We start from the raw sequence: 144,179 nt of genomic DNA, 5'->3' as shown, positions 1-144,179 counted from the left end.
CACTGAGCTCAAATCATTGCTAGCCCCAACCTACTTTTTCCATCGGTCATAAAAATTCAATTTTGCAAACACTTTACCAATCAACACCACAGATACCCTGCTAGGCACTGACCGGAAGTCATATACTTTCTTGGAAATTATGTAGTTTGTTCACTATTTCAAATGATTTTGCAATCTCTCAGAAAGTAATCTTCGCAAAACTGAAACTACTACATTAAAAATCCAAATTCCTACAATGAAAATAATATATTATGCGCCTGTATCATGATAAAGGTAAAGTTGCTATTGTCCTACCAGACCACAGGGCTGCTTTTTCATTGGAGAGAATCAACTGGTGGTGCTTTATCCTGAGGGACACCATGCCTCAGGTGAAGGGAATGGTTGAGAAGGCCATCAATGCAAGCTATTCACCAAGAAATCCAGAAAGTAATTCAGAAGAAATTTCACTCAAACAAGGATAAGAACTAAGAACTCAGCTGTCACAGGGAATGGTAGAAAAGATGGGAAGCAATCAGAATAGAGTATGAATACTGGAATAAATGTGTTGGGCCAAATGATTCTGATTCTATTCTGTACATCCTATGTGATTCAACATTCCACCAAATTGTAGTGAACTAACCACAGCTCCATTGGAGTACTGGATTAGGAGAAATCTTGAACTAACACTTACTGCAGAACAAAATGTGTCAGATTTCTGCAGGTATTCCCCAATCTTCCATCATCACTTTGACTGTCAACCCAGAGAGCTTATGTAAATAGCCATTTACACATATCTCTAAGTTATGATGGAATATCTTAAGGGCCCTCCTGGAAATTATTGCCCGCAATAATTGTTGCCAACAAAGTTAGAATCTGATTTTGCAATACGTGTAAAACTTTCCAAACATATTATTGACTTCTCCTTAAAGTATTTTGTCCAGAGTAATTAAACACTACTGTGAAATCCCATTGTAGCCATGGTGGGATCATAACACTTCAGTACACAAAGTGATGTAAACACTCGTTCCTCAGACTGGAGAGATGCACACAATGCTAACCACTAGGGCTGGCATTAGGGCTGCTACTCTATTTTGATATTGAAAATTACTTGTACTTGGACATCTTGTCCTTGAGTACTCTGTCTGAAGGAGGTCCTCCAAGGCTATCCATCAAAGCATGCAAATGCATAATAATATTTTTACTTAAGGCAGAACAAGGAGACTGGCTCCAAACCTACATTGGCAAAAAGGGACTGTGGGCATTAATCTTGCTCATGCAAATGTTAGCTATCTAGTCAGCTGAGCTAACCAATATTGTGTTAAAAAGGTACAGTTTATAGATGACGTGAAACTCAGTACTTAGTACTCAACAAGCATGAAGAATATCACATGGCTTTGGATGATGGAAGCAAGTTGGTGAAATGGACTGACATATGGCAGATGAAATTGAATCAACAGAGAAATGTGAAATGACTGCAATTTGATAATGAGAATGAGGATAGACATTATGAGTTAAATTAGAGTAAAGGGAAGACCTTTTAGAATGGAGATAAGGAGAAACTTCTTCAGCCAGAGAGTGGTAAATCTATAGAATTTGTTGCCGCAGCAGGCTGTGAAGGTCAGGTCATTGAGTATATTTATGACTGAGATAGATAACTTCTTGAGTATCAAGGGGATCAAAGGTTACAGGGAGAAAGCAGGAGAATGGGGTTGAGAAACTTATCAGCCATGATTGAATGGCAGACCAGACTCGATGGGCTGAATGGCCTAATTGCAGCTCCTATGCCTTATGGTCTTATGGTCTAACAAAATGTAATTTTTTAAAGGGGGTTCTGGAAGAAAGAGGCCTAAAGATAACCATGACAATTATTTAAAAGTGTTAGAACAAAATAAGAAATCTGTTAAAATCATATTGAATTTATAAACAGAAATCTAAAGTACTAAATGCAAGGAATGTATGCTAAACTTTTATCAGTCATTGGATAAGCCCTAACTGAAGTACGTCCAACTCTAGGCACCACATTTAAACTCTTTAGCGACTATGCTGGAGTGATTTATAAAAATGCTACTAGTGATGCAAGATATTGTTTCGAGAGAAGCTCAGGAATATTCTCCTGAGAACAGAGAAGGCAACGGGGCTATTTAATCGAAGTGCTGAAAATTGGAAGGATATTGATAGAGTTAATAAAGGAGAAACTGTTTTCAGTGACGGATGATTGAGGAACCCAAGGGCACAGATCTAAAGTAATTAGCAAAGGAAAAAAGTGCAAAAGGAGAAATATTTGTTTACAGTGAGTTGTTATGATCTGGATTGAATCAGGGTGGCTGGAAGCAAACTCAGTAATAACTTTCACTAATTGATAGCTCTTTTAAAGAGCACTATTGATACGATGTGCCTGAGAACATCTTCCTGTGTTGTGTAATTCCATTAACACCTTAGAAATGACCATTCTTTCTGTTCTGTTTCACTCAAACACGGCAAGCAAACTAGATATTTTAATATAGGCTATTAAGCCAGTCAGCAGCTAGTAAATGAATGCTGCTTTTGGTGTTAAAACACAGTGACACACCACCAAATATAAAGTCATTTTGCTAGCAGATCAAGGAAGAAGCTATAATGGATAGTGAAAGGAGCTGGACTGATAATCTAAGTGCATTAATTATTGCAAAAGCCTTTTGTTTCCTTTTAAGTTATAAAGTATGGTCTGATCAGTAGCATTGATCTTGTACTGATTACTGTCAAGTGAGTCAATGGTATCAATGGATACAATTTTCAGAAGTATGTAAAAGCAACATTCTGGCCAAGTAAAAACTGGTAAAATTTGTCTAATTTATAATATTTGTAACCTGATGATGGAAAGCAGCAGGAATACCTTCCCACCTTGTGCTCCTTTACAATTACAGCATGCAAAGCATTCAGACACTCATGCAAACTGCTGTTAATAGGACATTTTCTTCATGGGACTAAAATAGATTTCTAAAGTCACACATATATTTTACCAATTATGAAAATGAAGCACTTTGTAACATTTTGCAACTTATTTGCATTCACTTTGCTCATGGACTTTATCCACAAAGAAGGAGTAGATTTCATGAATTAGCACTCTTTCTACAAAGCTTACTCAAAATGAGCGCATGCTAAGCAAAGTATACAGAGACATTGTCCTCTGCACCTTAATTCATCATACATGGTCCTGTCAGTAATTTATTAAAATCTGCCAAAAAGTCTCGAATCTGAGCATCTGTGTTGCACTATTTTAAGCAAACAGCAAGTATCCTACAATGCTTGACATTAATTATGATTAAACTCACTGGCCACATCTGTGCAGTGATGTTTGTCGACAAAAAAATGCAGATCACTGTGGAGAGAGTATGCCCTCCAGAACTATTTGCAATGAAGCTCCCACTGGTTGGGGTCCTTTGTCAATATGTCGGGAAGTTTTTGTTTTAATGAATGCTTACATTTTTAAAAAAAAAACAAAATCAAGGGAGAAGATAAGGAGAGTAGTTATGGGAGCTAGGCTGCTGTTCTTCAGAATATTAGTTTGAAAGTCTGACTGCAAAAACTAGTACTGTTGTTCCTTTTGAGTTAATGGGTGTGGCCTAATCAGCAGTACTGTTCTCATACTGAATATTGTCGATGACATTAAGGAATATAGATTGTAGGAGTATGTGAAATTATAACAAGTAGACCCAATCTCAGCAAGACAGGCCATCAGTGGGCCAGGAATCTGGGAAAACCTTAGGGTAGTCTTTGCTGTGGCTTTTTAACTCAGCTTCTCTCTTATCATCTGCTTTCTGATTTCCCAACTAATAGTAGGTGGGTACAATGCCACCTCACATCTGACTGCTTAACGAGACCTTGGTAGGGAATGAAACACATCAAAACTCCATGTGTCAGCACAGAATCAGGAACAATGATGATGCAGTGTCAATGTGAGAAAGTCATTTGGACAAATACATGGATTGGAAAGATTTAGAAGGATATGGGCCAATTGCAGGGAAATAGGGTTAGCGTTGATGGACATTTTGGTCGGCATGGACCAGTTTGAGCCAAAAGGCCTGTCTCTGTTCCGTAGGACTCTATGACTCATCTCCCAATTCTTGAACATATCCCAGGATCCAAGGCTGCAGAGACTGCAGAGCCATGTTATTCCAGAGGATAAGAGGAATGAGCTAGCATCAGGAAGCAAACAGACATAGCTGAAGGTGGGGAAGGACGTGAACTGCAGGAGCGTGGTCTCAGTGGATAGAGTGGCAAAAGAATTCAATGACTTCACTGGGGTGGAAAAGTGAGTGATAAACCACCTTCAAGTGCATCACCCCACTGTCTGACTTACACAGTCTTCTTCTGCACAGTAATCTTCATACTAACAACCACTGCAGCTCCACTCATTCCTCTCTGTCCAGGTACTGACACTCAGCCCCACTGTATTGGCATCACACCCAAATCCTACACATTTACCCTCCACAAGTGCTGTCCTTATATCTTGTCCACACAATCCATTTCTCACATAGGGGAAAATTTAGAGAGAATTTCTCACTGGAATCCGTCTTATCCAGTAAGGGAACAGCCCCCCCGTAATGTTGGTGGTTGCAATATGTCTCATAGTCAGTATGTCTTTAAATGACATGTTCAAGACTTAGATTTTAGATTTTACTGTCACATGTACTCACGCACAGTCAGTTCTGCTATAGCGCATGTTTCTTCAAAGCCAATTGTCTTTAATGCAATTGAAGAATTTAGACTGTTATTTGTAGAATGCAAACTTTCCTTACCTGTATTGGCTACAGTGCCATTCCAGCCTCTTTGGTTTAAGTAACGCTGCTATTGCGCGATTTTCTTATGATGCGAGATATCGCATTATATCAGAACAGATTATACAAAAGTACAGGAGAACAGTGAAAAGTACATAATGTCACCACACAAGGTGCTATCTTAGTTACCAAGATAGCTTGGTGCAAATAAATTAGTTGTGAAGGAGTAAGAGAAACATGAGTTATAAAGTTAAGCATTACTTTGTAAAACAGTAGAAAAATAAAGAAATGGGGAGTGGTTTACATGACTGTCTTTCTAGTTTCAACCAGGAAAATAACAGAATAAGTTAAAAGTTCAACAGACATTGATGAGTCCTCCACTTATCGTGTTCTCCAGAGAGACCTCAGCTATCTGTTCTCACCACCTCCACTGCCGATTCTGTGGCTGCTGCTGGAACTGCCACCTCTCTAATCTCCCGCAGTGCCTCCGGAACATGCCAGGACAGGATCCACTTGCATGTTGTGCTAAGACACCGCCAAGGAACCAGCCGACATATCGCTGAGAGACCAGGCTGAGAGTCACTTCAAGCATGATATCATCACTGCATCGTAGCATCTCATTGAAGTGCATAAAGGTCTCGTACACTGTCTGAACTTGAATTGCTTGAAGCATGACATTATTCTGGAAGCATGTACCTCTGTTGTAAACTAACAATGTATATTAGCCCTGAGAAATGTAACATTTATACATAATTAGTCCCTTGCATTTTTCAATGCCATGATATACCAACCCAGTTTCTTATGTTAAGGGGGTGAACACAAGCATTTCTGCATCAGGCAAACCATCACTCACTCCATGTTATTAGCAGTGGTAATCTCAAAGGAAAATCCAAAGTCTTTGAGGTAGATATATGGAAAATTACTTGAAGACCAACTGGACAATAACTTTGGGTAATAAAAATTTTAGGCAAAGGGAGTCTTTTTCATGCTTGGGCAACACCAGCTTCTGTGAGAACAGATATCTGGACTGATCTGTAGATAGGTATCAACCTAAGCTAAATTATTTTTGTCTAAAATGGAAGTTCTTTGAAGATAAAATAAATTTCTAAGATTGTTTTAATCAAACAAGTGGCTGAACTGCATTTTTCAGCTGAGAGATAAGACAGGTAGTGCAACACAGAAAGCTGGAAGTTTCACTAAAGCTCTGTTTCTGAAAATGGATACATGAGTAAAAGTTGTTCCTAACAAAAACTGTTAAGAAAGAAGTTTTAATTTACACTGAAACAAATTTAGCATCATACAACTTAAAGTGGAATAGTGATCAGCATAAGCTACTGAAATGCAATTGGTCAGATAATGTGTTCAGTTCTCTTTTACAGACCAAACAATAGATGACTCCTAAAAAAGAGAACAAAATTCTTGCTTGCCATTGGTAAGGAGGCACTTTCACATAAATAGAACACGCCTTCTTTCCATGAACAATAACAAAGTTTGTGAAAACATCCAAAATGATTTGGAGACCAACTTGAGGTAAGAATTAATTTCAGGATTAACAGACACAAGAACATAGAACAGGAGTATGTCTTTCAGCCAGTCAAAGGTGCTCTGCCTTTCCAGATTATCTGTTGATCATTTGGTCATCTTCTCAATGCCATTTTCCCAAATTACTTCCACTTCCCTTAATGTCATTGTGAAGCATTCGTTCATAAATGTTTGAAAGGCATCTGGAGTGTTACCAAATTCGAATGGCATGACGTAACATTAACAGAACTCACTTGGTCTATCAAAAGCTGATAATCCCCTGAGCTCCGAATGTCAACAATGCTTGTCAATGTCTCTTTAGTTAATCATCTTAGGCTTGGCAGTGCCTCATTTCTTACTGATGATACAATCTTATAGCATGAAACTGTTCTTTTTTTTGTATGCCGAATCTAGTTGACCCATCAGGTTTATGGACTGCAGGGACTGTTGAACTCTAAAAGCTTTGACAAGGTCAAGTAAGTGATTTTTGAATGTATATTGAATCTCCGTTTTCATCTGAAGTTGTTTTTCTCGATCTAAATGATAGAGGTGAAGTTTTACAGATCCCCCTACATCTACACCATGTCCGGCTGATGTTTTGTAGGATAATTGATCATTATATATTTCTTTGAACTCTGTTAGTAAACTCACAAGATCCTCCAGTTGTTCCCCCCCACCCCAACCAAAGTATGAAAAAGGGATCGATCAGGGTACTTTCTCAATATTATGAAATTAAATATATTGGATGTTCAAAGAAATTTAGGGGTTCAGGTGCATAGATCTTTAAAATACCATGAACAGGCACAGAAAATGAACAAGAAAGCTAATGGAATGCTGTCCATTATACCTAAAGGACTGGAGAATAAGGATGCAGAAGTTATACTGCATCTATAAAAATGCCTGGCTAAACTCCTCTTGGAGTATGGTGAGCAAATCTGAGCACCACACCTCAGAAAGACTAGCTTGACCTTGGAGGAAGTACAACACAGGTTTTCAAGAATGACACCTGAACTTCCAGAGTTAAGTTATAGGAGACATTATAAAAATTAGACCTATTTTCTATATAATTTAAAAAGTTAAGGGGTGATCTGTTTCAAGCCTTCAAAGTATTAACAGAAAAGGGCGTAATTAATAAAGATAAACTATTTCCACTGGGGATTCTAAAACAATAGGCATAGTCTGAGAATTAAGGCCAGACCATTGGCTAATCAGTTAGCTGGAAGTTCAATTTATGAATTGTTTACATCTCCTTCTAGCTCACTCTCTAACTCTGTCGCCCTCCTCTATTCTTACTATCTGGCATAATTGGTCCTTCTTCTCGTCCTCTCTCTGATGAAAATATTTTATTGTGTTAATATGGGACAACTTATTTTCCTTCCTGTAATCTGAAATGCCTGCCAGATAATTCATTTTATTAATCTTCTTAATTATTTTGTAGTCCATACAATCTCACTTTCAGAGGATCCTTTCTCAAGGTAACAATGTTAAAACTCCAACTTCTGTTTGAAATGTTCAAGTGTATGTGTGCTTATCTGTTCATTCGTCCACACTTGCTGGTGAAGCTTTTACATGAGCGGTGCTCTTTTGCATGGACACTCAATCAAACAAATAGGATTCATCATTCTGTCCCAAATATATTCACTCGATCAATTTTAATGCACCTCTTACCTCATGTAAAGTTGCCATTGTCCCAGAGGTCCATGGGCTACTCTCTCATTAGAGAGGGCTGGCTAGTGATAGTTTAATCTAAGGCTCACCATGCCATGTGAGGTTGAGGAGGAGAGTCTTTCATGGTAATCTCAGCTGGTGACGGATTTGAGCCCACACTGCAATGCAAAACCGGCCACCTTTAAATTTATTCAAATGAACTAAACATGGTAGATTTGTGTGGCAAGTCTTTGATAACAAAAAGCAGGAAATCCAGAACTCTCCTAATTATAGGGATATTCATAAAAATATGCTTTAATCATTGTCTTGTGTGTCTGATTGTATCTTTTGAAAGCTCTTTGTGTTTACAAATGATTCGCAGTTGACTACAGCTATTTTTTTCACCAAGGTAGACATTATTTTATTTATTCTTTCAGGGGATGTTGACATCGTTGGCTAAGCCAGCATTTATCACCCATCCCTAGTTGCCTTTGAGAGGGCAGTGGTGATCTGCCTTCTGAAAGAAAATTCAATGAAGCACATTTCTCGCCCCAGCCTGGAATACTGGTGTCAATGAGTTGTTTCTTTTTGACTTTCTTTTGACTCCTTCTGATTGTTTGCTAAAGAAACAAAGTTGTGGATACACCGATTCTCTGCCTTTCATGCAGTGGTTGTGGATTCGCTCTTTCAGTAATTCTAAAGGTGGTTTATCCATTTTCCCTTTTAACAAAGCAATTCACAGAAAGTGGTTCACAAGGAAACGCTGAGTGTGAACAGTGAACCAGGAGGTTTTCTGTTATTTCTCCACACAGGAGGCAAGGAAAGAGGATTAGATGCTATTTATTTGAAGGCTGGAACCTTCAACTGTATTGTCAACACCTGACATGTGGTTGATATACAATCAAAGAACCCCTACCACGTGGAAACAGGCCCTTCAGCCCAACAAGTCCACACTGATCCTCCAAAGAGTATCCCACCAAACCAATTCGCCAACATTTACCCCTAACCTATACATCCCTGAACACTACGGGCAATTTAGCATGGCCAATTCACCTGACCTGCCCATCTTTTGATTGTGAGAGGAAACCGGAGCAAATCCACACAGACACGGGGAGAATGTATAATCTCTACACAGGCAGTCACCCGAGGCTGGAATCGAACCTGGGTCCCTGGTGCTGTGAGGCAGCAGAGTTAACTGCAAAGCCACTGTGCCACCCCAAAATACCTGATACTATGTTGAGTTAAGTTAAAGCTCTATGCCTCTTGCCTCTGCCCTGTGCAATATGTGACTAAGGAAAAGTTAACTGCTGCCCATCCTAATGTTACTCTTGCTGTTGTTGCTGCTCATCAAAGGCTCCAAGTGGAGTTACATAAGTTATTCCAATGTTCCTGAAGGCTGACCGCAAGAAAATGTAGATCAAGTCTAAGTTAATAGATGTGACCTCAATAGTATTAGAAATCACCTGCAATGTGGTGAAACCAAATTTTCAGAACAAATCCTGTCAATCAAGGGCCAAAGGGCCTGTATTGCGCTGAAATGTTCTATGTTCGAACAGGACCCTTTCGCTTAAGTAAGTTAGCACCTGTTCTGATACAACATCTAAAGGGTTTCCAGTCTGTGAATTTTATAGCTTTGACAATCCACAAAGTGGTCTTGCCCTGTTGACCTTGGCAATGTTTATATAGTCCAGGAGTCCAATGAATTGGCAGGTAAAACCACAATGCATGATTAAATCCTAAGTTAACTGGTCATACCATACTGTATCCAGATCACTGCTCCAACTATCCCATGGGGCTCTCTCCTGTACTTCCAAACCTGCACAATTATATGCAGACATTGGGGAGTCCAGGATGGCAGCGATCTGAGTAGATCTCCCTTGCTGAGCACTGCAGCCCAGCCCAGCAACAGTAGTGATATTTTTACACCCCCCCACACCTTCCCTTTGTTTGGAGAAATGTTACGATTGTGAAACCGTTTCAATCCATTTGCAGTGGAGTCTCGAGTATCCAAACGAGATGGGCAGGGAGTAGTGGTTTGGATGATTGATTGTTTGGGTGGCCGGAAAGAAGCGGTAATCTATGAGTGCTGGTTGTTCAAGCATCTCTCGGTAATCCGGCAATGCACAACATAATGGCAGTTAGCCAAAAGCTGCAGGCTATCAAACATCTTTTATTAACTAGCAATGCACAACATAATGGCGGTTAGCCAAGAGCTGCAGGCTATCAAACATCTTTGATTATCTAGCAATGCACACCATAATGCCATTTAACTGATAGCTGAATGCTGGGCTGCCTGGTGCCTTTTATGCAGGGCCTTGAGATTTTGTTTGGATGGTCAGGGATTCGGATGGTTAATGTTCAGATAGTCGAGGTTCTATTGTAAATCCTTTTTGAGCGAGCGAGGATGACGAAAGGGAAGCATACAGCCAAACCCCAACACACGGGATACTCGCTGAAGGCATCAGGCGGGACCGGGACTGTAACTGCGGATACAGCTGCAGCTCCCTCGGCAGCTGAGAAAGAGGTACCTGCACAGCAGAACGTCGCTGAAGAACTCGTGGTGATCTAAGGGATGATCAAGGAGTTGATGGAAGACAATTGTACTCAGCTGAAGTTGATTTCAGTCATGCTACAAAAGCACAAGAAGGATTTGGAAGGGTTCGGGAAGTGAGTTGAAGAGGTTGAGTGGCAGGCCGCAGTGTCAGAGACCGAGGTCGAGTCCTCGGCAGGACGGATCCAGGCCCTTGAGAAACAGGTCCGGGCCTTGACTGAACGGGTCGATGATCTGGAAAATTGAGGTAGGAGGAAAAATATCCGGGTTGTTGGGCTGCCGGAGGGAGTGGACGGTGGGCAACTAGCAAGCTTTTTTGAAGTCTAGGCTGCCAGAGTTTCTGGGCTGGGATACAAAGGCAGACCGGGTGTAGGTTGACAGTGCTCACAGGGTTGCGGTGCATAGATCCCGTCTGGATTGGCACCCCCGCCCGGTCCTGGTACAACTTCAAAGCTACAGGGACAAGCAGAGAGTGCTGGAATCTTCTATAAGGATGGGGAAAGATCCGCAGACCCTGACTCATCAGGGAACTAAAATAATGTTTTTCCAGGACTTTTCTGTAGCAGTGATCTGTAAAAGGAAATTGGTTGATGAGGTCAAGAGAAAATTAAGGGACCTTGGTATTCAATACTTGATGAGATAGCCAGCTGTGCTTCATGCTATTCATGAAGAGACGATCCAGTCATTTGACTCCTCAGAACAAATGAAGAATTTCTTGGACACTTTAAAATAATTCAGATAGATTTATAAACATGGACAATAATGTTTGGTATTTTTCTCTTGCTATGTTTCTTGTCATGTTACCCTTTTCTTAAAGAAGCTGCTGTTGGTGTGTTTTTTTATCGGTTGGATGTGTTGGTACATAGTTGGGGGTGGGTAGTGTGCTCACTGTTTTGTCTGTTTCCTTCTAATGCTTGGGTCTGTGGTGTGGCTCAAGCTGGACAGGGGAATGGAGATGTGTGTGGGAGGTGAAAGCTCCCTCTATGGGCCGGGGGGTAGAATTCCCCATTAAGTGCCTTTTATGTTTTATAGTTAGTTTAGTTTTTTGGTTTTTCGTAAACAGACTCCACGAGTCTTCTGTTGTATATGCCAGCATACTGTAAATCGAATTCTTCCTCTCAGCAGGTCAAAGGTGGTTATTAAAGATTATGGCTAGCAGTGGGGGTGGCATGGTGGCTCAGTGGTTAGCACTGCTACCTCACAGCGCCAGGGACCCAGGTTCAATTCCCACCTCGGGCAACTGTCTGTGTGGAGCTTGCACGTTCTCCCTGTATCTGCGTGGGTTTGCTCAGGTTTTCTCCCCCAGTCCAAAGATGTGCAAGTAAATTGGTCACGCTAAATTGCCCGTACTGTTAGGTGCATCAGTCAGGGGCAAATGTAGGGGAATGGGTCTGGGTGGATTGCTCTTCAGAGGGTCGGTGATGGACTTGTTAGGCCAAAGGAAGATCCTGTTTCCACATTGTGGGGAATCTAATCTAATCTTAAATGGTGCATCTGGAATATTAGAGGGATCCATTCACCAGTTAAAAGGAAAAAAGGTGTTGTCAAGCCTGAAAAAGGAGAGGGTGGGTGTTACCCTGTTGCAGGAGTTTCCCCTTAATGAGAAGGAACACTTGAAGTTACAGCAGGGTTTGATTGGGTGTTTTTATCGTCATTTAATATTAAGCAGCCGGGGCACTGCGGCCGTACTCATCCGGAAGAATCTTCCATTTAATTTAGCAGATTATGTTAAAGATGAGTATGATCAGGTTGTTATCCTTACAGCTCTAATACAGTGGTGACAAATATGGTATTTTGAATGACTATTGTCCTCCAGCCCAACCCTTTAAATTTCTGACTGATGCACTATCTAAGCTGATGGCCTTTGCATTACAGTATATTATTATAGTTAATTACCTTATGGATCTTGTGCTGGATAGATTACCCAAAGGTCCCTCCAAAGGTTTCTCTACAATCTAATCAGTTGGGTGATCTATGTGTGGAACTGAGGTTGATAAATGTTTTGAGACATCTCCACCCTACAGGTAGCTGACTATCCTTGATCACATTATTCCTATCCTGATGTTCATAAATCCTATCCCTTACAATTCTCTCTAAGACTTTGCCCACATCAGAAGTGAGACTCACCGGCCTATAGTTACTAGGGTTATCCCTACTCCCCTTCTTGAACAAGGGAACCACATTTGCTAGCCTCCAATCTTCTGGCACTACTCCTGTAGACAACGAGGACATAAAAATCAAGGCCAATGGCTCTGCAATCTCCTCCCTTGCTTCCCAGAGAATCCTAGGATAAATGCCATCAGGCCCAGGGGACTTATCTATTTTCACCCTTTCCAGAATTTCCAACACCTCTTCCCTACATACCTCAATGCCATCCATTCTACTTAATTGTGGCTCAGTATTCACATCGACAACAATGTCCTGTTCCTGAGTGAATACTGACGAAAAGTATTAATTCAGTGTCTCCCCAATCTCTTCAGCCTCCACACGCAACTTCCCACTACAATCCTTGACTGGACCTATTCCTACCCTAGTCATTCTTTTATTCCTGACATACCTATAGAAAGCCTTAGGGTTTTCCCTAATCCTACCAACTAAGGACCTTTCATGTCCCCTCCTTGCTGCTCTTAGCTCTCTCTTTAGATCCTTCCTGGCTACCTTATAACTCTCAATTGCCCCAATTGAACCTTCACGCCTCATCTTTACATAGGCCGCCCTCTTCCATTTAACAAGGGATTCCAATTTCTTATTAAACCACGGCTCCCTCACACGACCCTTTCCTCCCTGCCTGACAAGTACATACTTATCAAGGACACTCAATAGTTGCTCCTTGAACAAGCTCCACATATCAATTACGCCCTTGCCTTGAAGCTTACTTTTCCAAGCCACACATCCTAAGTCATGCCTCACCGCATCATAATTTCCCTGCCCCCAGCTATAACTCTTGCCCTGTAGTGCACACTTATCCCTCTCCATCACGAGAGTAAAAGTCACCGAATTGTGGTCACTGTCCCCAAAGTGCTCACCTACCTCTAATTCTAACACCTGGCCTGGTTCGTTACCCAGAACCAAATCCAGTATGGCCTCACCTCTTGTTGGCCTATCTACATATTGTGTCAGGAAACCCTCCTGCACACATTGGACAAACACTAAGGACTTTTCATGTCCCCTCCCTACCTCTAATTCTACGTCTAACGAACTTGAGCCATAGCTTTCCCAATCAATATCAGGAAAGTTAAAGTCCCCCATAACAACCACCCTATTACTTTCACCCTTCTCTTGAATCATCCTCGCAATCCTTTCTTCTACGCTTCTAGGACTATTAGGAGGCCTGTAAAAGACTCCTAACAGGGTGAGCTCACCTTTCCTATTCCTAACCTCAGCCCAAACTACCTCAGATGGCGAGTCTTCATCCATCGTCCTTTCCACCGCTGTAATACTATCTTTGACAAGCAATGCCACACCTCCCCCTCTTTTACCCCCACCTCTGACCCTACTAAAACATTTAAACCCTGGGACCTGCGACAGCCAATCCTGTCCCTGTTCTACCCATGTCTCCGTAATAGCCACAACATCGAAGTCCCAGGTACCAACCCACGCTGCAAGTTCACCTACCTTATTTCGTATACTTCTTGCATTGAAGTATACACACTTCAAGCCACTTTCCTGTTTACAGGCACCCTCCTTTGAAATTGATGCCATGTTCCTAACCTCCCTACACTCTAGGTCCTGCACCCTAAAGCTACAGTCTAGGTTCACATGCGCTTGCAGAGTTAGTTTAACCCCCCCCCCCCCAAGAGCACTAGCAAACCTCCCACCAAGGATACTGGTGCCCCTCAGGTTCAGTTGCAGACCATCCTGTTTATAGAGGTCCCACCTTCCCCAGAAAGAACACCAGTTATCCAATTACCGGAACCCCCCCCTCCTGCACCATCCCTGTAGCCATGCATTTAGCTGTTCTCTCTCCCTATTCCTCGACTCTCTATCACGTGGCACGGGTAACAAACCAGAGACAACAACTCTGTTCGTTCTAACTCTGAGCTTCCAACCTAGCTCCCTGAAAGCCTGCCTAACATCCTCAGTGCTCCTCCTACCTATGTCATTGGTGCCAATGTGGATCACGACTTCGGGCTGCTCCCCCTCCCCCCTTAAGGACCCGGAAAACACGATCAGAGACATCATGTACCCTTGCACCTGGGAGGCAATATACCAAACGTGAGTCTCTCTCATTCCCACACAACCGCCTATCTGTGCCCCGAACTATCGAGTCCCCAATTACTATTGCTCTGCTCTTCTCCACCCTTCCCTTCTGAGTAACGGGGACAGGTTCTGTGTGTGTGTCTGTGTGTGTGTGTCTGTGTGAGCATGCACGTGCATCTGTGTGTGTGTATGTGTGTGTATGTGTGTGTGTATGTGTGTCTATGTGTGTATGTGTGTGTCTCTGTGTGTGTGAATGTGTGTCTGTGTGTGTATGTGTGTGTGTATGTGTCTGCATGTGTGTGTGTCTGTGTGTGTCTGTGTGTGTCTGTGTGTATATGTGTGTATGCATGTCTATGTCTGTGTGTGTATATGTGTGTGTCTGTGTGTGTGTCTGTGTGTGTCTGTGTGTATGTGTGTGTGTCTGTGTGTGTATATGTGTATGTGTGTGTGTATATGTGTGTGTCTGTGTCTATGTGTGTGTGTCTGTGTGTATATGTGTGTGTATATGTGTGTGTATGTGTGTGTGTATGTGTGTGTGTGTCTGTGTCTGTATATGTGTGTGTGTATATGTGTGTGTCTGTGTCTGTGTGTGTATGTGTGTGTCTGTTTCTGTGTATGTGTGTGTCTGTGTGTATGTATGTGTGTGTGTGTATGTGTGTATATGTGTGTGTCTGTGTCTGTGTGTGTGTGTGTTTCCCCACAAAGGCAGCAGCAGTCTTACTCTTGGTATACAGTCCAGCTGCCCCGGGGGGTGGACCAGAGGGGGGGGCAGGGAGGGAGCGGATGGGGTTGGGGGACGGACAGGGTTGGAGGGGGCGGATGGGAATGGGGTTGGGTAATGAACGAAATAGTGCCCGCCCATCTCATTCGGACAATCGAGGTTCCTAAATATATCTAGTGGTCGAGATTAAGGGTAATGCAATGAGCTTACGGTACTGGTAAATGAATCCCTTCATCCTCAAGAACAGCAAGGTCGTTGAGTACTTTCCTAGGGAATTTGAAGCATTTTTGGCCACCAACTCGGGTACAGCCAATAATCTGTCCATTCTTTGGGAGATTGCTAAGGCCAATGTGAGAGGATAATTATCCCATATTCGGCCAGTCAGAAGCAACAGAAGGGAGAGCAGCAGCATCTGTTTGAGGCATGATTGAAGGCAAGTGAGATGGCATATTACAGTAGGCCATCAGTGACTAAGCTGCAGTGGCTCACAACCCTTCGATCCACCTTAAACTCCATACTTACACATACAGCCAGGAAGGAACTTTCCTTTGTGAAGCAAAGACTGTTTGAGCATGGTGGTAGGCCGGGTAAATATTTGGCATATCTAGTTAGGAAGAAGAATTCCTCCAAGTCTATTGTTTCTATTAGAGAAGGGAATGGGACTCTTACTTGTAATGTGAAAAAGATCAATGCGGCATTTCGGAGGTTCTACTCTGAATTGTATCAGTCTGAATGTTATGAAGATATATGGGTTAAAATGGAGTCTTTTTTGTGAGGAACTTGGATCTTCCAGGGGTGTCTGCTGAGCAGGTGTCTCTCCTTAGTGCTCCATTAACAGCACAAGAGATCCAGGAGGCGGTGAGGCAACTTCAAAGTGGAAAGGGGCCCGGCCCTGATAGTCTTTCCAGTGAGTTTTATAAAGAATTTGTAAACATACTGTCATGGCCGCTGCTAGACATGTATAACTATTCATTTGGTCATGATTGCCTCCCACCATCCTTGAGAGAGACTAATATCCCTCTTATCCCCAAGAAAGGGAAGGCCCCGGAGGACAGTGCTTCTTAAAGACCTAGCTTGCTCTTCAATTCGATTTTAAAATTTTATCTAAGACTTTGGCATTGAGGTTGGAAGGGGTATTGTTCTCTATTGTTAAAGAAGATCAGATGGGCTTTATAAGGAGTCACTGATCCTCTAATAATGATAGGAAGTTGCTTAACTTGATTCAAGTATGCAAGCAGCAATCGGTTCAAGAGTTGGTGGTCTCTCAGGACACAGAGAAAGCATTTGATCGGGTGGAATGGCCATATCTCTTTTATAATTTGGAGCAGTTTGGCCTGGGTGAAGTATTTACTAGATGGGTAAGGGTCCTTTACAGTAATCCTCTAGCGGTGGTTCTCAGCAATGTTATTAGGTCTGATCATTTTAACCTTGGTAGGGGCAGTCGGCAAGGCTGTCCCCTTTCACCTTTGCTTTTCACATTGGTGATTAGCCATTGGCGGAGGCCATTCATGGGTACCCTATTATAGCTGCCCCAAAGGTAGTGTCAAAGGTGCATAAGATTACACTATACAGGGTGATATTCTTATTTTTCTCTCGAACCCAGCAGTCTCGGTGCCCTGTTTGATGCAGTGTATTAATTCATTCTGTTCTTTCTCAGGTTTCAAGATCAATTTTTCAAAGTCGGAGGCTATGCCTAAGGGGGTCTTAGGGGAATGCCTGGCATAGAAGGTGGGTTGAAACTTTATTGCTGGAACAGCACAGCAGGTCAGGCAGCATCCAGGGAACAGGAGATTCGACGTTTCGGGCACAGGCCCTTCTTCAGGCCCTTCTCCTGTTCCCTGGATGCTGCCTGACCTGCTGTGCTGTTCCAGCAATAAAGTTTCAACTTTGATCTCCAGCATCTGCAGACCTCACTTTCTCCTCATAGAAGGTGGGTTCCCCTTTAAGTGGGCACATGGAGGTTTTCTTTACTTGCTTTGAACAATTATTCAAGGCTAATTGTGTTCATTTCTTTGACAAGATTAAACAAGACCTTCAGAGGTGGGGGCCCTTCCGATATCATGGTTAGGTCGAGTCGCTCTTATCAAAATGAATGTTCTTCCTCACTTATTGTACCCTTTGTGGATGCTCCCTTTGCGCTTTCCTTGACAAACATTTCGGAAATTGAATGGCTGGTGTAGTTCTTTTATTTGGTGTTATAAGTGGCCCCTTATTAAGCTTATGAAACTGCAATTGCCCCAGTGATTGGGGGGACATTAGACGATATCAACTGAGCTCCCTCCTATCTTTTGTAAGTGATTGGGCCTGTGGGGACTCAGCATCGACATGGTAGGACATTAAGGCCTCCCAGACGAAGTGTCCTCTTATCAACCTGTTGTTTTTAGACAAATTGAGGACAGTTGCAGAACATTGCCATAATCCAATATTTACTAATACTGTCAAAGCATGGAAGGCATTGAGCCAGATGGGGGGTAATATGTCTACAATATCTTTTCTCACTCCCGTAGTTGGCATGCTGGGTTCCAGCCAGGAACAATGAATCCCGGGTTTAAACTTTGAGTGGAGAGGGGAATCTCTTGTTTGGGTGATCTGGTTGAGGGTGAAACGCTGATGTCATTTGATCAAATAACTTGGAAGTATGGATTGTCGAGCAGGAACCTCCTCCATTTCTTTCAGATTAGTGATTTTATCCGAAAGGAGACCACACTTTTGACTGAGTGTTATAGATCTGATATGGAAAAGAGGGTGTTTCAGGCAAAGAGCACTCTTTCAGTGAGTACTCTCCATCATTTGTTGCGGGGAGGTTCCTCGGGTGACATCGAGTGTCTATGTGAGGTCTAGGAGAGAGAGTTAGGAGTTGAGATCAGATAGGAGTTGAAACATGGGAGGGCTTTTGTGAGAATGTGAAGAGGATTTCAATATTTAATAGGACCCATGCTATGCAGTTAAAGATTCTTCACAGAACTCTCTTGGCCCCAAATCATCTTGCAAAATTTAAGCAGGGAGCATCTTCACTGTGCCCCAAATGTAAAATAAATACGCGTACCCTTACTTATTGTTTGTGGTCCTGTTACAGGCTCCATGTGTATTGGAGTGCTCTGGCAGCAGTGATATAGAGGGTCTTGGGGACTGAAGTCAAGGTGGACCCGATCTTTTTGCTCTTGGGTCTGCCAAAGTTACCTCACTTAGATGTACATGGAAAAAGCTTCTTAACATTCTCACGTTTTGGGCAAGGAAGAACAATCTGATATGCTGAGTGCCTGAGAAACCCTGGGTCTGTTGAGGTGTTGTAAGTTAATTATGGAACACATTCTTTTCGACTTTCTTACAAATATGGTGCACCAAAAAATGGACAACTTTTATAAGACATGGCAACCCTTTTTGAATTACTTGGAAGCAGATCTGTCAGCCATTTTAAGTCGGGCTTTTGTCTAGTCATAATGGTTTGATCTGATAAACCTAAGGCCATGAGAAGACGAATTTCAAACAAATGTGGGTTTAATCTTTGATGTTCTTGAAGGTTGACAGCTATGGTCTTGTTGCGCTGAACACATTATTTATTTATTTTTTGATTTGTAGTAAGTGTAGTTTTGATTTCTTTTGTAGAGTAGTACAGTAGTTGGTTTATTGTTTATTACTGGTTTTGATGTTATGATGTTTTATTTTCATTTTTCTGTAACTTTCTAATATTGTAAAGAAAATTTTTTCAATAATTTCTTTTTAAATGCAGACATTGTTGGATTCCTGTAAGCTCCCCAATAGGTTGACATTGTTTCAGGGTAATTAAAATTCCTTGTATGCACCTATACCTGGCCCTTACACCACCCTCCCCAACATTTTTTTTAATTTATTCACAGGATGTGGGTATTGTTGGCTAGACCAGTATTTATTGCCCATCCCTAGTTGTTCAGAGGGCAATTAAGAGTCACCCATGTTGCTGTGGGTCTAGAATCACATGCAGGCCAAGCCAGGTAAGGATGTCAGTTTCCTTCCCTAAAAGACATTAGTGAGCCAGATAGGATTTCCCAACAATGGTCTCATGATCATCATTAGACTCTTAATTACAGATTAGATTACTTTACAGTGTGGAAACAGGCCCTTCGGCCCAACAAGTCCACACCGACCCACCGAAGCGCAACCCACCCATACCCCTCCATTTACCCCTTACCTAACACTATGGGCAATTTAGCATGGCCAATTCACCTGACCTGCACATCTTTGGACTGTGGGAGGAAACCGGAGCACCCGGAGGAAACCCACGCAGACACGGGGAGAACGTGCAAACTCCACACAGTCAGTCGCCTGAGGCGGGAACTGAACCCGGGTCTCTGGCGCTGTGAGGCAGCAGTGCTAACCACTGTGCCACCGTGCCACCCACAATGTTTCATTGAATTAAAATTCCATGGTGAGATTTGAACCCAGGTCCCCAGAGTCTCTTGATTAATAGTCTAGTAATGGTACCACTAGACCATTGCCTTCCCCTGCAACTTGCAAGTTTGTACTCCGCAGAGGGATCCAATACACAACAGTATCGCTTGCCAGGTTTCAATATGTTGAGAATCTGATTAAACAAGACTATAATGGATAGCTCAACTTTATTAGTATCCATCAATCTGTTCACAAAATATGCTGAAGAAGGGAAAATGAGATGGAATTTGTTTCAATTATAATCTTAGTGATCGCTTGGGATAGAGCTAAATGTAATGTTCCTGCACAATGTAAACACATTCAAGTGAGGGAATCCAAATGGAAACTGAAAAATACTTTTGTGTGAGAACTCAGTGAAGAGTTTAGCACTAAAGAGAAATACCCAATGTCAGTGAATAAGCTCTGTCAACTTTTAATGTCAAATCCCAAGCTTGTCCCATCATTCCGTCCACTCTGAGAAGAAGAACACCTAAGACTCAACAACAGTGATGCAAAGAGCATTATTCCACATGCAGCCATGTGGAATAATCATCTGCATCTGATACTTAAGGACATGGAAATGAAACCATTACATAGGCTACAAATTCCAAGGTATCACCGCAGATAATGGATGTTGCCAGGAATTAGATTGAGGTCATTGCCACATGCATGGAAAGTAACGTACAAATTAAGGCTACAAAGATTATGCACATAGCAGAAGGAGGAAGAGAAAAACCAATTATAGGTCACAGAGGAAGCACCTTACTGGGTAGACATGGCTATGGGACAGGCTTTCAGCCAACATGTGAGCATCATGAGGACAAAAAGAAGGAATGCTGAGCATCAAAAGAATCAAAGACACAAGGCTTGGGTGGACTGCAGGTATGAATGGGCAAGCAGTTCCCAAAGAGGTGAACCAGAGTCTTCAGTAAAATTAAGCAGATTACTGAGAGACAGTGAACCAAAGGCATTGCTGTTACAGCACTGCAAGGCAGTGCTGGAGATACCTTCCCATGGCTAGAAACCCCATCAGCTGCATCTGACATCTCCTGCAAACAGGCCTGCAGTAGGCAGCTTGGGATGCAGCATTATACCAGCGATGCTGAAAATCACTGTGATATTGAAGTTATTGAACTTACTCACCAACAACTCCCTCCCAACTTCAACTGGCATCTGCCAATTCATAGTTCAGAAATCTATTCATGAGTTCACTGATATCCTTCATAAAAAAGCAATACGGTTTATCCAATTCTTCAGAGATCCACACCGCCAAAGTGCTCAAGCTACTGGATTTTCAGCCATCATTCTGTTCCCTTGGGTCCAACGGTTATTATTTCCGGCATGTGGTATTCAGAGCTCATTGGCATCACCCAGTCAGACTCCTGAATTGGAAGAAATTTCATTCCCTCAATGTCCAGCTCAATTGCATCCAGAGGTAGACCATATAGGTGCTTATCCGCTATCCAGGGAGATGTCACAATCCCTGTATTCTCTGAAACTCCCAGCTTCCTCAAATGTTCACCCTCTGCATCATTTCTGGGGTTGGCTCATGGGTGACAAGGAATGCCAGCAGAAGGCTAATGACCCCAGCGTGAAACCTTCAGACTGATACCAAACAGCACTCTAGTGTTGACCATGCATTCACTAATACCATCACTGAATGGACATTTGGTCTTCTGAAGATACACTTGCATCACCTGAACCTCCAAGACAGGATTGTTTTTGCACTCGAGCTCAATGATGAAGTAAGCAATTGGAAAGGGTGAGCTGGACCAGCTACCTCTCTTCTCAGACAAGAGTGCTAGGGAACGAAAACAGAAATGGCAAGAGAAACTGAACAGGTTTGCTTGCATTTGTGGAGAGAAAGCAGAGTCAACGTTTGGATCCAGTGACCCTTCTTCAGAAAAGAGGGAAAGGGAGTCTGCTGGAGATGCTGAAGGAGCAAATGCTGATATTAAGGATACGGAAGACGCTAAGGTGGTAATGAAATGAGGCAGATCTAGTAGGGTCTAGATTTGAGGGTGAATAATTTTCCATTAACATGTTGGCAATAAGAATTATGAACCAATATTGGAATAGAGGTGTTATTGAATTCAAGGGAATGAAAGCTTTGTTCTGGATTAGTGGTGCTGGAAAAGGACAGCAGTCAGGCAGCATCTGAGGAGCAGTAAAATCGACGTTTTGGGCAAAAGCCCTTCATCAGGAATACAGGCAGAGTGCCTGATGGGTGGAGAGATAAATGAGAGGAGGGTGGGGGTGGGGAAAAAGGAGCATACAGTACAATAGGTGAGTAGGGGAAGGGATGAAGGTGATAGGTCAGGGAGGAGAGGGTGGAGTGGATAGGAGATAGGCAGGTAGGACAAGTCCGGACAAGTCATGGGGACAGTGCTGAGCTGGAAGTTTGGGACTGGGGTGAGGTGGGGTAAGGGGAAATGAGGAAACTGTTGATGTCCACATTGATGCCCTGGGGTTGAAGTGTTCCGAGGCGGAAGATGAGGCGTTCTTCCTCCAGGCGTCAGGTGGTGAGGGAGCGGCGGTGAAGGAGGCCCAGGACCTCCATGTCCTCAGCAGAGTTGGAGGGGGAGTTGAAATGTTGGGCCACAGGGCGGTGTGGTTGATTAGTGCGGGTGTCCCGGAGATGTTCCCTAAAGCGCTCTGCTAGGAGGCGTCCAGTCTCCCCAATGTAGAGGAGACCGCATCGGGAGCAACGGATACAATAAATGATATTGGTGGATGTGCAGGTAAAACTTGGATGGATGTGGAAGGCTCCTTTAGGGCCTTGGATGGAGGTGAGGGAGGAGGTTTGGGCACAGGTTTTGCAATTCCTGCGGTGGCAGGGGAAGGTGCCAGGATGGGAGGGTGGGTTGTAGGGGGGCGTGGACCTGACCAGGTAGTCACGGAGGGAACGGTCTTTGCGGAAGATGGAAAGAGGTGGGGAGGGAAATATATTCCTGGTGGTGGGGTCTGTTTGGAGTTGGCAGAATTGTCAGCGGATGATTTGGTTTATGCGAAGGTTGGTAGGGTGGAAGGTGAGCACCAGGGGCGTTCTGTCCTTGTTACGGTTGGAGGGCTGGCGTCTGAGGGCGGAGGTGCGGGATGTGGACAAGATGCGTTGGAGAGCATCTTTAACCATGTGGGAATGGAAATTACGGTCTCTAAAGAAGGAGGCCATCTGGTGTGTTCTATGGTGGAACTGGTCCTCCTGGGAGCAGATCCGGTGGAGGCAGAGGAATTGGGAATACGGGATGGAATTTTTACAGGAGATAGGAGATGGGAAGAGGTGTAATCCAGGCAGCTGTGGGAGTCAGTGGGTTTGTAAGAAATGTCGGTGTCAAGTCGGTCGTCATTAATGGAGATGGAGAGATCCAAGAAGGGGAGGAAGGTGTCAGAAATGGTTCAGGTAAATTTAAGGTCAGGGTGGAATGTGTTGGTGAAGTTGATGAATTACTCAACCTCCTCGCGGGAGCACGAGGTGGCAACAATGCAGTCATCAATGTAGCGGAGGAAGAGGTGGGGAGTGGTGCCGGTATAATTACAGAAGTTGGACTGTTCTACGTAGCCAGCAAAGAGACAGGCATAGCTGGGGCTCATACGGGTGCCCATGGCTAGCCCTTTGGTCTGGAGGAAGTGGGAGGATTCGAAGGAGAAATTGTTAAGGGTGTTGGAGATGGGCGAAGGGGTCCTTGGAAGGTGTGCAGGAATCCTGATTGTGAAAGTAAGCTCGGAGACGGAAGCAGCGGAAGAAGTGTTCGACGTCACGGTGTGTATTAAATTCATTGATGTGTGGGCGGAGGGGGATGAAGGTGAGTCCTTTGCTGAGGACTGATTTTTCACCCTCAGTGAGGGGGAGGTTTGGAGGGATGGTGAAAACTCGGCAGGGCTGGGAGCTGGGGTCTGGTGTGGATGTGGAGCTAGGAGTGGGGGCGGAGCCGGTAACTGGAGTGGGTGTGGTGGTGGGGCAATGGGGGTGGAGTCATGAGCAGGGGTGGTGTTCCCCTCGGGTTCTGGGGGGGTGGGGATGGTGACAGTGGGATCTGTAGGGGGGTTGTCAGCAGAATGCAGGTGAGTGGCGTTGGTGGACGTGGAAGTGGTGGCAAACATGGCAGTAGGGGGGGGCCGGGAAGTCACTGAGTGTGTGACATCAGCGATGATGTGACGGGCAGTAGTGATGTCCCATGTGGTGCATGAGGAATTGTGAGGGGCGGAAGTGGCTGTGGAAGCGGCCATGATTGGGGTGGAATTGACGTCATCAATCAGCGGGGGGGTGGTGGCTGCACCAGCTGCATGGCTAATGCCGTCTGAGCAGTTCCAGAGGCCAGGGGAATCGACTGGAATGTTTGAGGAGCACTGGTTATGGAGGTGGGTAGATAAAAGTTTGTTGTACTTACAGTTTTTGATGTTTGAGATAGAGTTGAAATACTGTTTGTTGAGAGTGTGAATTCTCCTGAGGGTATAGTACAGAAGGGGTCCTTTGCAATTCTGAGAGAGTGTGGCCCTCAGCTGAGGCAGGGCTGACTGTAGAGAGGTTAGGTGCCGGCACATTGCTGCGAGCATGGAGCGGAGGATCTTGAAGGAGAACCGTTCCTGGTGTTTTTGAATCTGTAGTCTGTACTGTTTGCCCTCCTTCACCGTCGCTCCCTCACCACTTGACACCTGGAGGAAGAACGCCTCTTCTTCCACCTTGGAACACTTCAACCCCAGGACATCAATGTGGACTTCAACAATTTCCTCATTTCCCCTTCCCCCACCTCACCCCAGTCCCAAACTTCCAGCTCAGCACTGTCCCCATGACCTGTCCTACCTGCCTATCTTCTTTTCCACCTATCCACTCCCCCCTTCCCCCGACCTATCATCTTCATCCCCTCCCCCACTCACCTATTGTACTCTATGCTCCTTTCTCCCCACCCCCACCCTCCTCTCATTTATCTCTCCACCCATCAGGTACTCTGCCTGTATTCCTGATGAAGGGCTTTTACCCGAAATGTCGATTTTACTGCTCCTTGGATGCTGCCTGAACTGCTGTGCTTTTCCAGCACTACTAATCCAGAATCCGGTTTTCAGCATCTGCAGTCACCTAATGAAAACTTTGTACCTTTTAAATGTTAAGATACTTTGTCATTATTTGTAAGTTGCTTTATTCCCTTTTCACCAATAACCTTCTGTTAATTAAGTTGGATTTATGCAGGATTACTTAAGAACTCACTAATATGACTCAAACTTCACTTTGAAAATGGCATTCACATATTGTAAAAATGTGGTAGTGTTAAACTATATTGATTGGCTCCCAAAAAGCAAACAACTAACTTAAATTCCTGCTACCCAGAAGTTATCCAGAAGTTGTGCTCTGCCAGAAGATGGCAGAGAATGACAGCCTCAGTATTCTTTGCACTGCTCCGCATGGTGTGCAGTGATCAATGCCCCTCAAAGTAGTCGACCAGGAAAACATAAATAGTCAAAACCCTTAACAGGTTAAAAGAGACCACAGGACTGCCATACAAAAGATCTCAATTTGGGTTAAATGTCAGATTGTAGAAAAGATTGATAACATTGTGTTCAAAGTGACGTCAATGTTCATTAACCTTTCATTTTCTATCATTACATAATGGTGGGGAATTATTTGCTGCCATTACATCTTGGCACAATCTCTGCATCTGCAACTGAAAATCCTGTTGAAGCTGCTTTGCCAGTTTACCTCAGCACACTTTATTGGGCATAATCCAATGGCCCAGGAACAAGTTCTAGCTTGCTGAAAACCTTCTGCAAAGGCTTGGCGGAGGCTAAATGATGATGTGGCAGGACGTGACATTACTGTGCTAAGATGGCAATCCTTTAGTAACTGTATATGCAATGAATGGAGATGAACAAAGAGAACTCAATCTACCCCAAGTAGAAATAACTCCTGCATTTAGGTCTATCTCCATTTTAATATTAAAATAACAAGTTTAGCCCTTAAACACTTAAACTTGTAAATCTTACAATTCTTATTTCTATGTAAACAGTTTTGCAAAGGTATAATCTATGTGTGTGCTCACTCTTGGTGCAATTCTATTTTAGAAAAAAGGGGGATGTTGGGACACTGCTTTAAGAGCTGAGAACACTAATGAACCATGTTCCAGGAAGGCACCAAAGAGCCAGCATCCCTGAGGACACCAAAGAGCATCCTACTACATTAAGGATTTCCAGCAAGATGGAGAATAGACAATGATCTGATGACAGGAGCAAAGCCATCTGTTGGACAGGAACAGCAATAGCCAAGAGTAGTCCCAAGGACTCCAGACAACAGTTGGGAAGCACTGAGAGCGGCCAACCCAGCAGAAGAGTTCAGCAAACTGAACAAAACTCATCTAGTTTGACAACTCTGTTCCTAGGTGTTTATTGCTAAGGTAGCAATGTAAATTTGCCTCATGTCTAGCTAAATTTGCAGCCATAAGAATAATCTACCCTTGTGGATGAAATAACTCCGCAGAAGCCAGTATCTAATCACCAATTCACCCTTTATTTACATATGCAAAATCCTCAACTCTCAGAGTGAACAGAGCCCTAACACTCCTGTACTTATCTGTCAGCAGGGCTCCCTGATTGGATCAGGTTAATAGCCTCAATCAGGGAACTCATATTCTGAGGTACACATGACTGACCACATCCACCTAGCCACGCGACACCTGGAGGAAGAACGCCTCATCATCTACCTTGGGACGCTCCAACCACATGGGATCAATATGGATTTCACCAGTTTCCTCATTTCCCCTCCTCCACCTTATCCAACCTTTCAACTCAGCACTGCCCTCTAGAACTGTGCTACCTGTCCATCTTCCTTCCCACTTATCCACTCCACCCTCCTCTCTGACCTATCACCTTCACCCTTACCATCATCTACCTATCGCATTCCCAGCTACCTTCCCCACCCCACCCCTATTTATCTCTCAGCCCCTTTGGGCCACCATATTATTCTTGATGAAGAGCTTATGTTTGAAACCTTGACTCTCCTGCTCCTTGGATGCTGCCTGACCTGCTGTGCTTTTCCAGCACCACACTCTTCAACTCTGATCTCCAGCATCTGCAGTCCTCACTTTCTCCTACATTTACAGATCGTGTGACTGTGAAGGACACAATAACTCCGATGGCCAAGTCATTATTTCAGGATTTTGAAAACAACACCGAAATTATGTTTGCCTTTTCAGACGTGCAGTTAGGAGAAAGCGCCATGAATCTACATTATCTGTACTAAGTGTTGAAGACTGAAGTGATGAGACAGTTGGTTCTAATGGATTCAGATATTTATATCTTTAGGCTTTGAGCTCAAGTGCTCAAAGCAGTGTATCTGCTTTAATACATTAATGCAGACTTAAGCATATCTCTAAAGATGTATTGACATACCCTGGCTCTTAAAGGTATGAAGACATACTTTCTAAAAAAAACATTATCCCAAACAGAACATAGGCACATGTTGTCAATTTGTTGATGATACACAGAGGTTAAAAAAAATTACAGGAATAAATGTTACCATTTCAATTTAATGTTTTGGAGATTTGACAACCCATCCTTATCCAGTGATGGTATCTCAATCTCAAGAGGCATGCAGTGTGCTCTGATGCACCAATTGTCTTGCTGCAAGTTGCTGTCACTCACATCATCACCACACAATCATCACTGGAATGTTCTTACTGATGTTGAGTATGATTGGTGTGTTGTAAATTGATCTGAGCTGGCTTCTGTTTATATACAATGTACTACCATGATCAGTAAAGATTTTATATGATCTGGCTGGTTGCACATTTTAGAAACCTTTGCGTCAACATGTAAATCAAGGGGAATTTCTTGCAGTTTGTGTGGGGGGAGTGATGGGGATTCATCATGTGTGACATGACCATTCTCGTACCTGGCTTGTGCCTTTCTTCAAAGTCATATCCTTGTAGATTGTTGACTGATTTGGTTGCATCTCGTATGGTCTATTCCAATTTAGTTCGTGTGGATTGAATCAAATGAATTGTGACTATTGAAAGTTTTGTACATACCAATGATCTCACCATTGCTGGACCACTGGTAACCATTTGGTTAAAATTTTGCCAAGCCAAATTGAGGTTGTTTTACACTGAAGTATAATTCTGCCGATATATGGAATTGGTGATCTTTTATACAATATGAGATGATCTCTCATAGGGAGTGTACTATTGTACTCTATGCTACTCTCTCCCCACCCTCACCCTCCTCTAGCTTATCTCTCCATGCTTCAGGCTCTCTGCCTTTATTCCTGATGAAGGGCTTTTGCCCGAAATGTCGATTTTGCCTGTCCTCGGATGCTGCCTAAATTGCTGTGCTCTTCCAGCACCACTGATCCAGAATCTGGTTTCCAGCATCTGCAGTCATTGTTTTTACCTCGTTGATTTTAACCCTACTGCGAATCCTCTTGCAAGGATGCCTGCCTTGAAGAAGTTTTCCTCCTCTCTCTACAAGAATCTCAGGGAGTCTCTCTCTCACTGCAACTCCCAGGTCATTTCCTCAGCCCTGAAGCTCTTCAACCATGTCCTGAAACAAACTCGCTATCACAGCCACATCTGCTTCCTCAGTGCCTGTCTCCGTAACCAACTCACCCCACATGGACTCCGGACCACCTTTAAACCAGCAGAGTTCGGACCCGAACAGGACAAACAATACAGATTACAGATTCAAAAACACCAGCAACGGTTCTCCATCAGGATCCTCCGCTCCACGCTTGCAGCAATGCGCCGGCACCTAACCTCTCTACAGTCTGCCCTGCCTCAGCTGAGGGCCACACTCTCTCAGAATTGCAAAGGACCCACTCTGTACTACATCCTCAGGAGAATTCATACTCTCAACAAACAGTATTTCAATTCCATCTCAAACATCAAAAACTGTAAGTACAACAAACTTTTATCTACCCAGCTCCATAACCAGCGCTCCTCAAACATTCCAGAAGATTCCCCTGGCCTCGGAAACACCATTAGCCATGCGGCTGATGTAGCTACCACCCCCACGCTGATTGATGATGTCACTTCCGCCCCCATCATGGCCACTCCCACAGCCACTTCCGGCCCTCACATCATCGCTGATGCCACATGCTCAGTGACTTCCGTCACCCCTACTGCCATGTCTGCCACCACCTCCGCCCCCACCAGCGCCACTCACCTGCATTCTGCTGACATGCCCCCCACAGACCCCACTGTCACTATCCCCACCCCCCAGAACCCCGAGGGGAACACTACCCCTGCTCATGACTCTACCCCCATTCCCCCCACCATCACACCCACTCCAGGTACTGGCTCCGACCCCACTCCCAGCTCTACACCCACACCAGCTCCCGGCTCCCAGCCCTGCCGAGTTTTCACCATCCCCCCAGACCTCCCCCTCACTGAGGACGAACGACCAGTCCTCAGCAAAGGACTCACCTTCGTCCCCGTCCGTCCACGCATCAATGAATTTAATACACGCCGTGACATCGAACAATTCTTCCGTCGCCTCCGCCTCCGAGCTTACATTCACAATCAGGACTCCCACCCACCTTCCGAGGACCCCATCGCCCACCTCCAACACACTACATCCACCTGGACACCCCGCGCTGGCCTATTACCTGCCCTCGACCTCTTCATTTCCAACTGCCGCCGGGACATTAACCGCCTCAACCTGTCGACCCCCCTCCCCCACTCCAACCTCTCACCCTCACAACGCGCAGCCCTCCAATCCCTCTGCTCCAATCCTGACCTCACCATCAAGCCAGCGGACAAAGGGGGCGCAGTGGTAGGCTGGCGCACTGACCTCTACATCGCTGAAGCCAAACGCCAACTCGAGGACACCTCTTCCTACCGTCCCCTTGACCATGACCCCACCCCCCCATCACCAAACCATCATCTCCCAGACCATACACAACCTCATCACCTCAGGAGATCTCCCACCCACAGCTTCCAACCTCATAGTCCGGGAACCCCGCACTGCCCGGTTCTACCTCCTTCCCAAGATCCACAAGCCTGACCACCCTGGCCGACCCATTGTCTCAGCATGCTCCTGCCCCACTGAACTCATCTCTACCTACCTCGACACTGTCCTATCCCCCCTAGTCCAGGAACTCCCCACATACGTTCGAGACACCACCCACGCCCTCCACCTCCTCCAAGACTTCCGTTTCCCCAGCCCCCAACGCCTCATCTTCACCATGGAAAACCAATCCCTCTACACCTCCATCCGCCATGACCAGGGCCTCCAAGCCCTCCGTTTTTTCCTCTCCAGACGTTCCCAACAGTACCCCTCCACCGACACTCTCATTCGTTTGGCCGAACTGGTCCTCACCCTTAACAATTTCTCCTTTGAATCCTCCCACTTCCTCCAGACCAAAGGGGTAGCCATGGGCACACGTATGGGCCCCAGCTATGCCTGTCTCTTTGTTGGCTACGTAGAGCAGTTGATCTTCCGTAATTACACAGGCACCACTCCCCACCTCTTCCTCCGCTACATTGATGACTGCATTGGCGCCACCTCGTGCTCCCGCGAGGAGGTTGAGCAATTCATCAACTTCACCAACACATTCCACCCTGACCTTAAATTTACCTGGACCATCTCTGACACCTCCCTCCCCTTCCTGGACCTCTCCATCTCCATCAGTGACGACCGACTTGACACTGACATTTTCTACAAACCCACCGACTCCCACAGCTACCTGGATTACACCTCTTCCCACCCTACCTCTTGCAAAAATGCCATCCCATATTCCCAATTCCTCCACCTCCGCCGTATCTGCTCCCAGGAGGAGCGGTTCCACCATAGAACACACCAGATGGCCTCCTTCTTTAGAGACCGCAATTTCCCTTCCCACGTGGTTAAAGATGCCCTCCAATGCATCTCATCCACATCCCGCACCTCCGCCCTCAGACCCAACCCCTCCAACCGCAACAAGGACAGAACGCCCCTGGTGCTCACCTTCCACCCTACCAACCTTCGCATAAACCAAATCATCCGCCGACATTTCCACCACCTCCAAACAGACCCCACCACCAGGGATATATTTCCCTCCCCACCCCTCTCCGCCTTCCGCAAAGACCGTTCCCTCCGTGACTACCTGGTCAGGTCCACGCCCCCCCTACGACCCACCCTCCCATCCTGGCACTTTCCCCTGCCACCGCAGGAACTGTAAAACCTGTGCCCACACCTCCTCCCTCACGTCCATCCAAGGCCCTAAAGGAGCCTTCCACATCCATCAAAGTTTTACCTGCACATCCACTAATATCATCTATTGTATCCGTTGCTCCCGATGCGGTCTCCTCTACATTGGGGAGACTGGGCGCCTCCTAGCAGAGCGCTTTAGGGAACATCTCAGAGACACCCGCATCAATCAACCAAATCGCCCAGTGGCTCAACATTTCAACTCCCCCTCCCACTCTGCCGAGGATATGGAGGTGCTGGGCCTCCTCCACCGCCGCTCCCTCACCACCAGACGCCTGGAGGAAGAACGCCTCACCTTCCGCCTCGGAACACTTCAACCCCAGGGCATCAATGTGGATTTCAACAGTTTCCTCATTTCCCCTTCCCCCACCTCATCCTAGTTTCTAACCTCCAGCAACTCGACTTGTCCGGACTTGTCCGACCTGCCCAGCTCCTTTTCCACCTATCCACTCCACCCTCTCTTCCCTGACCTATCACCTTCATCTCCTTCCCCACTGACCTATTGTACTCTATGCTACTCTCTCCCCAACCCCACCCTCCTCTAGCTTATCTCTCCACGCTTCAGGCTCTCTGCTTTTATTCCTGATGAAGGGCTTTTGCCCGAAACGTCGATTTTGCCTGTCCTCGGATGCTGCCTGAATTGCTGTGCTCTTCCAGCACCACTAATCCAGAATCTGGTTTCCAGCATCTGCAGTCATTGTTTTTACCTCTATGAAACACAACTAGCTGAGATACATGTCTGTCAGGATGAATTTTGGTAATATGTTGAAACTAGCTCCTGTGTTGATTTTAGCTTGTAGTCTGTGTCCTGCCTTTACAGAACATATGATGTTAATGGTTGTAAATACATCTGATTACATTCTGCTGCAAACGTGATTTGTGAGATTAACAATTTGGGAAACCTTCTTATATTTAGAAGTTAGCCATTCACTTTGTTGACTCTGAAATTTGTTAATGCATTTGCGAACTTACTGCTAGTTATGGTGTTATACCATCTTGTTGGTCACCTGTGTTTTGTTCTGTGGTCTGGCTTAGACTTTGGAACCAGGTTTCCTGCACATTTATGCATACTGTCTCTTGGTAGCAGCCTTCAAAGAAATTACCAAAGAACTTGAAGATTCAGCTGGGCACTTGCACTATGCTTAGAATCTTCCAAAAATATCAGTTTAAATCAGGATTTTTGGAGGGTTCTGATGAAATTAAGTAAACAATTACTAGGAAAAGTGATACCATTAAATATATAGTCAGACTCCTGAGTAACTATTCAACTGAACCCATACAAAATTCACACACCTCAACTATACCCTTCCCAGATGTCACACACCCTGACACCACACTCTCTTCACTCAGGACTTGACATTCCTTTGAGATCTGACACCACCCTTCCCCAATTCTGGGCCTGTATCCCCCTTCTCCTGCTCTGGACCTGCTCTCCGCTTCCATCACTGCAGACCAATCTTCACCCACTCCCACCACTCTCCCTTGTCTCCTGCTACAGCAACCCACCATCTCTCACCCAACCCAACCTTCTGTTTCACTTTCTGGCCCTCTTAACACTTTGCACCCTGGCATCCTATCCACCTGTCAGCCCATCACCCTCTGACACCCAACCCCCGGCAACCTACCTCATACCCATTTGGTAACCTGCCTACTTGGGACCTCTGCCCCTGTAATCCCAGCCTTACTCACTTGGTACATATTGTCACATGGCACCTTAACTCCTACCAGCTGGCATCTAACCCTCCCAGCATCCTAATTTCATATTTATCTTATGTATTTAATGTTTGACAGCTGCTATAAAAGTGGCTTTTGTAAAAAGTGATTCTGGGCATTTAAACTTCAAATTAAGGCAAGTGACTGCGATGAAAAGGGGCCATGTTTTGGCTTCCTCAGATAGTTTTGAAATTCAAGAGAACTGTCAGGATAGAAGTATGGCTCTGCATTTCAGCAATGTGGAACTCTATCTTCTAAAAAAGAAGGAATGGAGCAGAAATCTGGACAAAATTGCAGAAATTCATGTTCAGTTCAATGTGAAGGGAGCAACAGTGAGAATATCGAGGAAACTGTCGATGCCTTATCCACAGCGAGCTCTGCCTGTGAGCAGACCCCTAAAAATAGCAAAACATTTGCGAAACGATCATACCAAAGAAATTGCATGACATGGCAGTCTGCTGAGACAGTGTACCCCGCAAACTACAACACAACCAACCCTGTGGGCGGCACGGTGGCATAGTGGTTAGCACTGCTGCCTCACAGCGCCAGAGACCCGGGTTCAATTCCCGCCTCAGGCGACTGACTGTGTGGAGTTTGCACGTTCTCCCCGTGTCTGCGTGGGTTTCCTCCGGGTGCTCCGGTTTCCTCCCACAGTCCAAAGATGTGCAGGTCAGGTGAATTGGTCATGCTAAATTGCCCGTAATGTTAGGTAAGGGGTAAAATGTAGGTGTATGGGTGGGTTGCGCTTTGGCGGGGCGGTGTGGACTTGTTGGGCTGAAGGGCCTGTTTCCACACTGTAAGTAATCTAATCACAAAACCTCTTGAAGAAAAGCAATTGGATAGCTCTCTGAGGCTGATCCACTCCAGATGGGGCAAGGACCAAGTAAATGACATCCCAATCTCTGTTACCTCCAGGAGCTTCCAATACATAGGATGTCACACTACAGCTGCTTCTAGATTAGATTATCTTTAAGTCTTCTTTGGCACAAATTTATGAAAAAGGTTTGATTCAAGTTTTTAAAAACGCCTCCTTTCAGAACTCTCATTCAGATTTTTTTATTCATTCCTGGAATATCCTTCCTTGAAAAGCATTAGTGAACCAGATGGATCTTTCCCCAACTATCAACATGTTATTAGATGCTTAATTCCAGATATTTTAAGTGAATGCAAATTCCACCATCTGCCGCAGCAGGATTTGAACCTGGGTCTCTGGACCAATAGCTCAGTGATGGTCTGGTCTGTGCACACCACTTTCTGTAGTTTTATACAGTTCTGAGCAGAGTAGTTGCCATACCAGGTCATGGACAGTATGTTCTCAATGGTACATCTGTAAAGGTTGGTGATGGTCCTTATGGACATGCCACATTTCCTGAGCTGCCTGAGGGAAAAGGGGCATTGTCGTGCCTTCTTCACTGTCGTATCCACATGGGAAGTACAGGACAGATTGTTGGTTATCATCATTCTTAGAAACTTGATGCTCTCCACCCTCTCAACCTCAGCTCCGTTGATGTAGATGGAGGCAGCTCTCCTCCTTCCTTTCTGAAGTAGGACTCTTCAGCCAGAACTCATACACTCCATCCATTTCTCTTCCGTGTTTTTTCTTCTCTTCTTTCTTCTCAGAGAACTTGTCTGGAATTCCCAGCCTCAGGGCAGACCTGGTGAGGCATCCTCCCAGCCTGACTTGGTGGTCTCAGTGCAGAGCAGGCGAGGCATCCTCCCAGCCTGGCTTGGTGGTCTCAGTGCAGACCAGGCAAGGCATCCTCCCAGCCTGGCTTGGTGGTCTCAGTGCAGACCTGGCGAGGCATCCTCCCAGCCTGGGCTTGGTGGTCTCAGTGCAGACCTGACGAGGCAGTCCCTGGCCTGACAAGTTGATCCCCTGGCCTGCTGTGCTGATCTCCTGGCCCAGTGTGGCAGTCTCTTGGCAACATGTAGCAGTCCTTTGGCCTGGTGTGGTGGTCCTGCAGCCTGGCGTGGCCTCAGCCTGGACTCCTAGCCTTGAAGTGATTCCAGAGAGGTCTCCCAACGTCATGAGCCTCAAGGTGAAGCCTGTTACAGTCTAGAGTCAAGGCCCAGCATGGACTGGAGGTAAGGTGCCAGTGCAGAATGATTTGGAAGAACTATCATTCTGCATATATTTTATTTATCTATTTTCTTACTTATTCCAATGATCTGTAATACTGAACCTTTTATTTCTTTGCTTTTCTTTTTTTCCTCTAAGAACCTGTAGAAGAGTCTGCATCTCAGTACCTTGTACCTAAGATAGCACCATAAGTGGCAACTTGTAAACTTTTCACTGTACTCATTTGAGTATGTGTGACAATAAAGCTAATTCAGAAGTTACACCAGAAGCAATGAAATATTACAACCTTCGAAACAGCACAGATATACAAATCAGAGTGCCAGCAAAACTAGACATTCAAGAACTATTGCATGAAAAGCCTAAAAGAGTAAAAGGGATTTACAGAACAGTTAATGCTATGTTAAAAGGACCAAGGTGGTAAAACACATGCCACTAAAGTTAATTAAGAATACCATTGAAATGTTAAGTTAAAAATCATACAACACCAGGTTATACTCGAACAGGTTTATTTGGAAGCATGAGCTTTCAGAGCGCTGCTCCTTCATCAGGTGGTGATGAAGGAGCAGCGCTCCGAAAGCTTGTGCTTCCAAATAAATCTGTTGGACTATTATCTGGTGTTGTATGATTTTTTTTTTAAACTTTGTACACCTCAGTCCAATACCGGCACCTTCAAATCATTAAAATATTAATTACAAATAACAATTAGCAGTAACTTTATTCGTAAGAATAACAATTCTCTTAAAATTCTAGATGATAATTTTAAGGGGCATAATAATAATATTTTATAAAAAAAATTGATTCCTAGAAAAGGTTTGTATGAAAAAGAAATACACAAAAGACATTGGCTACACAGAGTGCAAATTAAAAGCTCACGAAGTTGAGAAAAAATGGAATTACAGTATAAGAACACATGGTAAACATGGTTGTGGTTCTGTTCGCCGAGCTGGGAATTTGTGTTGCAGACGTTTCATCCCCTGTCTAGGTGACATCCTCAGTGCTTGGGAGCCTCCTGTGAAGTGCTTCTGTGATGTTTCCTCCGGCATTTATAATGATTTGTATCTGCCACTTCCGGTTGTCAGTTCCAGCTGACCGCTGCAGTGGCCGGTATATTGGGTCCAGGTCGATGTGCTTATTGATTGAATCTGTGAATGAGTTCCATGCCTCTAGGAATTTCCTGGCTGTTCTCTGTTTGCCTTGTCCTATGATAGTGGTGTTGTCCCAGTCGAACTCATGTTGCTTGTCATCTGAGTGTGTGGCTACTAAGGATAGCTGGTCATGTCGTTTCAGAAGCAGCAGATATAAATCACTATAAATGCCGGAGGAAACATCACAGAAGCGCTTCACAGGAGGCTCCCAAGCACTGAGGATGTCACCTAGACAGGGGACGAAACGTCTGCAACACAAATTCCCAGCTCGGCAAACAGAACCACAACAACAAGCACCCGAGCTACAAATCTTCTCCCAAACTTTGAACATGGTAAACATTTTAGTCGATAGTCGATAGTTAAAAATCTGCAGTCTGTATTTAAATGGCTGAAAATTATCATGACCACACCAGGTGTGTCACAGTGTAGCCCAGAAAGTACTAACCTAGCTTGTTTAGCTCCCTTTTAGATTTAAATTAGAACACCCTTAAAAACTAACAAGCAGAGAAGGTTTAGTTAAAAATAATATGAAAGGTTAGGTTAATTATAGCTGAAAGTTACCAAATAAAAATGGGATACAATTATTACACAAAGTACCATGATTAAAAGTAAATTCAAATAAATGATACTTATAAAGATGAGAATATGATCGATCTATTATCATTATAAGCTTGTTATTTGCTTGAAGATGGTTTATTTCTGAAATGAAGGCATTGAAAACCTGAAGTCAAAATTCAGTCATGGCGATGGCTTTTGTAGCTAAGGGGATGGTTTTACGACAGGGTGATTGAGCGCAGAACACGGTGTGGGAAGGAATGAATGCTCCCATTTTTTTTTTGTAGCACAGCAAATTAAAATTATCAGAAAATACAGCGTGATTTTCTTTTAACGTATTTCATTTCAGGATTAAGATTCTCATCTTTAAAATTGGAGCCACAAAAGAACATCAGAGAAGAAGATTTGTTCCTGACATGAAACAGGTTGTTGATGGAGATGATCAATGGAATGTAATGTAATATAACAGTCAGGTCCTGTATTTCAAGGTACAATCTTCATGTTAATGTGGCAAAACAGGGGACAAATCAAATCATTCTTTTACTCTAGTCTCAAGAGCTCCCTGGCAAAAATCAAAAATAAAATAATGAGTAATTATGTCACGGTGGCCAGCCATTCTACAAGCTTTTGCTAAACTGGCTGAAACCCCAGCTCAGCATTCCACTCACCTGGACCAACCTCAGCTCTGTCCGAATGGATACGCAACTCAATCATGCAGCCTGAGTGAGAGCTCTCTGGGCATGGCTCTGATCTTTATAAAGTCTCTGTGTGGAATGTTAATGGGGCCTGAAATTCACGGCAAAATTTATGACAGAATCGAGAGACAGGTTCAGTGAAACCTATCTTCACACTGGGACAACCTGTTGTATATTTTATGCACCTGCTGATTGATAATTGCCATTTAAGGGGGATTATTGCTTGTTGAATTACTCATTAAAAGCACAGTTCACCTTATTAATATTCAGTTTCCTATCTTAGCAAAAACCAAAAGACATAAACAATGAGAATTCTCAACTTGAAAATCAGAGCTTGTTCCTGGCAATTTCACCGTGTTACTGACTGCAGGGAGTCTCCATGTGGCTCAGCACCAAACTACATCTCTGGGCATGGGCATCATCCATGGACACCACTGTGGACATTGATATCTGATATTTGCCAACCCTCAGGATCCTCCCTATTTACTTGCAGGACTCTCATGAAGCATAGAGCTGCATTGCAAGACTGACTGTCAACCAGCATTGAAAAGCTGCTGGAAGGACACTTTGTAGACAGGGACAGGCACACAGCTCACAGATTGGACCATGCTGAATCTCAGGGTTGCTCACTTGATCTTCCAATGTTTGGTCACCTAGCACCTCCCTGCATGTTCACAGCAACCATGTCTTTCCTTGCCTTGCTGTGCCAATTACTGCAGTAACACAACCAGGCAACTTGCTGTTCAGCAATCCTCACTCAAAGGGACATATATCTTGCTGTACAGTGGTGTGCTATGTCAAACCCACATCTGCTCCAGGTTCCAACAGCTTACACAGCAAACTCACTGTATGTGGAGCGAGCAAGCTGCCGTGTCCCAAGGGCTTAGCAGTTGGAGTCCAAGGAGGCATCTGTCCGTCAGGGGGTCCTGGCACAAGAAGCCAAGGGCAGCCTTCCTTACCAGTCCAAGTGTCCATTCAGGGTGTTCTCGGTCAGGGGTCCACATGTCTGCAATCCAGGAAATGGGTCATGGACCGCCTGTTGGCTCCACAGTGGCCAGTACAAGGGTTAGGGTTAATGCAGAGTCAAAAAAGTGTGGTGCTGGAAAAGCACAGCAGGTGCTGTGCATCTATCACAGCATCGGAGGCACAACAGAGTTGACATTTCAGGGATAAGCCCCTCATCACCCAATACACTGACTCTCCTGCTTTTCCAGTGCCATACTTTTCGACTCTGACTCTCCACAGCATCTGCAGTGCTCACTTTCTCCTTAGAGTTAATGCAGTATGGAAATGCACAGGCATCAGTCAAGGTTCCGGGCACTTCTTATCTGGGGTTGTTTGATCAGGATGCTCAAGGACGTGGACTTGCTCAGTCCATCAGGGTCGTCCAGAGAAACCAAGGGAAACGGGGAATTCGGGTGGGGTCAGATGCCAAGGGAAGGAGACTTGGGAATCTATTCTTTAGGATTGGGGGCTGGAGGCTGGGGTAAAGTGCAGATATGACAATTGTGAAGAGATGGGAAGCAGCACTTGTAAGGGGAGATACGGTAAAGCAGAGATGGGAAGGGGATAAGGCAGGGATGCGTCCAAGGTCAGAAACACCCTGGCTTCAAGGGAAGATTGGCATAGTTACCTGATTTGGCAGGGCTGGGGGGGGGGGGGGGAGGCAGCGGTGGCAGTGGCCACACACAGGCATGAGTAGATGGTGAGGTCACCCAGCTGAGTGAGTAGGCAGCACAGAAACCATGCAGGGTTAGTGATCTTGAAGGTTGCTGTGGCTGGGAAGGCAGGGGAGAGGATGTTGTAGATAATAATGAGTGGCAGAACATGAATCTTGGTAGGAGGTGCATACATAAACTATTACAGGCATTGTTCCATGCCTATAGTGCACATTCAGAAAATCAGTCCTGATGACTTCAGTTTTGGCCTGATAGCCTTTCCCTTAATGTCTGTTTTATTTGAGTAGATAAATACATTTTGCAACGGTGTTATTTTTTACAATCTAGGAACCAGTCATGCTCCACTTAAATATTCAGACTGGATCCTTGGTTAATCACATAATTTAAGCGTATTAGTAATCAAACTCAATTTTAACCCTACAGCAATAATGAATGGGAAATATGCAATGAATGCTGCAGCACACTCACCATTGCCATTCCTGTCAGACTCAATTAGCATCAGCATAATACTTTACACTAAGGTTAATTTTCAGGTTATAGAAATCTTTGAAATATTCTAAAAAGTCGAATATTCTTACTACATCTGTGTTTCAAATGTTGTTGAATATGAACAATTGAGATTGTGATAGATGATATAATAATGATAGGATATAGACTAACGCGGAAATCAATCAGTCTGTACAAATACGTCTAACATACACAAAAGCAATGAATGTCTCCTTCTGTATGAACCGTATACAATCCTTTCACCTGAACTATTTTGCCTTTGGCAAACAATGCTGCATGAAATGTGTCAGGTGGTGTTGTTTCAAAGCTGTTTGACTCTTCTTTTCTTCCTGCATGAACAGGGCTACCTTATAATTCTAGTGTGAACATATGGCCATTTGCTTTATTTATTACACTGTGAGCCAGATCAACAGATGGTCTGAAATTATTACACAAAGAGTTCCTTCTTATTGTGTTATAATGGAGAAATAATTCATGGTTTGCTCTATACGCATCATCTTAGGTATGTAGAACATTTATAAACGTAGAGGATCTCCTAATTTTATTAGCACAATCAAGGAGAAACCAGCTGAATTAACACAAAAGGTAATGGAAGATGAAGCATAAACTATATCAAAAGTAAGCCACGTTCTTATACTCTAAGTTAATATATAAACTCACAAAATACTGGTCAAACTCACAAAACTGGCCACGGTCCGACATCAAAATAAAGAGGATGTTCAACTTCTGCCAATTGAGCCCTATTGTGGTCTTTCAAGGATAGTCTTCAAATTAGATACTCTGGCACTAGTAGGCAACGTTCTGACGTTTTTACATATTGTGAGTTTAATTCATTCCAATTACTAGGAGCGTGCACCAATGAAGTGAGTAAATGATTTAGTATCCTTTTTGAATCAATGTCAGTGCAGGAAGACGAGTCACAGCTGTATCATAAAACCTGCACTAGGTTGCCACACTTCAATACACTCATAAAAGGAAATAAAAAATATTTTCTGTACCTACCCATACAAAAGTCAAGTTTTTGAAACCAATGTTTTAGGGAAGAAGAGATTACCCTTTCCAGGAGTATGTGTTTATGGGGGGGGGGGGGGAGAATACTTCCATTCAAGAGTGAATAAAATAATCCTCAAAATATTCCACATGGTAATGGGGGAAGTAATGCCTACACCAGCTTTTTATTGTCCCTCTCTCTCTCTCTCTTTCTTCTCCCTCTGTGAATTTATTAAACAGCTTTCTCCACAAACCCAGCAATGCAGGAGAGCAAATGACAGTGAGTCTGGGCCTCTGGTTTAAATCCTTTCAGGAGTGAGGAAGAGAAAGGAAAAGGAAGGATCATGCCATTAAAAAATGTCACACTGATACCACCCCTCCCTCCACCCCCCCACCACCCCTACCACACCCCGTCCTAGATTTGCGCTTTGGTGCAGAGTCGAGATTGTGGTGCTGGAAAAGCACAGCAGGTCAGGCAGCATTAGAGGAGCAGGTGAATCAACGTTTCAGGCATCAGCCCTGCATCAGGAAGGGCTGAGAGATTGCAGATGGTGCAAAGGGATTGCACCGAGACAATGCTCACCTGAGACTCCCATACTCTCCTCATGAATGGTGGGGATGGTAGTTGAGGACACAAGCCCCAGGCATTTACTTGTTTAACAGTCGGCCTGGGAATTGGTTCTGCATTCTGTTTCTTTGTGCTCCGTTTATTCGTTGCTCCAATCTGTCAGTCCTTCTCAGCAAAAATCAAACTCTACATTCTACCTACCTTATTTGACAAGTAAAATCTGGATGAAATGTTGTAAGGAAAATCATTTTAATCAATAAGGAACTGAGATTTTTGATGTGATTGTAGAAACACATTTTGAAATTTTTGAACTTCCATCCATCAAAAAAAATTACATTTTATACAAACTGCGTGAAAATGAATGGCATTTTAGGCCATAGTTCATAGTGGTACTTTTACATGAGATTGACTTTTATACATGTACACATGGCATGACTATTACACTGACTGAGGCCACTGTTTATAAAAATTCTGGAACTTGAACTGTAGCCTAACAGGCACAATTTCTGGTTATGCTAAATTTTCCAGTTCTCCCAAATCAGAAATTCTGCCCCATAGTTTCTTCCCTCAAACAGAATATAATTTCTTTGAGGAGATGGTGGCATGCTATTAATTGGCGTGAAAGATATTCAGGACCTTAGACCAAACTCATAATGATGTCATGAAGCTGCACATCATTAATCTTAAACAGCCCATTGTGGGAAGAATTAGAATAGATCATTACACCACACTACACCAGATTACATGACACTAACTCAGACTACAGTCTGCAACGTGAGTCTTAAGAGTATGGGGACTTGAACTTGCAGAGATTAGGTTAGTTGTTACTTAGTTCTTACTTAATAAAAATATAAGATCAAGGGTGGCACAGTGGCTCAGTGGTTAGCACTGCTGCCTCACAGCACCAGAGGCCCAGGTTCAATTCCAGCCTGGGGCGACTGTCTGTGTGGAGTTTGCACATTCTCCCTGTGTCTGCGTGGGTTTCCTCCGGGTGCTCCGGTTTCCTCTCACAATCCAAAGATGTGCAGGTCAGGTGGATTGGCCATGCTAAATTGCCCAAAGTGTTTGGTGCAGTAGTCAGAGGGAAATGGGTCTGGGTGGGCTACTCTTCGGAGGGTGGGTGTGGACTGGTTGGGCCGAAGGGCCTGTTTCCACACTGTAGGGAATCTAATCTAATCAGAGCCTGATATGATTATTGTTTATATCAGTGTTTAGTTTCAATCTGTAAAAAATAGTTTTACTTTGAAGTCTAAGCCTGAAGACAATGTTTGACTTCACCTTCTTCTCAACTAGTCTTGGTCTGTCTTGAACCCAAATTCATAGAGTGGTGGCATTATACCACATGATGAAAGATGATGATTGTGATGGAATTCACTTTTAAGAAAACTGTAGCAATAGTGAAGAACAAGAAACAGACCGAGCAGTTTGAGGGGAACACAAAATGAAAAATCAATTTTTAAAGTAATCATTTCTACAAGTTTAAGATCAGCTAAAAGGCAGAAAAGCCAGAGCTGAACCTATGCTGTGAAGAAAACATCTGTGAACAGACAATTCCTCCAGAGAAATCACCAGAACTTTGTAAATTTCAAAAATACATTTTACAGTCAGTAATAGGGAAAACAAATTTTTAAGGAAGTTGAGCAGTAAAATCCTACTTCCAGCTGTTTAAACCAAAAAGAGACCAAAGAAGATTTGATCCCTTCAGGAAAAAGCAAAACAGAAATCCACTTGGAAAACTAAATCGAGGAGCACAGTTAAGACTTCTAATAGATGACAAATTTCTGAACCATCTACTTGCTTATAAAGTTAACAACAACATGTTGAGATATTCTTTAGGTTAGAGCTTAAAGAGCAAAGCTTGAAAAAGGAAGGCACAATAGGGAATAAAAACCATTCCTGCAATTCAAAATATCAGAACTCTAAACAGTGCAGTTTGCAAAATCTTTACTATTTCAATGGCTTAAGTGACAAATTCAGTCTACTTTTCAACAAATAAATTTTATCAATTTTATTTCAATAAAATATTAGAAATCAGCTTAAGAAACAGCACAAATCTGATTGTGTGGCATTAAATTCAACACAAATACCTGGACCCATAAAAAAAGTCAGAATGGGTCGCATTAAGGTAGCCATCTTTGATACAGTGTTAAAACTCTTCAAACCTTATGGAGTGAAGCCATTATGAAAAAGTTCTCACACAGATCATTTGGAAATCCCTCAGCAAGATTGGAAAGGGAATATCTTCATCGATCTCTATGAAGATGACATATATTGAAGGGATACTGAACTTCTGTGGTCTGTTGCAACTCACCAGGGTAGTGCAATGGAAATCAAGCCTTGCTATTCCTGGAGTTGTCATAAAACTTAAAGATTTTTAAAAGTTCGTGAAACTTTCCAATTTACCTCTTTCTTTGGACTCAGCTTAACAGAAGGCATTGGCAAGGCTTCTGTACTGAACAAGAATTACTATTTATTCCAAGTAATAGACTCTAACTACAGGTAAACAGTTATAGATCATCAGCATAAACACTACTAATTAAAACTCTAATCACCTTTAAAATTTCCCCTTAGACACAGCCAGACTGACAAATATGTGTCATAAAACAAGTTAATAGGCAGAGGGGAAAAATTGGAAAAGACAGTTAAGAGTCTTTGTTCTCAGGTTCATTGTTGAGATGATCCATATGACTCTTCTACTGGATAGCATTTTGCTTCAGCCATTTTTGTCTAGATGTTTCCACTTGGTAAGAGACACAAGGTAGCCAGTTTATTCAAAACATCTCTGATGTATCAGTTAAAGTCATACCTTACAACAACTGTTGCAGGAAAGATAAATTTACTTTCTTCAGGTAGACCGTGAGTTTTGACTGCAGAGAACAGAGAGACCACTCCTGAAATGGGCAAGCACTCTCTCAATAACTTGTTCCCAGCTCCAAGCTGTTCAATTACCTGACAACAAATCACACAATTGATAACTGGATACTAGCCCACAGACCAATCAGTTTCATGTTGCCAACAAAAGCTGAAACAGTTCACTTCATTGGCCCTGAATGTTCGACAACTCAAACTTCATTTACTGCTTGTTCAAACAGATGTTTACATGATGACTGGCATGAGTGTCAAGTTACTTGCTTTTCAAAACATATAGTAACCCTATCAAGCACTAGTCTGCAGAGACAACAATGATATCATTCTATGGATTCTACCGAATGCTATAATCCTCCACTAAATCTGATACTTGCAATAATTGTATTCATTCTGATATAAAGTAATTGCCAAAGATTTTCAACGTCTTTTTTGAATGAGTCCATTGCTTCTTTTATTTACACATGAGCAATAAAATCATCTGCTATAATTCCAATTGTGTTCAAAAGTGTATTTAATTGTTCAGATTCTAATTTTAGTCTTTAGTTGAGAGTTTATTCAAAACATCAAAGGTTCTCTTATCCACATTGGTAAAATAGAAGACAAAATTGGCAACTGCCTTGGCTTTAATGAAGGATTCTCATGCTTTTGTGGCTGTAATAAAGGATACCTACCTTTCTTAACTGAAATGGAGCTTTTTCTCCCAAGATGCTCTGGATGTTGAGAAAACCTCGCAATTTCCTGTCTGATTATGCTATCAATCATTCCATAGCCCAAATCATTCAGACCCCTATAAGATTCTATTCTACATTATTACAAAAACTGTTGGGTGGACTTAGACTTAGATCCATCTCCCACAGGATCCTAATTTTCTCTTCCACCAATTTCTCATAACCCCAGTTGGTATCATTGCAAATCAATGATCACCCCGCTCAGCCCTGTCCAGACCTTTGTACGACAATAAGGCACTAAAAACATTCAAAACTGTTTGAAAAATAACAAAAACAAAACAATTTTTATTAGCGCTACACCTTGTGATATAGGAGAGAATTGGCCAACATATGTTATTATTTGGAAAGACCTGAAGTATTGCACAAGGAGAGACGTTTGAAGGGGATATACACAACATTGTCCGTTTGACAAAGTAAAGTATAGGTAAAGTCACCATAGACCTCGAAGACTGCTCTCTCATAAGAGAGAGAGGTGGTGAGTTTAATTTGAGGGTGATCATAAGTCAAGCAAAGGTTGACATTGAGAAGGCAGGACGTTCATAGTATTGGAATTGAACCCACTTTAGCAGCCTCATTCTGCATTGAAAACCAACCATTCAGACAACTGAGCTAACCAACACGAACCTCACAGAGAGAGGCCACTTGGTGGAAAAGAGCTATGTAATTGTTTATACTTTATATGAGCCTCTTTCTACCTTGCCTCGTCACATCTCACCAAGATTTCTTCCAGTTTCCTCCCCCATATACTTACCTAACTTCTGTTTAAGCGCATCTGTTAACCATTCAATATTGGAGTGAATTTCACATTCAGTAAGTTGCTCAATAATGAAACAGAATGATATGATAGGATGCATTTTCCTGCAGGGGCAGTTTTGCAAAGAAATAATTGCAGTAGCTTTCTAGTACAATCACCCCAAAAGGGAACAAAATTCTCCACCTAGAACAAAAACTGTTAGCACTCATTCCAATTAAACATGAGATCATGCTGTCATATGTAAAAAGGAACAGGTCATCATAGTTAAGCCTTCAATACAATTTCCCCAAATTATGGCACTTAATTTGTCCATTAGGGGCAACATTCTGTATAAGTATAATCCTCAGAATAGCATCCCTGCTAGACAGAGACCATTAGTGGAGAACCTACTGCAACATTGTGAAATTTTATTGTAGAAAAAATTTTTGTTTGTTTGAGTTCACTAGAGGGCTTTTCTACCATTCAAACTGAGCATTGGACAAAGTTACAGGTAGTTCTGCTATTACAAGGTAGTTGCATTCCTGTGCGATCCCGTGCTATACAAAAATCGTGCAAAACAAACACACTTAAAGTGGTGGTGATGTAATCACAATATAGCCAAAACACGCTTTAAAAGTTCTCAATTTAGGAAAAGCATTCCTTAGTCATTAAATCCTGTTACAGCCAATTCGCGTTAATGGAAGACACATTGTAGCAGAACTACCTGGACCTTACAATTTGGAAAAATAATCTTCCGTATGGAGTCACCCTCTTTCTATGTTGCAATGAGGAAAAAGAGACTATATTGGTAGAATGTAATATCAGACACCACAGAACAGGATGATTAAATGTGTTACATAGCTACTCCACAAGATTTAAAGACAGTGAAGGACTTACTTAAAATCATCTGCCTGGCTACCTCAGAAGGTTATATTTGCCTGCAAGAACTGGTCGCTCTTTGAGATTTGGACCTCTTGCTTAAGCTTGAACTCACATCACAATAAGGTTTGTGCATGGCACTCTCTTGACAATGAGGATTTTTTTAAAACAGTATATTTTTAAATAACTTTCATCACATTATTAAGATCAGGGATGCTTTATTCAAGCAGTTCCCTTAACTCATTAGTTTCTCAATGAAACACAATTTTAAAAAAGCAGGATTTTCACAGTGAGGGAGGAATTGGGGGCAGGGAGCAATTAACAGTAGAAGAATATTCCCTATGACAACCACTCAATTCCAACAATAGCAAAGGAATTAATTGCATTAAAATCTCAAACATTAAATGATGCCAACTGCATCACTCTACACACTAAATACCTATAGCTCACAGTGTTTTCAGCACGCACCAATCCCTGAATTTGGCTCTGATATGTCAAAAACATGTATCTGAATAGCTGATTTTCTCCAGTACAGCATCTGCAGATTGAATGTTGCCACAGATATATTGAGGTATGGGACCACAGGAACCCTGCTTGAGCAGCTTTGATTTATATGCCTGAATAAGTGTGTTGAAGGCCTCCAGTATATGAGTAAGTAAGGGTCCAGGTTGATTGCAGTTTGCTACATGTTGCATACTGTCACACTACAGAGAGAATTACAACATTCTGAGGCAGCAGTGGATGATGGTGAGGAATCCGGAATGAGATGGCCTTGCATTCATGCACAATCAACATCTCACACAGGCAGAGAAAGTAAAGAAAGAGAAGCACTCACCTTCAGCCAGAGAAAGGAAGTACATGTATATATGTGGAAAAAAAATCCAAAGTCTTTCATTATCTCAGGCTGTCTCAGATTTCCGTAGAGTCAATAATGTACTTAAAGTCATGGAGTCATACAGCATGGAAGCAGCCCCATCAGTCCAACCAGTCAACGCTGGCTGTAATCTCAAACTAAACTAATCCTACCTGCCTGTGCTTGGTGCATATCCCCCCAAACATTTCTTATTCATGTACTTATCTAAATGTCTTTCAAAAGTTGTAACTATACCCGGATCCACCACTTCCTCTGGAAGTTCATTCCACACATGAACAACTCTCTGTAAAAAATTGCGCCTTGTGTCTTTTCAAAATGTTTCTCCTCTCACCTTAAAAGTAACCCCCTAGTCTTGAATTCCCTATCCGAGCAAAAAGACACCAACTATTAACCCTATCTATACCCCTTATTATTATATAAACCTCCATAAGGTCACCTCTCAAGCTCTTTGAGTCCAGTTAAAAAGACCCAGCCTATCCAGCCTCTTTTTAAAAAACAATCAAGTATTGTAATGTGAGAAACACAGCATAGTACAGAATTTGTGCACAGCAAGGTTCCACAACAACATGAAATATGTTTCCATGACAAATAAAATAATACTCCCTGACTCCTCCACTGTCCCTTTTCTTCATGGAATCCTCCATTCCCAACTGTGTTTCAGTATCGGGAAATCCACGTTCTCACAGTTTAAAAAAATAGCATTCATTCCAGAAGGTTCATACATCAATAAAAATAAACTATGCATTGGCGTGGTCAAGCTGGTGTTTGCATTCCTTAAAAATCTTCCCAAAAGAACCAACAATATCAATCCCACCAAAAATAGAAATTCCCTTTCCTTTTATCCTTTGTCACTAAATTCCTACTTTCATACTGGAACTCTTGCACTCTATGAGATGTAACATGACTGATGGGACATTGAGAGGTGGAAACATGCCCTCAGGTGCATCAGGTGCCACTTCCCCCAGTGGCACTACTACTCCTGTAGGTTCCATGATTTGAAGGCTTTCATTTACAATGTAAAGGGTCATAGAATCATAGAGAGGTGCAGTTCGGAAACAGACCCTTCAGTCCAACTTATCCCTGTTGACCAGATATCCATTATAAGTCTTCTCCCATTTGACAGCACTTGGCCCACATCCCCTAAACCCTTCCTATTCATATACCATCCAGATGGCTTTTAAATATTGTAATTGTAGCAACTTCCTCAATTTCCTCTGACAGCTCATTCCATACATGCACCACTCTCTGCGTGAAAAAGTTGCATTTAGGTCTCTTTTAAATTTTTCACATCTCAGTCTAAACCTATGCCCTCTAGTACTGGACTCCCCCATCCCAGGGAAAAGACCTTGTCTATTTAGCCTATCCATGCCACTCATGATTTTATAAACTTCTATAAGGTCACCCCTCAAGTGCTGAGTCCAAGTTCAAAACTCATTCATGCCAGTCTCATGAAGAAAAACAATATCTGTTACCTGTTCCTGATAGCCAATGGCTTTGAATGGAGGCTGAGAGGTGCAATAGGCTGTTTGGTGATCAGACTGAAATGTCTCAGTTATATTTGCCTCTAGGACAAGCAAAGAAGAAAAAGAGAGACAAAGAGAGAGATTTTTTGACTCTAGGATAAAAGAATTAGAACCAGGACAGTTTTGACCTATGCTGGCTATGCTTCAGATGTTAGCAACTACAGGATGAATCAAAGAATCCTTACAGTGTGGAGACAAACCCTTCGGCACAACAAGTCCACACTAACCCTCCAAAGAGAACTCACCTAGACCTATTCCCCTACCCAACTTTACCTAATACTCTTTAGCTATGACTAATATACCTAAACTACACATCCCTGAACACTATGGGACAATTTAGCATGGCCAATTCACCTAACCTGCACATCGTTTGACTGTGAGAAGAAATGGGAGCACCTGGAGGAAACCTGCAGAGACACGGGCAGAATCTGCAAACTCCACACTGACAGTCCCCCAAGGCTGGAATCGTAGCCGGATCTTTGGCACTGTGAGGCTGAAGTGCTAACCACTGAGCCATCGTGTCACCCTGTGATTGGGGGAAGATTTGAAGGAATACCCTCAAAGTAAGCATGGATCCAAGAAATCGCAAATCTTAAACAAGCCTTTGTAACAGTACCCAGAGCAAGTGGCTAATTTGATAAATACCTGACCTGAATTTTGGAGTATAAGTCAAAGGAATATAGAAGGAAATAAGTTTGGTTTGGTACAGACAATGGTGTTCATTATATTTCTAATATCTTAATGTAAGTGACTGTTTAGGATAGAGGAGAATAGATTTAAAGCAAGGGGCAGAAGGAGATGTGAGGAAAGTCTTTTCAGCCAGAGAGTAGTGGGAATCTGGAACTCACTGTCTGTAAGTGTGGGAGAGGCAGAAACCCTCGTAACATTGAAGAAACATTGAGTTGTGCATTTACAGTGCTAAGGCATCCAAGCAACCTCAGTTGGGAGCATCGGGAGTAGAGTAGAGCAGAGCATAGAGAACGTGGGGTGAACAGATGCAGTAGAACTTCCAGATAAAATCCCGAGGGGCAGGGACCTATATCAAGCTTACTCGGAGTAGCAGCAGGAGAGGAGCAGAGATAAATCCAGAGGAGGAACCCAGAACTCATGATTCAGGACGCGAAGCAAATGGATTGGCTGCTCAGGGACCATCTTTAGAGACTGAATATTACCAGGAAGGAGTGAGGATGTAAAGTCCTTATTTGTAGTTTGTTAGGAATAGAGAGGGACAGACAGAGTAAGAAACCTGATTTGGAGTGTAGTGGGTAAGACTGAGTAATTGGTTCGTAGATTATTATTAGTAGTTGATAAGGTTCACAATGGCAAGTTAGCTTGGCCCCGTGGAATACTCCTCCTGCAATCCGTGAGTATGAGAAATCAAGGATACTTCCAGTGTCCCTGGTGATCATATACAGGAAACGTGTTCAGCTGGAAATCCTGATTGACTGCATGGAGTGGCTGAAACTGCGGATGGACTCACTATGGATCATTGTGATGTTGATGACATCATGGATAGCACATTTACGGGGTTGGTCACACTACAAGAAATGGCTACATGGACAGAAAAGTGCTGAGTGACCCACAGGAAGACAAAATAAGCACGGGTAGGCAGTGCAGGAGTCTCTTGGATAATATGCTAAATACTATTGGGAAGGATAGCCTCGAAGGAGAAAGCAGCAGCAGCCAAGTTTGTGGCATCATGGCTGGCTTTGCTGCAAGCAGGGGAGGAAAGACTGGGAGAGCTTTAGTGATAGAGGACTCAATTGTGATGGGCAGTTCTGTAGCCACAAATGAGACTGTCGACTGATATGTTGCTTCCCTGGTGCCAGTGTCAAGGATTTCTCAGTGCAGCTTCAGAGCATTATGAAGGGGGAGGGTTAACTGCCAGCAGTAGTCGTAAATGGCAGTATCAATGACATAGATTTACATAGGCCTTCAGTTTAAAGCAAGGACCAAATGGTTTAAAGGAGTTCTGAGAGAGAATGCTTTCACACAGAGGTTGGTAGAAATATGGAACATGCTGCTGAGAGGATGGTGGAAGTGGATACTCTGCAACATTTAAGAAGTATTGGGATGAGTACTTAAACTGCCAGGTCATAGAAGGCTATGGACCAAGTGCAGGTAAATGGGATTAGTGTAGTTTGTTAGTTGCAGAGGTATGGTGGGCCGAAGGGCCTGTTTCTATGCTGCATGTCTTTCTGACTCCAAGGCAATGGGCCAAGGGCAAAAAAATGGGATTAGAACAATTAGGTGATTGCTTTTGACCAGCGCAGAAGATACAGGCCAAAGGGCCTTTATTTGTTCTGTTGATCTCTATGACTTTATGATGCTATGGGTGTAGTTATTAGTAATCATGTTCTTTGATTAAAAATCACACAACATCAGGTTATAGTTCAACAGGTTAAATTGGAAGCACACTAGCTTTCGGAGCGACAGTCCTTCATCAGGTGATTGTCGCTCCGAAAGCTAGTGTGCTTCCAATTAAACCTGTTGGACTATAACCTGGTGTTGTGTGATTTTTAACTTTGTACACCCCAGTCCAACACCGGCATCTCCAAATCATTTTCTTTGATGTTTGTGTGGCAAAATGCTTCTGTTTAAAATATTGACTTTTGTGACTTCATTATTTTAGAAAATACCTGAGTTTTTGGATTTTTTTGAAAAATATAAATATCTAATGATTTTAATGAGACCATAACACATAATAAACTGCTTACATGGTGTTATACATACATTTAGTGTTTTTTTCCCATTGTATCATCTTCTCAACTATGTGCAATGACTTCATTGCTTGACGATTATACCAATATTCTTGAAGAATGTGTCACTCGACTCATCAGCTGAGAGAAATCATTACATCAATTTTCTGAAGATAAAGAAGTTCACTCCACTTATTCCAGTTCCATGCATCTTCATGCTTGTTACTTCATCCAGTGAAACATCCTCCAGCTCAGTAAACACTCTTTTTCAAATGCTGCAAGATATAAGAAGGCATGTACAAATTTGAGGCGAGAACAGGAGCCAGGTATCCTGATGTTTTGCATATACGTTTTCTTCTTTCTGTACACAAGCACTCACAAATATGAAAACAATAAAAGTTTCTTCTGTCACGTATCTCATTGAAGAGATAATAAAGCCAAAGGCTGTTTGAACTTTGAAATGTTCGATCAAGTGGAAACTGAATGCACCTTGCCTTAGCTTTCTTGGAAATTTCTTCCTACTGTTCCATCTCTGTGCATTGTGTACTGTATATCTTTCCTCATACATATTCTTCTAAGCTTTGTATTTTATTGTCTCTGGTTTGGATCAATTTTTTCTTTGCAACGAGAAAACATAGCAATCAAGGCACCTAATTGTCAATTACATTTCTTTTCATCAAAGCAAAAATCATTCTTTAAATGTCAGCTCCTATTTTTTCCAAGACTAGCACAACCTTACATCTATAGTTGACATTATGAATTTGGATGGTAGCTTAGTGCAATATCTCAATTTGGTTCGAGAGGTTTCACCTAGTTTCTGGCATATATAAGACATTACTGGTAAGGACGAAGTCATAAGCTTCTACTATTCTTACAGGATTTACATAAAGACTAACAGATGTACTTTCTTTCAGCAAACTAACAAGATCATTAATCCTCTCTCTGTCCACATGGTAGCTTGTTGCATGTATATCTGTATATTTAATAGTCTTTTTGCCTTTAGCCTCCAGGAGTTAATACCTCCTTTTCCATATTTCTGCGAGCAACATACCTTCCAATGCATCAGAAAATCTGGGCCTTTCCTACTACTGAAGCCCCTCCCATTTCTTGATTCACTTCATAAGAACAGGCATGTACCTTTGTAAAAAAACACAAAGTTTCCTTCCCTTCTGAAGGCTGGGCCCAAATAACAGCAAGTTTTACATACACAAGTGCAGGTTTGCTGTCTGAGAAAACTTCAGTGGATTATGTTACATTGACAAATGGAAGCCCTATCCCTCTCACCAAGCAATCACCCCTCTGAGAAAAATTCAGCCTGATAACTGCGAAAGATTATATTAGTATTTAACTTTATTTTAGTAAGGGGTAACTTAGAGAGCAAGAAAACTAGTGCCAAACTCAGGAGCAAAGAGAAGAGATTGGAAATATTTTTCTGTGAAAAATATTTTCAGAATTTCAGATTAGAGTCTATAGAAGTGGTTCTGGCGATGCATGATCATCGAAAGAAAAGCCAATGCAGATGATATGATTCATTCTAAATAAATAATTTTCATCAGATTTTCCTGATCTTCTGGTGTACAATTCATGTTACAGATAATAAGATGCTATACAAACAAACCACCATCCCCCATGAATATCAAAAGTTGGTCTAGCAATAAAATAGGCATAACCCTCGAGGTCAGTATTTCTCAAGCTGTAACTGTGCTGTAATGGTAAGATCCACAACTCATCGAAATGGCGTCTGTCAAATCCTCATACAAACTGCAGTCACACGCTGGAAATAGACATCAAATTGTGAGCACAACTGAACAATACAAAGTACATTGTACTTAATAAAGCACAAATTGGTAAGAAGGATTGAGCTAAATAAATGAATGTTCTCAACTTTGATCTGTTCCATGTGGGGTGGTACCTACAGTGCTGTCAAGCAGCACCTCATTATCAATAGCCTGCAATAAAAATCGAGAAGTTCATTTAAAAATTGTTTCCACCGCGTTACAGCCTCGGTCCCAACATGAACAAAAGAACTGAATTCCAGAGGTGGTGTGAGAGTGATTCCCTTGGCATCAGGCAACATTTGACCAGGGGAGAATGTTTCACTGTTTAGCATTATAACCAAAACTGAAAAAACTGCACATACATGCTTATTTAGACTTCATTACTTTCTCCCTTATTCTGACTCCCCTGTTCATTACTGTTTCCTATTCTGGTGTTCTTTGCCTCTTCGCATACCTTGATGTTACTTTCTAATTTTCTCCGTGGTTCCCACTGTCCTAGTTAGTTAGTTTAAATTTTCCCCTATGACACTAACAAAATGGTCTGCAAGGAATTCATTCCCGACTCTGGTCAGATACAATCTGACCACTTCTACAAGTGCCATCTCTCCTAGAGCTGGCCTCAGGATTCCTGGAATCTAATGTCCTCCCAACTGCACCAACTTTCTAGCCATACATTAAACTTGCCTTAACTTTCCAGTTCTGTATTCACTTGAACATAGCACTGGGAGTAAACCAAAGATTACTACATTAGAGGTCCTGATGGTAAATTTTTGACCTCGCTCCATAAATTCTAAGTGTGTAACCCTCTTCCTACCTATGGTTAGTATCAATGTGAACTACAGCCTCTGGCTGTTCACTTCCCCAGAAGAATAACCCCCATCCCTGACCCTAGCAACAGGGAGGCAACAAACCATCTCGGAGACAGGAAATGCTTGCCTCTCCCTTAATTAAAAGAATCCCCTTTCAATACTGACCTTCCACTCTTCATCTTCCCTACACAGCTGGCTACCCCGTACAACGGGGTTGCTGCACTCTTACATGGATCTATCCCTCTCACTTATATCTAGAAAAGCAACTTGTGAGCAGGACCTCAGCACACTCTTGCTGTACTTGCCTGGTTCCCTTGGACTGCCTAGACTTATTCCCTATCTGACTGATTGCTCCTAACTCGCAGTGTGGCCATTTCTTCGAGCATGCGATTCACACAATCCTCAGCTTCGTGGATGCACCTCAATTACTCGCACTTTAGCATGACTGAGAGTAACTTCAGTTCCTCTAGCGACCGCTCAATTCTGAAACCTGGAGCTCAAGCTTGTGCAGCTGGTGACACTTCCGGTATGTGGGTTTGTCTGGGTCACAAGTACAGTCCCCATGTGCCACAGGATGGACATTTTGCTAGACCAGCTGCCCTGCCATAGCTTAAATTATACTTCTAAGTTATTTAACTAACTGTAAATGTAAGTACTTTAACCTTACTGTTATACTATTAACTAAAAATGGGTGGTTGGTAGAAAGTAGTCATTCATTGCCTTTACTCATAAATCAAGTCCTCTGCCTATAAATTATTTCTTTCCCTCTGCCAGTTTAGAAACATATGCTTTTCAACATTATTGCAGCTGAAACACAATCTTTAACAGCAGCTCAACAACAAGAAATCAACTCACAATTTTCCTGTCACATTATGCCAGCTCTTTTTTCTCTTTTCCTATTATTGTTTTACCTAGTGTCTGCTCTCCCATGCACTTTCAAATGCCGTCATCTTACTAATCAAATTAGCATCTGAGGAATGTCAATGAATATAAGAAACATAGTTAAATCATTAATAACATGCAAATTCAGCCATATGAGCAATATTATAATTTGCTTTGATTTAGTCTGGAACTAACGCCAGATCAACATTTCAAGTAATTCCAAGTGGTAGATTTACTAATGTGTATGAGGGATTGCAGTCCTTATTAAGGGAGGCATTTGCACGATCAGTCTCAGTTTCACCTTGGGATACTGCCGTGAACAGTTGCAAACGAAATTGATAAGATCATAAAGAGTATGCTGGCTTTCATTTCAATACATTATTTATCATAATAGCTAGTTCTCTGAATGAGTTCCAAGGATTCAATTCTTCCTGGTGATGATGTATAATGCTTTTGTTCTAATGCACAGACATCAGAACAAGTTCCCGAAGTTTTCACATTCCAAACTAAACATTTTCATTTTTGTGTCACTTTCCCTCATTGATTATGGCCATTTGTCATTCAGAATCCAATGGTTAAAGCAAGAGCCTTGAAAGTTAAATACAAACTATATGGATTTCTCCACTTCCCGGGTATTTTTCAGTGCATAATCTGAGGGTACAATTTTTGGGACAGAAAAACCATGCAGAAGTTGTGTCTGATGATTGCCCACCATTATCTTGCATTTCTTGATTCATTTGTGTTTTTTCAGCTGTTCCCACAACCTAGCTGCCAAATGTTGGGTATTATCATTTAACTAGACAGTAATAAGGAGCAGTGGCACTGCAGTCTCATGTTCCCCTGCTTTTACAATCTCAATGAACAGTGCAAGTTCCATTCGTGTGTATAAAGTATAGTTGTTGCCAAGACCAATTGAAGTAGGCAGAATTTAGAAATGCACAAGCTCAAAGAGATGTTTAAGAGTTCTATTAGTGATTTATGAACCTTGGAAACACTTCTAACATTTAGTTTTCTTTTCTTTCTACAGGCCATTACCTACTTCTTCATTCTTCTATAAGAATCTGAAAACTTGTAGATTTCTGCCTCTGTCTGCTGGACTTCTCAGGAGTTAATCTATCTTTCCCCATTAGTCAACCCTCCATACATCATTATCATGGAGTATGAAGAGAAGTATAGGATATGGAGGTGATCATGTAACTCAAAGTTGAGCAGATGTTGTAATTTGAATTTTTTTAAAATCTGGAAGTAAAAGTCTAATTATCACCCTGAAACCATTGTTGATTATTGTAAAAATTTAGTTCACTAATGTGTCCTTTAGGGAAGGAAACCTCACTTGGTCTGGTCTTCATGTGACTCCAGACAAACAACAATGTGGTTGACTCTTAACTGCCCTCTGAAACTGAGTTGCATCTAGCTGCCTCAAAAAAGGAAGCATCTGCTTTGAATATTTCAGTATTAATCTAGATGCTGGAAATGACAATGGCAAACTCAATCCTGTCCCCCCTGCAAAGACCTCCTTATTAACAATAGTGACCCGATGGCAAAATTGGCAAGCTGTCTCATAGCCGAATAAAGCAACAGCCTGACATGGTTATACACATGGAATCATACTAATGTACCATCCTTCATCCATCCTTGGGTCACACTTGGCTGCATTCACTTTCATCTGTTACTTCTCTGCCCCTTCCACCAACCTTTTGTACTGTGTCCTCCTCACAGTTTACAATATTTCCAAACTTTGATATGTTGTCCTATACATCAAAGTCTAGGTCCAAAGTGTATGTTAGGATGAGCAAGTATTCTTGCACCAACTTCTGAAGAGCTCCACAGTAAATGTTCATCCAGTCCAAAGAAGAACTGCCCTCACTGCTCACTGTTTTGTCACTGGACCAATGTCATTTCTATATTTCTAGTGTCTCTACTATTCATTGAGTTCTAACTTTGCTCACAGGCCAGTTAAGCAGCACTTTATCAAATGTCTTTTGGAAGTCTATCCAAACTAACTCAACACATTATCTTCATCCACCCTTTACATTACTTCATCACCAATACTCAAGGAAGTAACTTAAATATCATTGCCTCTAAATCCATGTTAACTTCCCTTAACAAAATTGTATTTGCCCAAATAAAATTAATTTTATCCCAAATTATCATTTCCCAATGTTTCCCCACCACAAAGATTAAACGGATTTGCCTGTAGTTGCTGGGTGCCTCCTTAGACCCTATTTTTTGAATAGGGGTGTAACAATTGCAATCCTACAGATTTCTGGCACCACTCAAGAGAAATTAGATGATTCTGGCAGATGCATCATTGATTTGCATCATTACCTTCCTCGGTTTCATTGGATGCATCTTACTTCGTTCTGATGACTTACCAACCTTAAGAAATAGCAGTCTATTCAGTAACTCCTCATTATTAATTTTGAAAATATCAAGAGTGTTAACCATCTTCTCTTTCACCATGACTTGGCAATGTTTTTGTCTTTGCCAAAAACAAATGCAAAGAATTAACCTAGTACCTCATGGAAGCCTCATGCCTCCATGTTTAAATCTCCTTTAGATTCTACCTCTTCTTGAGCTACTCCTTTACGTTCTTTTGAATTCCCGTTTACGTTAGCCGCCAATCTCTTCTTATACACTTGCTTTGATTCCGTTGCATTTTTTAAAAATTCTCATCTCAGCCCTTAATAATATGCCTGATCTTAAATTGTATTATCCATCTGGAATCTATCATATCTACACTTTTTCTGCTTTACAATGCTTTCTATCTCTTTTATCATCCAAACAGCTCTGGACTGGCTTGCCCTACCTTTTTTTCTTTATTTAATGTAAATTGATTGCTCCTGAACGATTCCTTCTTATAAAACCATCCATTGCACAGTTACAACTTTGAAGGTCAATGTTTGATTCCAATTTAGGGCCAACTCTGTCCTACCCCATGTCAATTATGCTCCCCCAGTTAAATATTTTACTTCGAGTTGCTTCTCGTCTTTTTCCATAACCAATCTAAATCTTGTGATATACTGTTCACCGTTCCCCAAAACGTTCTGAACTTGATCCACAAAACCAGATCTAGCGTTGATTCAAAGCATAAATAATAATAGTTGTAATCCATCACAGACTTTACTTATCTTTGATAAAATCTTTAACACTTCCTAATCACTTAATTTCTTGCTCATTAGTATTTGTGTAGTTTGCAGATTTGCTTCTAAAATGTCTTTCTAACTTTTCAACTTTTGCAGGAAGTATCCTAACACATATGCAATTATCTTTTCTCTTCTTACTTAAAGTGGTAAAGAAAATAATGGTTTTGTTATTACGACAAGCCCATTACATGTCTAAAACATTCATAACTAAATCAGCAAGATTGACTGTGGAACATAGATCCTTTCAAAGAGGTCAAACAACTGGACAGACATTTGTCAACAGCAGTGATTGCTGCAGGCTGTACAATAGTGAAGTACAAGAACTTCTCCTTTATAGGATTCTGTTCACAACCAGGGCATTGTTTCAAACCTCTTTGTTGGCGTTTCTGCTATAAGACTTGTAGTGCACTTTTGCTACTACTTAGGTCAGGATCAAGATACTTGAAGGTCTTATCTCAACTGTTCCTAAGAACTTTCCTGCATATTGGATTTTGCCACAAACGCATTCAATCTTAACTGAGTTTGAAGGCTCTTGTTTAGACTTTGTTGAGAAGACACCATCTCCACTAAACTTCAGATGACACTAGCGGATATTGATCCTTTTTCAAGTTTCAATTTTGCAGAAGTGTACTGTTTCGCTGTTAAAAAAAGTTTCTAAGACTCAGCTTTCCTAGAACTCTCGACCAGAAAGTGGTGACATCAGCTGGGGTTACTGCTCCAGGGAAGGATATTTGTCAACATATGTTCGGTGACTAAAATAAAAAAAAACACAGATGCTGGAGATGTAAAACAAAAAAAAAACAAGAAACTCAGGAGGTCTGGCAGCATCAGTGGAAAGAAAGCAGGGTTCATAGTTCAGGTCTGGTGATTCTTCATCAGAACTCATGAGGAGGCATTGGTCTCAAAACATTAACTCTGTTTTCTTCCCAAAAGTTAGTTGAAAACAGATTTGTGTTATTATATCACAATGGTAAAGTAGCTTTATCATACATGAAGAGCATGAACGCCTCAGCAGCACATTACTATTGACCAAGCTGGCTGAGTCTTAAAGGACATAGCTTTTAGATTGGGTCTGTGACAAATGGTGAATGAAACAACAAGATGGAGAGAAAAACCTACCCGACTTCATTGCTCCTTTATATTCAATGGTATCACCATCACTGAATTCCCCATTACAAACATTCTGGAGATTACCATTGACCAGAAACTGAAATAGGTGAGGACTGCAGATGCTGGAAATCAGAGTCTAGATTAGAGTGGTACTGGAAAAGCACAGCATCCGAGGAGCAGGAAAATCGACTAAGGGCTTTTGCCCGAAACATCGATTTTCCTGCTCCTTGGATGGTGCCTGACCTGCTGTGCTTTTCCAGCACCACTCTAATCCAGAAACTGAAATAGCCATATAAATACTCCAGTGACAAGGGCAGATCAGAGGCTAGGAATCTGCAGCAAGTAACTCACTTCCTGACTCTCCAAAGCATGTCTTCCATCTTTAAAGCACAAGAGTGTGATGGATCCCTGACTTATCTGGATGAGCGCAGCTCCACACCACTCAAACAGCTGGACACCATTCAAGTCAAAGCAGTCTGTGGGAGTAGCAACATATCCACAACTTTCACGTATTCTATTAATAATGCAGAGTAGCAGCAGGAAATACCATCTACAAGATACACCACAGAAATTTACCAAGGTTTCTTAGACAACATATCCCAAAGTCATGGCTACTACCATCCAGAAGGTCATAGACAGTAGATAGATGGGAACACCATCACCTGCAAGTTTCCCTCCAAACCACTCATAGAGTCATAAGATGTACAGCATGGAAACAGACCCTTTGGTCCAACCTGTCCATGCTGACCAGCTATCCCAACCCAACCTAGTTCCACCTGCCAGCACCCGGCCCATATCCCTCCAATCCCTTCCTAGTCATGTACTCATCCAAATGCCTTTTAAATGTTGCAATTGTTCACTGGAAGCAAGTCCTAAGTTCATCCAAAGATTCCTCATAAGCCAACAGAGGCAAAGGAAGCACAAGGTGAGGTCAGTGCAGGAGAGAGAGAGAGAGAGAGAGAGAGAGAGAGAGAGAGAGAGAGAGAGAGAGAGAGAGAGAGAGAGAGAGAGAGAGAGAGAGAGAGAGAGAGAGAAAGAAACTGACACAGCAGTAAACCTGCACAGTTACTACCTTTAACGTTTGAATTCATGTATCGTTGGACAGCGGAGTGCATCTGGGAAAATTAACAAACAGTGAAATTCACAATTGATGTTGGAGGAACTGTTTGGGTGAAGTTCACAGCACAGAGTCAGATAAATGTATTGTCTTTAAGTGGGACCTACAGATAGTCTGCAATAGTGAGTAGAGTGGGTTATTTCTTGATTATATGCTTTTTGAGATATGTCTCTTGATTAAACTTAAAATATAAGCAATAACTATTAATTAAACCTGGGGCAATGTTTTGAAGAGGAATAAGACGGTGTTATTTTCTGGGTCTGTAGATTGTGAAGGAGCAAAAATGGCACAAGGAGAGGGATATGCACTTCTTGTCAGATGTGGGAGTTCAAAGAGAGTTTAAGGGTTATTGCGGGTTATATCTGCAATAATTGTTGTTGGTTGCGAATTTTATCAGATCAAATAGATCAGTTGGAGAGACAGTTAGAAGCAATGAGGAATTTGTAACAGCAACAGTATGTGATGGAAGGCAGTTATAGGAAGGGGGGGAAGTCTCAGATACAGTCACATAGCTGGGTTAACTCCAGGAAGAGTAAGTGAGGTAGGCAGGTAGTGCAGGAGCCTTCTGTGGCTATCCCCATTTCAAACAGGTATGCTGTTTTGGAAAATGTAGGGGGTGATGGATTCTCAGGGGAACATAGCACGAACAGCCAAGTTTCTGGTATTGAGACTGGCTCTAATGCAATGAGGGGTTCCAAGAGATCAATTGTATGAGGGGACTCTCTAGTCTGAGGTATAGGCAGGCGTTTCTGCGGCCAGCAGCGAAAAATCAGAATGGTGTGTTGCTTTCCTAGTGCCAGGATCAAGGATGTCTCAGGGAGGGTGCAGAATGTATTCACAGGGGAGAGGGACCAGCAAGAGGTCGTTGTCTACATTGGAACCAACAACATAGGAAATGAAAAGGTTGAGATTCTGAAGGGAGATTACAGAGAGTTAGGCAGGAATTTAAAAAGGAGGTCCTCAAGAGTAGTAATGTCTGGATTACTCCCAGTGCTACGAGCTAGTGAGGGCAGGAATAGGAGACTGATACAGTTGAGAACAGAAGCGAGTCAAACAAACAGTCAGGACAGGCAGGGACAAGGTAGAACTAAAAAATTAAACTGCATTTATTTCAATGCAAGGGGCCTAACAGGGAAGGCAGATGAACTCAGGGCATGGTTAGGAACATGGGACTGGGATATCATAGCAATTACAGAAACATGGCTCAGGGATGGACAAGACTGGCAGCTTAATTTCCAAGATACAAATGCTACAGGAAGAATAGAAAAGGAGGCAAGAGAGGAGGGGAAATGATGTTTTTGATAAGGGATAGAACTACAGCTGTGCTGAGGGAGGATACTCCTGGAAATATATCCAGGGAAGTTGTTTGGGTGGAACTGAGAAATAAGAAAGGGATGATAACCTTATTGGGATTGTACTATAGACTCCCGAATAGTCAGAGGGAAATTGAGAAACAAACTTGGAAGGAGATCTCAGCTATCTGTAAGAATAATAGGGTGGTTATGGTAGGGAATTTTAACTTTCTGAACATAGACTGGGACTGCCATAGTGTTAAGGGTTTAGATGGAGAGGAATTTATTAAGTGTCTGATTCAGTATGTGGATGCACCCACTAGAGAAGGTGCAAAATTTCATCTACTCTTGGGAAATAAGGCAGGGCGGGTGACTGAGGTGTCAGTGGGGGAGCACTTTGGGGCCACGAACATCATTCTATTAGATTTAAAATAATTATGGAAAAGGATAGACCAGACTAAAAGTTGAAATTCTAAATTGGAGAAAGGCCAATTTTGACGGTATTAGGCAAGAACTTTCGAAAGCTGATTGGAGGCAGATGTTCGCAAGTAAAGGGACGGGTTGAAAATGGGAAGCCTTCAGAAATGAAATAACAAGAATCCAGAGAAAGTATATTCCTATCAGGGTGAAAGGGAAGGCTGGTGGGTATAGGGAATGCTGGATAACTCAAGAAATTGAGGGTTTAGTTCAGAAAAAGAAGGAAGCATATGTAAGGTATAGACAGGATAGATTGAGTGAATCCTTAGAAGAGTATAAAGGATATAGGAGTATATTTAAGAGGGAAATCAGGAGGGCAAAAAGGGGACATGAGATAGCTTTGGCAAATATAGTTAAGGAGAATCCAAAGAGTTTTTACAAATACATGAAGGACAAAAGGATAGCTAGGGAGAAAATAGGGCCCCTCAAAGATCAGCAAGGTGGCCATTGTGTGGAGCCGCAGAAAATGGAGGAGATACTAAATGAATATTTTGCATCAGTATTTACTGTAGAAAAGGATATGGAAGATATAGACTGTAGCGAAATAGATGGTGACACCTTGCAAAATGTCCATATTACAGAGGAGGAAGTGCTGGATGTCTTGAAACACATAAAGATTAGATTAGATTAGATTAGATTAGATTAGATTACAGTGTGGAAACAGGCCCTTCGACCCAACAAGTCCACACCGACCCGCCGAAGCGCAACCCACCCATACCCCTACATTTACCCCACACCTAACACTACGGGCAATTTAGCATGGCCAATTCACCTGACCTGCACATGTTTTGGATTGTGGAAGGAAACCAGAGCACCCGGAGGAAACCCACGCAGACACGGGGAGAATGTGCAAACTCCACACAGTCAGTCGCCTGAGGCGGGAATTGAACCCGGATCTGCGGCGCTGTGAGGCAGCAGTGCTAACCACTGTGCCACCGTGCCGCCCCTAAAGGTGGATAAATCCCCAGGACCTGGTCAAGTATACCCGAGAACTCTGTGGGAAGCTAGAGAGGTGATTCCTGGGCCTCTTGCTGAGATATTTGTATCATCGATAGTCACAAGTGAGGTGACGGAAGACTGGAGATTGGCTAACATGGTGCCGCTCTTTCAGAAGGGCAGTAAGGACAAGCCAGGGAACTATAGACCAGTGAGCCTGACATCAGTGGTGGGCAAGTTGTTGAAGGGAATGCTCAAGGACAGGATGTACATGTATTTGGAAAGGCAACGACTGATTAGTGATAGTCAACATGGCTTTGTGCATGGGAAATAATGTCTCACAAACTTGATTGAGTTTGTTGAAGAAGTAACAAAGAGGATTGATGAGGGCAGACTGGTAGATGTGATCTATATGGACTTCAGTAAGGCGTTGAACAAGGTTCCCTATGGGAGACTGGTTAGCAAGATTAGGTCTCACGGAATAAAGGGAGAACTGGCCATTTGGATACAGAACTGGCTCAAAGGTAGAAGACAGAGGGTGGTGGTGGTGGAGAGTTGTTTTTCAGACTGGAGGCCTGTGACCAATGGAGTGCCACAAGGATCGGTGCTGGGTCCTCTACTTTTTGTCATTTGCATAAATGATTTGGATGCGAGCATAAGAGGTACAGTTTGTAAGTTTGCAGATGACACCAAAATTGGAGGTGTACTGGACAGCGAAGAGGGTTACCTCAGATTACAACAGGATCTTGACCAGATGGGCCAATGGGCTGAGAAGTGGCAAATGGAATTTAATTCAGATAAATGCGAGGTGCTGCATTTTGGGAAAGCAAATCTTAGCAGGACTTATACACTTAATGGTAAGGTCCTAGGGAGTGCTGATGAAAAAGAGACCTTGGAGTGCAGGCTCATAGCTCCTTGAAAGTGGAGTCGCAGGTAGATAGGATAGTGAAGAAGGCGTTTGGTATGCTTTCTTTTATTGGGCAGAGTATTGAGTACAGGAGTTGGGAGGTCATATTGCAGCTGTACAGGGCATTGGTTCGGCTACTGTTGGAATATTGTGTGCAATTCTGGTCTCCTTCCTATCGGAAAGATGTTGTGAAACTTGAAAGGGTTCAGAAAAGATTTACAAGGATGTTGGCCAGGGTTGGAGGATTTGAACTATATGAAGAGGCTGAACAGGCTGGGGCTGTTTTCCCTGGAGCGTCAGAGGCTGAGGGGTGACCTTATAGAGGTTTACAAAATTATGAGGGGCATGGATAGCATAAATAGACAAAGTCTTTTCCCTGGAGTCGGGGAGTCCAGAACAAGAGGGCATAGGTTTAGGGTGAGAAGGGAAAGATATAAGAGACCTACGGGGCAACTTTTTCACAAAGAGGGTGGTAACGTGTATGGAATGAGCTGCCAGAGGAAGTGGTGGAGGCTGGTACAATTGCAACATTTAAAAGGCATTTGGATGAGTATATGAATAGGAAGGTTTGGAGGGATATCGGCCGGGTGCTGGCAGGTGGGACGAGATTGGGTTGGGATATCTGGTCGACGTGGATGGGTTGGACCGAAGGGTCTGTTTCCATGCTGTACATCTCTATGACTCTATACTCATTCCAGGCATTAACGAGCAAACCTCCTCTGAACCATCAATACATTTATATCACTGTTTAAACAAGGAGATCAAAACTACACAGTACTCATTATGTGATCTCAGCACTACCCAGGATATGGGATTCTTGATTAGTGGTACTGGAAGAGCACAGCAGTTCAGGCAGCATCCAAGGAGCAGCAAAATCGACGTTTCGGGCAAAAGCCCTTCATCAGGAATAAAGGCAGAGAGCCTGAAGCGTGGAGAGATAAGCTGGAGGAGGGTGGGGGTGGGGAGAAAGTAGCATAGAGTACAATAGGTGAGTGGGGGAGGGGATGAAGGTGATAGGTCAGGGAGGAGAGGGTGGAGTGGATAGGTGGAAAAGGAGATAGGCAGGTAGGATAAGTCCAGACAAGTCATGGGGACAGTGCCGAGCTGGAAGTTTGGAACTAGGGTGAGGTGGGGGAAGGGGAAATGAGGAAACTGTTGAAGTCCACATTGATGGCCTGGGGTTGAAGTATTCCGAGGTGTTCTTCCTCCAGGCGTCTGGTGGTGAGGGAGCGGCGGTGAAGGAGGCCCAGGACCTCCATGTCCTCGGCAGAGTGGGAGGGGGAGTTGAAATGTTGGGCCACCGGGCGGTGTGGTTGATTGGTGCGGGTGTCCCAGAGATGTTCCCTAAAGCGCTCTGCTCGGAGGCACCCAGTCTCCCCAATGTAGAGGAGACCGCATCGGGAGCAACGGATACAATAAATGATATTAGTGGATGTGCAGGTAAAACTTTGATGGATGTGAAAGGGTCCTTTAGGGCCTTGCATAGAGGTGAGGGAGGAGGTGTGGGCGCAGGTTTTACAGTTCCAGCGGTGGGTTGGGAGGGTGGGTTGTAGGGGGGCGTGGACATGACCAGGTAGTCACGGAGGGACTACCCAGGATATTGCAGTCATTATGTTCAAATTTCAGATCACCATCCTGACTTGGAAATAAATTGCTATCCAGTGTCACTGAGTCAAAATCCAGGCACTCTCACAAACACCATGGGTTCCTACAACAAATGGACAATCGCAATTCAGAAAAGTAGCTCAAGGAAAATTAGGGATGAGCAATCAATGCTTGCCCGGTCAACAATATTTCATCACATTAATCAATTTAAAAAAGTGCTGCCAGATGTGTTAAATTTCTCCAGCAATTTATTTAGGTTTCAGATCCCCAGAATCTACAGGACTTTGCATTGTGAATTATATTTCTGTTTTTATTTCCTACTCCATATAACTTATCACAGATTATGAAATCCTTAACTCAAATCAAATTTTTGTACTTTTTTCCTCCTCAAATTTCTCCATTTGCAGCTGGTGATACTACCGAGCTAAGCATTGATGGAGACTGCAAGTTGGCTTTTCAACCATGATTATTCCTGGGATGGGATTATCTTTATGAGGAAAGGTTAAAATGTTTAGGCCCTAACTCAACGGGGTAAAGAAGACTGAGAGGCAATTCTAAGGAACTTGACAGGGTGGATACTGAAAGGATATTGCTTTTTGAGGGAGAGACTAGAACTAGGGAACACAGCTTAAAAATAAGAGGTCATCTACTTAAAATGGAAATGAGATTTCTTTCCTCTCAGAAGACTGTTAATCTTTGGAAATCTCTTACCCAGAGAGTAATGGAGGCAAAGTCATCAAGTATTTGAGAGTTGCATATGAACATACAAAGGAGCAAGAGTGGGCCTTTCAGCCCCTTGAGTGCTGCTCTGCCATTTAATCAGATCATGCCTGATCTAATTGTAAATTCAAATTCACATTACCACCTACCCTTTATAACCATTTGTCCCCTTATCAAGCAATTACCTACTTTTGACTTAAAACTATTCAAATACTGTTTTTCTACCACCTTTTCAGGAAGAGAATTCAAAGACACATAATTCACTAAAAAGGCTTTCTTTCATTATCTTATTTTAAATAAGTGACGCTAATTATTAAAATGATCTCATAGCTGTAGATTCTTTCTCAGAAAAGACATACTCTCCACATCTATCCTGTTAAGACTTCTCAGGATTTTATATGTTTCAATCAAGTCACTTCTTACAAGACCAGCATGTGAAACCTTTCCGCATTGGACATGTCTCATTCAAGGTATTAGTCTTGTAAATCTTCTCTTAACTGCTTCCAATGCATGTGCATCCTTCCTTAAATAAAGTGACCGATATAATACTCTCAATATTGTCACAACAGTGTCCTTATAACTGAAGCACAGACTGCCAATTTTGTATTAAATTATCCCAGCTATTATCTTTCCTAATACCTGCCCTGAATTCATTTGGGTGTATGTATGTGCATCAGAGTTCCCCACCTCATTTGTCTATACTCTTGTGCATTCTACCAACATACAACGTTGCTTAGTAATTTTAGGTATGAACTTGACTAGGATCTTTGATCCAGGATTATTACTCATTGTACGTTTCCCTGTTGTAATTGTTTATTTACTTAGGCTCTCTCTCCTGGATTTTCAAGGACTTCAAGCAAATAGAGCCCTGTAGAAAACTAATGGAATACTATGGTTCTAATAGCAAATATTGACAAAATGTAGTAGGAAATCCAAATAAGATTTGAGTTAACTTTTGGAACAGCATCTTCAGTTTTGGGGTCTGTAATACAGGATGGTAATTGAAACGCTATAGTGCATTCTCTGGCATATAATCCATTATGAAGAATCATAAATATAAGACCTGAAGAATTGGGACAGAATGGAACTGGTTAAGGGCATAGAATGGTTTAGAGTTATGAAGTAATGAGACAATGCTGATGGACATGAATTGTTTCCAGTGAGTGAATGGCCCAGGAAGAAAGACTTAGAAAAATGTAAGAAACTGGAACACCTCACAGGAGAGTCTTTTTAAACAGAAGATCATGAAACTGTGGAAAGCATTATCACGGTTTTATATTATTTGCATAGAGCTTAAAACTAATTATTATATGAATATATATCCTGAGGAGAAAAGTAAAAAATAAATGAAGCACCAGCAATTTGGATATGAAGTCTGATTATTTCTAACTTATGCTAATCATTGGACATAACATGGTGGCAGCAAGGTGAGCTGAGATTAAAAGCCTAAACATTTTGAACCAATTTATTATGTTCTATTATGTTGAAAAATAATCATAAATAGCACCAGAGAAAGAAAGAGAGAAAAAAAAACTGAGCAAATGATGCAAAAATGAAATGGCCACTGACAAAGCAATAACAGCGCAGTTCCAGCTCACAATGAATGGACAGGCTGGTGTTGTTGTGGAAGTATTTGAAAAGTTTATACAAACTTGTTGAGTTTAAAAGCTATTCGTGAAGAGGAAAAATTTAGTTGTATAAATTTGTTGGCAGCACAGTATTAAATAAGATCTAAGACCATAAGAAATAGGAACAGGAGTAGGCCATTCAGTCCCTCAAGCCGACACTACCATTCAAGAGGATCATTACTGATCTGACATTCCTCACATCCACTTTAATACATCCGAGCTGAGCAAAGGTGACAACAAAAACCCAGACAATTATTTTGAAAAATTCAGCAAACTTTTCTAGCCAAAATCAAATCAACAGGTTTATTGGTGTGAATTTTAAGACCTAAGAGAGGAATGAGGTGAGCTTGAAAAATGCAGCCATGTTTAAGTTTAAGTAAGTTTAAGGGCATGGATAAAAGGTTGCTAGATTAGCCTGAGTGAAGCTTTACACATGCTGGAGTCCAAAAATAATTGAGTACAAAGGATTAGCTCACAATATTGAAGGCTGCAAACACTGTTCGAGCACACAAAGCCATGAGTAGACAGACAAACTTGCTTACTGGTGTCACAAAGAGTAAAAAACTATTATGAGCACATATTTCTACATATAATGAGTATTTTAAAAGCACAGTAAACAGCCCAACAAATTTGTAGCAATGTGTGCGAATGCTTAATGTTGTGACTTTCTAACAAAGATGATTGGAATACTCATGTGACTGAACTTAACAATAACCTTTCAAAAATGCTTCAGAAGTCAATGTTAAACAGACAAGCAACATCGAGGTACTCCTGGTGGGTCTGCAAGCGAACGAATGTGGTATAATCTAATACAGATATGATCACCTTCAAGTGATACACTTTTAGCAGCATCAGCTGCAACTCCTGCATCACCAAGACCAATGTGCACAAAACGGCCTGTGCAGCTGACTAACTCATCACTAAGAGCAACAACTGAGGTATACCATTCTACCACCCGAAAATGTTACTGAATAGTATTTTGGGGGGGAAAACACATACAATACTCAAGGTTTTCAGCTTATTTTTAAAAGTTGATTGCTGATTATCTTTGGAAAAAATAATTTGAACGGATATCTAGAATATTGCCGTATGTATTTTTAAAAGAAAGAGGGATGCTATTGATGGTATTAATTGTAAAGTGTGACAATCGGTTGAGGAAGGATGAATTAGCTCCATTATTTTCAATCTCCACAGTTGGCTGCAAGAAAGATTTATGTTCTTTTTAGCATAAGGCTATACCTCTCTCTAATTAAAATGTAGTTACCAGTTTCTACCCTGTCAGTAAGGACCTGATTACAAAAGGTCTTCCTGAATGATAGCAAGAGCAATTTTATTATCTTCGAGGAGAAAGTGAGTCTGCAGATGCTGGAGATCAAAGTTGAAACTTTATTGCTGGAACAGCACAGCAGGTCAGGCAGCATCCAGGGAACAGGAGATTCGACGTTTCGGGCACAGGCCCTTCTTCAGGAATGAGCAGAGAGTGTTCAGCAGGAGAAGATAAAAGGTAGGGAGGAGGGACTTGGAGGAGGGGAGTTGGAAATGTGATAGGTGGAAAGAGGTCAAGGTGAGGGTGATAGGTCGGAGTAGGGTGGAGGCGGAGAGGTCAAGAAGAAGACTGCAGGTCAGGAAGGCGGTGCCGGGCTGGAAGGATCCGGCTGAGACAAGGTGGGGGGAGGGGGGATGAAGAAACTGGTGAAGTCCAAGTTCATCCCCTGCGGTTGGAGGGTTCCCAGTCGGAAGATAAGACGCTCTTATTATCTGCTAATCCAGATTTTAGAAAGTCACAACATTAAGCATTCGCACACATTGCTACAAATTAAAAACTTAGTTTCCAGTATAAAAGGAAGATGAATGGCATATACAATTTTAAATCTTTAGGGTGTCCTTGAGATACAAGATTTTAACCTCTCTATGGTTATTTAATACCAATAACTTGAATTATTAGCATCAATGAATAAATATATAATTGTCCTTTGACTTCTCAATGTTGTAATATTTCTTTTTAATTGGTATTCATATTTAAGATACCAATAAAGCATTTTCTCCAGCCAATTCTAGTTGCAGTCAAAATCTATCTTCTCTTCTCTGTCGAGTGCAACCCTTTGAAATACAAACTGGTTTGCATTTCTATGTCGATATACAAAGACTCAAAACAGGTAGTGCATAATTGCAGGTATTGGTTTTCAGCTCCAATATGTGAATTTTCTCATAAAAGTGTAAATCAACATAAAAGATCAGGGCTTTTCATGTCTGGCTGGGTTGATTAGCTTCAGTGTCTATTGGTAAAATGTTCATTTCAGTTCAGATTGTTTTATTTATTCCCTGTTGGCTTCACATAGTGGTGTTTGAAGGTGATTGCTGTGGTCATTCTATGTCAGTGTTTTGTTCTTTTGTAAAACTATGAAAATTCCAGGTACTAAAATCAGATAATGGAGTTAATAAATCAATTGTCTAGATTTTATCACCATCAAGGCAAGAGCTACAAACAATTTCCAATTTTAATATATAGCTCAGGGTGCCATATTCACTGTCACACTGCGCTAGATTAATTCAATAGTGGCGCAGGATAACTTAGAAAAGGAACCAAGGCAAAGTGAGTTCAGTCATGTCGTGTCTCAAGAGAGTGAGGTGAGGCTAGATGGCCTCTACTTTAATGCCAGGAGTACTAGAGGTAAGACAGAAGAGTTAAGGGCATGGATTTACACATGGAACTACAATGTTGTTGCTATCATAGAGAGCTGGTTGAGGGAAGAACAAGGCTGGCAATGTAATATTCTGGAGTATAGGGTCTGCAGGCAGGTCAAGGGAGGGTGCAAAAGTGGTTGTGGTGTCACAGTATTAGTTCGGCATTTATTACTGCATTAAGGAGTATCTTGAAAGGATCATCTAATGAGACTTTGTGGTTAGAATTTAGGAATAAAAAGGCAGCGTCACACAGTCAGGAGTGTATTATTGGCCTCCCAAACAGTCAGTGATAGGAACAGATATATATAATCAATTCACTTAGCCATGTAAAAATTATACTACTATGTTAATAGAGGATGTCAACTATTCCAATATTAATTGGGATAATCTTTGTGTAAAATGCTAAGAGGTGGCAGATTTCTTGAAATGTATACAGGAGAGCTTTTTATGTCATTGTGTAAATATCCCTACAAGGGACAGTGCAGTATTGAACCTTATTCTGGGAAATGAAATCCAACAAGTGTTCAAAGTGACAATGGAGAGCATTTTAGCGATAGTGTTTAGCTTGGTATCGAAAAGAGAAAGGTTTGCAAAAAAAGGGTTTGTGTTGGTGCAAGGCACATTTTGTTAAAACAAGGCAGGATCTGGCCAAAGTAGAGTAAGAATAGCTATTTGAGAGTAAATTTACAACAGAACAATGAGAGGTGTTAAAAAGGGTATGGAGGGAGTATAGACCCAACATGTTCCCTTCAGTGTGAAATGTAGGAGCAACAAGCCCAGAGAACCATTGATGTAGAGGAATATTCAGGACTGGATAAGAAATAAAAGACGACTGTAAAGTAGATATCAAGGGAGCAAGGCCCCCCAGCAGCATAGAAAATGCAGAGGGAATGTTGTGGTTCTGTTCGCCGAGCTGGGAATTTGTGTTGCAGACGTTTCGTCCCCTGTCTAGGTGACATCCTCCGTGCTTGGGAGCCTCCTGTGAAGCACTTCTGTGATCTTTCCTCCAGCATTTGTAGTGGTTTGAATCTGCCGCTTCCGGTTGTCAGTTCCAGCTGTCCGCTGTAGTAGTCAGTATATTGGGACAAGGCCGACATGCTTATTGATTGACTCTGTGGATGAGTGTCATGCCTCTCGGAATTTCCTGGCTGTTCTCTGTTTGGCTTGTCCTATAATAGTAGTGTTGTCCCAGTCGAATTCATGTTGCTTGTCATCTGCGTGTGTGGCTACTAAGGATAGCTGGTCGTGTCGTTTCGTGGCTAGTTGGTGTTCATGGATGCGGATCATTAGCTGTCTTCCTGTTGTCCTATGTAGTGTTTTGTGCAGTCCTTGCATGGGATTTTGTACACTACATTGGTTTTGCTCATGCTGGGTATCGGGTCCTTTGTTCTGGTGAGTTGTTGTCTGAGAGTGGCTGTTGGTTTGTGTGCTGTTATGAGTCCTAGTGGTCGCAGTAGTCTGGCTGTCCTACTGCAACCACTAGGACTCATAACAGCACACCAGCTATCCTTAGTAGCCACACACGCAGATGACAAGCAACATAAATTCGACTGGGACAACACTACTATTATAGGACAAGCCAAACAGAAAACAGCCAGGGAATTCCGAGAGGCATGGCACTCATCTACAGATTCAATCAATAAGCACATCGATCTGGACCCAATATGTCGGCCACTGCAGCGGACAGCTGGAACTGACAACCGGAAGCGGCAGATTCAAACCACTACAAATGCCGGAGGAAACATCACAGAAGCGCTTCACAGGAGGCTCCCAAGCATTGAGGATGTCACCTAGACAGGGGACGAAACGTCTGCAACATAAATTCCCAGCTCGGCGAACAGAACCACAACAACGAACACCCAAGCTACAAATCTTCTCCCAAACTTTGAATGCAGAGGGAATCTCGAGGAGGCAATAAGGAGACCAAAAAGGGAGTATGAGAAAATGCTGGCAGGCGAGATTAGGGTGAATCTCAAGAAAGTCTGCAAGTATATTGAGGGGAACAGAACAATCGGGGAAAGAATAGAGCCTATTATGGACCAAGGAACAAAGCCAGAGGACATTGGTAGAGTGTTAAATGAATACTTCACATCTATCTTTATTCAGGAAAAGGAGTATGTTGGTCCAGAATTTGAGAAAATGGACTGTGAAGTTCTTGAGCTGATTGATATAAGAAACAAAAAGAGGTTGTTAGTTTTGGCAGATTCAAAAGTGGAAAAATCCTCAGGTTTGGATGAGTTGTATAGCTGAAGGTGGCAGAACAGGTTAACACGGTGGTCAAGAAGGCATACAGAATATGTGTCTTTATCACAGAGTCATAGGTTATAATAGCAGGGGCATTATTTTGGAGCGATACAGAACTTTAGTTAGGCTACAATTGAACTACTGCATGCAGTTCTGGTCACTACATTATAGGAAGAATGTAATTGCTCGGGAGGGGGTGCAGATTCACCAGGATGTTGCTTGGAATGGAGCATTTCAGCTATGAAGAGAAGCAAGATAAGCTCCTGTTGTTTTCTTTGGAACAGAGAAGGTTGAAGCAGGACCTAATAGAGGTGAGAACCATCCTCTGTACTAAATTGAGTTGATAAGCAGGGCAGGAATCACACAGCATGGAACGTCAAACATATTCTTATGGAAGCCAGTGGAGGACTTTTCTCCTTTTCGTTCTTGAGGAAACTAATTTTTTGAAAAAAAGTCTCATCTTTCTGAGTCTCATCTAATGATGGTTCCTGTTTCCTGGTAGGTTTTATCTGGCTGGGTAGGCATTTTTGCTTCATGATCAATCTTGGAGGTTAAAAACCTCAACAACAAAGTTTAATAATGTAACTGGATATACATTTAAAGGGGATTCTGTCACACAGGAGTAGATATCCTCATCATTGCAATTTTTTTGGAAAAAGACAGTCAGTTCGGGGGTTAGAAATATTTAAGCACCCATTTTATTTTAACCAGTCATCTGCTTGTTTATATCATTTAGGGGCATTAGGTTGAAGGTGAATGCAGGAGTGACAGTGAAGTTAAATTAAGATAATTATTGAAACAGCAGTCATATCCTAAGAATACTTTCCGATAAGTATTTTAAGTAAGTAGGAATAAAAGTAAAGGAAAGAAATGACATGAAATTAAGATTACTACAAATATAAGACCAGCTGGAACACTGACAGCGTTTTTCTATTGTGATTTATATGCAACTCCATGTAAATGTATTTCTGTTCTGTACTTTTGGTTGTGATTTTTGTGTTTTATATGAGTTAGCACATTCCTACAAGAATGATATAGACCACATAGAAGTATATTAAATGCAGTAAATAAATTAATGTACATGAATTGTTAACCTCTCACAGTATACATTGGTAAGGGCTCACAAAGATACAGCTCACAGATAACAATGGAAACTGTTTGTTTGTTTGAACTGATGTTTAATAAGTTGAAACACTGAGGGATACAAATCTTGAGAACATGAAATTGAACTTTTTTTAAACTTTTAACATTGGAAACATCAGTTACAGTCAAGTTCAGTGTAAGATAAATCTTCAACTCCAACCTTAGAAAACTACCCTAGTTTGCCAAAGCAACAATCCAATTTTGAAATCAGGGAGAGTGAAAGTTTTGGACTGTGCTAACGTAAAGCCATTATTTGCTGTACATACTGGGAAAGGGGTTGAAAAAAAAACATTAATGGATTTAAAAACTTATCTCTAGCAGGAGAGAAAAATGTAATCTCATCCTTTCACTGAGAGATTTTGAATCAAAGCTGTATATCAGAGACATTGCCTTGCCACATAAATATTAACTGCAATACATTGCCACAAAAACGTGCATTTTAAAAACATGCCCAACAATCACCATTCATATTTTGTAATTGAAATGTACTGACCTATTTTCAATTATGAAAAATGGCAGTTAGCGGAAGATTATGAGCAATGCTGCTTTTATGCATGAGTGGCTGTCTACTCTCCCTAACCTAGATCCAATTTGCATATCTGTGGAAAAAAAAGCTAATTTAACTCTTCTACTTAGCTCCTTTCCCAAAGGTAATTGTAGCTCACCTACCATTAATCTAAACAGCTAATTCAGCAAAGTCTTAGAATCAAACATACAGACTTTTAAAAAAAGAGGCTCATTTATTTAGTGAATAAACTTGTTGAACATTGAGGGGTGCAGCTACCATTCTTAAAGGGTGAACAAGAACCAACAAGACAAGAAACCATCACCATGGACACGTTCTCATTAGAAAGCTTCAACTCTATAACACTTAACAGAAAAGCAAAAAAGGCCAAAATATTTTCTCATAATACTAAACTTTCTAAGATTTCTTGAGTGCCAATATAATTTATCCACGTGTTGTTAAGTTGAGCAATGGATTCCCTTGCACATAATGATTTCAGGATTTTTCTTTCAAATACTTATAACTGTAGAATTTTCTGTCTGATAATTGACACAATGGTACACAATAATTTTAGTAAGGAGTCAGAATTACTTTGATTGTTTTACATTTTGGCATTATCTTACCAAGTACTACAGAATCCCTACAGAGCGGATAGAGGCCATTTGGCCCGTAGAGTCTGCTCCGACCCTCTGAAAAGCATCCAACCCAGACCCACCCTATCCCCATAACTCTGTATTTATCATGGCTAAGCCCCTAGCCTGCACACCTGAGGAAACCAAGGGGCAATTTACCATAGATATGCATCTTAGGTGGATGACTTTGCACTGTGTAAGGAAAGCCGGACACCTGGTGGAAATCCACGTGGACACAAGGAAAACAGGCAATCTCCACACAGACAGTCACCTAAGGCTGGAATTGAACCCAGGTCCCTGCACTGTAAGGCAGCAGTGCTAACTACCTATGCCACCCCAATGTACTTATACATTCAAGTCATAGAGATATGCAGCAAAGGAAACCTATGATTCGGGATGTAGGTTTGCTCACTGAGCTGGAAAGTTCATTTTCAGACAGTTCGTCACCATACTAGGTAACATCATCAGTGAGCCTCCGGATGAAGCACTGGTGATATGGCCTGCTTTCTATTTGTGTGTTTAGGTTTCCTTGGGTTGGTGATGCCATTTCTTGTGGTGATGTCATCTCCTGATCTTTTTCTCAGGGGGTGGTAAATGAGAGCCAATTCAGTGTGTTTGTTGATAGAGTTCTGGTTGGAATGCCATGCTTCTAGGAATTCTCGTGCATGTCTCTGTTTGGCTTGTCCTAGGATGAATGTGTTGTCCCAGTCAAAGCGGTGTCCTTCCTCATCTGTATGTAACGATACTAGTGAGAAAGGGTCATGTCTTTTTGTGGCAAGTTGATTTTCATGTATCCTGGTGGCTAGTTTTCTGGTGTTTGTCCAATGTAATCTTTGTTACAGTTCTTGCAAGGTATTTTGCAAATGACATTAGTTTTGCTTGTTATCTGTATAGGGACTTTCAAGTTTATTAGCTGCTGTTTTAGTGTGTTGGTGGATTTGTGGGCTACCATTATGTCAAGAGGTCTGAGTAGTCTTGCAGTCATTTCTGAGATGTCTTTGATGTAGGGGAGAGTGGCTAGAGATTCTGAACACGTTTTGTCTGCTTGTTTGGGTTTGTTGCTGAGAAATCGGCAGACTGTGTTCATTGGGTACCCATTTTCTTTGAATACACAGTATAGATGATTTTCCTCTGCTCTTCGTATTTCCACAGGAGATGACGTCAACACAGGAAATGGCATCACCAATCCAAGGAAACCTAAACACATAAATGGAAAGCAGGCCATACCACCAAGTGCTTCATCCGGAGGCTCACTGATGATGTTACCTATTGTGGTGACGAGACATCTGAAAACGAACCATTCAGCTCAGCGAGCAAACCTACTTCCAAAACCTCAACCTGAACTAAAGATTTTCTCAAAACCCGCTAACAAATTCGTTGGTCCAATTTGTCCATGTCAACCAGATATCCTAAATTAATCTAGTCCCATTTGCCAGCCTTTGGCCCAAATCCCTTTAAACCCTTCCTATTCATATTCCCATCCAGATTCCTTTTAAATGTTGTACCAGCCTCCAGTACATCCTCTGGCAGCTCATTCTGTACACATTGCCCCTTAGATCCCTTTTAAATCTTTCCCCTCTCACCTTAAATCTATACCCTCTAGTGTTGGGTTTTGCCACCCAAGACCTTGGCTATTTACTCTATCCACACCCCTCACAATTTTATAAATGTCTATTAAGGTCACCCCTCAGCCTGCGACACTCCAGGGAAAATAGCCCCAGTCTTTTCAGCCTCTTCTAGAGCTTAAACCCTCCAACGCTGCCAACATCCTTGTAAATATTTTCTGAACCCTTTCAAGTTTCACAGCATCCTTCCTGTAGCAGGGAGACCAGGATTAAATGCAATATTCCAAAAGTGGCCTAACCAATGTCATGTGCAGCCATAACATGACCTCCCAACTCATATCCTCAAAGCACTGACCAATAAAAGCAAGCATACCACACAACCTCTTCACTATCCTATCCATCTGCATTTTCACTCAAGGAGCTATGAATCTGCATCCCATATCTCTTTGTTCAGTAGCACTCCCCAGGACCTTATCATTAAGTATATATGTCCTGCCTGAATTGCCTCAAGGCAGAACTTCACATTTATCTAAGTAAAACTCCATCTGCCACTCCTCGGTCCATTGGCGCATCAGATCAAGATCCCATTGTACTCGGAGGTAACTTTTTTTGCTGTCCACTACACCTCCAACTTTGGTGTCCTCTGCAAAACTTACTAACTATACCTCCTATGTTCACATCCAAATTATTTATACGAATGACAAAAAGCAGATGACCCAGCACTGATCCTTGTCACACACTGCTAGTCACAGGCCTCCAGTCTGAAAAGCAACCCTCCACTCCCGCTCTCTGTCCTCTACCTTGGAGTCAGTTCTGTATCCAAAAGGCTAGTTCTCCCTCTATTCCATGTGAACTAACCTTGCTAGCCAGTCTACCATGAGGAACCTTGTCAAACACCTTATTAAAGTCCATATAGATCACGTCCACCACCCTATCATCATCAATCCTCTTTGTTACTTCTTCAAAAAACTCAGTCAAGTTAGTGAGGCACACACACAAAGCCATGTTGAGAATCCCTAATCAGGTAATTCAAGATGGAGGATGGGAAAAAGTTGCAGCTGTAAGAGCTGCTCGTTTTTTGAGGTATTTTCAGTGTTGGAGCTGATTTCCGCGAATTCTAAGAGCAGTAATTACTGTTTTATAAACATTCACGTGCAAAGGAACCATGACAGAAATAGAAATTTGGATTGATTGGGAAACAATAATCTGATGTACAATTACTGCAAGTCAACAAAATGAATTTATAAATAAAGCTGTTAGACAATATTGTGATAATGCGGTCACTTTAAAAAGGTTATTTTGTCTTTTTTTTCAAGAGAGGTTGTGAAGGCAGAGGTGCCAAAGAGTCTAGAGTTTAACAGTTTAATAATGGAAGGGGAGTGCCCAGTTCTTCCAGTTCAAGTTTTCTTCTAGTTTGTTTTAGCTGTAGCAGTCACAAGTACTCCTCTGACTTTCTTCTGAAATCTCTCTTTGGATTTTGTTGCCTGTAAGAATTTGTGTTTGAATTTACTTTTGCTAAGAAATATGTTTATGGAATGCTACTGGATAGGAACAGTTAATTCGTAATAGTTACTGTATCAGGTCGGTTATATTTCCCAATAGTTAAGTTATTCTAAATTCTGCTTTCTTTTGCTTGTGTTTCAACTGTAGTGTTTAAATAAATTACTTTGCTTAAAGCAGTTATTTGACCAGCTGAATCACACCTGGAATATCCACTTCACATCTGCCTTTAAAATAAGGAAAAGTTAGGGTCTGGGCTAACTTCCTAAAATATTTTAAGAGGGTCTGGCTTGGTCCATAACAATATTGTTTATTTGTCCTTAATTATCCAGGGAAATTCTGGTTGGCAAGATGTAATGAGTGATGCACTAAGGGATCAGTGATGGAACAATTTATGTAAATGACTTGAGTGAAGGACTGATGATTATGGTTGCTAAATTTGCCAGTGATACAAAGATAGATAGGAAAGGAAGCTGTGAAGAGGAAATAAGGAGACTATCAAGGGAAAATAGATAGGATAGGTGAGAGGTAAAGACAAAGATTTAGAAAATGGAGTATAAATATGGGAAAACGTGAAATTGTCCATTTTGGCAAGAAGAATAAAAAACAAATGTATCATCAAAATGGGGAGAAATTGCAGAGCTCATATGCAGAGAGAACCAGAGTCGTAGAGCAAACTTTGACAAGGGTTAGCATGCCGGTACAACAAATGATGAAGAAAGCTAATAGAATGTTTTTGTTTATTGAGTGGGGATTGAATACAAATTACAAGAGGTTGTCCTTCAGGAAATGTGACATTACACCTAGAGTACTGTGTATAATATTAAAAATCACACCACACCACGTTACAGTCCAACAGGTTTATTTGGAAGCACTAGTTTTCAGAGCGCTGCTCCTTCATGAGGTGGTTGATAAAGGGGGAGAAAGGTTTTGGGGGATAGGCAGGAATACAGAATTGAGGCCACAAAAGATCAGCCAGGATTTTAGTAGATGGCCGAGCAGGCTTCAAGGGCAAAGTTTGTTTGAATTATGCAACATTAGCTACTGGGTTAACATCCTGCGATATAAACTAAATTGTGATATAGAGGAAAACATTTAGCAAATTTTCATTTCTGTTTCTAACAACCTATTCAGAGATAACTCCTGCACTGAAAACTCTTCCACCATACACACACATATCTCTAACAAAATAAATGTCTCAGGGGTCCAATAATCATGGGTGAGCCAGCTGTTGATTTGCCCATTGAGGTTTGTGAGATAAAGAAACAACCAAGGTCAGGGGCTCAGGAGTCACATGGAAGAGAATCCTAGATGCAGAATCAAAGCATCAGTGTCTTTATTTCTGGATTACCTGGCTGCCTAACAATATAGTGAGTTTTTTTGTGATGATGTTGGTACAGCACAATTCAAAGATTGTGCTTACTGCCACTCAAAGAGCTCTCATGCACAAACACAACTATGGAGTGAAGCACATACTCCCACCATAATCCCTTTTTATACACACTTTTAACTGGTCCAATTCCTACATTTGTTACATATTCTATCCTATTCTGTTCATATGTGGTTACATAGTGTCATAGAGCACAGAGACAGACCCTTCGGTCTATGCCAAACATAATCCCAAACTGAACTAGCCCCATCTGCCTGCTTCTGGCCCATATCCCTCCAAATATTTCCTATGCATGTACTTATTCAAATGTTCTATACATGTAATCATATCTACATCCACCACTCCCTCAGGAAGTTCATTCCACATGTGCACTACCCATCTCCATAGCCATGATTTGCCACATATTCCTGGTATAGTATCTGGAATACTGTTCTGAAATAAATCCAATTCCATTCTGAAAGATGTAAGTTGTAATAACTACTAGCTAGAAGATAATTAACAACTCTGGCCAGAAATTTCATCCCAATTGCAAATCAAGTCCAGCTTGACTCTCTTCTTACCCCAGGAGTTATTTTCAATAAGAACTTTAGTTATGTGACAACTAATGAAGTAATCATCATGTGGCCTGTCAGTTTCAGTGCATGAATTTTTACACACTGAATATTCTAAAAGCCAAAACTGTAGAATTCTAAAAGTAAATGCTTTGGTCATTATCAGTAGCTTTTATGCCCCACTGCAGAGGCGCTGTAAAACAAAATGTTCATTCCAAATACAGGTTGAGTTGAATGTGGAACCCACCTAAATAATTAAAGAAGGCACATTGTCATTTGGATAGTCACATTTACATTTAGAAAGGGAACTCATTCTTTTTGATACTTATTGTAGTACATAATTCTTGGCACTTTAATGTCTTAAAGCATAGGAGAGGTGACATATAAATATAATCTGTGTAACAGGATTTAAATTCAGGAGCGTGCGAAAATACATATAGCAAACAATATGGTCTATAGTGTAGGCAAAGTACCAGTCAGTTACAGTATTTTCACACAAATATATTTGCAAAAGTTCCAATCCTCAAAATTCCCCTCACATTATTGTCTGGCATTGAATGATGTTGGTAAAACACAATTCAAAAATTGTGCTTAGTGCCCCTCAAAGATATAACAAGTGAGCTGTCATGTACAAACACAACTATGGAGTGGGGCACATATTCCCTCCATAATCCCCTTTTTACACACACTTAACTAGTCCAATTCCTGCATTCATTACATATTCTATCCTGATCTGTTCATGTGGTTACATAGAATCATGTAGCACAGAAACAGACCCATCAGTCTATGCCAAACATAATCCCAAACTGAACTAATCCCATCTGCCTGATTCTGGCCCTTATCCCTCCAAATATTTCCTATCAATGTACTTATCCAAATATCTTTTACATATTGTAATCATACCTACATCCATCACTTCCTCAAGAAGTTCATTCCACACATGAACGACCCATCTCCAAAGCCAAGATTTGTCACATATTCCTGGTATAGTATCTGGAATACTGTTCTGAAATAAATCAGCATTCAATGAAATGATATTTTCAAAAGCACACTGGGTTTAGAGTTACAATCATTAAAGACTGGGTCAAAACAGCACCCCAGTGGCCCAAGCTAATCTCCAGGAGTGTAAACTGTTTGTATTTTCCTCAACCTCAGTCAAAATTGCACCCCCACCCTTCCACCTGAGCATAGAACAAAACTGCATTCCCCTGACATGTTACAATATTGTTCTCGCATATACACACACCACAATAGCAAAACATCATTCTCACAGTATATTATAAAATCATATCTAGCCAATTTCTTCACCCATTCTTTAGAAACTTCATCCATTCATCCTCTTTGCATCACAAAATTGCCTCCAGCTCTGCACATATGCCTTACAAAAATGACACTGTGCATCACAGAGGCATCGAATGAATGCCTGCGCTGGCACTTTGGATGAGCTATTCAAATAGTCCCACCATCTCACTCTTACCCCATCTGCCCTTCAAATATTTATACAATTTCTTTCCAAATGTCATTTTTGAATCTATTCTAACAACCTTTTCAGGGAATGGATTCCAAATCACAGTGTAATAAATAGTTTCCTCATGTTGCCTAGGTTCTTATGCCTCAATATTAAATCATCTTATCTGTGCCCTATAGATATCAGGCATTCTGTTGTTGTTTGGTCCACATACTTTTGTTACCCTACTTAAACTATGCATGATTTTGAGTACTCTATTAACTCTTACTCTAATATTTGTGGGCGGCACGGTGGCACAGTGGTTAGCACTGCTGCCTCACAGCGCCAGGTTCAATTCCCGCCTCAGGAGACTGACTGTGTGGAGTTTGCACATTCTCCCCGTGTCTGCGTGGGTTTCCTCCGGGTACTCCGGTTTCCTCCCACAGTCCAAAGATGTGCAGGTCAGGTGAATTGGCCATGCTAAATTTCCCGTAGTGTTAGGTAAGGGGTAAATGTAGGGGTATGGTGGGTTGCGCTTCGGCGGGGCGGTGTGGACTTGTTGGGCCAAAGGGCCTGTTTCCACACTGTAAGTAATCTAATCTAATCTAATTTCACTACTAAGGACATGAACCTTAGTTTCTCAATAGGACAGATTCCTCATTCCTGGTACAATTACAGAAAATCTCTCCGACATGGTATCCAAGGTCTTAACATCCTTCTTAAAACATGGCGACCAGAATTCAATACAATATCTCATTTGAAGTCTAAACACGGTCTATAAAGATTTATTTAGTTAAACTTCCTTACTTTAATATCTGACTTTATTAACGTCAAGGATTCCAAATGCTTTTCTAAAAGAACCAGCCATTGCAAAGATTTATGCAAAGATTTTCTGTTCTTAGCTTTACCAGTGATGATCACTTCCAATGATATTTATCAAAACTTTAAAATTGTATCTATAAATTTTGCACTGCGTCTCTCAATTTTCCTACCAAAATGCATCATTTCACATTTCTCTGCATTGCAGTCAATCTGCCTTCTGTTTGAAATACATTTTTTTCAGTAGTCTATTATTACTACCCTCCTATTATATCCACAGTTTAGTATAGTTAGCAAACTTTGAAATTATGCCCCATATGTCAAAGTCCATCTGATCAACATTGTTCTTAACATCAAAACCTGGAGAACAACACATTAGACGACATGGTCTTTAGCAATTTCTGTATTCACCCTGCCACTCTCTCTAATCTTACAGATTTACATTTTGGAAACAAACCTATTGTGGTGTTTTTAGAAATACATATACACATGCAAGCACATTCAATTTTATCTAAAATAAAACCAAAGTCTTTTAAAAATGTTTGAACTATAATTAATAGATTCATCACATAGGATAATATTTGCAGTCCTCAGAATATCACCAACCGAAGATACAGTGAAATAGCATCCAGAGTTTCTGCAATTTCACTTGCCTACTTTACACAACTGCAACCACCCTGCACCTGCAGTACAAAATTTGCATCCACTCAATATCTGCAATACAAAATCTCCTGCACCTACATTACAAAACAACATCTATGGTTTCCATTAATCTATGGCAGGATTTAAATGCCTCCTAAAAACTTTAGATATCGACATCAGAAGTCTAAATCGAGAGAAATACAACCCTAATGCTTTAGATGCAGTCAATGTAAAAACGCCCACCCACCCATAGCACAAAGCACCGCCTTTGTTCCCTTCCGCCCATCCTCCCATGATGTAGGGGGAGGGGAAGGGCAGAACTGGGGCGGGGAACGCGTCAACTCACCGACTGCACCCAGTGCGCATGCGTGTCAGCCCCGCCATGGGAGCTGAAGTCCTCGTCTCGACCAACCGGGCTCTTTATCAGGAGAGGAACTACAATTCCCAGCGTGCTTTGCGCACCGCCCCTGCCATTCCAGCCCCACTGCCGCAGAGCCAATCAAGCCTGCGGATCGAGCTCGGCACGTCAAGTCTCTGGGTTCGTTGGTGCTGTCGCCGGGTTCGAGGCGCCGCCTCCCAGTTCCATTTCCGTCAATCAAGAGGAACCTGATTATTCCGTCCTACGCAAACAGCCATTCGTGGAAAGAAAGGGCCAGCCCTGCCTTGTTCTGCCTACATTTTGTATTGGCCTTATTTTTTTTCCCCTTCTTAAGCAATGCAGAATGAGTGGTACGTAACCCTCCCTCTATCCCTCCCTCCTTAAAAAAAAACAAGAGGGAAAAAGTCAATTTACCTTGGTGACAAGCTTTCTGCTAATTGATCAGCCTGACACCAAGAATCTACAGTAGTGAGTTGTCTTGAGACAACCCTCTTTTGGGTGTTACTTTGTATCCACTGGGTCGGGTTTCAAACCACGTTTCTGTTTTTTGCTCCCCTCCCTTCCTAGGGAATTGATGGGTTGATTGAGACAACTATGTGAAAGTAACGTACAGTTCACAAAAAAATGAACTTATTTTATTACGATTATTTGTATTTTTTTGTTCACAGATCAAAAGGAGGAAAGTATGGCCACCCTAACTGAAGGAGGGAAACCTGGTGAATATTTGCAAATCAAAACATCAGGCTCACAGGTAATGGAAACTAAATTTTCAAATCCAGACCTTTATACGCGTGTAACATTTTATTTTTACGCGTTTAAATGAAAATGCTTGCTCTGCTAGAACTGCTGCTGAACTAATGTTGCTAACCACTTGTCTGTGTTGCATTTGTACGTGAAGCCATTTTTCTCCTGCAGATCTGAGCAGCTACTTCCTGATGAAGCAAACTAGAAATGTACGCTTTTAAAATTTGTTGTAACGATCGAAATGCAACTGTTTTTGTCGTTAATTGCTCTGTACTTCCTGAGTGAAGCCCCTTTTTTTGTGCTAATGTAAATTCACACCCACTCTTTCCTTTCTAAACCCGCCCACTGTGTGTCTGTGTGGGTAGGACACCCAGCCCTCTCCTCTCGCCCTCCTCGCAGCCACTTGCAGCAAGATCGGATCCCCGGGGCCGGCGGAAGGGGCGGCCGTCGCCGCCTCCACCGCGCTCCAGGGCGGTCAGCTCGTGATCGACCAGAGCTCGGGAGCGGTCCAGCAGCAGCAGCAGCAACAACAACAACTCGAGTTGGTCACCGCTCAGCTGTCGGGAAATGGCTGGCAGATCATAGCCGCCGGGCCCTCGACGACCAAAGAAGGCGCGGTTCAGCAGCAAGGGGCGTCGGCGGCCGGCGCTGAGGGAGAAGACGGCGGCGGCGGCGGCTGCGACAACGACGACGACGGAGGCGGCGGCAGTAACGGCACCGGCGGACAGGATGTCGCGGCCGGCTCGCCCAACCCCCGCATCCGGCCCGTCGTGTCGGCGGCTGGTCAGTACAACGTGGTGCCGGTGCAGAGCCTCCCGAACGCGGCCATGGTGGTGAGCGCTGGCTCCGGGGTGGCGGCGTCAGCATCCTCCTCCTCCTCCTCCACATCATCCTCCGGCCTGCAGTATCAGGTGATCTCGGCGGCGGGGGCCGAGGGGCAGCAGCAGTCGATCCAGATCGTCTCGGCGGGGAGCCTGCTGGCACCGGCGAGCCGGGGTTCCCCTCAAACGGGGTCCCTGGCCAACGCCGTGCCCATCCAGATCCGAGCGGCCGGTACCGGCGGCGGCGGCGGCCTGTCCATCCCTCTGCAGCTGCAGGGCGTTCACATTTCCGGAGCTCAGGCTCAGATGGTCGCCACGCTGCCCATTAATCTGGGAGGCGGCGTGACTCTGGCCGTGCCCATCAACAACATGGCGGCGGCCACCGCCGGAGGAGGATCCATTCAGTTCGTCCAACCTTCCGGGGACGGCGGCCTCTCCAACGGCGGGGCTCAGGCCTTGTCCACGCCCATCTCCGGCGGGGCCTCGGCGGTGAACAACACGCCCGAATCTCCTCCTCCTCAGGCTGCACCGGCCTCCTCCTCCGCCTCCGCCTCCCCGCTGCCAGGCGGAGTTACCGCCGCCGCCCCTTCGTTGCTGCAGACCTCGGACGCCGTGTTCAGTGAGCCGGCCGGCTCGGACAACACCGAGGAGGAACCGCAGGCCGCCCCCGAAGGGGAAGGGGACGCCGCTCAGCCCAACGGCCTGCAGAACCTTCCAGAAGGCGGCCAGCCGCTCCAACTGCCGTCTGCCCTCCAGCCGCAGCAGCAGATCGTCCAGGCCCAGATCCCACAGCAGCAGCAGCAACAGACCGTCACCACCATCCAAGGGCAGGCCCTGCAAGCTGTGCAACCCCAGACCCTTCAGCTGTCCACGCTGCAGAACCCCACTCAGGTCATCATTCGGGCACCGAGCATCACACCGTCTGGGCAGATCAACTGGCAAACCATACAGCTGCAGAACATCCAGAACCTTTCCAATGTACAGATCCAGAACGCTCAACAGCTGACTGTGACCCCAGTGTCTTCAAGTAACTCTGGTGAAACGGCTATTGCCCAAATTACCCCTGTAACTGTCACTGGCGGTACTATTAACTTAAGTGCTGCGCAACTTGCCTCAGTACCTAACCTTCAAACAGTCAACATTGGCAGCTTGAGCTCAGGAGGACTCCAGGTGCAAGGAATACCAGTGGCCATCGCCAATCTAACAGGTATGATTTGTCCTTGTCAAATATGTTATGTTCTAGGTATAAACATATTCAAGTTACATACTTGGTTTGTTTCAAGTATTTGACATTTTTACCCAAGTAAACTTGCCAAATATGTTGCAGGTATTTGTGTTTTTAACAATTTTGGAAGATTTCTGGCTCGGAGATGGAATGGGGGAGCAGTGGAGGTTATGTATGGTGTGGGGGAAATTGTGGTTTCAGAGAAAGTGATCTCCCTAAGTTCCAGATATGTACCAATTCAGAAGAGCCGGCCATCCTGATGTGCAATTCAAAATTGAATACAAGAATTAGCTTATTCCTAGAATTCTAAAATTGAGTTTCTGTGTCTTTGCTCTGAACTTCGAATTTGCAGAAAATCTTTTCTATAATAGATGTTTTTGCAGGGAGTGTGTTGGCAAAAGGAATGTATCAGCCTTCAAAAAAGTAAGTTCCAAGTCACCTGATTTTTTTTCGTAATAGTGTAGTTCTGTTTGTTCAGATGCATAATTATATAGTTAATTGCACTTTACCTAGTTAAAAATAAATTGCCTTCATCAAAATGTGCTGCAAACATTTTTATTTGGAACTGGGGGAAGCTATGCATTTTTTCCTGTTGTCTTAGGTTACAGATTTGGTGTTTTGCAACACAACCTATGCAAAATGATCTTCCTAACATTTACTTTTGAAGTCAAATCTCTGTGTACATTCGTAACATTTTTGTTCATCTGTTTGGATTGTACTTGAACTGCTTTTTGGGTCATAGGTTACCAAAGTATTTTCATGCTAAACCAAAATATTTAGGATCAAACTATAAATCCAAAAGTTTAAGGTTCTTTCACTGCCCTGATAATTTGTTCCTTCTATAATCTTTAACTTTTGATAATTTAGTAAGAGAGATATTAACAAAATGGCATTGTAAAAGTTTTTTGAGGATCAAAATCTCCAACTATAAATAATTTGTAAACAAAGCTTCATAATGACTTTGGAAAATATTTTTAAAATGTTGTTTATCCTATTTTGTTTTTGAGAGAGCTTCGTGTTTAAACTTTTGATATCTTTTTAAACAAAACTAGTTTGATTGCTCAAGACCAGAAGGTGTTCTAATGAAATTGTATCAACTTAGAGGATGTTTTCAAAAACATTGTTTTCTGAGAGCTGTATATTCTAAATACACAAGGGATTAAACTTTTCAACAAATATTACTGAGGATCATGGTTAGATAAGACGTTTTGATAAATTCTGACTTGACTACCATTGCTTCTTGTTCTTGAGCTTGTGGATATTTTTAATGAACATGATCAGACATGTTATGACCCATCTCTGGAGTAGATGGGACTTGAACCCAGGCTTTCTAACCCAGAGGTAGCATAGCACCACTGTTTCACAAGACTCCCCATCCTGCAGCATGTTTTGAATTAGCCCAAGATATTTTAAGTGGTCTTTTGTTGACATAATCAAACTTTAATACAATTTCTTCCCAACTGGTTTGCAAATCATGAAGAAGCAAGTCCTTAAGGTAGTTTTCAATTCCAAATGATTTTATTTGGTGTAGTTAGATTTTAGACAGACAAATCATGACATTTCACTTGATTATTGTCAAATGGATTACACTGTAGGAGAACTTCTAAATCTATGTTCTTTAATGATAAGATTTCAGTTTACGCACAGTATATAAATTGATGTTAGAGATTATGTATTAAGCTTCAGTTGATGCTTGGAAATCTGGTTCAAACTGAATGTGTGAAAAGCTTTTCACCTACTTCATTAATATCCAAGTGTTTTTAAAGACCAACTAGGCTTCTTAAAATATTTTAAATCACTCATAAACAAAATTGTCATACTACATAACCTTTTTAGACCAATGTACATTGTAGCATTTCTTTGTTCACTCTAGATTCCACTGAAAGCAATATTAGAGACTGAGATGAAATGAATGCATTTGTTTCAGAGAGCCTTGGAACTAACAAAGTTAGTTGACTGTCCTGAGAGCAGTATGTTTTTAAAAAGTTATTTATAATTGTGTTTTTGCAGGTATTTTCAACTTTCCAAATTATTGTAGGCAAGTTTCTCTTTTATTGAACCTGATTGTGTAGTCAAAGGAAAGTGGTGATTTCCACTAAAAGCCTGAGTCATTCCAAGGATTGAAAATGTGTTGCTGGAAAAGCGCAGCAGGTCAGGCAGCATCCAGGGAACAGGAGAATCGACGTTTTGGGCATAAGCCCTTCTTCAGGAATGAGGAAAGGTTATGTAGTATGACAAACTTTCCTCATTCCTGAAGAAGGGCTTATGCCTGAAATGTCGATTCTCCTGTTCCCTGGATGCTGCCTGACCTGAGCTTTTCCAGCAACACATTTTCAGCTCTGATCTCCAGCATCTGCAGACCTCACCTTTCTCCTCAATACAAGGATTGCCCACTGTGGCACCAGATCATACATGCTGGAAAAATTGAGGTGTTAATAAATTGCATATAATATGACCACCCTGGTGCTACATAATACAGAATTACAAAAGACAATTATGAATATACTGATTACAGGTTCTGTAGAAGGCCGCATACAAATCTAGTACCACTTCATGTTTTCCCCTCTCCTTTTAGCCCCAATTCTTAATTAATTAAAATCTGAGTTTTTATGCTTAAGATATTGTAATTGCCATTACAATCATAATAATGTATTGAAGATAATAGGTGTGTATTGGAAATGCAGGTTTTTGAAATCTTTTTCAGTGAATAGCTGTGTTGATTTGGCATCACATATAGATAACTTAGCCTTGCTTTAATAATTCACAATACTACTTTATTAGTATAGCAGTGAGTTCTGCTGAGAGAAATGCGTAAATGGAATTGATCTGCTATGATATCACAGGCCTATGTCTGGAGCATTAGTGAAGCAGATCCATATCAGCAAGTTTCAGTTGTCTCTTATTGGCCAGGCATTGATCACCCTTTTGACATTCCTTGGTGTTACCATCACTGAATCCCCCCCGCTATCAACATCCTGGGGGTTGCCATTGATCAGCAATTCGACTAAACAGCTATGCCATTACAGTAGTTACAAGGGGCTGAGAATAATGCAGTTAGTAACTCACCACCTGACTGTCCACCACTATTTACAAGAACAAGTCAGGAGTGTGATGGAATAGTCCCCATCTGCCTGGATGTGTGCAGCTCCAACAACACACACAAAGCAGCTATTTGGCGCAGCATCCGTTCTGTCCATCATTTGCACTGAATAGCATCAGTACCTGAATCAGCATCAGCAACTTGGTCTGCACAAGTTCAGCCAAGGCTCCTCAGACAGCACCTTCCAAACCCAGGACTACTTTAATCTAGGGCAAGGGCAACAGATACATGGGAACATCATCATCAATGAAAGTTCTTCTCCAAGCTGCTCATCATGCTGACTTGGAAATATATCACTGCTGATCAAAAACCTGGAATTCCTTCCTTCATGACGTTGTGGGTCTACCTACACTGTATGGCCTGCAGCAGTTCACGAAGGCAGTTCCACCAAGACCTCAAGGTCAACTAAGGAAGGGCACTGAATGGTAGGCAGCCACCAATGTCCACGTACCCTGAGTGAACAAAAAAATAGTATTATAAATCTTAAATTCTGCCTTTTTCAGATGTCTTAATGCAGTACTTATGAATCTGAGCTAAGAAGCTCTGAATTTGATCCATGATTAGCACTGAATTGTTGAATTTATTTTTCACCAAACAAGCAGCTAGCATATGATCCATGCTTTGATCCTTGGATATTATCCACACTTGTTTGCTGTCTGCTGATTCCTGCTGGAAAATACAATGCACTAAAGTGTAGGATTTAGCTGAATTATCTTTTTTTTTACAGTTGGAAAAATGATATTTGTGTTGTCAAATCTGCACCAAGCACTGTACCTTAAGAGTAAGCACCTTCAGAAGTCATTGAGATAAACCTGGAGCATGGAAGTTTACGTTGCAGATCAGTGCACAGTATGATTCATATTTTAGTACACAATCTATAACTCCTTTGTTTTTGATTACTAATTTTCTTGAGTATCAAAAAAAATGAATGTACTTTGCACAATGAAATTCTAGTTATCTAGCCTTTGATGCCCCAGTCACTGACATTTTTGTGGCTGCTGATTGAGCCAGTTACCGCCTCTTTTATTTTTAATGCCCTTGACCCCAGTCAAATATGTCATCTCCAGCTTCTTAAATTCAAAGGTGCTGTCCAGGTAGATGACTGGTTTACACATTCATTGTCTGATATGACTCGCCTCAACTAAGATTGTTTTGGAATGTAAAGAGCTCCTAGTACTCTTCTACTTAAGTCCTTTTTTTCACAAGGCGCATCTTTCACTGTGCATTTCGGCCTTATTGCTAATAAGTACTTAGTCTGAAACTTGGTCCATGAGAAGGACCAATTCAACATCCTCTGATTCCTTTCCCAGCCTCAAACTTGTCTTTCTCAAGTTTCTTTCCTTGTCCTTTCTGAGCTCACCTTGTCCATGAGTGTCCACTCCTAATTTTTTGACACTGTTTCCACTACACGATTTCCCAACCAACTTTGCTTCTAGTTAACAAATCTAGCTGATTATTTATAATTCCCTCTCCTTTGGTACTGCTTTCTTACCCTGAAAATCTGGCATTTTCTTCTTTATTTAAAAAAAAAACTTTTTTGATATCTTCATATTTGTGATTCACTGTCCTTTTGCTGAGCCTCCTGTCATAGAATTGTAGAATAGTGCAGATAAAGGCCATTTGGCTCATCAAGTCCGTGCCAACCCTGTGAAGAACATCCCACTCAGACTGGACAGACTGTCCTTGGTTGCAAGCATCTCCTATAGAACTATAAAATTATATAGCATAGAAGGAGGCTGTTAGCTGTTTCTAGAACATCATATACAGTGGCTTTTCCTGGTCTCAGAACTTGTGCAAGGTCTTTTCTTCTATCCCTTCTAGTTCTCATTTCCACACTACCAATCAGCAGCAGCATCTGAAGATTCATCAGGTCCTATGAATGTGGTAATGACACCTCGCTCTACCTCAGCACCTCTACCCCTTCCCAACTGTTCTGTTGTTTCTGATTTATCACATTTATTTTATTTATCACATTTATTTTCCATGGTTCTTTTGCAACAGCCATTACTGAGTGACAATTCATTTGTTCGAACATTGGATAAATTGAAACGGTTCTTTGATTCTTGCACAAGCTCTACTCTTTGGCCATAAGTATGACCCTTTTCCCTGGTGACTCATCAAAACCATAAAAGATCAGTCATTGTATTAACAATTGTTTTTAACCCCTTAATTAACTTTCTTTACTTGATCATCAAGGAATTTTTTTTTTCTGTGTAATATTGTCAGTTTCTAATGAAAATTCCATGTATAAATTTGCTTTGTTTAACATGACTATTTCAATGCTGACTTGGTTGGCCTGACACCTTCCATCCTTCCTTCATAAGTTGAATTCCTCTTAAACTGTTCAGCCCAGGTGCAGTAGGACCTGTTCATCATCTAGCACTACTCTCTTCACTGACCTACATTGGTCCCTGGTTATTCTCAGTCTTGCAATCAAATCCTTCCATGATATCACCCTTTCCTATCTCTAACTGCCACCACTCTTAAACCTTCCACATGCTTGCTTGCTTCCGCTTCTTATCTCATGTATGTACCTGATTTAAGTCACTTGACTGGAGATTTTGCCCTTCGCTTCCTAGATTCTGAGCTCTGGAATTCCCTCCCTAAACCTTTCTAACCCCTCCAGCATTTTCTGCTCCTCTTAAACACCCTCAAACTTACTTCATTGGCCATTTCCATGCTAAATATTAAATTGTTGTGCTATATTAGTGTACAGCATGAATTGGATATTAAAACGCAAGTTTTAATATTCTATTTTGCTGTAACACAAGTGTCCATAACGAGTCAATTTAAAGTATGACTCAAATGTTGAAAACTGGTGGTTAATTGAGTTGAAGTTAACATTTCCTGATCCTGGGGCAAACTAACTTGAGGGTTGCACCATTTTAGTCACCTAACCTCTATCTGGTTGCTTGACAAAGTAAGGCATATTTTATTCCTTCTTAAAAGGAAGCTAAATATTTCAAATTTGTAAGATGGGTGGATGATTCTGGTAGTCCATTTTTTTTTTAGATTAGATTACTTAGTGTGGAAACAGGTCCTTCAGCCCAACAAGTCCACACCGACCCTCCGAGGAGCAACCCACCCATACCCATTCCCCTACATTTACCCTTTCACCTAACACTACAGGCAATTTTAGCATGGCCAATTCACCTAACCTGCACATTTTTGGACTGTGGGAGGAAACCCACGCAGACACTGGGAGAATGTGCAAACTCCACACAGTCAGTCGTCTGAGGTGGGAATTGAACCCGGGTCTCTGGCGCTGTGAGGCAGCAGTGCTCGCCACTGTGCTGCCAATGTAACTAATGTTTTTCAGTTTTGTTGATTCTAATTTCTGGGAGAATTTCATTGTTACTTCATTATGCAAGAATTGCCTCAATTATTTCCAGCCCCCTCAAACTTTAATGGGCATAAATGACTAAAGATGGATGGAACTTTTGATCTGAAGACTTTGTCCAAAGATCTCACTAAAAGTCAATCAAACCTTTAAATGTTTCTAAAAACCAAAAGAACTGTGCTGTAAATCACAAACAAATGTGGAAATTTCTAGAAAAACTTAGCAGGTCTAGCAGAATCTGAAGAAGGATCGTTCTACCCCAAACGTTAACTCTGATGTCTCTCCACAGATACTGCCAGACCTGCTGAGCATTTCCAGCAACTTATGTTTTGGTCCTTAAATGTTTCTGTTTAATATTTTGTTTAATATGTTAATTTATTTGTACTTCATTTTCCTTTGAAAGGTAATTACAATATTTTAGATGTTTTAGTCAACATTGGAATGAATTTACTATTTGACAGCTTCTATTATCACTGTTCTGTCTAGGGCAAGACAGACATAAGGTATGATGATTTTACAGCAGTATCAGAAAACCAACTGCTATAATTGGTAACCTTGTGTCCCAGCAGATCGATCAGGCCAAAACCTCATACTTGATTCCTTGCAAATATAGAAAGTTTACCTCAGAAGCAGCAAAAGATGTAATTTGAATTGTAACTTAATGAAGCTACGATCTTCTTTTCTCACAATACTATTTGCCCTCTGCTGTAATCTTGATTTTGTTCCACCTACCCAAGTTTGCTCCTTACCCTGTTGTCTCGTTTAAAGCCGCCTCTACTTCCCTAATTTTATGATTTGCTCAAATGCCGGTCCCAGCAATGTTCAAATGCAGACTAACCTGATACTACAGCCCTCGCTTTACATAATACTGATGTCAGTACCCCTTGAACTGGAACCCTCTTCTCCTACATTTCAGCCATGTATTTATTTCACCAATCAGGATTATTGCCATTTGAAGTTCTGATCTTCAATTTAGTGGCTAGTTCCACATACTGACTAAACAGAAGCTCTTATCATGCCTGTATCACATTGTTAGCAACATTGACCATAACAACCGATCCTCTCCACTTCACCCTTTTTAATTTTCTGTCCCATTTCGAGCCGAATCCTGGCATTAGGTAAGCAATTGTAGCCTACTGAGCTCACACTCGTGGCTGCACAGAAGTCAAAGTGTGGCACTGGAAAAGCACAGTGAGTCAGGTAGCATGAGAGGAGCAGAAGAATCGACATTTTGGGCAGAATGTTCAGGAATGTTCTCATAGAGGGCTTATGTCCAAAATGTTGACACTCGTGCTCCTCTTCTGCCTGACCTGCTATGCTTTTCCAGCGCCACACTTGTCGACTCTGACTCTCCAGAATTTGTAATCCTCACTTTCTTCTAGCTGCGCATGTGTTAGTCTTCCTTCACTAAGTATCCCCTACTACCAGTACTCATTTTTACTTCCTTTATGGAAAGGCAACCTGTACCATGGTGTCATGGCTCATTCAGGCTACAGCCTTCACTCTCTTTCAGGCAAGCAGAAAGAATACATTTTTGGGCATTGCCCAGGCTGAGGCTCGTGCATGTAGTAACTTTAGTTTATGTGGCATATCCTGCAAAGTGATATGCCAGAGCAATGTCCTTCAGGCAGTTGACCACTGATGTTATTCAGAAGAAATTTAAACATTAGACCATACTTACCTTGGAGATCCATAATTTTTGAGCAATGAGTGACCCAGGCTGATACATCTTGAAAACTACTGAACTCTGTCATTGCCACTTTTGAGTGTCACAGTTTGCTTGACCTCATCATTGTAAAGTCCCCAGCGAGTGCTCAAACCTTGTGTGGTGATTCTATTGGCAGTGATCTTTTGCCTAACTCCAGTTACTGAAAGCATTAGACTACAAAGAGACAATAATTAACTCTGCTGCCTTTATGATGATTTTAGTAGAGAGCTAGAGACATTACAACACACCTTTGGTGCAGGTGGGACTCTAATCTGCTTTCTGGTCTAGAAGTAGGGACACTACAGTGGTGCCACAAGTAGTTCTTCCAAAGAGTACTGCATCCAAAAGAATATGCAGGCAATCCCTGATAGGCTGCAGTGGGTCAGGAAGCAGTGAATTGATGCAAGCAAATCACTCTGTTGACTTTCTTCAAAAATTACAGATTTGACTTGGACAAAACCAAAATTCCTGAAGAAGAGCTCATGCCCAAAACATCGATTCTCCTGCTCCTTGGATGCTGCCTGACCTGCGCTTTTCTAGCAACACATTTTCAGCCAAAACCAAAATTAACTCAGCACCTCCAGAATAAAATTCAATTACATCATAACACAAATGGACATTTTCTGCAGAATGACACAGTATGTTTTTACAGTATTTTGATATCGGTTTTACAGCCACAGTTTGTATAGAAGCAAATTCTGTCTAATGTATGATTTGTCAAAGAAAACATCTGCATGACCCTACAAAATCACTTCTTTCAAGGTAGCCAGCTCAATACTTGTAAAGATGAAATTGTCCAAATCTCTGATCACAGGCCCTGCAAGTTAAGAAAATAATGCACTGAAAAGCAAAGGCTTAACATAGCTTCAATCAGAATTTAGCAGGATGAATTGACTAAGGTTCGTGTCAAAAACAGCCTCAGGAAAAAGTTGCATAACGAAATGCAAGGTTGATTAGGTACTCGATGAGATGTTAACCTCAACAGCTGAGGTCTTTGCCAAATCACTGAAGATGGGCTACTTCTTGAGATGCTGTAAGTCAATTTTGTTCACAGTAGTCCAAAAACCAAACTGTCTGTAATAGATTAGTAAATCGATCTTTCATGTGTGCCATATGAGAGCAAATGGATATGGTGAAATTCGGTTTACTTTAAAGTATTATCAAAATCTCAGTAACAATTAATGCAAAAAACGTGCAATTTATTATGGTTATATTTTTAAATGGAATATTTTCCATCATGCAGAAATAGCTATCTTGCTGAAGTCTTGTTAATGTCATTCCTATTCTCCCATTATCAAGAATGGGAGTGAATGCCAAATTAGAAATATATAATATATATGTCTCATGTTTCAAATTGGAAGTAACAAATGTAATTGTGTTGGGTAACTGGGGTTGACTAAAAGATGTTCCTTTTCTGAAGTTGTCTGTTAGGATTAATGGAGGTTGTGCCTTAGGCTCCTTGAATGACATAGTGGTGTGGGAAATGAGTGGGGGAAAGTTACTGATTTTAAGCCAAACAATCAGCATAGCCAGCAGGAACTAATATCAGTCTTAAAAATGAAAACACATTTCAAAATACTGCAAACCAAAAGAACAAGATGATCACTAAACCCAAATAGCTCCAGAGATACACTGAATTAACTTGCGGTGTAGAAGTTTTGATTCAGTGTAGTATTTATTTGAAATTACAGTTGATACATGTTCAAGAAATGCAAGAAAAACTGCCCATGTTGTCCTTCAAAAATCGTAATCCTTAGGTATAACGTTTGTCTGTAAACTGAACTAAATTTGAGTACAAAATGGCCAAGATGCTGGTTGCTTATCTAATGCAGTTGAGACTATATTATTGGAATGGCTTAGACAATTATTGCTAGCCTGTTATCCAGAAATGCGGCCAATGTAGTGGTAGTGGTAGTGGTAGTCTCCTCCTGTTGTTCAAATTGTCGAGAGTCCTAGCAGGGTAATCTTGGATTGACTGGGCATAGTAGCTCCTTCGAATCCTCCCATATCCCCCAGACCAAAGGGATAGCCATGGGCCCCGGCTATGTAGAACAGTCGATCTTCCGTAATTACACCGGACCTCTTCCTCCGCCACATTGATGACTGCATTGGCGTCACCTCGTGCTCCCGCGAGAAAGTTGAGCAATTCATCAACTACACCAACACATTCCACCCTGACCTTAAATTTACCTGGACCATCTCTGACACCTCCCTCCCCTTCCTAGACCTCTCCATCTCCATTAATGACGACCGACTTGACTCCGACATTTGTTACAAACCCACCGACTCCCACAGCTACCTGGATTACATCTCTTCCCACCCTACCCCCTGCAAAAATGCCATCCTGTATTCCCAATTCCTCCGCCTCCGCCGTATCTGCACCCAGGAGGACCAGTTTCACCACAGAATACACCAGATGGCCTCCTTTAGAGACCGCAATTTCCCTTTCCACGTGGTTAAAGATGCCCTCCAACGCATCTCGTCCACATCCCGCACCTCCGCCCTCAGACCCCACCCCTCCAACCATAAAGGACAGAACACCCCTGGTGCTCACCTTGCACCCTACCAACCTTCGCATAAACCAAACCATCCGCCGACATTTCCGCCACCTCCAAACAGACCCCACCACCAGGGATATATTTCCGTCCCCACCCCTTTCCATCTTCTGCAAAGACCGTTCCCTCCGTGACTCCCTGGTCAGGTCCACGCCCCCCTACAACCCACCCTCCCATCCTGGCACTTTCCGCTGCCACTGCAGGAATTGCAAAACCTGTGCCCACACCTCCTTTCTCACCTCTATCCAAGCCCCTAAAGGAGCCTTCCACATCCATCCAAGTTTTATCTGCACATCCACCAATATTATTTATTGTATCCGTTGCTCCCTATGCGGTCTCCTCTACATTGGGGAGACTGGATGCCTCCTAGCAGAGCACTTTAGGGAACATCTCCGGGACACCCGCACCAATCAACCCTACCGCCCTGTGGCCCAACATTTCAACTCCCCCCTCTCACTCTGCTGAGGACATGGAGGTCCTGGGCCTCCTTCACCGCCGCTCCCTCCACCCGACGCCTGGAGGAAGAACGCCTCATCTTCCACCTTGGAACACTTCAACCCCAGGGCATCAATGTGGACTTCAACAGTTTCCTCATTTCCCCTTTCCCCCACCTCATCCTAGTTCCAAACTTCCAGCTCAGCACTGTCCCCATGACTTGTCCTACCTGCCTATCATCTTTCCCACCTATCCACTCCACCCTCCTCCCCCACCGACCTATCGCCTTCATCCCCTCCCCCACTCACCTATTGTACTCTATACTACTTTCTCCCCATCCGCACCCTCCTCTCACTTATCTCTCCACCCTTTAGGCTCTCTGCCTTTATTCCTGATGAAGGACCTTTGCCCGAAACATCGATTTTACTGCTCCTCGAATGCTGCCTGAATTGCTCTGCTCTTCCAGCACCACTCATCCAGAATCTGGTTTCCAGCATCTGTAGTCATTGTTTTTACCTGGGCATAGTAGTTGTTAGGGTACTTTGAGTTTGGTATGGTATACAGTGAGTGATGGTTTGATCAGGTGAAGCTTTTAACTCTCAGCATATTTTGGTTATGACATATCTCACCTTCAGTTCTACAAGATGATCTGGTGGCTAGGGGTCTATTCATGAGCTTCCAACAAATTTGTTTTCTTTTAGTATCTACTGGAACATTAGAAATCCCATAAGTATACTGACCAGTAAAATAATGCTTTGTTTGATAATATGCAGAACTCATTGGCATATTTGTTAACTAATACATCAAGGAAGGGAAGATCCTTGCTCCATTTTATTGGTACAGTTGAGTGCAGGATAGAGATTTTTTTTATTCAAAGGGAATGGGTGTTCCTGTCCAATTATTATTGTCCATCTCAAGACCCTTGATAATGTAGTGAGTTACCGCCTTGAACTGCTACAGTCCATTGTGTAGGTAGACCCACAATGCAGTTCGAGCAGACATTCCTGGATTTTGACTTTGTGACAATTAGATAAGTGTATTTCTAAGGTCAGATAGTGAGTGGGAACTTGTAGATGTTCCTGTGAGTTTCCATACCTTTTCCTAGATGTTAGTGGTGATTGGGTTTAGAAGATGTTGTCTAAGGGTCAACCTTAGAATTTCTGTAATGCTGCTACTGCGATGATAGGAACAGTGTGTTTTTGTTTGTGGATATGGTACCAATCCAGTGAGCTGTTTTGCCCTGAATGGTGTCACACTTGTTGCACTTATTCTGGCAAATTAGGGATATTCTATAACACTTCTGACTTGTGCCTTGCATCTTTATGTAGTACGTGATATTTATGGAGGAAATGATGTTGTTGAAGTATTCTAATAGTGACCATGAATGGCCCTTCTAATTTTTTCAATGCTTTCTAAAAGTTTAATCTTCCTTTTATTTTGATTTTGCACAATGATAATCACTGCTGTGGACTTCAGAGTTTGGTGCTTTTCGCTTGCACCAATAGAGTATTGTATGAAAACACGGAGCAGAATCTCTGAGCTCTGAATGGCGTGGCCTATGGCTCGGATGAATGTGAGAGTCGGGAGAGATGTTCAGCGAGGCCAATCTCATTTTTGTGATCATCTTGTTTGCTTTGTTCAATTGGTGTGGTGAGATTTATTATTACTTGCCAAGTGCCGTGTTAATAGCCCACCCCATCACAGGCTGTGATCTTAACAGCCTCACCACACAAACCAGGAAAACCTGACATGGAAACCAGAGCAGGATTTTGGAGGTTTCATCTCATTGCTGGTTCATGTTAGCAACAGAGCAGGGCACAATGCACCAGCACAAGCTGCATTTACACTTTCATTCCACTTTCAGGGGGACATTGCCACCCATCCTGGCATCCTCCAGTGCAGTGGAAGTGTGCCCTGCGAGAGCAGACTGGTCTAGCAGGGCACACTGTCAGTCAGCAATGCACAGCTGCATTGGGTACAGGTATGGTGTGGCACAGTGGCTCAATAGTTGGCACTTGCCTCACAGTGCCAGGGTTCAATTCCTGGTCAGGTAACCATCTGTGTGGCATTTGCACATTCTGTTCACATCTGCGAGGGTTTCCTGAGTGCTTCGGTTTCCTCCCACAATCCAAAGATGTGCAGGTTATGTGAATTGACCGTGCTAAATTACCCATAGTGTTCAGGGATATGTGGACTAGGCGCATTAGTTGGGGTAAATGTAGAGTAATAGGGTAGGGGAATGGCACCATGTTCACAAACAAATATGCTGTTTGGATTTTTGAACGGTATCAAGTTCTTGTGTTGTTTCAATAACACACACCCACGCAAGTGAAGAATATTTAATCATGCCCCTTACCAGTGTCTTGTGGATGATGAATACACTTTGGGGAATCGGGTGGTGTGTAACTTGCTGCAAGATTCCTCTCACTTATGATTGGCTCCTGTAGCCACAATATTCGTGGCCAGTCCAGTCCATCTCTTATTCTCAACCCATACCACCAAAGGCAGGCTGCCATTGATCTCATTACTGTTTGAAGTACTTTGCGTTGCAAATTGCAATCCACCCTTAATGTTTTCAATTTGCTGTGAAATACTTTGGAACATTGTGAAGATGTGAAAGATGTGAAAAATATAAATTTTTAATCCACAAATTCTAATAGGTGTGATGAAGAACAGGGAGCCTTATCAATAATACATCTTTAATCCAAGGATTTTTTTTGTAAAAGGGTTGCAGTTGACATAATACCTGGAATAAGTATTTAAGTTTGGAACAAGATGCAAGCTGGACATTATGATATCGGTGAAGAATGGGACCACTTTCCAGGTGGCCACGTTTTGCAGCAGATAAAATGTCTTATGTCGTCTATTTGGATAGTCTTGTATTATTTTAACTGGCATTGATGAAACTAATTATCAAGCATAATTACCTCTGGCGGTCTATCGAACAGCAAACAATATCAACAAGAAATCTGCTTGATTTTGTCCAAGTTTTTGGAGGAAGTAACATTGTAAATGGATTGTGAAAATGTAGGTACATTGTAATTAAATTCCTTTCTTCTCTTCCCCACCCCCCCCCCCCAAAAAAAAACCATTGGCTGAATTCCACATGTAAAGTTGATACCCAAGTTCAAAGATTCCAAGATGAAAGCTAGTGTTAGTGTCTGAAGTTGGCGAAAGGCCTAATGGTGGCATATAATGGAGTGGGAGAGAGAGAGAGGACTACTGAGTTGTGTATCCAGGGAATTGATATTAAATACTGGGTCCACAAGTATTTATGTTAGGGACAAAACTGGAAAAATTGGAGGTGTTAGCAAGGGAAAAGGTTGAGTTTCTAGTTGAGCTTTGAACCTCCCTTAAATAATGTGGTTGTATTTCTCCTATTCTTGTGTGAAGGATACTCTTCTGGAGAATGGCTGTCGATATTAGGAAACCCTAAAACGTTTTAGCAATGCCTTAAACAGTTTTAGGCAAATTGTTTTGAAATTGTCTCACTGGGAATTGTAATCTTCGCAATATTGTAGAGAGCAACCTAGAAATGAGTTAGTACTAACTGAAAAAATTATGATTCATAACTTATTTTGAAATCCTTTCTTTAAAGAAAAGCCGTTGGTTTGACTGCTTCAGTTTTGGGTGAAATTTTACATTTTTGTGAACTGCAGTTGTGTTCAGGTATTAATTGGTGTTAGTTTATCTCTGTTTACAATTAATTCATCACTTTGTAGTGGGAGGCAATCAACTTGGATTCTCACAAGCCAACATATTTTGATCTAAAGTACACTCTCTCTCTCTTGTACGTGATGTCTACCACAGTTAACTCGTCTGACGTTCACTATCTACGCCTAGGAATGAAAAATGGTCCTTTTGAGCCTGGCATTGGTCTATAATTAGCTGTCAGCTTAATGGCAGGGCTAATAGTGAACACGTTTTTGTGTAAGTGTTGAGTTGGGGGCAGATGTGTAGCATGGACTAGCTGTGACTGTTTGCAATGTGCTGCCCTGCAAATAGCATGATATCTTGATGACTGCTTCTTCTTTGAAATAAAACAAATGATGTGATTGTGTGTGGGAGATATAAACAAAACTTGCCACAAAGTTTTATTTTTTGCGTATTTGACTCTAAGCGTGCGGATATAAATGCGATAAGTAGTGTAAAAGTAAGAGCTGATGAAAATATTGGGACTCTTTCAATGTTAGGCTCATTTTGAATACGCATTATAATAATTATAATTGTGTAAAGTAACATTAAGTTTATTCCCGAGTTGTCATTTCTTTTAACTAACTAGCTCAACGTGGTGTTTCATCTCTGAACAATTATCCAAATCTTGTGTTAGGCCTGTTTCCAATATGAGTTGTTAGTTGTCATTGTCCCAAGCTCTTTCAATATATTGTTAAAATGTCTGGCAGTTTTCTAGTAAACTACAATTATCGTGATGGGGCATTGTTAAATCATGGTTTGGTGGCTTGAATTATTTAAGGATTTTTTTAATTAGCTGTCTTTTTGATGTTATGATTACAAGTCTTTTTATAAGGGATTAAGTACTTGGGCATTTTCAAGTATTAAATGTGTTTTTGTGAACGGAAGTTTTCTTAGTCTAAATAAAAGCTGTAATAGATGCTTGCAAAGTATTTTGTTGGAATATAGTTTAAGGTTTGTCCATGGTCAGCGTTAGATGAATTAATGTGGTGAATGTATTATTACTGAATATAAATCTAATATAACTGGTTTTAATACTGAAAATTGCTATTTTCAAACATATTACGCTTGTCTGTTGGTACAAGGGTAAGTAGAATCTATTTATAACATGTGTAATATGTATAAAAATTGCAATTTTCAATATTAAAACCAGTTATATTAATTTATATTCAGTAATGACTTTCAAAATTGAATTTGGTGTCTATTTTCAAAAGGAAAGATTTTCAGGGCTGAATGGGGGAAAAACAATGTAGTGGGGTTGACTGATTACTTCAAAGGAGCAGTGCAGGTGTGATTGGTTGAACTGACTCCTTTTGTCGTGGAAGAATCTTGATTACCAGTTTTTATGGCATCCATGTATTCAATGCATTGAACCTGACCCCATCCCAACTTTCTACACTTCTTCATTCAATATGTAAATTTGCTAAAACTTAAAACTGACGTTTTGAACTTGATCTGTCAATGTTCTATTTCCCTGCTGCAAACATTTCCAGTTGCAGTTTTCATTTTGACCTCAAATTATGTATGCCATTCAATCAGAAGTGCCATTCTCTAGCTATAAGACCAAATCGTTAATGTTGGGTGAAAGGACATAGTCACCAAACAGAACCATATGGAACACCGTTGCCTACTCCAATCCTGCTGAGAAACTGCTCTTAACTATTGTCTTCTCTATCACTACTTTTTAAATCAATTTATCTTTCAAATTCTATACTTCAGTCCTCTCCTGTAGTCATCTGTGACTCACTTTGGCAAAGGTTTTTGAAATGTCCATATGTAATACATTCAGTATATAAGCACAATCATATTCAAGAAATCCACCTTCTGTTTCTTGTTATTAAACTAATACTTAATTATTTGTTATTTAGAAGATTTCACCTTTTCCAGATGATAGAACCTAGCTGGTTTGTAATTGTCTGGGCTATTTGGTAGTATACAGCCATTAAATTCAACTGATTTTTGCTATCTAGGTAAATTGACATTTTAAACTCTGTGTGCATCAGCTCGTATGTATTTTTAACACCATTTTCTTTTTTTTTGTTCCAGCATCTTAAATATACCATAACTGCTATGTGAAGTGGGTGTGGAAAATGAAATTAGGTTTTCTCTTCCTTTAATTTCTCTCCTTTCTGGGTGATTACACATTGAGAAAATGTTGATCTGTAACATACATTGTCAGAAAATAATAATTTTGATGACTACTTGTCATTTATGCACATCTGTTATGTTGAATGTTCTTTGGGAGGGAAGGAGATTAAAAGAGGCGAAGAAAGATTTTGTGAAACTTGAAAGGGTTCAGAAAAGATAGACAAGGATGTTGCCAGGGTTTGAGGATTTGAGCTATGGGGAGAGGCTGAACAGGCTGGGGCTGTTTTCCCTGGAGCGTCGGAGGCTGAGGGGTGACCTTTATAGAGGTTTACAAAATTATGCGGGGCCTGGATAGGGTAAATAGTCTCTTCCCTGGGCTTGCGGAGTCCAGAACTAGAGGGGAAAGATATGAGAGACACTTAACGGGCAACCTTTTCACACAGGGTGGTACGTGTATGGAATGAGCTGTCAGAGGAAGTGGTGGAGGCTGGTACAATTGCAACATTTAAGAGGCATTTGGATGGGTTTATGAATAGGAAGGGTTTGGAGGGATATGGGCTGGGTGCTGGCAGGTGGGACTAGATTGGGTTGGGATATCTGATCGGCATGGGCAGGTTGGACCGAAGGGTCTGTTTCCATCTCAATGACTCTATGCCTTTGAAAGAAAACTGGAGGAAAAGTACAGAAAGCAAGAGTACAGTGAGGAAGGACAACTTAGTTGCTTAATCTAGATAGATATGAGTCTATTAATTTACCAAACTTTTTGTTCAGATGTTTAAGAAACAAACATCTTGCATTTGTATGATGAGCCATTCACCTTGAACAGTGGAATTATGTTTGTTTGCTGTTCTCTATTTTGTATGTATGCTATCTTAGAGTGGGATGCTCTTTGGAGGGTGGGTGTACACTCGATAGCTGAACGGCCTGCTTCCACGCAGTAGTGATTCGGAGAATGGTCTCTTTGATCATACTCTCTCACTGCTGAATTTGAAAATTAAACTTTCGTAACCCGAACTGAGATCTGGCCTACCCTCCCAGGTAGCTAAGAAGATATTGTATTTCCAAGCTGAAAATCTTATTATTGGATCAGTTTTAAGTTTTGAGTACATTTTGCATAATGAAAAGTCTTTAAAGTGAACTAATAAAGAGTGCAATATTAATTTGTACATGACCATTTTAGAAGAGAATGCAACTTCAAAGTGAGAAATTCTGAAAAGTATTTTGACCATATGTGAGAGAAGTTCAGTTGCATAAATTAATGTGAAATCAGCATTAAGTGCACCCAGTTTTATGTTACAGGAACTTGTTAAAGGTAGAACATTTTGGGTCTGTCCTCCTTGGGTCTTGTTGCCCTAGTTATCCTGATAGACTTTGTTGTAATATCTATAACTTGTACCTGATTGTCATTTTCTCAGAAGCACAGTTTAATTAATTGCTGTTGCCTCCTCTTGTTCGACTCACTAGCGGTTGACCTCTACAACTTCAGATTAAATAGGGCCTGTAGTCCCAGTCAGAAAAGGTGGTTGTGGCAGCAATCTACCTGACCACATGTTAGCACTGATTGACATCACTTGATCATGTGATTTTGATCGAAATTTTGATCATCTTTTGAAACTTCAGTGGAAGTTATCTGTTTGGTAACTCAGATTGAGGATCCAACCAGTTTCAGATCATGAGAATCTGTAAGGAATGTATTTTTTGACATTTGTAGCTGGTAGTGTGACAGTTTTAAAGCATTCGTGCATAACTTGTTCTTGTGAAGGAGATGATATTGTAGAATATCAACTATTACAGTGCAGAAGGCGAATCGCCCATTGTGCCTACATCAGTTCTATTATCTAGTACCAATCTCCCCTCAAAACCCTGCCCACCATTACTATCCATATTGCCGTCAATGGTGTCCTTGAATACCTCAATTATACCTGCCTCCACCACATTTCCAGGCAGTGTATTCATTGTGTGAAAACTTTGCTTCCTTTGCGTGGAAGACCACTTCATTGCATCTACTCTGTCCAGGCTGTTCATTATTTTGAAAACCTGAATCGGATATCTTGGTCGCCTTCACTGTTTCAGGGAGAACAACCCCACCTACTTCAATCTGTCCTCATAGCTAATATTTCTCCATATTGGAACCATTCTCGCAAATCACTTATGCACTCTATCCAATGTATTTGCATCTTTTCCTATAATGTGGCATCTACAACTACACAGTACTCTACTGATGTCGAACAACTGTCTTAGCACATACTCTTCGGTGCAACGTTTCCATGCCTAATAGATATCCTAACCTAATCTAGTCCCATTTGCCAGCACTTGGCCCATATCCCTCTGAACCCTTCCTATCCACAATCATCTGTATACTTTTTAAAAGCTGTAATTGTACCAGCCTCCCCCTCCACTTTCTCTGGTAGCTTATTCCATACATGCACCACCCTCTGTGGAAAAAGTTGCCCCTTAGGTCCTTTTTATATCTTCTCTCTCGCCCTAAACCTATGCCCTCTAGTTGTGGACTTCCTCCATCCCAGGGAAAAGACCTTGTCTGTTTATCTTCTCCGTGCTCCTCATGATTTTGTAAACCTCTATAAGGTCACCCCCTCAGCCTCCGATGCTCCAGGGAGAACAGCCCCAGCCTATTCGGCCTCTCCCTGTAGCTTCAATCCTGGCAACATCCTTGTAAATCTTTTTTGAACCCTTTTCAAATTTCACCACATTCTTCCTGTAGGAAGGACACCAGAATTGCACGCAATATTCCAAAAGTGGCCTAACTGATGTCCTGTACAGCTGCAACATGACCTCCCAACTCCTGTACTCAATGCTCTGATCAATAAAGAAAGGCGTACCAAATGCCGCCTTCACTTTCCTAACTACCTGCGACTCTACTTTCAAGGATAGAATTTATAATCATCTAGAAAGGAATAAGTTGAATAGGGATAGTCAATAACGTTTTGTGAAGGGTAGGTCATGCCTCAAAACCTTATTGAGTTCTTTTGAGAAGGTGACGAAACGTGTGGATGAGGGTAAAGCGGCTGATATGATTTATATGGATTTCAGTTAGGTGTTTTGATAAGGTTCTCCACAGTAGACTATAGCACAAAATATGGAGGCATGGGAATTGAGGGTGATTTAGCGGTTTGGATCAGAAATTGGCTAACTGAAAGAAGACAGAGGGTGGTGGTTGATGGGAAATATTCATCTTGGAGTTCAAATACTAGTGGGATACCGCAAGGATGTGTTTTGGGTCCAATACTATTTATCACTTTTATAAAATACCTGGTTGAGAGCAGAGAAAGGTGGGTTAGTAAACTTGCGGATGACACTAAGGTCGGTACAGTTGTGGATAATGCCGAAGGATGTTGCAGGTTACAGAGGGACATAGATAAGCTGCAGAGCTGGGCTGAGGTGGCACGTGGTGTTTAATGCAGAAAAGTGAGGTGATTCACTTTGGAAAGAATACTAGGAATGCAGAGTACTGGGTTAATGTAAGATTCTTGGTAGTATAGAAGAGCAGAGGGATCTGTGTGTTCATGTACATAGATCTTTTGAAAGTTGCCATCCAGGTTGATAGGATATTTAAGAAGGCATACGGTGTGTTAGCTTTTATTGTTAGAAGGATTGAGTTTTGGGACCTGAGGTCATGCTGCAGCTGTACAGAACCCTGGTGTGGCCGCACTTGAGGTATTTCGGACAGTTCCGGTCACTGCATTATAAGAAGGACCTGGAAGCTTTATAAAGCGTTCAGAGGAGATTTACTAGAATGTTGTCTGATATGGAGGGAAGGTCTTGCGAGGAAAGGCTGAGGGATTTGATGTTGTTAGCGAGAAGAAAGTTGAGAGGTGACTTAATTGAGGCATATAATCAGAGGGTTAAATAGGATGGACAGTGAGAGCCTTTTTCCTCTGGCGATGGCGAGCATGAGGGGACATAGCTTTAAACTGAGAGGTGACAGATATAAGATCGACGTCAGAGGTATTTTCTTCACGCGTGGAACATCCTGCTTGCAACAGTAGTAGATTCGCCAACTTTAAAAGCATTTTATTGGTCATTGGATAGGCATATGGATGAGAATGGAATAGTGTAAGTTAAATGGGCATCAGATTGGTTTCACAGGTTGGCACAACATAGAGGGCCAAAGGGCCTGTAATGTTCTGTGATCTATGAACCTGCCCTCCAAAGTCTCCTTGTTCAGCAACATTCTGGACCATATGAGTCCTGCTCTGATTTTCCTTTTCCAAAATGTAGCACCTCACATTTATCTAAATTAAACTCCATCTGCCACTCTTAAACCCATTGGCCCATCTGATTAAGATCCCATTGTATTCTGAGGTAATCTTCTTCGCTATCCACTGCAACTCTAATTTTGCTTGTAGAATTGCAACATTCACCTCCGTGTTCTTCTTCTCTGTGCTTTTATTAATAAAGCTAAGAACACCTCTGTCTCTATTTATTGCTATTTCCTCCTGTTCTGCCACCTTCAATGATCTGTACAAAAATATACACCTAGGTCACTCTGCTTCTCATCCCTTTGGAATTGTGTATCGTACCTTCCATTTTCTTAGCATTCTTTCTCCGAAAGAGCATCACCTCTGACATTCTCTGCATTGAATGTCATCTGCCACTCATCTGTCCACTGCACAAACTTGTCAGTGTCCTTTTTGGAGTTCCATTCCACCCTTCTATCAGTTTGCAGTTGTTCTAAGTTTAATGTCATCTGCAAACGTGGATTGTACACCAAGAACCAGATAATTAGTATATAACAGGAAAAGCAAAGGCCCCAATTCTGAACTTGAGGAATTCCACTACAAACCTTCCTCCAGCTAGAAAAGAAATCTTTGGACCATCGACCAAAAAATCTATAGACCAAAGATGTGCAGGTTAGGTGGATTGGCCATGGGGAATGCAGGGTTACAGGGACAAGTTGGGAAGTGGGTCTGGGTGAGATGCTCTTTGATTCCACACTGACCCTCTAATCAGCTGAATGGCCTACTTCTACACTGTAGGGATTCAATGATTGTTGGATTTCCTATCACTCAACCAATTTTGTATCCACATCCATGTGACACTTGGCTGTAGGTAACTTTCCTTTGATTAGATTAGATTCCCTACAGTGTGGAAACAGGCCTTTCAGCCCAACAAGTCCACACTGACCCTCAAGAGTAACCCACCCAGATCCATTTCCCTGTGACTAATGCATCTGACACTATGGGCAATTGAAAATGGCAAATTCACCTGACCTGCACATCTTGGAACTGTGGGAGGAAACGGGAGCACCCGGAGGAAACCCACGCAGACATGGAGAGAATGTGCAAACTCCACACAGACAGTCGCCCGAGGCCAGAATTGAACCTGGGAGCCCTGGTGCTGTGAGGCAGCAGTACTAACCACTGAACCATCATGCCTTCCCCAAATTAAGAAATGGGGGCTTGTCCTGGATTTGAACCCTGGATCTCTTGCAGGTCTGCGCTTTAGAAGACCCAAAGCAAGTAACATACCCCTAAACCAACAAGCCACATGCCAACCAACGAGCCATTTTCCTTATGTATACTTATTCTCTGCAATCTCTTACGTACTTTGCATCTGCAACAGTTGTTACTAGGTGCATCATATCTATAAATACGATGCATTCAGCAATATCTGACTCTGCAAAATGTAGATAATACCTGCCAGATCCACGATATGTTCTTTCTGAACACACCTAGCAAGTACATGAAGGTATCAATGCTTAATCAATATCTTTTGATGTAAATTAGACATGAATTCCTGTTCATAATTATCCAATATATTGGCACTTTCAGATGAATTTTTGTTGCTTAAGAGATTTCCACACTAATGTCAAGTTATTATCTATAGTCTGCTTTAGATCATCCATAGATATGAAACAGTAAAAGAAATGCTCCACACGGGTCCTTGTAGCCACACTCTTCCTTGGCTCTTGTTTTCACAATATTTTTCCAATCTTCATTCCTTGTGGTCACCGTCTAAAACTAGATTTCCGAAGTTTTTATTCTATTAATCAAGCAACCATTTGGTTAACAAACCAGTTCCTTCGTCGGTAGAACATAGGACATTACAGTGCAGTACAGGCCCTTCGGCCTTCCATTTGCACAGACCTCTGAAATTAATCTGATGCCCACCTAACCGACACTGTTCCATTATTATCCATATGCATGTCCAATGCCCATTTAAATGCCCTTAACGTCGTCGAGTCTACTGTTGTTTCAGGCAGGTCATTGCACGCCTCTACTACTGAGTACAGAAACTACCCCTATATCTGTCCTAAATCTGTCATCCCTCAATTTAAAGCTATGTCCCCTCGTGTTAGCCTTCACCATCCAAGGAAAAAGGCTCTCACTGTCTACCCTATGTAACCCTCTGATTATCTTATCTCCATTAAGTCACCTCTCAACCACCTCCTCTCCAGAGAAAACAGCCTCAGTTCTCTCAGCCTTTCCTCAGAAGATCTTCCTTCCATTCCAGGCAACATCCTAGTAAATCTCCTCTGAACCCTTCCAAACCCTTCCTATAATGCAGTGGCCAGAACTATATGCAACACTAAGTGCAGACTTACCAGTGTCTTGTACAGCTGAAGCATGACCTTGTGGCAAACTTTGATAAAGTCGTCCATGTTGTAATGGAGCAACTAGATCAAATCGTATCAGAATGAGGGTAAACAGACTTATTCTTGGGAATTTTAAGGTGACAGAGTGCCTAGGTAATATGGTCACTTAATCCGAAATGTTTTTGGTAATGTTTGAGGGAAGATAATTTCTGTGTATTACAGTATGTCTGTCAGTTGAATCTGCACTTGAATTTAATGGACTAAGTCGTGTTAAATTTTGCATCTTGTTAAAGATGCAATCAGGTTACACCCTGTTTTCTGCTCTTGTTGTTAGGGCCCTTCAATACACAAAGTTAAGCAAATCACAATTGGAAAGCTTAACTTTTGAGTGCTAAAGGAATATGAAGCAGGAAGACAGAGTGGTTCCTTTTGCATCATTGTTGCATATTCTGGTCTCTGCTACAGCAGCTGCATGGCCTCCTCAGGTCATTTGAGGAAGCCCAGACAGTCTGGGAAATTAAATGAGTCAAGATCCAGTGTGCCTTTTATGCCCAAAAAAAGAAGCAGTCCCAAGAATAAATTCACGAAATAGGTTCCTATTAAAACAGTGCTACCAGTACAAAATTTTTGTTGTTAAGTTAATTTTCTAATTCAGAAATCCAGGTTTTAACGTGTGAACAGCACACAGGATAATTCAATTTGCGCTTGTTTTAGTTGGCAGTTTCACATCCTGCATTGTAGTTTACTTTGTGATATTGGGGAATTTGCTTAAATACTACACATTTGTGATTGAACTTTTTAATTAAAAGGATGGGTCGAATTTCTCACTGTCTGCTTCTGTGGATCAGTATTTTACTAGGTCTGCAGTGACTTCTCATTTGAGAAAGTTGAGATCTTTTATGGAAAATCGCACTGATTATACTCTTGAACTGCAGTGCTTATTTTTAACTTCAGTGTACTGCTTCCCTAATCTTTCCTATTGCAGAGTGTGGTATGTTTGTGTTGATATGTGAAAGATTCACCTACAGGTCAAAGACGTAGGTACATTTAAGGTAGGTTTGATACTTTGTTCACCGGTCTGGACTTTCCTATTCGAAACTTAGTTAATTGAAATAGTATGTTAGTAGAGTCACGACGTGTTACATCCATTGTGTTTGTTTATTAACCCCATTAAATTCTGAAGTGAAAAATTGACCGTATAGAACATAGAAAAGTACAGCACAGAACAGGCCCTTTGACCCACGATGTTGTGCCGAGACTTAATCCTAATGTAAAATATAGTAAGTTAACCGAGGCACCCCTCAACTCACTGCTATCCATGTGCATTTCCAGCAGTCGCTTAAATGTCCCCAATGACTTCGCTTCCACCACCCCAGCTGGCAATGCATTCCATGCATTCACAACTCTCTGCGTAAAGAACCTACCTCTGACGCCTCCTTTATGCCTTCCTCCCAGTATCTTCAACTTCTCGTACCAGTCAATCCAGCCCTGGGGAAAAGTTTCTGGCTCTTGACTCTATCTATTCCTCTCATTATTTTGTACACCTCAATCAGGTCTCGTCTCTTCCTCCTTGTCTCCAGAGAGAAAAGTCCGAGCTTATTCAACCTTTATTCATAAGGCAAACCCTGCAGTCCAGGCAACGTCCTGGTAAACCTTCTTTGCACCCTCTCCAAAGCCTCTATCTTTCTCTATAGTAGGGCGACCAGAACTGGACACAGTATTCCAAGTATATTTTAGGTGGAGTTGCAGGGCTAGATGGGCTGCTTTTGCAGAGAGATGGCCTGTATGCCATGCCCAAATAGCTTCCTGTGATGTAACTATTCTATTAAATCATCACTGAGTCTATCAGTGTATAGACCCTGCTGTTTACTCTTTGGCTTATCTGTAGCCTCTTATGTGGCTAACCATATTTACTTCCATCAGCATCTCCCTACTGTTGCCAAGTTGAGTGGGACTGAATTTCCATTCTTTTTGTTCAGTCTTGGCCGGGGAATCACTTGGAGTGGCTTCTGTTTCTTTTCCTGCACTGTTACATCGATGATCCTCAAGGAAACATCTGTCACTTTTCAACATGTACACTGAATTTTATCTCACTACAATTGTAAAACACTACAATTCCTGATTTGTCTCACTGCGCACCCAGTGTTTGATCATTGGAAATTTCCTCGACCAAAATACTAGAACTCTGAAGCTGTTCTTTGATCCACCTGCAAGCACTCACTGATTTCATCTCTGACATTTTTCCAAGATTGAATCAGTCTTTTGTGAAAATTCTAATGTTGCTTCTGACCACATGCTCATGCCATCAGTAGACCATCTATATCGGGTCTGTAACATTTCACAACTCAAACCCACCTTGCCTTGTCTACCACAAACAAAATCCATACCTTTGTTATCTATAGACTAACTACCACAACATGCTCCCAGTGTTTAATCTTCCCTCCTCTATAACAGTGAAGTCAGCCAAAATTCTATTGCTTGAGTCCCAACTCTCATCAATCTATCGTTCTGTTTGCTGATGCTGTGTTTATTGACTGCCATTGAGGAATGCCTCCGTTTGTCTTTTGAGAAATCTTATCCATGTTTTTTAAATCATTCCATGCCCAACCCTTACCCTATTTCTGTAAACTTCCCAGCTCTACAACCAGTATTCCCTCTAAGCTTTACAGGTGCACTTCTATATAGCAATCAAAATGTGACTTGTATACAGCCTGTTTGTTCCGTACATACATGATTGTGTATAACTCCTAAAGAGACCACACTCTCTTCTTCAAGTCAGTTTTACAGAGAAAATAAGTTTGATGTGTGTTTATCCAATTTTGGCCTTTTGGTGGCCTTGCCTTCAACTGTCTGGGCTCCTAGCTCAGGAATTTCCCACCTAACCTTCTTTGTTTCTGTCCATGCCTCCTTTTAAAATACTCACTCAAAGCCTGCTCCCAATTTTATTGTGTTTTGTTAGTAAAACATCACAAACATTATAAAACCAATTTTGTCGAAGTTACTATATAAGTAAACATATTAAATAAATAAATATCTTGTTGAATCTGTCAGATTTCTTTGTGCTTTAATAAACTCTTGGTATGTCACATACATCAGCAATATTTCGAGTTTAGCTAATTGCAATGCACTCAATAATTATAAATTTGACTTGCTAAGATGACAGTTGCAATAAAGTTACAACGATCTTGGCCCACATCTTTCAGTAGCAGCACAGACAGGATTTGCTTGGCCTGATCATTTGGGATTGTAATGCAGCTGACATTGCAAGAATTGCAGGGGAATTGGAAATTTCCAATGAAAATGGTGTGTCTGGAACCCTGTAGAAAACTCCTGAATTGAGATTTTGGATGGTTCTCGCTGATGTACCTGAATAGGTAGCTTGCAAATGTTCAGGAATTAAATCTGCTCTTGACTCTTGGATAACTATAAATCTGACTCTTAATCATAACTAAACCCAAATCCCAACAACCAAATGGCAAATAGCCACCTGCTGGAGCCAGACCTTAGTTTCGGGCCTGGCTTAACAGCCTTTTTGGCACAAAATTTTCAAACCCTCTCTTCTTCCATGTCTTTTGGCTTCCTTTATGCCTCCTCTTTATCCCTGCGCCTCCTATTCCTTCAGACTTGGATAAGGCTGCCAACGGCTGAAAGTGGATTTTAAGAATCTTCAAAGAGTTTTTGCAGTTTTGCTCCCCCTCATTCATACATCTTATGGTGTAGCATTTTAATTGTCGCTTCTTCCTTTAAATTTGGCTTGTGCACCATTGTTCTTTTTCTTTCTAGTTTTGTTCAGTTATAGTTCTGAAATGTTCAAAGAAAATTTAGTCTAATATGAGTAGTCATTCTGACAGTAATAACGGTAAAAGAGGAAGATATTATATTGATGTTGGGCACCAGAATCGCATGTTGAGGTCCTCTGATGTGTTTGCCTGCCACATCATAAATCAGATTTTCTCATTCTTTCTCAGATCAAATATTTGAAAACCACTACATCTACTTAGGATAGAGTTGATTCCCTAACTGCTTTTCTGGTCAAATGGAATTGCCTATCATTGTATATCTGTACATGAAAGTAATATTCCATACTAAGACACAAAGTCGGGTTGTAACTTAAATTGAGCTTCTTTCATAAGATAGACGAGTTAAGGACTTAGATTGCCATGTGGCATATAATATTGTTGGTATCATAGAGATGTCAGTTGAAGGAGGGGCTAGACTGGCACCTCAACATTCCGGGGAGGTGGGATGGTGGGAGAAAGTACTTCTGAAGCATCTTCGAATGAGACTGTCTGCAGACCTTTGTAAGAAGAATGTGGTAGTCACATGGCTGGCAGTGAACATGCAGTAGGAAAGCAGATGAACAACGCATGGAGGTGTGTAATAATAATAATAATAGGATAATTAAGGGATTTCAACTTTCCCAGCATTAATTGGGATAGTCATAGTCAAAAGGTTTAAAGGAGGCAGATTTCTTGAAATGTGTTCAGAAGAGCTTTTCAGTTTCAACACTTGGGTCCAACACTGCATTGTTCCTTGCATTCAAAAAGGAAACTAGGATGGTAGAAATCTGCAATGCACTGATGGGGGTGGGTTAATGCATTAGATGGTTAGATTAGATTCCATACAGTGCGGAAACTGGCCCTTCGGCCCAACATGTCTACACCAACCCTCCAAAGAGTAACCCACCCAGACCCATTCCCTCTGACTAATACACCTAAGACTATAGGCAATTTAGAATGGCCAATTCACCTGACCTGCACATCTTTGTGACTGAGAGAGGAAACCTGAGCACCTGGAGGAAACCCATGCAGACATGGGGAAACTCCACACAGACAGTTGCCCGAGGCCGGGAACGAACCTGGGTTCCTGGTGCTGTGAGGCAGCAGTGCTGACTACTGAGCTGTCATGATGAGGAGCCTTAACATTTTGGAAAGTACTTTCATGAGCATGTGAAATGTCATAACATTCAAGGCTTTGGGCCAAGTGGGAGAAGATGGGACTAGTGTAGGTCAGTGCAGACACAATGGGACAAAGGGTGATTTCTGAGTTATTTGACTCTAGTGCAGTGTACTTCGCCACCATGAAATTGGTAACACTTACATTTACTGTATTGGTAATCTAGACAAAAGTCAGAACTGTACATAATTTAAGCATTGCTCAATATTCTGTTAAACCAGGCTGCAACAAATCCTCCATTATTTAGAATTATCACTTTTTGAAAACGAAAAAGGCAAAAATAGTGCATTGCCATTTCAATGGTGCAAGTGTAACCAAAACTTCCTCTTATTTTCAGTAATAGCGAATCATGCTTGGCATAGCTGCTGTTTATATATGGAAATTTTTTGTTAGCAAACTAAACTATTTACTCTAGGTAAAGGTGCTGCTGATCAGATTATACAGTTGAATCTTTGAACAATAAAAGTATAATGTGGCAAAGGAGTCCTAGTGCATAGATATGCTTGAAACAAATTGTTTGTTTATTCCTTACTGTCTATCCTCCATCTGAAAGTTTGGTCAATTGAGGTACTGTGCATAAGTTCTTTAAAAACAAAAAGACTCAAACATCAAGTACATTCTCCCCGTGTCTGCGTGGGTTTCCTCCGGGTGCTCCGATTTCCTCCCATAGTCCAAAGATGTGCAGGTCAGGTGAATTGGCCATGCTAAATTGCCCGTAGTGTTAGGTGAAGGGGTAAATGCAGGGGTATGGGTGGCTTGCGCTTCGGTGGGTCGGTGTGGACTTGTTGGGCCGAAGGGCCTGTTTCCACACTGTAAGTAATCTAATCTAATGACCCCAGGAATAGCAGGGCTTGATTTACAGTATCCAGCCCCACTGGGTGCTAAAGTTTGGCAGTTCATGGTCCCGGGTTCAAAGTGGATTTGATTTAGTTTGTATTGGAAATAAGCAATGAGGATCCTGTGGAAAACCGGGTCTGCACTGCATTTAAGGCATGGCATTGGAAACAGCAAAGGATTTCCTGCAGATGAAAGTTCTGTTGCTGGCAGCATTAAAGGAAATTTCAAAATCAAGACTGATTAATTTGACAGGTAATCTGAAAGCAGTGTTACCTGACAGAGCTTAAAGTGCGAGCTAATTGAGTTGCTAGCACAGCACCTTGGGTTTTGAGGAAATATGTAAAGAGTGCCAAGTACTCCAGGCAGTGAAATGCTAGAATGAGATTTCCATAGTCCTTGATGACTAAGTCTGTGGGAAGTGCACCCAAGTGTGCCCCTGGGAGACCGTGTTAGGGAACTGGAGCTGGTTGCACTCAGGATCATCTGAGAGTTTGAGGGGGTCACGCCTAAGACACAGGCAGAGAGTAGTTGGATGACCACCAGGTAAGGCAAAGGGAGTACAGGAATCCCTGTGGCCATTCCCATCAAACAGGTATATGGTTTTGAATATTGTTGAGTGTTTTGCGGGGGGGGGGGGGGGGGGGGGAGGGAAAGAGTGGTGACCATCCGGGGAAAATCACAGTAGTCAGGTTGGTGGCACTATGGCTCTGGACAGTAGGAAAGGGTAAAGTAAACAGGCCCTTAGTGATAGGAGACTTGATAGGGGGTCAGATAGGAGATTCTGTGGCAGCAAATGGGAATCCAGGATGGTATGTTGCCTCCTGGGTGCTAGGGCCCAGGAGGACGGTCAGCATCCAGAAGTGATTGTGCACATTGGCACAAATGACATATGTAGAAATAGAGATGAGGCCCTGTGGCATGATTATGGAGAGTTGGAAAAAAGATTAAAAAACCATCACCTCGTCGGTGGTAATCTTTAGATTATTTCCAGTGCCATGTCCTAATGAAGGTAAGAACAGGAGAATGAGGGCATGGCTAACTAATTGTTGCAGCGGACAGATTCAGATTCTTAGAACATTGGGATCTTTTCTGGGGCAGAAGTGACCTGTTCAAGAGGGACAGGTTGCACCTGGACTGGAGAGGGAACCAATATCCTCGTGGGTGGATCTGCTAATGCAACAAGGGAGCGTTGGCTCAGGTACAGCAGTTGGGATCAAGGAAATCCCTGATGGTATATTGGGGATGCAGGAGTTTACTGAAGAAGGAAATCAAGACAGCAAAAAGAGGCAGGGAGCCTCCAGGGTGGTGAGATTTATCCTCTATTCCTGATGAAGGGCTTTTGCACGAAATGTCGATTTTCCTACTCCTCAGATGCTGCCTGACCTGCTGTGCTTTTCCAGCACCACTCTGATCTAAACTCTGCTTTCCAGCATCTACGGTTCTCACTTTTGCCTAGTTGATATATCCAAGAGCCCTGCAAGAGGCTGGAGAAGAAATTGTGAGGTCCCTGATTGATATATTTGCATCATCATTCGCCATGGGTAAGGTTCCAGGATACTGAAGGGTGATGAATATTGTGCTGTTATTCCAGAAGGGCTACAAAGAAAATTCTGAGAATGAGAGACCAGCAAGTCTAAAATCTGTGATAATTTACTTGAAGATTCTGAGGGAGACAATATACAAGGATTTGGAAAGACCGGGTTTGATTTAGGAGTAGTCAGATAACTCTGTGGATGGGAAATCATGCCTTGCAAATTTGTTAGTTTTAATGCAGTGACTAGGCAGGTTGATAAGGGCAGAGCTGTAAGTGTAGTCTGTGGATTTCAACAAGGCCTTTGATAAAATTCCATGTGGTTGGCTGCTCTGAAAGGTCAATCATGTGGAATCAGACGAGATGGCAAATTGGATACACAGTTGGCTTGATGGTAGGAAGCAGAGGCTAATAGAAAGATGCTTGTCAGACTGGATATCTGTGACTAGTGTTGTGCCTCTGGTCAATACAGGACTTATTGTTGTTTGTTATCTATATCAATGATTTGGATAAGAATGTACAAGGCATAAATTAGTAAGTTTGCAGATGACACTAAAATAGACAATATCGTGGACAGTGAGGAAGGTTATCAGAAATTGCAGCAAGAGCTTGATCAGCTGGGGAAGTGGGCTGAGAAATGGCAAATGGAGTTTAATATAGAGAAGTATGGGATGTTACATAGGAGTTTCATGGTGAATTAAGAAGTATGGTCGAACAGAGGGACCTTGGAGTTCAGGTATACAGTTCTATGAAAGTAGAGTCAAAGGTCGACAGGGCAGTGAAGGTGGCTTTTGGCACACTGGTCTTCATCAGTCAGGGCATTGAGTGTAGAAGTTGGGAAGTTTATGTTGCAGGTGTACAGGACATTGGTGAGGCTGCACTTGGAGTGTTGTGTTCAGTTTTGGTCACCTTGTTTTATGAAGGATGTTATTAAACTGGAGAGCTTGCAGAAGAAATTTTATAAGGATGTTGCCAGGACTCAAGGGAATGAGCTATGGGGAGTGGTTGGACAAGCTAGGACTTTATTCTTTAGAGCGTAGGTGACTGAGGGGGGGGGGGGGGGGGGGGGATCTTCGAATTCTACAAGGTCATGAGAGGCATGGATAGGGTGAAATGCACTTAGTCTTTTTCCCCAGGGTTGGGGAATAGAGGACTAGAGGGCATCAGGTTAGAGGTTAGATGGAACCTGCAAATGGAATGAGCTGCAAGCAGAAGCAATTTAAGGCGGGTACATTAACATTTAAAAGGCATTTGGATAAATATGTGGATAGCAAAGATTTGGAAGGATATGGCCCAAGTGCAGGGCAATGGGTTTAGCGTGGATAGTCCATTTAGTCAGAGTGACCAGTTTGGGCCGAAGGGACTGTCACCGTGCTGCAGGACTACAAAGATATTTGGGTGATCTGCAATTATAGTTGAAGCAGCTGAAGGGTGAGGAGAGGATGAAGATACATACGGCAGAAAAACATCAGGAAAGAGGGATGGATAATAATTTTGAAGTACAAAGGAAAAGGGAAGAGAGAATGTGAATATAAGCTAAAAAGGTTGCAGTTGAAACAGAAGGTGTCAGATGCTGATGCGGGCTCTGGTGGTGAGATCCAGTAAGGAAATGCTGGCAGGTGGGACAAGATTAATTTTGGATATCTCGTCAGTGCAGAGGAGTTGGTCCGAAGGATCTGTTTCTGTGCTTATAACTCCGTGACTCATAGGGTCTGGTAGAGACCTTTAAAATAATTCAGTAAGGTAGAGGTAGAAACTCCTCTCTCACAGGGAACGGTTCAGAGCAAAGACTGCAGTTGCAAATAGATCTGGAGCATTGACAGCAGAAACGAAAGTGTTTATTCACACAAATGTGAAAATCTGGGGATAATATCCCCAAAAAACCTGACTGCTGAATGAAGTGAAATAGTTGATACTAATATTGTTAGCTCCTTGTGAAGTAATAGTATTGGTATGTCAGACAGAGAGATAAATGAATTGGGGTACATGTTGTCATGGATCTTTTTTTCCTTTTTTTGAAAAAAAAGACTCTAGGTATTGAATGACTGCCCCTGTCTTCTGGGTGTTCATTTCTATAAATTTAAAGGATATATTCATTGTAAGTCTGTTCTTGAAATTTGGATAATATCTAAGACAGTGTGTCAGTTTGCACAATTTAACAAGGAGGAATAAGTAGAAAAGGAGCTGTTCGAGGTTGACTGGGATGTTTTAACCACTTTCTTTTATGTACAGATCAAGTATGAAGAATAAGTTTACATGTAATACTGTCCCATAGGTCAACAGCAGACCCAGGATGGTGGCGATACAAAATGGCATCTGAAAGTACAGCCTGCAACTGTAACTCCTGTTACAGTGGCTGTTGGCAACATTGCCAATGCTACACTGGGCACTGTTAGCCCCAACAGCATCACACAAGTACAGCTCCAACCAGCTAGTGACCAGGATGTTCAGCCTGGAAAAAGGCTAAGGAGAGTTGCATGCTCATGCCCTAACTGTAGAGATGGAGAAGGGAGGTGAGTGATGAAATGAGAATTCTATCTTTTTTACCTTTTATTAATTCCTTTAATGAGTGAATTTCTAAAAGATTTATTATGTTATTTGTATATGGTGAGTGTTGTATTAAATATAGCACCAAAAGATCATTTTGGCATAGTGATCATTTGGCATAGTTTTTAAATGCTATGTTTTCAATTCTCTTTAAAACTCAACTTAAAAACTGCCATAAGTTTACTTTCCGTTTTGTGTGGTCCTTGTCATTAGCACTACAACCACTTTATCTCCCCTAAAGAAAAAGCTGAAGAATGCATACTCTGTACAGATACATGAGGTTACAATCAGATAAGACATGACTTTATTAAATTGTGAAGCAAACTAGCTCTTGTATTTGTAAATGATTGTAAATATTAATCTTGATTAAATGTAAGACATTTGAGCATCATCCATGCTAAACCCATTGCCCTGCACTTGGGCCATATCCTTCCAAATCTTTTCTATGCGCCTATTTGTCCAAATGCCTTTTAAATGTTAATGTACCCGGCAAACATTAGACCAACATTAAAGACTCATTGCTCAGAATCTGAAACATTTCAGAGTAGCGAACATAATTAACTTGGCTTCTGCCAAACTTTTGAAGTTAGAAATATGAACTAGCGAGATCATGAAATAATATAAACAAAGCTTATTATTTTTCAATATATGGGGTTGGAGGAAAATGTAAAACAGTGAGGACGAAGTTCAGGTACTAGATGTTCAAGTTTAAGATGAGCGGCTAGTGGGATAAAAGTTTTAGAAAATGTAAGGTGAGCTTGTTCCATCGCTGCAGAGCTGCAGTCAACACATTAAAGTACTGAAATCAATAACCAAGCATCAGATACAAGCCAGAGAAATTCTGCACAAACTGGCCAGAGCATGTTCATTCAGCACAGAACAGACCCTTTGGTCCAACGTGTCCATGCCAACCAGACATCCAAATCTGACCAAGTCCCATTTGCCAGCATCTGGCCCCTATCCATCAACGCTTCCTCATTCATATACCCTTTTAAATGTAATTATACCCACCACCACCACTTTCTCTGGTACCACTGAAGCATGAGACCTTGCTAAATGTCACAATTATTGCTCTTCAGCATTCTAATAAATAGCTATTTATCTCATGTGTTCAACAATATACTCAGGATAATTATTAAAAATTGACAATGCAGTCTAGTAGCAACATGCTAAAAGCTGAGGAGATAACTTGCATTCTTGCTGGGGGGGACCAAAGTTCAAATCCATTCTGGACTGGTTCCTGTAGGGGGCAGATTTAGCCACTTATTGTGTAAATATGCCATTGGTTGAAGCATGCCTGAGAATAGGTTCTTGCAATGCTCTGGATTAAAGCCAAAAGTGCCACCCATACATAGATCAGTATTTGAAATGAAGTTGAGAGAATATTTTGGGTGGATTTGCATCTCAACATATCTGTCCAATGATCTTTCCTGCTTTACTACCACAATCGTGTAGGTGTAAAGAAGATCCACTTTCAGGAAATGATATAAATAATCAAAATAAAAATTGAAAATGATTACATTTGATGCATTCGTAAATAGTTATGATTCTGCTGATGTTTATCAGGTTCTTTAATTTTAGAGTTCATCAATTTCTTCTTGAAATCCCATCATGTTCTACAAATATTCTCTTTGAATATATTCAGTAGATACTTGGAAACAGTTGATTAATTAAATAGCCAGTCCATTAAAAATCCACATTGAGCAGTTTGATTTATCACCTGTGTTGTTTTTATAGAATCCCTACAGTGTGAAAGTAGGCACTCTGAAGAGCATCCCATCCAGACACAGCCCCCCTACCACATCCTTGTAACCCTGCATTTCCCATGGTTAACTCACCTAGCCTGCACATCCCTGGACCCTATGTGAAATTTAGCATGGTCAATCCACCTAACCTGCATATTTTTGTACTGTGGGAGGAAACCTGAGCAGACATGGAGATTGAGAGGCTGGAGTCTAACCCAGGCCCCTGGTGCTGTGAGGAAGCAGTGCTAGTCACTGAGCCACTATAATGTTTACTACTTTATTATGGTTTGTTACCACTAACCTGAAATGGGTGGAAATTTTGCCCTGTCAAGGCACAGCAAGCACAAGGCTAGTTATTCAGTGTTTCTAGGTCCCAGCTGTACTAGCTGTAGTTCTCAGTGTCTCCTACTGAATGCATGACACACATTTGCTGGAACAACTGAACAGTTAGGAGTGCTATAGAAATCTTAATTCCATCCATTTTGAATCACTGTTGCTTCTAACACTTCAGCAATCTACTGAGAAAGAAACTATTTATACTTGGGTACTGCATTATTTTCACAAAGGATGACTAGCTTGCAAAAAATGTTGGTATGCTTTAATTTTTCTTTTGGAATCTTCCAATTCTGATTTGGTTAAATAGGAGTTCATCTGAACCAGGGAAGAAGAAACAGCACATTTGCCACATGGAGGGTTGTGGAAAAGTCTATGGGAAAACTTCTCACTTACGGGCACATCTTCGCTGGCACACTGGTGAGAGACCGTTTGTGTGCAACTGGCTGTTCTGTGGCAAACGTTTCACCCGGAGTGATGAATTACAGAGGCATAGAAGAACTCATACAGGTTAGTATAATAGACGTGTTTCAGTGCAAAAGGTTCTTCTGGTCTAGGTTCGTTTGGCAGAGGCTCTTCAAATGAGCACTATTATACAATGTCAGTCTTCTCCTTTTTGTCTCAAACTCTTGCACTTCCAATCAATCATCCCCAATGCTTTCTTGAATGCATCATTGAAAGACCACACTCTAGGCAGTGCATTCCACACCTAACTATTTGCTCTGAAAAGATTTTCTCCCCTCAATTTCTGCTTTTGCAAATAATTTCAAACCTGCATGCCCTTGTTCTGTATCCATTTAAAAATGGGAACAATTTCTCTCTGTCCAGTCCACTGGCAATTTTGAAAACTTCTATCAGATCTCCTCTTAGTTTGTTTTTTTAGCTTCACTGAGAACGAGCCTAACCTTTTAAATCGATGTTCATAACTGAAATCTTTCATCCATGATACCATTCTTGTAAATTGCTTCTGTGTTCTCTCCAGTTTGTTCACATCCTTTTTATTAAGTAGTACCCAGAACTGTGTGTAGTATTCCAGCTGAGGTCTAACAAGTACCTTGTCCAAGTTCAACACCATCTCTTTGAAAATAACGAATAGGAAAAGTCTTGAATATTAATTAAAGACCTAGGTATTAATCAGTGAATATTGCTATCAATAATCTGTTTTCAGCATTCAACCCTATGCTTCCTCCTTCTTTGGCTAATTCATTCTGTGGAATAATAGCTTGAAGTTATTAACCTGGCTTTCACTAATATCATCTCATAATCACCTAGCAGAAGATTAAAGAGTAAAGGTCTTTGTTACAGCACAAATAAAATAATACATATACCAGAGAGCCACTGGAAGCTCACGAACATCCCAGCTCAAACTTTGTTGTGAAAGTTCTGGGGTTAATTTTTTTTTTAAACAGTAATTATTTTTGCTACTTTACTCAAACTCAAAGCTAAATCAGATACAGCACTCCAATGCATAATATGCAGCAACCCCCTTGATCTAACATTTTAATCCTATTGCATTCTATGAATTCCTGTGGATTTCATTTAGAAACATCAATATACCTCTTGGAGTTTACTTCTTCAGTAATTTGGGGTGTTTTCTGTTGTGATAAATTTTTTGATTCACTACACAGCAATACCTAAAGTAACTACTTGTGTCTGAAGTTACTTGAAAGCTTCCTGAAACTTACATCTGATCTGATCATTCGTGTTTGAAAATATAAGCATGTGTATAGATATGTGTAGATCAGAGGAACATTGTCATCAAACAAAACCATTAGAAAAGCTTCAGTTGTTATCCAATGACAGTGGTGAAAAATCTTAGTTTAAAGAAATGTTGGATACTGATAGCACTTTTAAAACTTTACAGTATCATCTTGAATGCCAGCATGGAAGCTCTTGATGTTTGGTTTTCACTGACAAAATGATCAATCAGTTTGGTATTCATGAGTTAAATTGAAAGGTGTAAATTTTGTTGTAAAAAGTATTTTAATATCAAGTAATATTGTATTTTTAATCTATGTATCTGTATTTTTGAGGATGTTTGACTATTTAGTGTCAATTTTCCAAATGTATGCTGTCAATATGTCAGTAGATTCGCCAATTGTGGTTCAGTGAGCATTTAAAGTTCATGCATTGAACTTAAACTTTTATTCTTCTTCACTTTAGTTTAAGATAATACATCAAGCTATTTAATAAGTCAGGTGACCAAGTGCAAATCAGGGCGCAGGTAGCAAGATTTGAAATAAACTCTAGTTTCCCAAGGTTAGAATGTGAGGCACTAGTCAGGAGTACATTGGAGTTGTCTAGAGGAAATGAGGTATGGGTGAGGACTTCAGTAGGTGAAGTGATGAGGCAGGTGCAGTTGGGTGATGTCACAAAGATGGAAATAAGATATTTCAGCCATGGCATAAACTTGAAATTGGGAGTTCATCTTGGGTTCAACTGTGACATCAAGGTTGTGAACTGACTGACTATAAAATATTAAGTTTCTATTGTGAAATTAAATAGGTGGTTTATATTTTGGAACTTTTTGCACTGCCCTTTATTTTTACCAGTTTTGTCAGAATGGTTAAAGTATTCAACCAAAAATCAACAATTGCTCCAATAGTGCCACTATCTGTTCAGAATCTGAGAAGTCATGGAAGACTTAGTAAACTAAACACGTTTGATTGTTTGTTGAGAACCTGTGGGATCTAATATGCCCTTGACTATTGCTCTTGAGACAATATATCACATTCTCCTGTCTTAAACAGCTTGAATATGTCTAGCTACTGAAGGCTAGCTTTAAAGGAATTATTCATTTAAGAATTATTTTATGTGTAACACAGTTTTTAATTCCAGGCTATTTTACAAGGGCATCAGAAATTTAAGTGGTAGTGGTCTCTGCTTTATCACGTTGTAATAGTTCAAAATTTTCAAAGCCTGTTTTAATCATATGCTATTGCTGGTACTCGGATGTTGATAAATGTATTTAAATTGACTTTAAAGTACTTGTTTTAAAAGTGTCACCTGAAACATCCTCTCTGTTAACATTAAACACCTTGTGCTTTGAAGTGAGTAGTTGGTATCTGTTAACATTGATCCTTGTCCCCAAAAAGAATAACTTTTTTCCATATTATAACATGAACAAAAGCTTACACTCTCAAGGATTTCCTTATGCAATTTTACATTTGTTCAAGTTGAGAGAGGCTACCCTCACAAGATATTCCATACTTTTATCACTAATCTCAACAGTTTTCCCAGTTTATATCGATCTACAGTTCTGCTAACAATGATGCTATATTTGTCCACATCCCTAAACTGTTTTTTTCAAAAATGGCATTTAATGCAAACAAAGTTACCAGAAGTGAACACTTCAATGTCTTAGCAAAGACAAAATACCCTTTTTCCACAATGAACCATACGCTCCATAATGCTGTGGCACTGCCATTGTGCCAAATGGAATAGATTGAAAGCAAATTTAGCAACTCAAGATGGGGCATTTGTGAATGGCTGTGAATTAGAAACAGTAGAATTGTATTCCACTGCAGTCTGTAACAGCAAAGCCTAGCACCTATCTCATTTCCAATCAAGCCATGGAACCAAAAAGGAATATATCAAAGCTATTTAGGAGGACTGGGCATACCTAAGACTGAGGTGCCTACAATGTAAGGCTATATGCATGCTAAATCATGGATGTACTCCAAAATGCACACAACTAAGTGATCTCACAGCACCCAATCAGATCAATTCTGCAATTTCACCCCATCATTCATGAATGGTGGGCAATTAAATAACAAACCAGAAAAGAAGTCTTAGTTCCGGCAGAGTACATGAATGCAAAAAAAACTGAAGCTAAAGCATTTGCAACGATCATCAGCTAGAAGTGCTCAGAGAACTATTCATTGCAGTCTTGTGTAGAACAACACTGCATACAAGATGTAAGGTGAGAATGACTGCCCTTGACATCAAGGAAGCATTTGTGACTAAATGTAACAGTAGAGGGCCCTAATGGCATTGAGTCGATTGGAATCTGCATAGAATGGGTTTGTTACTGACCGCTATTTGGAGACAGATTTGCCATTTGTCATTGTGGTTGCAGCATGGTCAATTGTCTCAACCCCAGCACATCACTGCAGATATTACTCGGGAAAAGAAGTTGACGAATGTAGGATATTTTCCATCATGTCAGGAGTGGGGGTGTTCAGTTCCTTGTGCAACTCCTCATAACAAAAGTCTGTGCCCACATAGAGCAAGATTTGAACAACTTCTGAGATTAGGCTGATAAAATGGCAAAATATATTTGGACCCCACAAGTGCCGGGCAACAAGCATCTCCGACAACCAAGAATCCTGATCATCTCCCTGCTGACCTTCAGTTGTATTACTATCGATGAATTCTCCAACTGTCACCAGCCTTGGGGACTACCGTTGATCAGCAACATGAGTACTGTGACTGAAAGGGCGCAGTTCAAGGTCTGGGAATTCTGTGACAAGTAACTCAAATCCTGATTTTCCCAAAGCCTTGCCAATATCTAAAAGATACAAGTCAGGTATTTGATGCAATACCGTCTTCTTGTTTAGCTCTGACAACACTCGACTCCTGACAACATACAGGAAAAATCAGCTGACTTGATTGGCACCACATCCAGCATTTTAAACATTCGTTCATTCTCTCCACCATTGTGTATAGTACAAGATGTGTTGCAGTAACCTGCCAAAACATTATTAATGTTTCCCAACCCTGCAATCTCTACCATCTGGAAGGTACAGAGACAGCAGGCATATGAGAACAAGATGACTTCAGGTTCTCTGAAGTTCACACACTGTTCTGAGATGGAAATGCATCACAATTCCTACATTGTCACTAGATCAGAATCCTGAAACAGCCTTCCTAATAGGACCTTACATTTATCGAGACCCCATAGCACAATTGCTCAAGAAGGCTTCTTAAAAGGTGAGTAATAAAAGCTTTGCTGAGCATGTTCACTTGCATCCTATCAACAAATTTAAAATAAAACCAGTGACTTCAGGAGAGCATCCATTATTTGATGGAACAGATAAATGTTCTGTGAACACCTGAGAGAATTCAGGAAGCAATCTATTTGGAGAAGCATTCTTGTGATCCAAATGAAAAAAGCTTTTAAAACAAATTAGACATAGATGAAGGAAAGGAGTATCTTAAAATTTTGACTGTAATGTTCCCTAATTATTCCCCAATTGATCCAAATTGTGGCCATAGTTTTAGCTGAAACTGACAGAAACCACTAGCATTTGGGGTTAAATATAGAAATGGAGAAGTAACTTAGTGACCCTGCTACCCCTCAACAGATGGGCTGTTAAAGTGCCTGCACGTGGGAATTTGAAATCACTGAAGTGATGGGAGGTTCCTCTTTCGTACTGTATCAATTTTTAAACTCTGAAAAATCAGTGTTCTTCCTGTGAAGGGGAAGAATATTTGCCTGGGTGTTTAGCTATGTGCTTCTTCATAACTGCTTCAAAAAAAACACTTCTGACTTTGGAAAATTAAATATTTTATGTAATGTCAAATGACTCCATAATAGTGGTTTGTTTTTTAATATCTTTTGAAGCTTGTTTGATGTTTCAACTTGTATTTGAGCCTTACGTGTGCCAAACCTTATTTCACTCCTTGTAAAATTTGTAAAAAGTAAAGTATAATTAGTGCACACTACTATGTTTGTGAGAATTCTTCAGTTCAGAGCTTCCCTGATTGATGACATCGATATTGTTAGATACCTGGAGATCCCTTAATTTTGTGCCTGATTCAAATTGATGCCTGGAAAAATGACATCTGTGCCAGAAGTTGTCAGTCTTTCTCAGTCAAGGTTGATTTCCACATATAAAACAATCTGTCTTGCCCCTCGGACTGGATTTTGAAAACTGTATGAATCTTGATTGGAGGCAGGTGGGCAAGAGGTTGGCATTTGCAGCCTCCTTGCCAGTCTGCTGCTGTGGTCCAAACCATGCTTGAATGCGAATGACTTGGGATTGAATCAGCGACCGACCAGGAATGCGACCAATTGAGGTTCGTTATTGTTGAGGTCCTGATCCTTTAGCTGAAATCTTTGTGGGCAGCCCACATTTTCCTGGAACTTCTGCACATCATTAACAAAGCTTTGAAAATAACTGTGTCTGCTATGTTGTCCCTTTAGGATTCTGGCAAAGCAGTTGGAGAGTTTTAAGAGCCAAAGCTAGATTTGTCCATACTTGTCCCTCATAGTCTCCATCTCAGATCGCCAGCTGCCTTTTCTGCCAGAGTAGTGTTATAAAGTGACAAAATATGAAATACCAATTTTCATCTTCCATCATCTGCCTTTTATTACCTTTTGACTTTTCATGAAGAAATCTCTTTCTAAAACAAGCATTGACGTAAACCATACAGTTTCCTGAAGGGCTAATGCCCGAAACGTCGATTCTCCTGTTCCCTAGATGCTGCCTGACCTGCTGCGCTTCTCCAGCAACACATTTCTATCATCTGTAAACCATACAGTTACCTTGTCAAGTTGAGCCAAGCTGAAAATGTGTTGCTGGAAAAGCGCAGCAGGTCAGGCAGCATCCAAGGAGCAGGAGAATCGACGTTTTGGGCATGAGCCCTTCCTTATGAAGAAAGCCTAGGAACCCTCCAACCACGAGGGATGAACTCGGATTTCTCCAGTTTCCTCATTTCCCCTCCCCCCACCTTGTCTCTGTCCCAACCCTCGAACTCAGCACCACCTTCCTAACCTGCAATCATCTTCCTGACCTCTCCGCTCCCACCCCCACTCCGGCCTATCACCCTCACCTTAACCACCTTCCACCTATTGCATTTCCAACGCCCTTCCCCCAAGTCCCTCCTCCCTCCCTTTTATCCTAACCTGCTTGGCACACTTTCCTCATTCCTGAAGAAGGGCTCATGCCCAAAACGTCGATTCTCCTGCTCCTTGGATGCTGCCTGACCTGCTGCGCTTTTCCAGCAACACATTTTCAGCTCTGATCTCCATCATCTGCAGTCCTCACTTTCTCCAAGTTGAGCCAAGCTCATGAAACCAATGTAGAGAGGTGTAAAAAAAAAACTTAGTGGTTAGCACTGCTGCCTCGCAGCGCCAGAGACCCGGGTTCAATTCCCGACTCAGGCGACTGACTGTGTGGAGTTTGCACGTTCTCCCCGTGTCTGCGTGGGTTTCCTCCGGGTGCTCCGGTTTCCTCCCACAGTCCAAAGATGTGCAGGGTCAGGTGAATTGGCCATGCTAAATTGCCCGTAGTGTTAGGTATAGGGGTAAATGTAGGGGTATGGGTGGGTTGCGCTTCGGCGGGTCGGTGTGGACTTGTTGGGCCGAAGGGCCTGTTTCCATACTGTAATGTAATCTAATCTAATCTAAAAATCTATTTTTAATTTTAGTGTTTCTCACAATATAACAAAAGTTGCCTGCACAGTGTAGAGCTTGAGACTGCTAATCCATACATGAGAATGGGCAAATGAGCTGTATTTCAAGAAAACAGCTTTGGGCAGAGCTGAGAACAATTTGTTACATAATTGGAAGACATTATTTCATCCTCTGTCTTTCTGTCTGTTTTGTGCTCTCGCTGTTTCTCTTTTCATACCCTACCCCCAGCAGCACCCAAAGATAAAGCTAATTGGAGAAAAATCTATTCTTTGTCAATTAGAGAATATTTACAGATTTTGCCATTGTTGAGATTACAAGACACCCTTGAACCAGCTGTCATCTCAGTTTGCACCTAATATCTCAAGAACTAAAGGGTTCTTTTGAACCACTAGTCTTTCTTTTGCACTAGATGTACTTCACTTTTAAACTTTACACCTAAATTTGTGTGTTTGATGTTGCAGTTTAGTTGCAGTTTATTTTTTCTTTGGATTATTGGTTAAGTAAGGACATGTGTTGCTGGAAAAGCGCAGCAGGTCAGGCAGCATCCAGGGAACAGGAGAATCTACGTTTCGGGCATAAGCCCCCGAAACGTCAATTCTCCTGTTCCCTGGATGCTGCCTGACCTGCTGCGCTTTTCCAGCAACACATTTCCAGCTCTGATCTCCAGCATTTGCAGACCTCACTTTCTCCTCATTAGTTAAGTAAGCCTAGTATTTCACTCCTTTTAGTTTTGATATAGTGGAGTATGTTTTAATTAGAAATTACTAAAATAGATATAAATATTTGTGTTCAACCAAGGGCATATTAAAAGGCATGATTCTGCCTGACCTGTGCTTTCCCAGCAATGCACTCTTGACTCTGATTTCTAGCATCTGCAGTCCTTACTCTCTCCATATAGAAAGGCAGCCAGTTTACCTTTACTCATTTCCTTGGAGTGCAGGTTCATAGCTCCTTGAAAGTGGAGTCGCAGGTAGATAGGATAGTGAAGAAGGGTTTGGTATGCTTTCCTTTATTGGTCAGAGTATTGAGTATAGGAGTTGGGAGGTCATGTTGCGGCTGTACGTGACATTGGTTAGGCCACTGTTGGAATATTGCGTGCAATTCTGGTCTCCTTCCTATCGGAAAGATGTTGTGAAACTGGAAAGGGTTCAGAAAATATTTACAAAGATGTTGCCAGGGTTGGAGGATCTGAGCTACAGGGAGAGGCTGAACAGGCTGGGGCTGTTTTCCCTGGAGCGTTGGAGGCTGAGGGGTGAATTACAAGGGGCATGGATAGGATAAATAGACAAAGTCTTTTCCCTGGGGAGTCCAGAACTAGAGGGCATAGGTTTAGGGTGAGAGGGGAAAGATATAAAAGAGATCTAAGGGGCAACTTTTTCACGCAGAGGGTGGTAAGTGTATGAAATGAGCTGCCAGAGGAAGTGGTGGAGGCTGGTACAATTGCAACATTTGAGGCATTTGGATGGGTATATGAGTAGGAAGGGTTTGGAGGGATATGGGCTGGGTGCTGGCAGGTGGGACTAGATTGGGTTGGGATATCTGGTCGGCATGGACAGGTTGGACCGAAGGGTCTGTTTCCGTGCTGTACATCTCTATGACTCTATAATAGTGAAGCTCGTCCCATCAGGCTTCTAACGGGAATAGCGGGCCATCCATGATTGTTCGGATGGCTAGCTCACTTCCTGGAATTTAGTTGAAAACTTTGAAAATGCCCATTGGTTCACCTAAGTCACATTCATTCTTTGTTCCCGAACCCTGATTGAAATGCCACTTCTTCTGTTCTGAACTGCTGTGATTTAGATATGAGTCTTGATATGTTATTTCAGTTTTGTTTATTTACAAGCATTTCTGAAAGATCATTTCACCTCATTTGAGTTGTTCCCCATGAGCAAAAACATTTTGTAGACAAGGACTTTTACTACTCATCTCAAAAGAATATGTGGAAGTTAAACATAATGTAGGCATGGTATTCCTCTGTATTTTAAGTCCGTTTTGGAGTAAACAGTATTACTGTTGGAAGCTATCATGAAAAGTGTCACTAGGAGTTGCACTAGTTGACCAAAATGAGTTATAACACAAGATAGACTATCCTATCCTAGAAATTTAGTTTAGGGGAACAAAACAATAACTTTTACCATAACTGTCTGCTGTTCTTCAACATTCAAATATTTCAGTGAGCAAGTTCGTCAGTAAATGTTCTATCCAGTGAACTATGGAATTCATTTTTAGGAACTGGTCTCCAGATCAGCTAAGTTCTAATCATTGTGAATAGCACAGACTCGACAATTCAAATAGTATTGTTTGTATTAATTAAGGGTGTATTTTTAGGCTTGATTTTACTACCAACTTTCTCTGTGCATTTTAAAAAAAGACTATCCTAATTTGTATTGCTATTTTGTATTGCTCTCTTGGAAGCTATGAAACTAAGTGTTAGCTTTCTTGAAAGGAACAGCTGCTGTTGACAAGACCTTATTTCTAGCCTTGATGAAACCCCATTAATGTTGAAAAATTCTCTACAGGTTGCATTGATCTGAACTGCATAGATTTTGGTTTGGATCTTGCGTATATGTTGTACAGAATAAAACTACCAAGTAAGTATCCTAAAATTTAAAAGATTCCTGTTTTAAAGTAAAGGATATTGGTTAGATGATGGAGGATAATTTGTCGATAATAAAAATGAAGCTTGTGTAGTTTGCTTGTCAAATGAAATGGTGTTAAGAATTCTCCAGGTAATTTACTATGGGCTATTTTGTAGTATTTCAACTTTTCCCTGTGGAATGACAAATTCTGTAGCACGCATTTAGACAAAACTAGGGGTGTATCACAGCTGGGGCAGCAGGTAATTAGTTTGGCTACACCTGGGTTGCAGTGGAATGACAGCAGGTTGCTCACTCTGACAGCAAACTAGTGACCCCTACTGGAAGTCTGTAAGTAGGAATGTAGTGATAATATTGAGCTGCAGCTGTGTCAGCTTTAAGTCACAGGACTCCAAGACTTGAAAATGAAAATAAAAACTGACTCTGCATTGTCACATTTAAGGAGTGTTGCACTATTGGAGGCACAATCTTTTGGATGAGTTTAATTTTGAATGGGTGTCAAATCAGTTAGAGAAAGAGAGGAAAAAGGAGACAAAAGGGCAAAGTGATTTTCTATAGTTAACTTTTTTATATAGAAACTCCAGCAGATAAAGCCTACAGGAATTGGGTTTCACATTATAATAGTCAACTTCCATTGCCAGCGGTATTAATTGGCAGTAATTATCATCTCAAAAGGTAGGATTACTACTTATGATAATACTTCACTTTCTATAGAGTTTTGTTAGTATGCTAACTAGCTTCCGAAGTTGTACCCTCTCTCAGCTTGAGTTTATTGGAGCGTGTTGATCGATATTGGCTCCTAGTTAAACAGCTTAATTTTGACCACCTTGCCCTTGTTTACAGATTACTCCATCACATAACCTGACCCTGTGTCTCTCATCTCCTGTAGCTATACTGCATAACTTTCCAATTTATTTGGACTGTTACAGTTCTGGCCTTTTTGAGCATTCTGCATTTTTATTTCTCCGCCATCGGCAGTTCTAATATCTGCGATTCCTTGCACCTATTCATCCATTAAACTTTTGCCTCTCTCTCTCTTTTTAAGGTGTTATTTCAAACCACCACTGAAACTGAGCAGCTGACCTGGTGTCCTATTTTGTTTGGCAGTGCTCTTACGAAGTGTCTTGATATGTTTTATCATTTTTAATGATATGATTAGTTTGTTGATCACCATGTATTAACAAACTTTACAGCATTCAGTACATTTCAGTGGTGACTTGCACAGTAAGTTTGGAGAATCTAATAGTAGAGTCGTGCAACTCGGACAGCAACTTTTGGATTCGAGTTTAACTATGCATCTGGTGCCTGAAGTTAAGATTTGTGAACCAATGATGGTGACTACGGATAGCGCCTCTGTTATTTCTGTAAGAAAATCTGAACCAACGCACCCCAGTACCAATTAAGATATTTGAGATTTATAAATGAGGGAATAAATATTCTGCATTTAACCTGAAAGTTCACTGAGAGATTGTATTTTTAATGTGAACGTGGAGCATTATTTCTGATCCAGATTAGCAGCAGTATTTTGTTTTTGTTCCAGTTTAGACCGTTGATTTGCCTTTCTACAATAATGAATCTGAGTTGCATTCTGATCTAGTTATGCTGACATACATTTGTAACTTTTTGATTGTGTACAATACTTGCTTGAATCAACCTGGTGAATGGATCATCATGCCTGTGGCATTTTGCCCAGAATGCTTTACATCTGAAATGAAGTGTAGTAAATTATTAATCTGTTTTCAGAGCACAGCATTCAAAACGCAGTCCTATTTTAATTGGCTGGCGTTAGCTGATGGTTAGACTTGGTAATGCTATAGTAACTATGTTAAATGTGTCTCCAAATAGTAAAGCGTTGTCCGATAGCAGCAGAATTCGTTTGTCCTTAGGATTTGATCTTTAAATTAGAATTTTGTTTTCTGGTATTCAAACATGTATAAACCTAAATATAAACCAAAACGTTAATTAGAATAGTTGAATTGGTAAAATGTTTCACATACAAATTATATAATTTTTCAGTGGGTTGGCAGAGAATCAAACAATTGCAATTATTTTAATCAACCAGTTTGGACATGTTTTTAAACACCTGTGGTGCAGGTGAAACTTGAACCCAGATCTATTGTCCCAGCGACAGGGTCATTACTGCTCACTGCAAGGGATTTACAAAGATTTCATTGTAAATCTGTGGTTTTAGCACACAATTTCCACCCTTTCCCTGTCTGAGGCAACCTCCCCAATAAGAGTTAAAATCTCAGCTCCTCTTTCAACTAAACCATTCAGACATATTATGACACATCTCTGGGACAGGTAGAACAATTTTTGGTGTAATAATTAATTGCTTTTAGAATTGATTTTATTGAAATGGTTGAACTTCTATGTACATTAACTAAAGGTGATTCAGTTAAATGGGCAACTTTATTTCCTATCTTGTACAGCACTTTTCATTGAATCCTGTTTCCAATTCCGTTTTGACTATTGTACATGATCAAAAGCTACCCAGTAAATGCAGGACTATATCTGAGCAACTAAATAAAATATATATAGTAATATTTTCTTTGTACTGGTGAGTGAGGCAGATATTAAACATGAATGGATGACTTTTTTAACTGCTTGAAATAGAATTAATTTATAGCACAACCCAAATTAAGTGCAAATTCATCTTGTGAACTAAACATTTTGATTTTATCTAGAAGGATGATAGTGATCAAAGGGATTTGGAAATGCATTGGTGCTGAATTACAACTAAATATTCTTTTTCGTTTGCTCCAAGCCTGCAAGGGACTTCCTTTAGTCATTTATTTTTGTAATGTAAGGTTGGGAATGCTGTGTTCAGAGTTGATGTGAAAGGAATGCAGTGTAAAAGTTGGGAATTTGTTGAGTCTCAAATTGAAATTTTATTTAATATTTTGAAATTAATTTTAGTTTGCAGTTTCTCTCTATCTTATTTAGTAGTTGACAGTTGTTTGTCAGCTGTAGGTAATTGCTTGGATAGCTGTTAATTACTTTGAGCACAAAACTGAATCGGCAATTGAAACTCATCTGCCCCAAGTATGACTGTCATTGATTGTAAGATTGTAAATCAGACATTGAGAGAATCAAGAGGAGATTTAGTATCTCGATTATTTTGCTCTGCCTCAGTTGCACTGCATGGAGAGGTACAAGTCCAGAATGGGCCAGTTGGATAATTAATGTAGAGAAAGCTACTTATGAGGATAAAGGCAAAGACTATTGGAAGGATAGCAGAATGCAGACTATAGTATCTGGAAGGAGACTAAAGAGAAATATGTTAATGTGATAGTTACAGGGCATTGTTTCTTTCCTATGCTTTATTCTCTGAATGTGGGAAACAAAAATGTTGGAGAAGTGGACAGTGCGGAAGAGTGTTACAGGTTGCAGGGGGACTTGGATAAACTGCAGAATTGGGCTGAGGTGGCAAATGGAGTTCAATGCAGCTAAATGTGAGGTGATGCACTTTGGGAAGAATAACAGGAAGGCAGAGTACTGGGTCGATGGAAAGATTCTTGGTAGTGTGAATGTGCAGAGGGATCTTGGAGTCCATGTGCATAGATCCCTGAAAGTTGCCACCCAGGTGGATAGTGCTGTCAAGAAGGCATAGGGTGTGTTTATTTTCATTCGTAGAGGGATTAAGTTGCGGAGCTGCAATACCATGCTGCAACTACAAAATGCTGGTGAGGCCACACTTGGGATATTGTGTGCAGTTCTGGTCCCCATATTTCGGGAAGGATGTGGAAGCATTGGAAAAGGTGCAGAGGAGATTTACCAGGCTGTTGCCTGGTCTGGAGGGGAGTCTTATGAAGAAAGGCTGAGAGACTTGAACCTGTTCTCATTGGCAAGAAAAGGCTAAGGGGGGGATTTGATAGAGACATACAAGATGATCAGAGGATTAGATAGGGTAGACAGTGAAGTCTTTTTCCTTGGATGATTACTTCAGCATGTACGAGGAGGCATAACTACGAATTGAGGGGTGATAGATTTAAGACAGTTGTCAGAGGCAGGTTCTTTATGCAGAGAGTGGTAAGGGCATGGAATGCACTACCTGCTAATGTAGTCAACTCAGCCACATTAGGAGATTTAAACAATGCTTAGATAAGCACATGGATGATTTTGGGATAGTGTAGGGGACGAGCTGAGAATAGTTCACAGGTCGGCGCAACATCGAGGGCCGAAGGACCTGTTCTAAAGCTAACAACTTACATTTAGTTTGGCTACTATTCCAAAGGAAATAAACTAGTCATCTAAACACTTTTATTTTTCCCCTAAAAGCAAAAGTTAGAATCCCATATTCCTCAGGAAATTCAGCATCAGAAACATCGCCACAGCTGCTGAGGGTTTCTAACACTTATTCTTTTTAAAATCTTTGCACACACCTGGCGAGAGAAATCCTGAAATGAGAGAGTGGCTTATTTCTGTCCAGTCTAATTTTCTAATAAACCACCTGGAAAGACTGGAGAAATGAGTTTGAATAAACTTCACCTTTTTTACTTTATATATAGTAGGTAGACCTGAAACTATGTGGGCATGTTTGATGGTGTTTGTATTTATTTGAAACCTTTGCTGTTGACCTGATGTGACTGGGGTATTGGATTCATGTTGCCTCTACTCCATAGGATTTAGGATCAAGATTAAACCATTCAGCCTTTTGAACCTACTCTGCAATAAGGTTATGGTTGCTCTGATTGTGGTCCCAATCCCACTTTCCTGAATGGCCCACCCGGAATGTTTTTTGATATAAATTTGTCGTGGAAAATTGTCAGCACTGTAAAATGTCCACCAAGATGCCTCCCTTTTTTAATAAAAAAAATCTCTTGTTAATGTTCCACAACCCAGTGGAAATAATCATGGACTTATACGCATTGCAGGATATAATCCCAAAAATTCCAGATCACAGCATAAAAACAAAAATAATTTATTTTGCATCAGTCAGTAGAAACCTGTGGCCTTGCTTATAAATAATGGAGAATCGGAATCCACCCGTTTGGCAAGGTGCAACTGTTTTGTACTGTACAAAATGGAGTTGATGGTTAATAGTTTTAAATCTTTAAAAGTGAAAACCAAGAACCCAAGAATTGAAACATTAACAAGCCTGTATGGTTGAAATATGAATACTTGTATTCTCTCAGGTACATGACCTGCCAAACAAGACTTGTGTGTATTTTACTGTGAGACACATTATTCAGATGTTTTTCTATTTACCTTGCTTTCAGGTGAAAAGAAGTTCTCCTGCCCAGAGTGCTCAAAGCGGTTTATGCGGAGTGATCATCTTTCAAAGCATGTCAAAACCCACCAGAACAAGAAAGGTGCTGCTGTTGTCCAAAGTGTTGGGAACGCCTCACCAGACATGGAGGCATCTGTGGCAGAAGTTCTCGTGTCTCCCAGAATAGTCGCTATAACAACTGCCCCCCAGGATTCCAGTCCAACAATGCCAGCCATGGCAAATAGCATAGATGAATATTGATATCTTTAACATGCAGCAGTCTAGATACAGCACTTATCGATTTATTTCAAAGAAGTAGGAAACAATATTAAGAATCTAGAAGGGTGTTGGTTTGGTGGAAACAACAATTAGATTGCAATTCATAACCTGTTACATGGATTTGGATTTAACATTTTAACTGAATTAAGTAGCAATATGCACAATAGCTATTTAGCACCTGTCGTTTATTAAATTTGAGTATTAAATTTAACAATCTGTAACAGTTTACCATTGTTTATTAAAATGCCATTGTTAAGATAATCCCTCTTGGAAACAAAATTGTTTGTTTGACACTATCCAAAATAAGTCTGTCAATTATGCTTTTTGTTTTTAATTGTGCAATCTTAAATAACAGACTTCTATTAATTATAGAGAGCTCTTTGCAGAGAATTCCATTTAAAAACAGTGAAGATCTCCACTAAGCTTCTTTATATCATCGTCTTGGCCAGATCATTTCTAATGGTCACAATTTAGTAACCATGCTGATTATTCAAAAATCACTGATTTTTTTTTTTTCTTTTCAAAATAAAAATCAGTTTTTCAACTCCATCTCCTCAGTGGATGACAATCGAAATTTTAAAATAATTGTATACTAGAACCATTTGCTTTAACAGGTAACCAAATTACAATGAATATATGTGAAATAAGTGGAACCAGAACATTGGTAAGTGACTGCAATAATGTGGAGAGGCTTAAAGTGATTCTATTTTGATTAAACCTCTCTGTAAGGAGGAAGATTTTATTCCAAGTTTTATTCACATGTGGAATAGATCTCAACTTGTAGTTAACATTTAATTGTGATGAGCGTTTTTGTAGAAATCTGATGTCTGCAGCTGTTTAGTTATTGGAATAGCTTTCTAGGATCCTAATTGTTGAAAGCTGTCAGTTAAGGGGAATGTTTGGTTACAGGGTGGCAATTACAACTCCCTTGGATGTCTAAAAAGAAAACTACTTCTATTTTTCTTTTCTTGTGTAAAATACTTGTTTTACAAATGTTTTCAATTAAACTTCTGCATGTTTTTTATTCCTATACTGACTTTTTTCATTGTTTAGGCATAAACTTGTTTGTTTCTTAAAACATTTTCATGGACCAGTTAAATGTTGCTAGCCCAGTGAGAGAGTTTTTGTCCAACCTTTACATATTGGCTTTTATGTGTCTGTCTTTTTTTTTGCTCCTTAGCTCAATCTTTTAGGAATCATAAATAATATAAAGAATCTCATTTTCATAAAGCTATCCTTGCTAGAGCTGTCTCCTGGAGATAGACTAGGCACTGATTTGATCTAGTGTCTCAGGAAATCTCCTCTTGAAGACTGTGTTTCAGTGCTCATTCCTTTTTGTACAAATATGTTTATACCACCGAGTTATTCGTGTATTTTGTTGGTCTTAATCCTTGGTACAGCTATATAAAATTATGACATATGTATAGTTCTATAAATGGTCAATGTTGCCATTAGTAAGATTTGCAGTTCCCCGCCACCTCCCCCCCCGTGCCCCCCCCTCCACCCACTGTAAGTTGTTGTCTTGTTGCAAGTGGACATGGCTGTAGAAAATTACAGTTCTGAAATTTGCATCTTGATTATTATTTATCACAAGTATTATTTACTTGCAAATTGTGTGCGAGGCCAGAAATGAATGGGATGTATTTGTAGGTGCAAGTAAATTTGTCCTTTTGGGAAGCAGTAAAATATAAAATTATATATATATAGATTTTCATCAATATAGTCATTAACTACCGTATTGTGATTATAGTTTGTTTCTGGCCTTGCAAATTACTTTTACTTTAACTTATGTCTGATTCCATTTGTGGTTATAATCATGCATGTAATGATTAAAAAGAAATAATTGCCCATCAAACTAAATTCTAAGTAACTTACAGATGTTTAAGAGTAAAAAGTACACAATGTGTGTAAAAATATTAAGAGGGAATATTGTTGGTAGTGTTTAGGGAAAAATAAATTTTGGTTTTGAATATCAGACTTTCTACAACAAAATTATTAACCTGAATATTTTGTTACAATAATTCACTTGTAAATCTTTTTTTAAAATGTGTTTTCCTGGCATCATAAACTTTTAATAATGGATTCTGCCAGAATGGCCTTAAAGGCACAATTTGTTCACATTTTTATAATGCAAATTTGTATAAAAGAGTGCATTTTGTGGTGAAAGTGTTTTTTCACCTGCAGCAGAAAACTGAACTTGTCCATTAAAATATCCTTTAAGTTGAGATGATTGTGCTTGTTGTTTTATTAATTAAATATTCTACATCATAGTTTTCTTATAGGATGGGAAATTTAGTAAAAAAAAACTTGATATTTTCTTACCATTTTGATTTATCATGAAAAAGTAAATTACTTTCGAATGACAAACAAAACATTTCTTGAGGAAAAACTGTTTTGCTTACCTCAGCAGCAAGGCCTGCAATATAAAATGTAATCTAGGGTAACTCTAACTATTGAAATAAAATAATAGAATAGAAATAATTCAAAATATATTCTATACATGTCCTGCATGTTCATGATACGGTAACTGTTAGAAGTTTCTAAAATTCCTTTTCTCGGTTTGTATGACGTTTTTGAAGTTAGTTTTGAGTAATGTTACCTTTTGTTCTGTAATTACCACCACCTCTATTTGATTGTGACTTAATGCTGCAACATCAGGGGTGGGTTAAATATGTTCTCTAATCCCCACTGATACTTTGTGTGACTGGATGCAATGAAGGCAATAATGCTGTCAGATTTCTCCTTCCACTAGCACCCTGTTCTGACCATTCCATCATTCTGCTCAATGCAGACTGACCATTTTTGAACTTGAATCAGAGTACTTCTCCATAGTATTGCTTCTGATCATGATACCTTTTTTACTTTGCTTCTCATTTATGTAGTGTGGTTGAGTTTTATTTTTGCTCATCCTCGTCAAGTGCAACTTCTCTTTAAAGTAATTTGTAGGCATAACCAGATTCGCAATACTTCGTAGCATGGTAAAAAATTTTACATTTTCTTGTTTAAAATTGCCTGTAGACATTGCAATGTTCAGGTGTAGCAACTGTATTCCCCATCATTAAAATTTAGATCTAACTTGAGATTTGAGTGAGTTGTCATTTATAAATTCTGAAGACATTTACATCGAATATACAGCACGCAAACAGTCATACCCAGTTTTAGATTTCTTCAACAAATTTCTCCATATATATCTTGCCCAACCCATGCAATGTTTTTAAGATTGCAATCCTTCCTGAAGGACGAAAAGGCCCCAACTTGGCAATATTTTTCAATACCTGTAATCCCACAGTTGTACTATTGTTGTAACTTTTTTGGCGGTTCATCTGGTGTTTCTAAGCCCTTTTATATATTGAAAACAAAATGTGGACATTATCTATAGGCTTACCAGGATCTTGTACAAATTCAAAATGGTCACTTGGAAATTTTATATCTCTAAATAGAAGCAAGTGCTCTGTGCCACTTCTCTCATTGTGTTGCTGAACTGACATACTGCTTTTTACACTCTCATATCTATTATCCAGCTTTAACCAGATTGTGACTTCAGTATCATATTGAGATGAGTTTCCGATCACACATTTGTACCATCAAAAAGATTACTTACTTCCATCTTCATTATATTATCCAATTCTACCCTGCTAAATGTTCATAATTAGGCAGTGCTGCCTGTTCAGTGCAATTCTGCGCACTGCTGCAAGTCCTCCCTCTGTCCAGTTTCTGAAGTCCAGCCATCTAGTTTTCACTGACCTGGCCTATAATTAATGTTTCATCTATTGAGAATTGCAGAAGATTACTCCAACTTTTAAGGATGCTTCTGCATGAAATGTTACCCTAATGCTTTCTATTACTTCATCAGAATGTTTGAACATGACTTTCACAATCATTACTCTTGTAATATTTTCTGTTCTATTTTGACATACTGATGTATTCAATCGGAATTTGTTTTCCATTCCAGTCATTGACTTCCCCTCTGGTTGTCACATTCTGACTAATGTAAGGGTTAAATAGAATGTAAGCTGCATTGTCTGACTGACTGACTGAGCCTTCACTGGAATGAGACTGAGAAAGTCACTGGCAATTTGGGACAGAGCGAAAGAACTGTTTTAATGAAGGTATACTCCAAGAAAGTGTCTGAAGTGAGAGGTGAGTGGGAGAGAAAATGAGATATGAATAGGAGCCTGATGGTACTGAAACCAGCAGTCAAGTCTCTTCGTTTTTTCTCTTTCTCTCCCTTGCGCTCTCTCTTGTTCCCTCAGCTTGTTGAGTTTTCATAATGAGCTTCTACTTAATTTAAAGGTAACAGACTTTTTCGTAAGATGACTGATCTGAAGTGCCCAGTGGAGAGGCCATGCTGTGTAAGTACAGTGTCATGGACCTATCCATGTTCCCCAAACACCGCTGCAGGACACCTCCAGCGGTACAGGCTTGAGTTTGAGGTTTCTGAACTTGAGAAGCAGCAAGGTTTACTGTTGTGCATCCACAAGAACTATAGAAGCTATATGTGAATGTCACATATAAGGTGTTGGTCAGACTGCAGATTAGAACTGTACAGACAAAGAGAAAGGGTAACTACCAGGCAAATAAAGCAGGAATCTGATTCTGACCCTTGCTATTTGGTAATCCATTTTGTAAACTTGAGAGTGATGATTCCTTGGGGATTTCAGCCAGAACTAAGCCTGTTGTTATGGCATGAAGACAGACAACCAATCAAATCAACCTCCCTATCTATGTCTTCACAACAATGCAAAATTAAAATATTCTGTGACCCTCAAAATTGACCATAATGGTTCTGAATCAGGCTTTTCTAATAACCAGTACCAAACTTTGAATAACTGACATCAGACCCAAGTTTATAACTTTCATAAAATAATTAATGTTTCACTGTTAATTTAGTGGTGTTAGCAAAGTTAAGCAACAAGATAATTAGTGTCTAGTCCCTCACACACACAGACGAACAGATATTGATAAGAGAAATCAAAATGAGATGTAACCGGCCAGCTCAATTAAACAGTCTCCATGATGTGTAGTATCACAGGTATATGAGAGAGTTTTTATTGGTTTCTGAAGACACAGATACACACAAATGGCTAACAGTAGACTGACGTATTTTCACTCTACATATAACTGAGATTCTACTGGAACATTTAGAAAGTTGATAATGGGAAGCTAACGAAGCAATCAAATCTCTATCCTGTAGTTTTGACAGCCTCAATTCTCCTGACGAGAAACGTGCAATTCAAAACCAGTGCAACTTTTTATTTTTGGCGTTTTATTTGTTAGATTGACACCATAATACCTTCCCTATTAACAGTCAAATATCTGCCATATGTTTTACTCTTCAGAGTTGAAATGTTTAGAGGATACCTTGAACAAAAATTAACCTGCAATTAACTTCCAGGTGTGGATTCATAAGGAAATATTAATTCATTTTTTCTAAAGAAAAACTGCTCGGAATTAACAGCTCGAAACAAAAAAATAATGAAGGTCTCAACACTCTCCATCGGTGACTCAGGAGGAAGCGTAGGAATGATAAAGACAGATCTTGGAGTTAGAGAGGAAATTATAAAGTAGGACCTCGAGCAGTAATCTCAGGATTATTCCCGGTGTCATATGCTGGTGAGTGTAAGAACAAGTGGATTGATCAATTGAATGTGTAGCAGGAGAATTGGTGGAGGGACGATGTTGGGATTTTTGGAGAATTGTAGCATTCACTACAAGGTAGACAATCTAAAGGCACCAAGAGATACATGAATGTAATTGCTATTTCAGCATGGCTGCATGGTAACCAGGATTTGGAACTGAATAATTCTGGAGGAGGAAGTAAAAGTTTCATTGATATTGAATGGATGGGATCAGTACATTATGGAAAAATCTTTGATTGGAAGAACAATATTTGAAATCTGGGTTGAATGAAGAAACAGCAAGGGGAGCAGACATTGGTTTGTCATTTTTAGGCCACCAAATAGTAGTGGTAGTGTGGGACATAGTATTAATCAGGAGAGGAGTGAAATTCTAACTGTGCTACAAGTTATCATGGATGGCTTCAATCTGCGTATAGACTAGGTGAACCAAAACTGTAGAAGACTGATTTCTAGAGTTCGGAATGCTTATGTATGGTAGTATGTGGAGGGTGTAGAGGCCATGGTATTTTCTATTTAGTTTATAATGGAAAAAGTGCTGATCACCCAATCTTTTAAAATAACCTTTAGTGATGAATTGCCATAACATGGAAATTCATGGATGTAGGTTTTCTCGCTGAGCTGGAAGGTTCGTTTTCAGACATTTTGTTACCATACTAGGTAACCTCTTCAGTGAGCCTCCAAATGATGCACCAGTGGTGTAGTCCATTTTCTATTTATATGTTTGTGTTTCCTTGGGTTGGTGATGTCATTTCCTGTTCTTTTTCTCGGGGGATGATAAATGGGATCCAAATCAGTGTGTTTGCTGATGAGTGTTCTGGTTGGAATGCCATGCTTCTAGGAATTCTCGTGCATATCTGTTTGGCTTGTCCTAGGATGGATGTGTTGTCCCAGTTGAAGTGGTGTCCTTCCTCATCCATATGTAAAGACGTTAGTGAGAATGAGTCATGTCGTTTTGTGGCTAGTTAATGTTCATGTATCCTGGTAGCTAGTTTTCTGCCTGTTTGTCCAATGTAGTGTTTGTCTCAGTTCTTGCAAGGTATTTTGTAAATGACACTAGTTTTGCTTGTTGTCTGTATAGGGTCTTTAAAGTTCATTAGCTGCTGTTTTAGTGTGTTGGTGGGTTTGTGGACTACCATGATGCCAAGGGGTCTGAGTAGTCTGGCAGTCATTTCTGAGATGCCTTTAATGTAGGGGAAAGTGGCGAGGGTTTTTTCCACATGTTTTGTCTGCTTGTTTGGCTTTGTTACTGAGAAATTGGCGCTGTTCATTGGGTACTCAGTACCACCTGTGCTTCATTTGGAGGCTCACTGAAGATGTTATCTAGTATGGTGACGAAGCATCTGAAAAAGATTCTTCCAGGTCAGTGAGCAAACCTACACCCAGAAACTCAGCCTGAGCTACAAATGTTCTCAAAACTCACTAATGATTTTTTTATGTCACGTTTGAAAGTAAGCTAATAAGGCGACCTCTGTGTGGAGCTGCAGGAGATGGGGGAAGATACTAAACAAATATTTTGTATCAGTGTTTACTGTGGAAAAGGACATAGAAGATATAGAATGTAGGGAAATAAATGGTGACATCTTGAAAAATGTCCGTATTACAGAGGAGGAAGTACTGGATGTCTTGCAAAGAATTGAATAAATCCCCTGGACCTGATCAGGTGTACCCTAGAACTCTGTGGGAAGCTAGGGAAGTGATTTGCTGGGTCTCTTCTGAGATATTTGTATCATCGATAGTCACAGGTGAGGTGTGGGAAGACTGGAGTTTGGCTAATGTGG

At 41.3% G+C, this 144,179-nt stretch overlaps 1 protein-coding gene across 1 annotated transcript; it reads left to right on the top strand.

The window, feature by feature from the left end:
* Nucleotides 1-83,330: 83,330 nt before the first annotated feature.
* sp4 (sp4 transcription factor) lies at nt 83,331-138,987 on the top strand. The gene is made up of 6 exons (XM_043689804.2): nt 83,331-83,450; nt 83,769-83,851; nt 84,210-85,872; nt 118,965-119,202; nt 121,625-121,824; nt 136,494-138,987. The coding sequence occupies exons 1-6, from the start codon at nt 83,444-83,446 to the stop codon at nt 136,742-136,744; spliced, it is 2,442 nt and encodes an 813-aa protein (XP_043545739.2). The 5' UTR covers nt 83,331-83,443; the 3' UTR covers nt 136,745-138,987.
* Nucleotides 138,988-144,179: the final 5,192 nt, after the last annotated feature.

The sequence above is a fragment of the Chiloscyllium plagiosum genome, unplaced genomic scaffold (assembly GCF_037043375.1).
Source record: "Chiloscyllium plagiosum isolate Xiang-an unplaced genomic scaffold, Cpla_swu_hap1 HiC_scaffold_5, whole genome shotgun sequence".
Taxonomy (NCBI): Eukaryota; Metazoa; Chordata; class Chondrichthyes; order Orectolobiformes; family Hemiscylliidae; genus Chiloscyllium; species Chiloscyllium plagiosum.
Note: the sequence above shows the minus strand (reverse complement) of the source record. Positions and strands in the feature narration are given on the sequence as shown.

Excerpts from the sequence above, each read along its gene's own strand:
- sp4 (XM_043689804.2), top strand. Across the intron at positions 83,852-84,209 it reads TCAAAACATCAGGCTCACAG|GACACCCAGCCCTCTCCTCT; the intron begins GTAATGGAAACT and ends CTGTGTGGGTAG. Across the intron at positions 85,873-118,964 it reads GGCCATCGCCAATCTAACAG|GTCAACAGCAGACCCAGGAT; the intron begins GTATGATTTGTC and ends ACTGTCCCATAG.